At 42.5% G+C, this 144,179-nt stretch overlaps 1 protein-coding gene and 1 long non-coding RNA gene across 27 annotated transcripts in view; one reads left to right on the top strand and one right to left on the bottom strand.

Annotated features, from left to right (window-relative positions):
- The window catches only part of dlg1b (discs large MAGUK scaffold protein 1b), a 250,592-nt gene extending 203,135 nt beyond the window's left edge, over positions 1-47,457 (bottom strand). For 24 of the 25 annotated variants that reach the window (XM_046321075.1, XM_046321079.1, XM_046321077.1 and 21 more), the window contains exons 1-3: positions 46,742-47,432; positions 45,934-46,065; positions 25,070-25,233 (exon numbers count right to left, since the gene is read on the bottom strand). In XM_046321075.1, coding sequence (XP_046177031.1) covers positions 25,070-25,233; positions 45,934-46,065; positions 46,742-46,760 — 315 coding nt within the window. In that variant the 5' untranslated portion in view covers positions 46,761-47,432. Of the gene's footprint in view, positions 1-25,069; positions 25,234-45,933; positions 46,066-46,741 lie in introns of all 25 variants that reach the window. The other variant, XM_046321076.1, reaches the window with a different exon arrangement.
- Positions 47,458-83,379: 35,922 nt separating this feature from the next.
- On the top strand, positions 83,380-128,998 carry LOC124009212. Of its 2 annotated transcripts, XR_006834243.1 has the most exons (6): positions 83,380-83,638; positions 123,056-123,359; positions 124,032-124,079; positions 128,085-128,217; positions 128,349-128,542; positions 128,943-128,998. It is a non-coding gene; the product is annotated as an uncharacterized LOC124009212 (long non-coding RNA). The 2 variants fall into 2 exon arrangements; XR_006834244.1 differs by lacking the exon at positions 124,032-124,079.
- The last annotated feature ends 15,181 nt before the right edge of the window (positions 128,999-144,179 follow it).

The raw sequence follows: 144,179 nt of genomic DNA, 5'->3' as shown, positions 1-144,179 counted from the left end.
AAAAAAGGGAGATGGTGGAAAAACAAACACCTCTCTAGGTCACCTCCCTGTGACCTCTTGAGATGGGAGAACCTTCTAGAACAACAATCATCTCTGCAGCACTCTACCAAAGCCAGGGCTTTATGGTAGAGTGGCCAGACGGAAGCCACTTCTCAGTAAAAGGCACATGACAGCCAGCTTGGAGTTTGCAAAATGCACCTAAAATTCTCTCAGACCATGAAAAACTAGATTCTCTGGTCTAATGAAACCAAGATGGAACTCTTTGGCCTGAATGTCAAGAATCACATCTAGAGGAATCCTGGCACCATCCCTACGGTGAAGTGTGGTGGTGGCAGAATCATGCTGTAGGGATGTTTTTCTGCGGCAGGGACTGGGAGACGAGTCAGTGTCAAGGGAAAGATTAACAGAGCAAAGTAGAGAGATCGTTGATGAAAACCTGCTCCAGAGCGGTCAGGACCTCCGACTGGAGCGAACTCTCACCTCCCAAAAGCACACAGCCAAGACAACGCAAGAGTGGCTTTGGGACAAGTCTGAATGTCCTTCAGTGGCCCAGCCAGAGCCCAGACTTGACCCCAAACAAACATCTCTGGAGAGACTTGAAAATAGCTGTGTAGCAACGCTCCCCATCCAACCCAACAGAGCTTGAGAGGACCTGCAGAGAAGAATGGGAGATACTCACCAAACACAGGTGTGTCAATCTTGTAGCATCATACACAAGACTCGAGGCTGTAATCTCTGCCAAAGGTGCTTCAACAAATTACTGAGTAAAGGGTCTGAGTACTTATGTAAATGTAATATTTCAGTTTTGTAATTTTAATAAATTAGCAGAAATTCATAACCTGTTTTAGCTTTGTCATTATGGGGTTGTGTGTAGATTGATGAGGGAAACAAACTATTTAATATATTTCACAATAAGGCTGTAACCTAACAAATGTGGAAAAAGTCAAGGGGTCTGAATACTTTCCAAAGGCAGTCTCTCTCATGAGAGTTCCTCTTTCAAACAACCCCCTTTACCAGCTAATAACTAGCTAACGTTAGCCAAAGCAAGCTAGGTAGCTACTGATTGTGCAACCAAAAGTACATATGAAGATGAAACATGATCAGGCCTCCTGTACATCTTACTGTAGAAATGATTGTTGAAAACATGTCAAGGCTGGAATTGTTGCTGTTATAACACATGTAATAATGTTTATAAACAAATAAATAAAATACCCATATAAATAGCTTTTCATGTTTGTTTTTCCCCATTAAAAATATTAACATTAATTTGGAACGGTTGCTGTTAAAATCAATTTTCATTCTGAACTGGAATTGACTTGATTGAAGCAAGATGCTTTTTGAGGCAAACACACAGTTCTAGGTTTCTCATCTACAGCATGAAACGCACAGTTCAAATGAGAGGTGTGTGATTGTTTCAAGTTGTCAACAAGGGCTCAGTTTGATAGTGCAACCCTTGAGGTCATGCTCAGCACAGCATCGAGTCTGTATTTATTTTTGAATTACGCCAGAGCTGAGAACTCTGACTTGCATAGGTATGTGGTGCCAAACTGGATCAGAACATCTACTGCCTTCTCAGCCAGGCAGGAGACTACTTCCTGCTGTAGTATGAGCAACCCTGGCAGACAAGTTTATTGCAAAGAAGGCGGGAGTTGCCCCCCTCTGCGCAAAACATACCAGAGGAGCAGTACTCCATATCAATAGAGGGGTAAAGCAACTCTCACGGTGTACAGATGTAAAAGAAATAAGAGTGTTTGCATCCTCAGCAACATGCATCCCACTGGCTCCAGAATGTGAGGCGCCAAGCAGGCCACCAAGGTAGCAGGTCCTGCTCTCCCTCTTCCCAAAGCACCACAGCTACACACACGGGAAAAATAAGACAATTTCAAGTCAGCAGGTACACATGAAACAAGGCCCATGAAAACTATGTGCAGTGCAATCAATTTGTTTGTGGGGCTTGCTCATGCAAAGCACGCTAGATGGTTCCAATCCCAGGTGGGGGGAATAGCCAACAGAAGTTATTACTTTGGCCCTGGACTACAGCTGGGCTGTTTGACTAGACACATAAATAACAAGCTCAAAATAATTTGGTTATAGGAGTTGGGTAAATAGCCTTGGACATGTCTTTTCAAATATTGTATTTTGTAGGCCACTACATGATAATAGCTATATTGGGGAAGAGAAAAAGGTCTACTCACTTGCTGAGGGACTCTGGTAGACCAGTAAAAAATCCTAATAGAATCAAAGCATTTTACTGTGGCTGGCAACCAAGTAGCCTACACCACCAGTCTCAAGAAAAATTACGCAATTATGGGCTGGTGAAGGCTGAAACCATAAATACGTGAATGATCATTTACTTTCTTTTATCAGGCTTTTGGAGATGGAGCTTTTTTGGTTGTCCAGTTTGGGATTCTGGGAGGCACGTGTGTTTCATTGATTGTTTTGAAGATGGAGCACTCACACAAAAAAGGCATTCTCAAAAGCATCACACCTGCCTCCCAGTAGCAAAATATATAGTGCAATCATCATGGTTCAATTCCAGTCCAATGTTAACCATAATAAAGTCTCCAATAATTGGATAACAGCAGAATAAACACTATTCTTTGTGGATTATGACTACAGTAAACATCCCTGCTTTTTAAAGATGGCAAAATTATGTCAGAGAAAGATATATGATTCAGTCTATACCACTTGTCAAGGGGATGTGTGACACTACTATTACGATGGGATAATAAGTACACCGCAAACACTAGAACAAGTTTAGAGGTCGTAAATCTTAAGATATGGACTTCAACCATATATCCACCGGAGCAAAAGCCAACACATGTAAAGCAGTCATCCTCAGAACACTGATTGAATTAGTGCGAGAATGCATAAGATAGAATGGAGAACATGGAACAAATTACACAATCACGTGCTGGTTATGTGGGAAACAAAGCATTGTAAAATAATCGAGGGCATGCGTGCCACTGTACTGCAGTGTTATCTTTAAAAAACGACTTTGAATACTGAGAAACAGAAACATTATTGAACACCGATATCATTTGAAACCTTCAGTATTGACGTCCCGTGCACATATTCTGCGGCTTGAACCCGTAGTTTATGTATTTTACAAGTGGCAGAGTAATGTGACGGACTGTCAGATTCCTTGTATTAGTTCATATGTTTTCATATAAGCGTGAGCGCTGTACCATACTTATACTGTCATCATACCTTTGTTGTGACAATGCATACGCAGTCCATCCTTCCGCATCAGGAGGTTTTGCCGGGTGGGTATCAACACTTAATTTCACACCTTCACCTCTTCTGCGCTCGGGACAGGACAGTTTCCTCACAGATATTTCTAACACATAGAGGGTGCAGCTCACTCTAGCAGCGGTGAGGGTATCGTCGCCCCCTTTTCCATGAGTAATTGCAAATATCCATATGTCGAGTGGAACTATAATGTGATTAAATCTTCCTCGCAAGAGGATTGTATAGTGCACGAGGAGAGCTACAGCACACAGCCCGTGAACGCGCGCCGCTGAGGACCACACCACTTCCAAACCAGAGACATGGGCAATTATGCCAGCGTAGCTTGCTTAACCCTTTCACTGCTGCTGACCCACTGCATATTCAGCAGACTAACATTGTCCTTTTAAAACGATATTACCTTGGAAGAAAATAAATATTTTCACTCTGCTCTTGCTAGTATCACCGTTTATTAAAGCTTACGTGTCAGCCTCTTGGCCTGTGTCAGATTTTTTTTAATACGATGTTACCAACATAATAACAGAGCAGTTTAGTTTGTGAGGCGTTGCTCCAACTTCCATGTGCACGTGTGTTATTCAGCACCATTGGACGGATGTTTTTGACCACTGTCCAGCTAGTCAAGAATTCACCTCTAAGATTAAACTTTTTACAAATTTGAGTTCGTTATAAATGCCTTTAGAGACAAAACATACATTTGTAAAAAGCATCATCTTTTGATGACATTTCATGGCTACTGTCCAGCGAACAGAGGTAGGACAACTCAGCTAGGACTGTCATCACAACATAGACCGATTACAAAGTGACTGGACTTAATGTACATGAGTATTGGCTACTTAAATTCAATTCATTATAAACCTCGCAAACATCACGTCTATCAGGAAAGTAAATCCTTGGAAAGGTTTGTAATAAGAACAAGGGTACTTCCACAAATAAAGTGCCTTTCACATCCCTCAGACATTATGCAGCCATTTTTCTAGATCAAGAAGGGGTTTAGATGGTGGGTGTGGCAGAGTGCGTGACAATGGCCAAGGAACAGACTCCAAGCTTCAAAATGGTACAACATACACTGCAGTTGGGGGAAAGACGGGAAAGTTAAGCTTATTTTAAACGTGACAAACTTGTTATTCCACCTTGTAGACAAGTACCTGAAAATCCCCTTGAAAGTTTAACACTTGCGAGAGCACTTTTGAGAATGCCAATTTAGCATTGTTCACACCCTCTTAAGCCTTAGCCCTACCCATCTCTTTAATTATTCATGTGAGGCCATTTTTTACAACAATGCTTAAGGTGTAGTAAACAAATGGTGAAGTAGTAGCCTACATTAAAGAAAATCTCCAGGTAAAAATACACTTTAGCTAGTCTTTGGCCTATATTTTTTGTATTTTATTTACTTAACCTTTAACTAGGCAAGTCAATTAACCTGTTGCGTCAAGCAATCCCGTATCTGGGAGCGTAAATATAGCCTCAAGCTCATTACCATAACGCAACGTTAACTATTCATGAAAATCGCAAATTAAATGAAAGAAATATATAGGCTCACAAGCTTAGCCTTTTGTTAACAACACTGTCATCTCAGGTTTTCAAAATATGTTTTTCAACCATAAGCATTTGTGTAAGAGTATTAATAGTTAGCATAGCATTAAGCCTAGCATTCAGCAGGCAACATTTTCACAAAAACAAGAAAAGCATTCAAATAAAATAATTTACCTTTGAAGAACTTCAGATGTTTTCAATAAGGAGACTCAGATAGCAAATGTTCAGTTTTTCCAAAAAGATTGTTTGTGTCGGAGAAATCGCTCCGTTTTGTTCATCACGTTTGGCTAAGAAAAAAACCTGAAAATTCAGTCATTACAACGCCAAACCTTTTTCCAAATGAACTCCATAATATCGTCAGAAACATGGCAAATGTTGTTTAGAATCAAGCCTCAAGTTGTTTTTCACATATCTATTCGATGATAAGTCATTCGTGGCAGTTTGGTTTCTCCTCTAAACCAAATGGAAAAATGCACGCAGTTGGAGATTGCAATTATTGCAACGGAGGACACCAACCAGAGCACCTGGTAAATGTAGTCTTATGGTCAATCTTCCAATGGTATGCCTACAAATACGTCACAATGCTGCAGACACCGTGGGGAAACGACAGAAAGTGTAGGCTCATTCCTTGCGTATTCACAGCCATATAAGGAGACATTTGAACAAAGCGCATTCAAAATCTGGGGCATTTCCTGTTTGAAATTTCATCTTGGTTTCGCCTGTAGCATCAGTTCTGTGGCACTCACAGATAATATCTTTGCAGATTTGGAAACGTCAGAGTGTTTTCTTTCCAAAGCTGTCAATTATATGCATAGTGGAGCATCTTTCCATGACAAAATATCTTGTTTAAAACGGGAATGTTTTTTTATCCAAAAATTATATCAAAGAAGTTCAGAACAAATTCTTATTTACAATGACAGCCCACACCGTCCAAACCCTAAGAACGTTGGGCCAATTGTGCGCGGCCCTATGGGACGGCAGGTTGTGATACAGCCTGGAATCTAACCAGGGTCTGTAGTGATGCCTCTAGCACTGAGATGCAGTGCCTTAGAATACGCCCGAGTGGCGCAGTGGTCTAACAGGTTGTTCTTCACATAAATAAAATCAAGCCACCCCCCAAAGACCTAGCTAAGTGGATGGGTCTCTATTGTCTAGACCTGTTCAGATGTTCATGAACTACAATAGATGGCCATATCACCCCCAGACACACCTGGCTATATTTATGAGTCATGTAATCTGGCTAAGTGGAGTCTTTTGTTCAAATATGTAGCAACCTAGCTAGCTAAACAAATTAATGAAACATAATCCCGGTTTGTCATACACTTACCTAGCCAGCCAACATGTATGAAATCATGCAGTATTAACCTGCAGTTAAAACTAACCAACCAGCTAGCTAACAGTAGGTTAACTAGCAACACAAACAAATTTGACAAACTTAGATATGATTTATAACGTTAGTTGGAGTAAGCTACCAAGCAACAGGATAGCTAGCCAGCTAGCTAACAGTACAGTTTAACTAGTAATGTGAAAGGATATCTGACAAAATCAGATTCTATTTATAACGTTAGCTGGCGTCAGCCAGGAAGCAACAAACATTATCTAGCCAGTCAGCTAACGTTAGCAATGCGAACAACTTTATAAAAATTAGCATCCAAATAATATCTGTACATGAAGCTAAAGTTAGACTAACCCGTATACATGGATGAATTCTTCATGACAGACCGGAACTACTTTGAGTAAAAGGTCCTCTCTCGTTTGTGTTTTGTCTGCTCAGCTTTCTTGGGATGTTGTGTCATGTCACTCAATAATCACCGCATCTTTGTTGGTCTCTGTCATGGATGCCTTGTTTGCCCTTTCCTTGTAGATTTAATCCAGTGAGTTGATTTATATACAGAAGTGCTTTCTGAGTTCTCTTTTCGACTATGCAAACCTTTCAACGTCTGGTTCAATGACAATGTTGTTACCCAAGTCAAGGATTTCTTAATCACCTGATTCATTTTCAGTCCCAGATAGTCAGCCGCCATCCAGAAAGTAGTCCATCACAACATTCTTCCACTGAGCTTTGTCAATAGCACCAGTTAAATTCTGGGCAGAAATGTTGAGAGCTGCAACTTTACAGTTGTACATTGCTATTATACTTTCCAAAAATCTGAGGTAGACGACTGATCAGGGAAGCCCTCGTTATGTTATTTATAAACAGTAGCCTGTGGCATGGCAAACCAATCAGGACTCATTTAAATACACCTCTGCTGTCTTCAACCAGGATCTCAGCGATCACTGCCTCAGTGTTGGCTTTTGCTTTTGCTCCGGCATCTGTAATGGGTCCGCAGTCAAACGACCACCCCTCATCACTATCAAACGCTCCCTAATTACTTCAGCGACAGGCCTTTCTAATTAAAGGACATTGACCTCATTCCGTCAGTAAATGCCCTGTTATTCTTTAAAAGTGCCTTTCTCCCCATCTTAAATAAGCATGCCCCATTCAAAAGATGTATAACTAAGAACAGATATAGCCCTTGGTTCACTCCAGACCTGACTGCCCTTGACCAGCACAAAAACATCCTGTGGCGTACTGCATTAGCATCGAATAGCCCCCGCGATATGCAACTTTTCAGGGAAGTTAGGAACCAATATACACAAGCAGTTTGAAAAAGCTAGCCTTTGCTTTCCTAACAGAATTCTGCATCCTGTAGCACAAACTCCTAAAAGTTCTGGGACACTAAAGTCCAATGAGAATAAGATCACCTCCTTCCAGCTGCCCACTGCACTGAGGCTGGGAAACATTCACCACCGATAAATCTACAATAATCGATCATTTCAAGAAGCATTTTACAATGCCTAGCCATGCTTTCCACCTGGCTACCCCTACCCCGGCCAACAGGTCTGTACCCCCCACAGCAACTTGCCCAAGCCTCCCCCACTTCTCCTTCACCCAAATCCAGAGGGTGATGTTCTAACAGAGCTGCAAAATCTGGACCCCTACAAATCACCTGAGCTGGACAATCTGGACCCTCTAAAATGATCTGCCGCAATTGTTGCAACCCCCTATTACTAACCTCTTCAACTTCTCTTCCGTATCGTCTGAGATCCCTACAGATTGAAAAGCTGCCACGGTCATGACGTGGCCCTCTTTAGCATGTACCAACCCACTCTCTCCCTCACCACCCCTCTTCCATGTACACCCAGGCTCTGTTATCTCAGGGCGTAAATTCCTGGAGGAGACTCTTTCCCACCCCCCACCCGGCCATGCAGTATCGAGAAAGAATTCACAGTAGAACAAAGGAACTTCTTCAAACTTGAAAACTGAACAATATCCATGTTTTAGAGAATTTGTAAACGATCCGTGGAAAATCCAGCTACGACCGGTCCATTGTGTTTAACTTAAGGCTAGGGGGCCGTATTTTGATATCCGGATGAAAAGCGTGCCTAAAGTAAACTGCCTGCTACTCAGGCCCAGAAGCTAGGATAGAAAACACTGACGTTTCTAAAACTGTTTGAATAATGTCTGTGTATAAGCATGCGAGTATAACAGAACTGATTTGGCAGGCGAAACCCCGAGCACAATCCATCCTTGGACATTTTTTTTAGGTCAATCTGTTTTCTATAGGAAGCTGTTTTTAATAGAAATATGCTTTGAGTTCCGAAGGCTTCCAATAGATGACAACAGTCTTTAGAAATTGGTGTATGTTTTTCTTTTGAGAAATGAAGTAGCCCTGTTATTTAAATTGTAACGATTATTTACGTTTTAGTGTACCTAAATTTGGATTAGGAAAGTTTGAAATGTTTGGACCAAGTTTACAGTTAACTTATTAGATACGTTATAGGCATGTTGGGCGAGTTGAAACCGGTGTATTTCTGAATCAAACGCTCCAAATAAATTTACATTCTGGGGATAGAAAGAAGAAATGTATTGAACAAAAATGACAATTTCTTATGTTTCTGGGACATTTTGGCATGCCAACATAAGATCTTCAAAGTTAAGGCATGGATATCGTTATTTCCGATTTTTGTGTCGCACCTGGCTGGGTGAAATAGGATTTTCTTGTTTGATTGCTGTCCTCAGATAATCGCATGGTCTGCTTTCACCATAAAGCCTTTTTGAAATCTGACACTGTGGCTGGATGAACAAGTTATACATCAAAATACAGTTTAATACTTGTATGTTTAATTAATTCTTATGAGTGTTTCCGTTTTTGAATTTGGCGCTCTGCAATTTCAATGGATGTTGTCAAATCAAATCCGTTAACAGGATCCGAGCGGGAATGGGGGTGAAGGGATCCCTAAGAGTTTAACTTCTTATGGGTAGGTGGGACGGTAGCATCGAACCTGACCAACATTCAGTGAAATTGCAGAGCGCGAAATTCAAAATACAGAAATATTTAACTTTCATAGAATCGCAAGTGTAAAACATCAAAATAAAGCTCAACTTCTTGTTAATCCAACCGCTGTGTCAGATTTCAAAAAGGTATTACAGCAAAAGCACACCACGCGATTATCTGAGGACAGCGCCGCACTTACACACACATGAAAAACATTTCAACCAGGCAGGTGCGACAAGTCAGAAATAGCAAGATAAAAAATGCCTTACCTTTGATGATCTTCTCTTGGCACTCCAAAAGGTCCCAGTTACATCACAAATGGTCCTTTTATTCGATGTCCTAATTTATATCCATAAAAACTCAGTTTAGCTGGCGCGTTTTAGTCAATAATCCACCCAGTTTCCCTCCATCAAAATGCATACAAAATTAATCCCAAACGTTACTAATAAAGTTTTCCAAACAAGCCAAACAACGTTTATAATCAAACCTTAGGTACCCTAATACGCAAATAAACTATACAATTTAAGAGGGAGAATCGTTAAGTGTCTTTACCGGAGAAAAATAACAAAAGATGGCGCTCTCTTTCACACGCTTGGAAACACTACAGCCAAAATGAGAGCCACCTAGAAAAACTTAAATTCCTTGCTTGTTTTTCCAGAAACCAGCATAAAACTCTTTCTAAAGAGTTTTGAGTTAAACCCTAGGAACTGCAATCTGGGAGGACTTGGCTTTTTAATTAAAGTGATAGCCATTGAAAATAGGGGTAGGCAGATTGTTTGGGGGTGGGGTTGTCCTCAGGGTTTCACCTGCCATATAAGTTCTGCTATACTCACAGACATTATTTTAACAGTTTTAGAAACATTAGTGTTTTCTATCCGATTCTACCAATTATATGCTGGCTTCTGGGCCTGAGTAACAGGCAGTTTACTTTGGTCATGCATTTCATCCAGATGCCAAAATACTGCCCCCTACCCAATAAAGGTTTTTTATTTTATTAACTTCTTAAAGCGTTGTTGGTTAAGGGCTTGTAAGTAAGCATTTCACTGTAAGGTTGGTGTATAGCAGTTGTATTCGGCGCATGTGACACGTACAAATTTGATTTGTCTAGATAAATTCCCACAGTTGTAAGTGCATGTTAGAGCAAAAACCAAGCCATGAGGTCGAAGGAATTGTCCATAGATCTCCGAGACAGCATTGTCGAGGCACCGACCTGGGGAAGGGTAACAAAAAATGTTGCAGCATTGAAGGTCCCCGAGAACACAGTGGTCTCCATTCTTTAATGGAAGAAGTTTGGAACTAGCAAGACTCTTCAAACTGAGCAATCAGGGGAGAAGGGCCTTGGTCAGGGAGGTGACCAAGAACCCAATGATCACTCGAACAGAGCTCTAGAGTTCCTCAGTGGAGATGGGAGGACCTTCCATTTCTGCAGCACTCATCCAATCATGCATTTATTGTAGAGTGGCCAGACCGCAGCCACTCAGTAAATGGCACATGACAGCCCGCTTGGAGTTTGCCAAAAGGCACCTAAAGACTCTCAGGTGATGAGAAACAAGATTCTCTGGCCTGATGAAACCAAGATTGAACTCTTTGGCCTGAATGCCAAGCGTCACGTCTGGAGGAAACCTGGCACCATCCCTACGGTAAAGCATGGTGGTGGCACCATCATGTTTTTCAGCAGCATGGACTGGGAGGCTAGCCAGGATTGAGGCAAAGACGAATGGATTCAAGTACAGAGATCCTTGATGAAAACCTGCTCCAGAGCACTCAGGACCTCAGACTGGGGCGGAGGTTCAACTTCCAACAAGACAACAAACCTAAGCACACTGCCAAGACAATGAAGAAGTGGCTTTGGGAACATTCTCCACATTTTCTTGAGTGGCCCAGCCAGAGCCCGGACTTGAACCCTGGAGAGACATCTCTGGAGAGACCTGAAAATGGGTGTGCAGCAACACTCCCCATCCAAACTAACAGAGCTTGAGAGGATCTGCAGAGAAGAATAGGATAAACTCCCCAAATACAGGTGTGCCAAGCTTGTAGTGTGATACTCAAATATAATTGATGCTGGAATCGCTGCCAAAGGTCCTTCAACAAAGTACTGAGTAAAGGGTCTGGTGCAATAATCGGTAAGCTGCTCTGACAGCTGATGCATAAAGTTAGTGAGGGAGATAGAAGTCTCCAGTTTCAGAGATTTTTGCAATTTGTTCCAGTCATTGGCAGCAGAGAACTGGAGGGAAAGGCAGCCAAAGGAGGAGTTGGCTTTGGATGACCAGTGAGGTTTTTCTGCTGGAGCGCGTGCAATGGGTGGGTGTTGCTACAGTGACCAGTGAGCTTAGATAAGGCGGCGTTTTACCTAGAAAAGACTTAGATGACCTGGAGCCACTGGGTTTGGTGATGAATAGGAAGCGAGGGCCAGCCAGCGAGAGCATACAGGTCGCATTGGTGGATAGTATATGGGGCTTGTGACAAAACGGATGGCACTGTGATAGACTCCATCCAATTTTCTTAGCAGAGGCTATTTTGTAGGCTATTTTGTAAATGACATAGCCAAAGTCTAGGATAGTCAGTTTTACGAGGGTATATTTAGCAGCGTAAGTGAAGGAGGCTTTGTTGTGAAATAGGAAGCAGATTCTAGATTTAATTTTGGATTGGAGATGCTTAATGGGAGTCTGGAAGAATTTACAGTCTAACCAGACACCTAGGTATTTGTAGTTGTCCACATATTCTAAGACCGAACCATCCAGAGTAGTGATGCTAGACGGGCAGGCGGGTGTGGGCAGTGGTTGAAGAGCATGCATTTAGTTTGACTAGCATTTAAGATCACCTGGAAGCCACGGAAGGAGTGTTGTATGGCATTGAAGCTCATCTGGAGGTTTGTTAAGTGTCCAAAGAAGGGCCAGACGTATACAGAATGGTGTCGTTTGCGTGTAGGTGGGTCAGAGCATCACCAGCAGCAAGAGAGAAATCATTGATTTATACAGAGAAAAGAGTCGGCCCGAGAATTTAACCCTGTGGCAGACCCATAGAGACTGCAGGAGGTCCAGACAGCATGCCCTCTGATTTGACACTGAACTCTATCAGAGAACTAGTTGGAAAACTAGGTGAGAAGTCATGAGAAACCAAGGCTGTTGAGTCTGCCGATAAGAATGCAGTGATTGAAAGTTGAAAGCCTTGGCCAGGTCGATGTAGACGGCTGCACAGTACGGTCTTTCATTGATGGCGGTTATGATATTATATAGGACCTTGAGCGTGGCTGAGGTGCACCCTAGACCAGCTCGGAAACCAGATTGCATAGCGGAGAAGGTACGGTGGGATTCGAAATGGTCGGTGATCCACTAACTTGGCTTTCGAAGGCAGGGTAGGATAGATATAAGTCTGTAACCGTTTTGGTCTAGGGTTATTCCCCTTTGAAGGTGGCGTCATGTCTTTGGCATCATTAAAGTGAAGACTTATTTTAAATAAATTCTATAATTATTATTTCGTGATTAAACTAATCATGTAAACATAATTAACTAGGATGTGGGGACACCAAGATAAATCTTCAGATTACAAAGCTACATTTTCCTAATATAACTTTTCAGATATTTTAATATCTGATCAATTAGTCTTCGAATTAATAAATTATTCTTTACCTCACGTTAGTCTCATTCCAAACATCATAAATTGTTATCTACACGAACCCAGTCTTCACTATGAATCATCAATACATCGTCTTAATCGTTTATTTACTAACTAAATAATCACAGAAATGCATAAACAAACAGTAGGTATGGTTACAAGAAAATGATAGGGGATTTGCCCTAGTGGCTTAAATCGATATGACAGCTTGGTAGATAAAGGGACTAAGAAGGGCGAGAACACAAATGTTGATAGTTATATTGATAGAAATACTAATCCTTTGCACATGAACACAAATGTTGATAGTTATATTGATAGAAATACTAATCCTTTGCACATGAACACTCACTGCTCCAAAAATTAAAGGGAACACGAAAATAACACATCCTAGATCTGTGAATGAATTAAATATTCTTATCAAATACTCCTTTCTTTACAAAGTTGAATGTGCTGACAACAAAATCACAAAAATTATCAATGGAAATCAAATGTATCAACCCATGGAGGTCTGGATTTGGAGTCACACTCAAAATTAAAGTGGAAAACCACACTACAGTCTGATCCAACATTGATGTAATGTCTTTAAAACAAGTCAAAATGAGGCTCAGTAGTGTGTGTGGCCTCCACGTGCCTGTATGACCTCCCTAAAACACATGGGCATGCTCCTGATGAGGTGGCGGATGGTCTCCTGAGGGATCTCCTCCCAGACCTGGACTAAAGCATCCACCAACTCCTGGACAGTGGTGCAACGTGGTGGATCGAGCGAGACATGATGTCCCAGATGTGCTCAATTGGATTCAGGTCTGGGGAACGGGCGGACTAGTCCATAGCATCAATGCCTACCTCTTGCAGGAACTTGCAGGAACTGCTGACACACTCCAGCCACATGAGGTCTAGCATTGTCTTGCATTAGGAGGAACCCAGGGCCAACCGCACCAGCATATGGTCTCACAAGGGGTCTGAGGATCTCATCTCGGTACCTAATGGCATTCATGCTACCTCTGGCGAGCACATGGAGGGCTGTGTGGCCCCCCAAAGAAATGCCACCCCACACCATGACTGACCCACCGACAAACCGGTCAAGCTGGAGGATGTTGCAGGCAGCAGAACGTTCTCCACGGCGTCCCCAGACTCTGTCACATGTGCTCAGTGTGAACCTGCTTTCTTCTGTGAAGAGCACAGGGCGCCAGTGGCGAATGGGCCAATCTTGGTGTTCTCTGGCAAATGCCAAACGTCCTGCACGGTGTTGGGCTGTAAGCACAACCCCCACCTATGGACGTCGGGCCCTCATACCACCCTCACGGAGTCTGCTCAAACGGTTAGAAACAGACACATGCTTACAGCCCAACACCTCCTGCTGAAGGTCATTTTGCAGGGCTCTGGCAGGGCTCTCCTCCTGCTCCTCCTTGCACAAAGGCGGAGGTAGCGGTCCTGCTGCTGGGTTGTTGCCCTCCTACGGCCTCCTCCATGTCTCCTGATGTACTGGCCTGTCTCCTGGTAGCGCCTCCATGCTCTGGACACTACGCCGACAGACAAAGCAAACCTTCTTGCCACAGCTCGCATTGATGTTCCATCCTGGATGAGCTGCACTACCTGAGCCACTTGTGTGGGATGTAGACTCCATCTCATGCTACCATTAGAGTGAAAGCACCGCCAGCATTCAAAAGTGACCAAAACATCAGCCAGGAAGAGTAGGAACTGAGAAGTGGTCTGTGGTCCCCACCTGCAGAACCACTCCTTTATTGGGGGTGTCTTGCTAATTGCCTATAATTTCCACCTGTTGTCTATTCCATTTGCACAACATCATGTGAAATGTATTGTCAGTGTTGCTTCCTAAGTGGACAGTTTCATTTCACAGAAGTGTGATTGACTTGGAGTTACATTGTGTTGTTTAAGTGTTCCCTTTTTTTGAGCAGTGTATATATTTATGCTCAGTATGTCGGCGTGATCTCTGTTGGAAAGTTCAGTTGAACTTCTCGTTGCATCCCTGGAGTCTTTCGTGGTTAGAAGGGATACTTCAGAGTCCCATTCATGTTCTTATAGAATAGATGTTTCGGCGGTTGTCGGTCTTCGCATTCCAGGTAGATGAAAATTCTAGCTGCAGACTAGTAATTAGTATTGAAGATTAGCTCTTATTCTGTCGGTATCGATAGTTTCAGAGTTTAACCAAATCCACCAGTGTAGCCAATACTCCACGAGGTTTGGTTAGGAATTCAACAACCGTTACAACCTTAGCTCCATCAGCTGACAGAGGAATGCATGGTCTGAGCTAACCATATCCCTCTCGGGAATCGAGATACGCATGGTCTGAAGATTTCTCCAGGTGGGGGTTTCATACAATGTGGAAAAGGGCTGCCCCATGACGCCAGATCAATGTCAAATCAATGTTCTTTCATTAAACAGTTTAAAATCACATTACATAATTTCAGTTTCATCTCTACTCGTTCATTTTATACAATAATTAGATGCAAATCTCATAACGGAGCCTCGTATTAACAGCGTTCTGGTAATGTGGCTGTATTGTCATATGAGGTTACAAACATTAAGTAAAAAACAGAAAAGTTGCAAACGATTAACTTCTTGGTGACAGGGGGCTGTATTTTCACATCCAGATTAAATGCATGCCCAAATTCAACTGCCTGCTACTCATCCCCAGAAGATAAGATATGCATATTAGTAGATTTGGAAAGAAAACACTGAAGTTTCTAAAACTGCTTGAATCGTGTCTGTGAGTATAACGGAACATATTTAGCAGGCGAAACCCAGAGGACAAACTATTCAGATATATATTTTTTTAAGGTCACTCTTTACAATGGGTTTTCATTGGGAATCCAGATTTCTATGGGACCTTCTTGCAGTTCCTACCGCTTCCACTGGATGTCACCAGTCTTTAGAAATTGGTTGAGGTTTTTCCTTTGTGTAATGAAGAAGTAGCCCTGTTCAGAATGAGGGTCACTTGAAGTGTACTGTTAGATAGAGGCGCATGACCGGAAAGCATGCTAGTTTGTTTTCTTCCTGTATTGAACACAGACCATCCAGTCTTCAATTTTATCGATTATTTACGTAAAAAAATATCTAAAGTTGTATTACAAAAGTAGTTTGAAATGTTTTGGCAAAGTTAACAGGTAACTTAAGATATTTTCTGGTCACATTGTGGAAGTTGGAACCAGTGTTTTTCTGGATCAAACGCGCCAAATAAATTGACATTTATTATTTGGGATACATATAGATGGAATGAATCGAACATAAAGGACCATTTGTGATGTTTATGGGACATATTGGAGTGCCAACAAAAGAAGCTCGTCAAAGGTAAGGCATGATTTATATTTTATTTCTGCGTTTTGTCACGCCTGCAGGGTTGAAATATGGTTTCTCTTTGTTTACGGAGGTGCTATTCTCAGATAATAGCATTGTTTGCTTTCGCCGAAAAGCCTTTTTGAAATCAGACATGTTGGCTTAAAGTGTAGCTTTAATTTGCTATCTTGCATGTGTGATTTAATAAAAGTTAGATTTTTATAGTAATTTATTTGAATTTGGCGCTCTGCATTTTCCCTGGCTTTTGGCTAGGTGGTATGCTAGCGTCCCACATATCCCAGAGATGTTACAGCAGCAGTAAAATTACAACCGAGGCTATATACAGGGGGTACCAGTACACAGTACAGTGAAAGATCTGTCAGGTTCAATCCATTTGTAGATTATTCTCAGGAGAAAAGAATGTGAAGATGAATATTACCTAACATGCCACACAGACAAGATGAGAAAGGAACAGCTTTTTTTAAACTCAGAAACCAGTCTGTCAGGCAGGTGATCAAATCAGATTTGTGCCTCTGCAATAATATATTTGCTCTACTCTACTGACCAATCAATGACGCAAAATGCCATAACAGCAGACAGTGCACCGTTTTCAGGGTGCTATTCCGGTAGTATTTGACCATTTGAAGTGGAGAAAAGCATTCCGTTGTCAGGGCTGACCAGAGGGCTAAATGTGCTATGATAGTGAAATGCCGTTTCATGTAAAAACCCAACTCATGAGAGAAAATAAAAAAATCACTAATGTGTGTCCACAGTGTGCAATGGACTGTCAAAGCAGCAGGATGCCTGAAGCAGCAGTAGCTCAATGCGCCATACATATACATTACATTCTAAAGTTTGTTTTATTATTAGATTAAGCATTTCAAATGTCATGGTGTGCTGTGTAACAATGTAACATGGACTAATCTTAAGTTTTCTCCATTGTTGAAATCCGAACAAAAAACATATTAACACCTTCATAAGTGTTTGAATAATAACATCCGTTTGGATATCTGGACATTCGAGTAACCGTGCCCATCCCGCTAAAAGCAGTTCAGGAGTGAAAGAGCAGCATCCGGAGAGGAACACAGAGTTACCTATTAGAAATTCAGAGCTCTCTCTCCCAATATCTTCATGTATGGTGGACCATGAGGCGCCTACGTCAGAGAGAAGCTGTCAAAACATCATTGGTGTATATTACACAATGTTTCAGACTAAAAACTAAAAACTCTTGTGATAGATGACATAGCTATAAGAGGTCACTCAGAAGGAACCTCCTGGTGGATAAGGCACAGTATGTCCTGAAAGAGGGCAGGGCAGGTCAGGAGGAGAAGAGACAGCTTGGCAGAGAAGTACTGTGCCTTGAAATGCAGCACACTGATAAATATTTGATGTTTGTAGGATTCTGTGACTAGTGTGCCTCCATTTTTCAGAGCAGGGTGCAGCCCCCATGGTGCATCTTGTAAAACCACTGAGGCCGACAAGACCGGAAATTCCTTCAGAGAGAAGCGGTCTTCAAAGCAAAGGTAAAGATGTGGGAAAATATAGGCGCTATCGCCACACTGTGATATGTGTGTTGTCAATTAAGTGTAGCTAAGAGAGGGAGAGAAAGCGGCCATTTGAAATAGTGCCAAAGGTCCAGATTTGATGAGTAAATCTAAAGCTGGTCACACAGGTAAATGTTTTACTTCCCTTATTCACTGTAATCGCAATAAATCATTTGTATCTTGCAGACATACTCACCAAGATAAAAGATGAAGTTGAAATTCATTTGAAAAAGGCTTCTCAACGCAAAGCTTTTAAACACTAACCCAAAACAAATATTTCTGAAACCCCAAAACTGCACACCACTAAAAATAACTTGTCCAACATGCACATCAGTGCTGGGAAATGTGGTCCAAAAGCAGTGTCAACTAACTTTTGGATCTACAGTACCTTCTGAAAGTATTCACAACCCTTGACTTAATCCACAATTTTGTTGCATTACAGCTAGATTTTTTTTCCACACATCTACACACAATACCCCATAATGACATAGTGATTAAAATTTGCCAATTTGTAGAAAATTAAAGACAGAAATCTCACCCAAGTCAATACGTGTTAGAATCAAATTGTGCAGTTATTACAGCTGTGCACCTGTCTAAGTAAGTCTAAGAGCTTTATACACCTGGATAGTCACATAAATTGCATGGACTCCCTGTGTGCAATAGTGTTCAACATGATCTTTGAATGACTACTTCATCTCTGTACCCCACACATACAATTATCTGTAAGGTCCCACAGTCAAGAAGTGTTTTTGAACACAGATTCAACCGAAGACCAGAGGTTTTCCAATCCCTCACAAAGGGCACCTACTGGTAGATGCAAGGCAAAACATTAACGCTCGTCAGCTTGCAAGTTTAAAAAGAATGTCGGACAAGAATATAGATTTAAGTTTGTCTGAATGGACAAGTAAAAGAACAATCATAATATTGTGAAGTGTATCAGAGTCCACCAATTGCAATGTGTTGCACTGTCCACCCAATCTCTGCAGAGCACATTGGAGAAGAAATATTGTAAGACTGCATTGAAAGGCACAAGCGGTCTTTCAATCATGCAGTCACAATATATGTGTTTTCTTTTATCAAAGCGAGTTGCATGTGAACATTTGTTGATATTCATTGCTAGTTAGTGAGTTATTTGCGCAGTTATAGCAAATTTTGGGACAGCAATGAAAATCCTGGAAAAGTCATGGTGTGACAGTGGACTGTAGCCAGAGGGGGGAAGAGAGGAGAGGTGCACAGTAAGTAAAATAATTATACAGAACAGACCAACTACATAGCCAATTCAAAATCAGTGTAGTTTCGCTGGTTCTCTCCATAGTTAACTATTTAGCTATTAGCATAGCATATGTTTTAATGACGTGTGATGAAACCAATGCTTAATAGTATGTTTTACAACCAGTCTTCAAGTGCCCAAAATTGGCTAGGATTTACCTCTATTTAATAACGGCCATGTATTTCCGACAAAGTTAAAAAGATATATTCTTAGAAGAACCTAATTGACAATTAACTTCTATGCTGTCGAGTTCTCTCCTGAACACTGAATATTCTAACTTTAAACATCTTAGTTGGCTACCTAACCCACTTTATTTTGTGAACGGGTTCCTTTTTGGCCCATGGTGACGTAAACTTTCGGTCAAGTAAAAAAGTCTGAACTAATTATGCAAAAGACAAGCGACTAAAAAGGTTGATGTCAAGCCGTGAGAAAAAAGCAGAAATTGAATTACCCTTTGAGCATGGTGAAGTTATTAATTACACATTTGATGGTGTATCAATACACCCAGTCAATACAAAGATACATGCGTCCTTCATAACTCCGTTGCCGGCGAGGAAGGAAAGCGCGCAGAGATTAACTGGAGGCCAATGGTGACTTTAAAACAGAGTTTAATGGCTGTGATGGGAGAAAACTGGATGGATCAACATTGTACACTGAACAAACATTTAAAAGGCAAAATGCTACAATTTAAAAGATTTTAACTGAGTTACAGTTCATAAGGAAATCAGTCAATTGAAATAAATTCATTAGACCCTGATCTATTGATGTCACACCTTAAAATATAAATATCTATCTGTTGGTCACAAATACAGTGCAATGGGAAAGTATTCAAACTAGTGATGTCGATATGACATTTTTGGCCGATACCAATATCCGATATTTACCTTTACAAAAAAAACATCCCGGTAATTAATTTTAGCGGCCTTTTATGCATTTTAGTACAGTTAAATAGCTAACACAGACACACGCAGAGATCTAAGGCACTCCATCTCAGCGCAAGAGGCGTTACTAGTTCATGGTTCGAATCCAGACTATCACATCCAACCGTGATTGGGAGTCCCATAGGGCTGCACACAATTGGCCCAGTGTCGCCAGGGTTAGGCCATCATTGTAAATAATAATATGTTCTTAACCGACTTGCCTAGTGAAATAAAGGTTACACACACACACCACACTAACCAAACAGTTATTTTGTTGGCATTTGCGTATGTCCCTATTACCAGTAAAAACCCATCTTTCAATAACTTGCTGTGCTGTTTCATTGTTCTGTCATTTCATTCTCAACCAGTATTGCTATGGAATGCCGTTTGGGTCTTTGCATGTCAAAAAAGCTACGTGTCAAATAAGCTTGTTGACCAATCAGGACTTGAATATGACTGTACGTCACATAATCATTGAATGCATTCATACATTTTTTACAGTTACACTATCACTTGTATTTCATATGTTACAACGATTCATTGATACGCATGCTATGATGCTGGTAAAGTTGTCTTGCTCACCTACAGTGCTGGTAAAAAAAAAAAGCTAGCTAGCTCATGGATGCAAACAATGTTCTTCCCCGAAAACATAGAAAAATTACAATCTGTTTCAGTAGCTATAGTTCGCTAGCTAACTAATAGCTAGGTGTCATCTAAAATAACCCTAATTTATAAGACAGTTCTTATTTGTGGTGGTTGGACCCATCTATGTGACGCTAGCCACAATAAGGATTAGCCGCAATAGTGGACTTTGTGGATAGCCTTCAAAATAAAAGTACGTCATTGACAGTGATGCAAATGAACACAAATAGCAGAATTATGCTTCACATTCCAACCTTGTTTAACATGTTCTAGTCTAAATATCTTGATTTTTATATAATTTTTTGGGGGGCTGCGCTGCATTTTCCCTGTTTTTTTGCCGAAGTGGACGCAACCGTCCCCTAGACCACAAGAAGTTAACAAGAAATGTGTAGAGTGGTTGAGAAACAAGTTTTAATGACTCCAACCTAAGTGTATGTAAACTATCTTCATCGCAAAGAGATTATGAAAACTTAACACACTAAAGAGGCCTTTCTATGGACTCTGAAAAACACCAAAACAAAGATGCCCAGGGTCCCTGCTCGTGAACGTGTTGCAAGGAGGCATGAGGACTGCAGATGTTGCCAGGGCAATAAATTGCGATGTCCGTACTGTGAGACACCTAAGACAGCGCTACAGGGAGACACCTGCACCGGATCGGTACATCTGAACATCACACCTGTAGGACAGGTACCGGATGGCAACAACTGCCCGAGTTGCACCAGGAACGCACAATCCCTCCATCAGTGCTAAAACTGTCCGCAATAGGCTGGACCGAGGGCTTGTATACCTGTTGTAAGGCAGGTCCTCACCAGACATAACCAGCAACAACGTCACCTACGGGCACAAACCCACAGTCGCTGGACCACACAGGACTGGCAAAACAGTGCTCTTCACTGACGAGTCACGATTTTGTCTCACTGGGGTGATGGTCGGGTTCGCGTTGATTGTCGAAAGAATGAGCGAGGCCTGTACTCTGGAGTAGGATCGATTTGGAGGTGGATGGTCCATCATGGTTTGGGGGTGGTGTGTCACAGCATCATCGGAATGAGCTTGTTGTCATTGGCAATGTCAACGCTGTGTGTTATAGGAAAGACATCCTCCTCCCTCATGTGGTACCCTTCCTGCAGGCTCATCCTGACATGACCCTCCAGCATGACAATGCCACCAGCAATACTACTCGTTCTGTGCGTGATATCCTGCAAGATAGGATGTCAGTGTTCTGCCATGGCCAGCGAAGAGCCCGGATCTCAATCCCATAGAGCACGTCTGGGACCTGTTGGATCGGCGGGTGAGTGCTTGGGCCATTCCCCCCAGAAATGTCTGGGAACTTGCAGGTGCCTTGGTGGAAGAGTGGGGTAACATTTCACAGCAAGAACTGGCAAATCTGGTGCAGGTCATTAGAAGGAGATGCACTGCAGTATTTAATGCAGCTGGTGGCCACAGATTTACTTTTGATTTTTATCCCCCCTTCCCCCGGTCAGGGACACATTCAATTCATGCTAATCACGTCTGTGGAACTTCAGTTTTTGTCTCAGTTGTTGAATCTTATGTTCATACAAATATTTACAAGTTAAGTTTGCTGAAAATAAACACAGTTGACAGTGAGAGGACGTTTTATCTTGAGTTTAAATTTAAAAAAGTTAAAGGCACACGTAGCCTACATATCTATACACACAAACTATTTAGTGGAGAGGCGTTGCGCCATGAGGTGTTGCTTTATCGGTTTGGAACCAGGTTTGCTGTACATTTGAGAAATATATGACAGAACGGAGTTCATGCAATAATGCTCTATACAATACTGTACACTTTCTGTATTTGGGGATTTTGAAAAGACCCCTGGTGGCATGTCTGGTGGGGTAAGCGTGTGTCAAAGCTGTGTGTAAGTTGACTAAGCAAACAATTTGGAATATAACATTGTTTCTTATAAAACTAAGTGATTCAGTCAGTCCACCCTCAACTCTAAGCCAAGAGAGTCTGGCATAATATTTATATTAAGCCCTCCGATTACAATGAAGAGCAAGGCGTGCCGCTCTGTTCTGGGACAGCTTCAGCTTAACTAGGTCTTTCCTTCCAGCACTCGACCACACGACTGGACAATAATCAAGACAAGACTATAGACTGCAGGAGTTGCTTTTTGTAGTGCAGTGTCAAAAAAGAAGAGCATCTCTATATTACAGTCACAGACCTCTCACCATTACAACCGTTTGAATCTAAATGTTCACCATGACAGTTCACAATCTAAGGTAACGCCAAGTAATTTAGTCTCAACTTTCTCAACAGCCACACCATGTAAATTGTCAATGCCAGGAGGTTTATCATTATTGATCGATTTAAAAAATCCACCTCTCCCATACTAACTTTCAATGCATTTCTTACATGATGATTTTTATGATTTTCTATGCTTGAGTACAATGGCTCTGTTGGCATGTCCTGCCTCAGTTCGCCCACTTTGCCAATGAAGTAATCATAAATAGTTGCCAACGTCGAATGGTTGTGATGAATAAGCATCGGATTCAATGAGAGGGAGTTGAATGTTTTTCTGCCCATAATTTCATTTAAAGTACTCCAACATTATTTTCCATCATTCTTTATATCATTGATCTTGGCTTCATAATAGTTACTTCTTATTTTTGAGTTTAGTCACAATTTCTCAATTTGCAGTCAGTAAGCCAGTCAGATGTGCAGCCAGCCTTATTAGCCACTCCTTTTGACCCATCTCTTTCAACCATATAGTTTTTCCACTCCTCAGTCCATGGAGAATTAACAGCTCTAACAGTCAGTTTCTGAACAGCTCTAACAGTCAGTTTCTTAACAGTTCTAACAGTCAGTTTCTTAACAGTTCTAACAGTCAGTTTCTTAACAGTTCTAACAGTCATTTTCTTAACAGTTCTAACAGTCAGTTTCTTAACAGTTCTAACAGTCAGTTTCTTAACAGGTGCATGTTCAATAATTGGAAATAACTATTTTTTTTAAATGAATCAAGTGCAGCGCCTGGATGCTCCTTATAAATCACATCAGACCAACAAATATTTGTATCATCATCCACACAACACGGAACCCAAACCGGCTGCGCATGTGCTCCATCTTGCAAAAATGTATTTTGTCCCCCTACACCAAACGTGATCACGACACGCAGGTTAAAATATCAAAACTCTGAAACAATTACATTCATTTGGGGACAGGTCGAAAAGCATTAAACATGTATGGGAATTTAGCTAGTTAGCTTGCATTTGCTAGCTAATTTGTCCTATTTAGCTAGCTTGCTGTTGCTAGCTAATTTGTCCTGGGATATAAAACATTGAGTTGTTATTGTACCTGAAATGCACAAGGTATTCTACTCCAACAATTAATCCACACATAAAACGGCCAACTTTTTCATCTTAGAAATTATATGGTGATTGGCATCTACACTTACCACGACAACCGGCAAAACATTGTGTTTCAATCACCCACGTGGGTATAACCAATGAGGAGATGGCACGTGGGTACCTGCTTCTATAAACAAATTAGAAAATGGGAGAGGCAAGACATTTATCTCCCTCACCAACTTCAAACAACTGCTATCTGAGCAGCTAACCGATCGCTGCAGCTGTACATAGTCCATCGGTAAATAGCCCACCCAATTTTACCTACCTCATCCCCATACTGTTAATATTTATTTACTTTTCTGCTTTTTTGCACACCAATATCTCTACCTGTACATGACCATCTGATCATTTATCACTCAAAATTGTAATTATTCGCCTACCTCCTCATGCCTTTTGCACACAATTTATATAGACTCCCCTTTTTTCTACTGTGTTATTGACTTGTTAATTGTTTACTCCATGTGTTGTCTGTTCACACTGGTATGCTTTATCTTGGCCAGTTCGCAGTTGCAAATGAGAACTTGTTCTCAACTAGCCTACCTGGTTAAATAAAGGTGATATAAAAAATAGAAAATAAAAATTCAGCATGATCTGCATCAGAAATAGAAAGGAGTTCTAATTTTAGCCCTTGGCATCACTGACACTCGTTGGTGCGCGTGAGCTGTGTGGGTGCAATAATTCAATAACATGATTTCTAAATGTATTTTGCATTGCTCGTCCGGTCTGGTCAGCATGAAAGTCACAGCAAAATATTTTCTATGATCTCATACAGCTTTTGGAACTTTGACTTTCACCACAAAGAGAATGATACGGATATCCTTAATTAAGCATTTCTGTGTAGTACAGATTAGGGACCCTTCTGGTTACCGTAATTCCAGAAACGGATGCAAACACACTTCACCTACTGTAGTTCAATAACCAAAACAAAAAAATCTAACTTAAGGTGTCATGTTCTGCAGACATTATGAAACTTAATCTGGAGCATATATTTAAGAGTTTTAGGAACACATGGTCAAAACGTTTTACTGTAATTGTTTCATCTGCACAGCTCTTCCATTAAAATATCCCATAGTGAAAGAAATGTTTTTTGTTTGGTATGCATTTTAAAGTAAATAAATCTGAGTTAAAGCGTAATTCTGTTAGATGAAGGGCAATTCCTCTATTTTACATGTGAAGGACCTCCATGAGATGGGGGGGGGGGCAAGGGCCCTTTATAAAATACAAACAAAAACAATTCCACATTTCTTATCCCCAAGTGACCCATGATGCTACATACTCTATATACCATCGCTGACCATGAATCGTCCCCTCTTACCTCTATGCTGGTGCTAAGGCTTGGCAGAGTGTCTGAGGTCACCGTTGTGCTTTGGAGGCTAGAGAAATCCCACAGGTTGACCGGCAGCATGGGCTCCGACGTCTTCGGGGACTCCACACATTTCTGATTATCCAATAAGGTCACTTCGTAAAATTCCTGGATATCTGCAGCAAGACAGGAGAGACAGTTTAGTTACATTTATTTAGTTTGCTCATTTGGACAGAAAAAAAGAGCATTCAAAACAAAGTTGTTTTTAAAAAATATTAGAAGAAAAGGACAATTTGTGTGATGTGTTTATGCTGGCATTCATTACTCCCTGTTAGTCTGTGTTGTACTATTACTTTCCTCTGGTGTTATTCTGCATCAACCTTTTGGCTCATTACAACTCACATCCATGTCTTCAGTAATATAGCAACTCAACGAGAGAGAACAAATGCTACCAAATACACTCAGCTAGAGAACTAATACATCTCAGTATGCTGGTGTAATAACCTGACAGATGAATTTAATTATTGGGAAGCAGGATCTGAGTTGGCTGAGGTCAGCAGGCAGTTTAAAATGATGATCTCCAGGAACATCAGTCAGGAATCCTGCCATAGCTGTAGGCTTATTCAGACTGACATTCTGAGGAAAGGAACTGACATGATTACCCGTCCTAAACTGGAGTTGATTACCAGTGTTTTTGTATGTTATAAATAGTTACGTAAACTGGAATGAACCACCCAAGATAGACAAGGTAGCTGCAGTGAGCTTGGAAGGGGAGGAGGGGCTGTAAAGGACATGCACAGCTGTTACAACTTTCATCGGGTTACACTCGAGCATGGCACAGAGGTCAGTTGCTTATTCTTGTCTGAGCAACAACTAAACTTGGCAAGAGACACAACCCTGCGTAAAATTCTCTGTGTGCCTTCCATGACAAACATTTAGGAAGCAGTATACAAATCTTGTGTAGCCGGCAGTCAAATTCCACATGACCGTTTAGTCACCATAATTAGGCTGCTCCAAGCTCCGATGCTGCTGCTGGTCATTACTAGCATAGCAAACTCAATAATAAAAGAATTGCATGCATAATTTCATTTGCAGTCACTTTTGATAATGGTGTTTCCGCGAATGGAAGATTCATGCTTATAGCCTACTACCAAATCAAATTGTATTTGTCACATACACATGGTTAGCAGATGTTAATGCGAGTGTAGCGAAATGCTTGTGCTTCTAGTTCCGACAATGCAGTAATAACCAACAAGTAATCTAGCTATCAATTCCAAAACTACTACCTTATAGACACAAGTGTAAGGGGATAAAGAATATGTACATAAAGCTATATGAATGAGTGATGGTACAGAGCAGCATAGGCAAGATACAGTAGATGGTATTGAGTACAGTATATACATATGAGATGAGTATGTAAACAAAGTGGCATAGTTAAAGTGGCTAGTGATACATGTATTACATAAAGATGCAGTAGATGATAGAGTACAGTATATACGTATACATATGAGATGAATAATGTAAGGGTATGTAAACATTATATTAGGTAGCATTGTTTGAAGTGGCTAGTGATATACTTTACATAATTTCCCATCAATTCCCATTATGAAGTGGCTGGAGTTGAGTCAATGTGTTGGCAGCAGCCACTCAATGTTAGTGGTGGCTGTTTAACAGTCTGATGGCCTTGAGATAGAAGCTGTTTTTCAGCCTCTCGGTCCCAGCTTTGATGCACCTGTACTGACCTCGCCTTCTGGATGATAGCATGGTGAACAGGCAGTGGCTCGGGTGGTTGTTGTCCTTGATCTTTATGGCCTTCCTGTGACATCGGGTGGTGTAGGTGTCCTGGAGGGCAGGTAGTTTGCCCCCAGTGATGCGTTGTGCAGACCCTTACGGTTGTGGGCAGAGCAGTTGCCCTACCAGGCGGTGATACAGCCCGACAGGATGCTCTCGATTGTGCATCTGTAGAAGTTTGTGAGTGCTTTTGGTGACAAGCCGAATTTCTTCAGCCTCCTGAGGTTGAAGAGGCGCTGCTGCGCCTTCTTCACGATGCTGTCTGTGTGGGTGGACCAATTCAGTTTGTCTGTGATGTGTACGCCGAGGAACTTAAAACTTACTACCCTCTCCGATACTGTTCCATCGATGTGGATAGGGGGGGTGTTCCCTCTGCTGTTTCCTGAAGTTCACAATCATCTCCTTAGTTTTGTTGACGTTGAGTGTGAGGTTATTTTCCTGACACCACACTCAAGAGGGCCCTCACCTCCTCCCTGTAGGCCGTCTCGTCGTTGTTGGTAATCCTCGTCGTTGTTGGTAATTTTTTTAGGGTGCATTACGGGGATGCCACCGTGAAATTCAAGGCATTATCAAGTGCTTGTCAAATTGTGAATAAGATACTATTGGCGTGTGTACAGCCTGCACAAAAAAAAAAGAAATCAGAGCGCATGCCTTTCATGTAACTTTTTTCAAAACCTCATTAGTCTCATCATGCAGCCTTACAATGTATTAAAAATCTAAACATATAGCCCAACATTTGTAGAACTGAAGTTACATTAATAACTAAATTAAGCAAATAGGAATACCTATCTTTGTTAACCGCACGCAAGTGGAATGTGCGCATTCCCTCAAATCGTTAGGAGAAAAGTTATTTTATTAAACTTTCTTCAATTGTATTCTTCATAGTATAAAATATCAAACAAAGCCACGGAATTTTAAGCAAATCGTGTCAGCCAAATTAAATAGTGTAGCCCACAGCCATTTGGCATAGCCACATCAGGACAACTCAAAGTATGCTTTTCTTCATAGCATGCTTCTTTAGACCTGACGCAAAAAAAAAAAATTGTAGGCTGTGTGTGGAAGCCAGGAGAAGCTAAATGTTTTTGTTAATTAACGGTCAATTACTATGAGACCAACAGTTATTTGCTTGACAATCACCGGCGGATGAAATTGTGACTGCCACAGCCCTAATCTCTTCACAAGAATAAACTGCTTAATTATTGAAGAATGAACTAAACCAAGTCTGTGGAATTGATCTCGAGATCTAGGCTTAACAGTAAGTAGCCTAAATCATTTCAGTTGTGTTTATTTTTCATACAATCACTGCAGAAAGCAAAAAAGGCATAGGACTACATTTTAATCAACTTCAGTATCTTTTTTTTTGTTTGTTTTATTTGTAACTTTTGTCCCCTTTTCATGATATCCATTTCGTAGTTACAGTCTTGTCCCGTCGCTGCAACTCCTGTACGGATGTGGGAGGCATGAAGGTCGAGAGCCATGCGTCCTTCGAAACAACCATTGCTTAACCTGGAAGTAGGCCATACTAAATGTCTCCCAGCTGCGACACAGCCTGGGATCGAACCCGGGTCTGCAGTAACTCCTCAAGCACTGTGACGCAACGCCTTAAACTGTGGTGCAACTCAGGAGAGCCTGATTGAATTTCTTGGCTCAAGTGTTTACTTCCTCACGGAATGTTATCGCCAACTTGAAGGAATCTTACCCTGTAGTCCAACCACTTCTTCCAAATGACTTCTAGATAGATATGCAAGTAAATAGTGCAGGCATATGTCAACTGACCACACTCAAGTCACGGGCTGCAAAAGAGATGGACTCACATTTTCAGTTAAAGAATCTGGCTAAGAGATTGTATTAGGTCGTTGGTCACCAAACGGTCGATCGCAATCGAATGGTCAAGCTAAGGAATTCCTAGTCAATCAACAAACATATCTGGGCAAAAAACGATAAAGCCTTGCATTCCTATCATCTGTCCTCGTGCTCCTAGACCTCAGTGCTGCTTTTGATACCATCGATCACCACATTATTTTGGAGAGATTGGAAACCCAATTTGGTCTACAATAGACATGTCCTGGCCTGGTTTAGATCTTATCTGTCGGAAAGATATCAGTTTGTCTCTGTGAATGGTTTGTCCTCTGACAAATCAACTAAATTTCGGTGTTCCTCAAGGTTCCGTTTTAGGATGACTATTGTTCCATCTACGTAACATTGCAAAAATCAGAAACTTTGTCCAAAAATGATGCAGAAAAATGCTTTTGTTACTTCTAGGTTAGACTACTGCATTGGGCCTTTAACAAAAGAGACATGGGACAGTTTGATTACAGACAGGGAAATAACAAATGAGAATTTGGAGCTAATGTATTAACTTTGTAATCTTTACCTACCAACTGTACATAACTGAACCAGAAGTAAAATTGTGATTAACTTTTTATTACTTTTATGGGTTCACCTGTTGGGATTTAGAGGGTTGCTTCAAAAACACCTCTGCAGAAAACAAATGGAAGCTACTGCATAGGCACTGACTGGATGAGGCTCCAGTGGGACATGGGGAAGAGGCAGTTGTTGAATGGGGTGATAAGGATAACGAGGTGAAAGGGGTAAAACTGAGTCAGACTAGAGGGAGAGTGGGGGAATTAAATTGTACAGTGGGTAACGGAAAAAAATTGGTTCCGTCATCGTTTTCCGCCCTGCGAGTAAATGAGCCAAACGGAAACTGGGTGCCATGTTCAAGCATTGGGGGAACATACAAAGATCACCTTGACCAAAACTATGGGATTTTTAGTACCTATGTGTCTGTGTAATGTCCAACCACTTGCGAGTTCCAAACAAGGAGTGAATGTCTGGAAAGTGGTACTAACAGCTAAAACTGCTTAAAACCTCTTATGGCTACAGGGGCAGTATTGAGTAGCTTGGATGGAAGGTGCCCAGAGTAAACTGCCTGCTCCTCAGTCCCAGTTGCTAATATATGCATATTATTCATAATATATGTATATTGTTAGTAGTATTGGGTAGAAAACACTGAAGATTCTAAAACTGTTTGAATGATGTCTGAGTATAACATAACTCATAAGGCAGGCAAAAACCTGGAGAAAAAAATCCAAACAGGAAGTGGTAAATCTGAGGTTGGTCGATTTTTCAACACAGCCCCTATTGAATACACAGTGGGATATTGGTTGTTGCACTTCCTAAGGATTCCACTAGATGTCAACAGTCCTTAGAAACTTGTTTGAGCATTCTACTGTGAAGTGGGACCGAATGAGAGAGGAATGTGTCAGAGGTCTGCCAGCAGTTACTTTGGATTTGTTTACCAAACGTGCTGACAAAAGTAGATCTTTGGACAAAAATGGATATTATCAAACAAATCAAACATTTAATGTGGAACTGGGATTCCTGGGAGTGAATTCTGATGAAGATCAAAGGTAAGTGAATATTTATAATGCTATTTATGACTAATGTTGACTACCCAATATGGCAGATATCTTTCTGGCTGCTTTGTTGTCTGAAAGCTCTACTCAGATTATTGCATGGTAAAGCTTTTTTGAAATCTTACAGCGGTTACATTAAGGAGAAGTGTATATACATTGGGGAGAACAAGTAATTGATAATCTGCAAAATCGGCAGTGTTTCCTACTTACAAAGCGTGTAGAGGTCTGTAATTTTTATCAATAGGTACACTTCAACTGTGAGAGATTGTACCTAAATCAAAAATTCAGAATCACATTGTATGATTTTAAAGTAATTAATTTGCATTTTATTGCATGACATAAGTATTTGACACATTAGAAAAGCAGAACTTAATATTTGGTACAGAAACCTGTTTGCAATTAGAGATCACACGTGTCCTGTAGTTCTTGACCAGGTTTGCACACACTGCAGCAGGGATTTTGGCACACTCCTCCATACAGACCTTCTCCAGATCCTTCCGGTTTCGGGGCTATCGCTGGGCAATACGGACTTTCAGCTCCCTCCAAAGATGTTCTATTGGGTTCAGGTCTGGAGATTGGCTAGGCCACTCCAGGACCTTGAGATGCTTCTTACGGAGCCACTCCTAAGTTGCCCTGGTTGTGTGTTTCGGGTCGTTATGCTGGAAGACCCAGCCACGACCAATCTTCAATGCTCTTACTGAGGGAAGGTTGGTGGCCAAGATCTCGCGATACATGGCCCCATCCATCCTCCCCTCAATACGGTGCAGTCGTCCTGTCCCCTTTGCAGAACAGCAACCCCAAAGAATGATGTTTCCACCTCCATGCTTCCCGGTTGAGATGGTGTTCTTGTGGTTATACTCATCCTTCTTCCTCCAAAACACAGCAAGTGGAGTTTAGAACAAAAAGCTACATTCTTGTCTCATCAGACCACATGACCTTCTCCCATTCCTCCTGGCTTGAGCAGGGGGACCTTGCGTGCGCTGCAGGATTTTAATCCATGACGGCGTAGTGTGTTACTACTAATGGTTCTTTGAGACTGGTCCCAGCTCTCTTCAGGTCATTGACTAGGTCCTGCCGTGTAGTTCTGGGCTGATCCCTCACCTTCCTCATGATCATTGATGCCCCACGAGGTGAGATCTTGCATGGAGCCCCAGACCGAGGGTGATTGACCATCATCTTTAACTTCTTCCATTTTCTAATTCGAATTTCTAATTCGAATTGCACCAACAGTTGTTGACTTCTCACCAAGCTGCTTGCCTATTGTCCTGTAGCCCATCCCAGCCTTGTGCAGTTCTACAATTTTATCACTGATGTCCTTACACAGCTCCCTGGTCTTGGCCATTGTGGAGAGGTTGGAGTCTGAGTGTGTGGGCAGGTATCTTTTATAAAGGTAATGAGTGGAGAACAGGAGGGCTTCTTAAAGAAAAACGAACAGGTGTGTGAAAGCCGGAATTGTTACTGGTTGGTCGGTGATCAAATACTTATGGCATGCAATAAAATGGTAGTAAAACCTGCAAAATAGGCAGTGTATCAAATACTTGTTCTCCCCACTGTATATTTCTATGTCTAACAATTGTATTTTCATCTACATTTATGAGTATTTCTGTAAAATGATGTGGCTCTGCAATATCACCGGATGTTTTTGGAACTAGTGAACATAACGCACCAATGTATACGGAAAAGTTGTTTATATAAATATGCACTTTACCGAACAAAACATACATGTATCATGTAACATGAAGTCCTATGAGTGTCATCTGATGATCAAATGTTAGTGATTAATTTTCTCCATTTGTGCTTTTTGTGACTCCTCTCTGAATGGAAAAAATGGCTGTGTTTTACTGTGGCTTGGCTCTGACCTAACAATCGTTTGTGGAGCTTTCACTGTAAAGCTTATTTGAAATGTGGTGGGATTAACAACAAGATCACCTTTAAAATAGTATAAAATACATGTATGTTTGAGGAATTTTAATTATGAGATTTGTTTGAATTTTGAGCTCTGCACTTTCACTGGATGTTGTCATATCAACCCAGTTAACGGAATTGCAGCCCTAAGAATTAAGTAAAACATTCACCTATGGTACAGTAGGTCTAAATTACAGGCTACTTTGTGATCAAGCTTGACGAGAGAGATTAAGCTACTTCACCTACATGAGTTGATCAAACGAATGCACCAAAAATACTTTTTTTGCTGTCAAACAAGGCCCCTTCATCCACCAGTCACTGCACTACAGCTATCAAGCCGGTGAAAACAAATGCTCATGTGCTGGTCTCGTGCGGCTGGTTTCCCAGGTTCCGATCTAGTTCTGTTCAACCCTCTGGGGACAAGACTATAGTTAAAGACCGACCTTAAACAAAGTACTGTATTGATAGCCAATAAAAATGGGACCATTGTGGAAGATAAAATTTTAGGCAGGAGCTTTTAATAAACACGCAGTTACTGCCATTCATATCAAAAGAGGTAAGAATAGCCTAATCATATCTACTTTTGAAGGCTGTACGCCACAGAAAGTTACATTTTCCGATAACATTTTTTTAAAGACTACACCCATTAGGACTCTTGATGTTATGAAGTTGAGCACTTAAGAGACCTAGGAGACAGATTACAGCCTATTAAAGTCACTCGTTGTGCAAGTGGTTCTCAGCTCAACTAACCAAGTTACGCTGTACATTACCATGAATGCAAACAGTAAGGCCTTCATAAATGGTTGTGGGACATGACTCACAACAGACCATATGCAGAACAATGTCAACTGCCAAACCAAATTCCAAATTGTACTGATTGTTAAATGCTTATTACCATCACACATTATGGAGGTTGTATGTCTAAATCAGTGGATGTTAACTAGGCTACAAGCCAAACCTAAAGGGAGACCTTTAGTTCAAATTAATGGAAAACACTGGGCACCGAGGCTGCAGTCTTATTTAAATATAATAATATATGCCATTTAGCAGACGCTTTTATCCAAAGCGACTTACAGTCATGTGTGCTACATTCTACGTATGGGTGGTCCCGGGGATCGAACCCACTACCCTGGCGTTACAAGCGCCATGCTCTTGACTATTTCACTGCTTTTGTCTATTCTTGACCCTCTTTCTCCTCTCTGCAATCCACTCTTTCTGTTCTTGGTCTACCCTCTCATCCAGTGAAAGTGCGGTAAATCAGCAGCAGGAGGATTAGGATTTGTGGTAATCACCATGTCAACAGACGGATTACATTTTGTCTGGCCCTCTGCATACATATCTTGGATGGGGGGGGTGGATTGCTAACTGTGGCAACAATCTATTTTTCATAAGCAACATTCAGAAATGGTGGAGTGTCAGTGTGTATGCATGCATGAGGGAAGCTAATGCTGAAATGAAAAGGAATAGGTGTGTGTGTGTACACAATGCATTTGGAGTATTCAGACCCCTTGACTTCTTCCACTTTGTTACAATACAGCCTTATTCTAAAATGGATTCAATTGTTGTTTTTACGCAATCTCCACACAAAAGCCCATAATGACCAAGCAAAAAGATGACATTAAAAATTAAATACAAAAAAACATCACATTTACATAAGTACTCAAACCCTTTACTCAGTACATTGTTGAATCACCTTTTGGCAGTAAAGCCTCAAGTCTTTGCAATTACGCTATAAGCGTGGCACACATTTTGGATACTTTCTCCCATTCTTCTCTGCATATCCTCTCAAGCTCTGTCAGTTGGATGGGGGGATTAGGACAGCTATTTTCAGGTCTCTCCAGAGATGTTCAATCGCATTCAAGTCCGGGCTATGGCCTGGCCACTCAAGTACATTTAGAGAATTGGCCCAAAGCAACTCCTGCGATGTCTTGGCTGTGTGCTTAGGGTCAATGTCCTGTTGGAAGATGAACCTTCGCCCCAGTCGGAGGTCCTGAGCACTCTGGGGCAGGTTTTTGTCAAGGATCTCCGTACTTTTCTCTGTTTATATTTCCCACAATCCTGACTAGTCTCCCTGCCACCGAAAAACATCCACACATGATGCTGCCACCACACTTCACCGTAGGGATGGTGACAGGTTTCCTCCAGGCGTAATGAAACAGAGATTGAACTCTTTGACCTGAAGGCCAAGGCCTTCAGGCCAAAGAGTTCAATCTCGGTTTCATTAAACCAGAGAATCTCATTTCTCATGGTCTTTCAGCAAACTGAGTCCCCGATAGCAGTTTGGCCGAGCGGCCAGCTCTAGGAAGACACTTGGTGGTTCCAAGCTACTTCCATGTAAGAATTATGGAGGCCACTGTTCTTGGGGACCTTCAATTCAGAATACATTTTTGGTACCCTTCCCCCATCTGTGCTTCAACACAATCCTGTCCTGAGCTCTACAGACAATTCCTTCGACCTCAAGACTTGGTTTTTACTCTGACATGCACGGTCAACTGTGGGACCTTATAAAGACAGGTGTGTGCCTTTACAAATCATGTCCAATAAATTGAATTTACCACAAGTGGACTCCAATGAAGTTGTAGAAACATCAAGGATGACAAATGGAAATGATGCACCCAAGCTCAATTTCAAAGGGTCTGAATATTTATGTAAATAAGGTATCTGTTTTTTTATTTTTAATAATCCATTTGCTGAAAGTGCATGCAAGTCAGGTAGGACATGCTAAAACACATGCATGATGCATGGACCTGTTTGGCAAGCTCGGTCTGCTCTCTTGCCAAACCCATCAGAGGCATTGAGATGACATGTAGATAGTGGTCATTAACATGCCTATACCTGAAGGGTGCCATGGGGGGGGGTACAATACAGGATGTCATCTTTGGACAGCCATTTTCTATTGTATCCAGTAGAAACTAGGCTGTAATTCAAGTTACATGGCCTTTATTGGGCAATAGCTAAGACAGTACCTTAGAACAGGGGTTCCCAAACTTTCACTCAGAAGAGTGGAGGCTGTTGTAGCAGCAAAGGCGGGACCAATTCCATATTAACGCCCATTTTGAATCAAATTTGACGAGCAGGCGTCCACATGCTTTTGGTCACAGTGTATTTTCTTTAATTCTACACATTTTGTCAATGGGTGCAAAGAAAGTGTTGCAATTTTAAAACTCATTCTCTTGCAATTTCATACATTGCCATGTATGTGATATTTGAGTGACTCAAATGAAAATCTATAGGCAAAAAAAAAACTAAAAATGTTAGCCGACATAGGCGAGTTGTTATAAGGTATGCAATGACTGACGTGACAAGAGAAACTGATGCACTACCCAATTTCAAAACTGCACCTTGTGCATTCTACTATTACAACTTTTAAGAGTAAGTTGAAAGCCCGGATTAATAAATAAATAAATACATTTTAAAAATACTATGCTAAATATGCCAACTCCAGCCATAGCCACACTGCCTTAGAATACTGAAATGTATCACAAGTGTTTGGAATCAAATCTTACTGAAGGGATTTATGGCACCAGCTGAAAGTTGACACCTACTCATTCAAGGGCTTTTATGCATGACCCTTTCAGGAAACTAGGCGCATGTTCGGAGCTACTACTTCACAGTCGAGCCATTTGAAAATAAACTTTATCAAAATGCATTTTTGGCAGAAATGCCTTATCAAACATGTGAACTTTAATGTGCCTTAAACCTGTATGCCATCTGTAAATACAAACTAATTGTTAAATTACGAGCCTAGTTGGTTTAGCCAGAGTAAAATACAGCAACCTTCCCGCTAGCCATGAGTGGGCTGGACATGCCGAGTGATGATTGGATTAGTCTGCCATACAGCTTACTTCTGTACATTTGAGCTGGTCAGTATGTCAAACTATTTTTTTGTATGTAACGCATAGTAAAACTGAATAAATCTAATGTCAAGTTGAAAGTGTATTGTTAGCTAGCTAACAATAATGCATCTAACTTGAAATTAATCCCAAAGGTGTTCTATGGGGTTGAGTTCAGGGCTCTGTATGCTCTCCACTGTCTCCGGGTTACATGTTCAAACTAAGGGCAACCATGGCATCCGACAGGAGACTCGGCCAACCATTATGTATTTGGTAAGATAGTCTCGCTAGCTAAATTTTTAGATATTACACATTTCTAATTTGACAGAAAGCGGTATTTCAAGATGAAGTGTACTGTTAGCTAGATAATGTCAGCTCGCTTGCTAATGTAATGTGTATGATCTTATTCTTTGAATCGAAGACATACAGTGGGGCAAAAAAGTATTAAGTAAGCCACCAATAGTGCAAGTTCTCCCACTTAAAAATATGAGGCCTGTCATTTTGATCATAGGTACACTTCAACTATGACAGACAAAATGAGAAAGAAAAAAAATGTAAATCACATTGTAGGATTTTTTATGAATTTATTTGCAAATTATGGTGGAAAATAAGTATTTGGTCACCTACAAACAAGCAAGATTTTTGGCTCTCACAGACCTGTAACTTCTTTAATAGGCTCCTCTGTCCGCCACTCGTTACCTGTATTAATGGCACCTGTTTGAACATATCAGTATAAAAGACACCTGTCCACAACCTGTCACACTCCAAACTCCACTATGGCCAAGACCAAAGAACTGTCAAAGGACACCAGAAACAAAATTGTAGACCTGCACCAGGCTGGGAAGACTGAATCTGCAATAGGTAAGCAGCTTGGTTTGAAGAAATCAACTGTGGGAGCAATTATTAGGAAATGGAAGACATACAAGACCACTGATAATCTCCCTCGATCTGGGGCTCCATGCAAGATCTCACCCCGTGGGGTCAAAATGATCACAAGAACGGTGAGCAAAAATCCCAGAAGCACACAGGGGACGTAGTGAATGACCTGCAGAGAGCTGGGACCAAAGTAACAAAGCCTACCATCAGTAACACACTACGCCGCCAGGGACTCAAATCCTGCAGTGCCAGACGTGTCCCCCTGCTTAAGCCAGTACATGTCCAGGCCCATCTGAAGTTTGCTAGAGAGCATTTGGATGATCCAGAAGAAGATTGGGGAGAATGTCATATGGTCAGATGAAACCAAAATAGAACTTTTGGTAAAAACTCAACTCATAGTGTTTGGAGGACAAAGAATGCAGAGTTGCATCCAAAGAACACCATACCTACTGTGAAGCATGGGGGTGGAAACATGTTTTGGGGCTGTTTTTCTGCAAAGGGACCAGGACGACTGATCCGTGTAAAGGAAAGAATGAATGGGGCCATGCATCGTGAGAATTTGAGTGAAAACCTCCTTCCATCAGCAAGGGATGAAACGTGGCTGGGTCTTTCAGCATGACAATGATCCCAAACACACCGTATGTGCAACGGAGTGCCTTCGTAAGAACCATTTCAAGGTCCTGGAGTGGCCTAGCCAGTCTCCAGAACTCAAACAAATAGAAAATATTTGGAGGGAGTTGAAAGTCCATGTTGCCCAGCAACAGCCCCAAACATCACTGCTCTAGAGGAGATCTGCATGGGGGAATGGGTCAAAATACCAGCAACAGTGTGTGAGAACCTTGTGAAGACTTACAGAAAATGTTTGACCTCTGCAAACAAAGGGTATATAAAAGTATTAAGATAAACTTGTTATTGACCAAATACTTAATTTCCAAATAAATTCATTAAATCCTAATGTGATTGTCCGAAAAAAAAAATTCTCATTTTGTCTGTCATAGTTGAAGTGTACCTATGATGAAAATTACAGGCCTCTCATCTTTTTAAGTGTGAGAACTTGCACAATTGGTGGCTGACTAAATCCTTTTTTGCCCCACTGTATTTGCTTGACTAGTAATAGCTAGCTAGCATTGAACCTGGTTGGTTAGCTACCTGCAGATTCATGGAGGGTAGTAACATGAGTTGGGATAATGGTTCACTGTTTAGCTAGCTAGTTACATCTTAACAAAAGACTTGTCAGAGTGTGCCAGAGCATAGAATAACTGATGAATTCACGAACACCCGTTGAATATGGCCTGTGTCAGTAAACATTGGCGAAAAAGTGTAATTAAATTGTTGCCAGCAGCACAGTTCATGTTATCCAACGGACTGGATAAGATGAAAACAACCTAACCAGCTCTGCTAAGGTGAGTAAAATGGTCAGTGGGGTGTTCTCATTATGGTGTCTGGAAGCAAACTTGCCAATGTTAGCCAGTTCGCTTGGGTGCTTGACTGGCATTGTGAGGTCAGAACGTTCAGATCAACCCTACCTCCTCAGCCAGAGTGTCCAATGCATGCTCTGAATTTATGAACGGACAACCTGACAGCACAGTTGCAGTCACTAACGCTCTAGATAACATGCTGAACCAGCTCTGTAAGGGCGAGTAATGTTCAGTGTGCTGTTCTTGCTCACATAGATGTCTGGAAGTAGCTAGCAAGTTAGAACACTCAAAGCAACCGTAAAACCGATGGGTGTGAACAATGCTGTATGGGTGTAGACAAAGGGCTCTCCAGTAGTAGTACCAAAAGACTCAAGGCATTTTCTCAAAAGTGAGTTAACAAGTTGATCAACTATCAAAGCAAAATTACTTTCCATTGTTCCTCAACTGTAGTGTATGATATACCATTTGGTAGCAAAGTCTACTTTTAGCTATTAAAAATTTAAATAAAGTTAAAATAAATCAAAATTTTAATAAATCCAATTTTGTAACATAAGACCAATTTGTCACATTTTCACATTTTCTACATTGTAGAATAATAGTGAAGACATCAAAAACATGTAGTAACCAAAAGTGTTAAATTCAAAATATATTTGTATTTTAGAAAATTTGCCTTGACAGCTTTGCACACTCTTGGCATTCTCTCAACCAGCTTCAACTGGAATGCTTTTCCAACAGTTGAAGCAGTTCTCACATATGCGGAGCGCTTGTTGGCTGCTTTTCAGCATTCCAACTTATCCCAAACCATCTCAATTGGGTTGAGGTCAAGTAATTGTGGAGGCCAGGTCATCTGATGCAGCAATCCATCACTCTCCTTCTTGGTCAAATAGCCCTTACACAGCCTGGAGGTGTGTTGGGTTATTGTACTGTTGAAAAACAAATGACAGTCCCACTAAGCGCAAACCAGATGGAATGGCGTATCGCTGCAGTATGCTGTGGTAGCCATGCTAGTTAAGTGTGCTTGAATCATTACATTGCAGTTGCTAGCTGTGCCACTAGAGATCCTGTTTCGAGTCCAGGCTATGTCACAGCCGGGTCACAACCAGGAGACACATGGGGCTGCGTCGTCTGTGTTAGGGGAGGGTTTGGCCGGCAGGGATGTCCTTGTCCCACCGTGCTCTAGCGACTCCTGAGGCAGGCCGGGCGCATGCACGCTGACACGGTCGCCAAGTGTATGGTGTTTCCTCCGACACATTGGTGTGGCTGGCTTCTGGGTTAAGCGGGCAATGTGTCAAGAAGCAGTGCGGCTTGGTTGGGTCATGTTTTGGAAGACGCATGGCTCTTGACCTTCGCCTCTCGAGTCCGTATGGGAGTTGCAGCGATGAGACATGAAAAAAAATGGGGAGAAAAAGGGGTAAAATTAGCCAAAAAAAAGTATGCCTAGAATTCTAAATAAATCACTGACAGTGTCACCAGCAATCCTCCATGCTTTACGGTGGGAACCACACATGCGGAGATCATCCATTGCTCATGTGTCTTGGCCCTAGCAAGTCTCTTATTAGTGTCCTTTAGTTGTAGTTTCTTTGCAGCAATTTGACCATGAAGGCCTGGGTCACACAGTCTCCTCTGAACAGTTGACGTTGAGACATCTGTTACTTGAACTCCAAAGCATTTATTTTGGCTGCAATTTCATTAGTTACCGGCCTGCAGCTGAGGTAACTCTGGGTCTTCCTTTTCTGTGGCGGTTGTCACGAGAGACAGTTTCATCATAGTGCTTGATGGTTGACTGGCATGGGAGCAGAAAATATTTATGTTATCTCAGACTATTCTGGCAATTCTAACATTGGGAAGATGGATGTTTGACATGCTTTTTACATTTATATCACAAGCCATTTGAGAATATCATGATGAAAGTGGCCATTTTAGTCCCTTTTTAGACCTATACATGCCTCCTGTTACACCTTATGATCTGTACATGACACAGTCAACATCTTGATGTCATTATATTCCATATAGTGTGCTCTAACATCTGAAGAAAATTAAAATCATACATTTTTTCAACATTAAAAATATGAATCTCAAAACTAACCTTTGAATTTCAAGAAGTACATTATATACTCTTCAAACATCACAATTACTTTTAATGATATGACCCATTTTATACATAGAAATTGACATAGGTCATTAAAAAAAAGTTTTTTTATTTTGTCGAAGGCTAAAATTGGATTTGAGAGTTACACTTTAATGTGAGATATCAGCATCCTGGAATCACCTCTTCACTGTTGATGTAGAGACTGGTGTTTTGCGGGTACTATTTAACCCGTTACTCCTACCCCCTACATTTTCGAACATTCTGTTAAAAATCGTGCAACATTTCAGCGCCCTGCTACTCATGCCAGGAATATAGTATATGCATATGATTAGTATGTGTGGATAGAAGACACTCAGACGTTTATAAAACTGGTTAAATCACGGCTGTGACTATAACAGAACGTGCATTTCATCGAAAAGCGCACGAAAATCTGATCACTGAAAATGCAAAAATATATCCATGCGCCACTAGAACCCATTGTTGCATGTGAACCACATTAAATGGGGCCGAGGTTGCAATACCAACAGCTTCCACACGATGTCAACAGTCTTGTCATTTGCCTACGATTTGTTTCTTGGTCAAACAGACACAAGGCAGCGCAGTTCTTCCGGTCTCTGACCGGATATTTTGGTTGAGATTTACCCGGATCAATTTGATCGCTTATTAACGTTTACTAATACCTAAAGTTGCATTACAAAAGTATTTCGAAGTGTTTTGTGAAAGTTTATCGTCGACTTTTTTTATTTAAAAAAATGACGTTACGTTATAAAACGCTATTTTTTTCGTTGATCACACAGTCTTCATAGATCGATATCTAGGCTATATATGGACCGATTTTATTAAAAAAAAGACCCAATAGTGATTATGGGACATCTAGGAGTGCCAACAAAGAAGATGGTCAAAGGTAATGAATGTTTTATATTTTATTTGTGTGTTTTGTGTAGCGCCGACTATGCTAATTATTTTGTTTACGTCCCCTGCGGGTCTTTTAGGGTGTTACATGCTATCAGATAATAGCTTCTCATGCTTTCGCCGAAAAGCATTTTAAAAATCTGACTTGTTGCCTGGATTCACAACGAGTGTAGCTTTAATTCAATACCCTGCATGTGTATTTTAATGAACGTTTGAGTTGCATTTGCATTTCCAGATGTCTAGATGGGACGCCTGCGTGTCAGGTAGGAGCAAGAGGTTAAGGAAGCTGCCAGTTGAGGACTTGAGAGGCATCTGTTTCTCAAACTAAACACTAATGTACTTGTCCTCTTGCCCAGTTGTGCACCGGGGCCTCCCACCCATTCTAATCTGGTTAGGGCCAGTTTGCGCTGTTCTGTGAAGGGAGTAGTACACAGCGTTGTACGAGATCTTCAGTTTCTTAGCAATTTCTTTCATGGAAAAGCCGTCATTTGAGAACAAGAATAGACTGACGAGTTTCAGAAGAAAGTATATTGTTTCTGGCCATTTTGAGCCTGTAATCGAACTCACAAATGCTGATGCTCCAGATACTCAACTAGTTTAAAGTAGAGGTCGACCGATTATGATTTTAAAACGCCGATACCAATTATTGGAGGACCAAAAAAGCCGATACCGATTAATTGGACAATTTTTACTTTTTATTTAATAATGACAATTACGACAATACTGAATGAACACTTATTTTAACTTAATATAATACATCAATAAAATCAATTTAGCCTCAAGTAAATAATGAAACATGTTCAATTTGGTTTAAATAATGCAAAAACAAAGTGTTGGAGAAGTAAAAGTGCAATATGTGCCATGTAAGAAAGCTAACATTTAAGTTCCTTGCTCAGAACATGAGAACATATGAAAGCTGGTGGTTCCTTTTAACCTAAGTCTTCAATATTCCCAGGTAAGAAGTTAGGTTGTAGTTATTATAGGACTATTTCTCTCTATACCATTTGTATTTCATTAACCTTTGGCTATTGGATGTTCTTATAGGCACTTTAGTATTGACAACAGTATAGCTTCCATCCCTCTCCTCGAACCAGGAACACAACGACGACAACAGCCACCCCCTCAAAGCAGCGTTACCCATGCAGAGCAAGTGACGTTTGAAATGCTATTAGCGCACACCCCGCTAACTAGCTAGCCATTTCACATCAGTTACACTAGCCTAATCTCAGGAGTAGATAGGCTTGAAGTCATAAACATCTGCTGGCAAATGCACGAAAGTGCTGTTTGAATGAATGTTTACGAACCTGCTGCTGCCTACCATTCTCTCAGTCGGACTGCTCTATCAAATCATAGACTTAGTTATAACATAACACCCAGAAATACAAACCTTAGGTCATTAATATGGACAAATCCGGAAACTATCATCTCGAAAACAAGATGTTTATTCTTTCAGTGAAATACGGAACCGTTGCATATTTTATCTAATGGGTGACATCCATAAGTCTAAATATTCCTGTTACATTGCACAACCTTCAATGTTGTGCAATGTTATGTCATAGGCGGCCCAAACTGTTGCATATACACTGCCTCTGTGTGCAATGAACGCAAAAGAGACAATTTCACCTGGTTAAAAGTGCCTGCTAACCTGGATTTCTATTAGCTAAATATGAAGGTTTACAAATATATACTTCTGTGTAGTGATTTTAAGAAAGGCATTGATGTTTATGGTTAGGTACACATTGGAGCAACGATACGCACCGCATCGATTATATGCAACGCAGGACACGCTAGATAAACTAGTAATATCAACCATGTGTAGTTAACTAGTGATTATGATTGATTGATTGTTTTTTATAAGATAAGTTTAATGCTAGCTAGCAACTTCCCTTGGCTTACTTCATTCGCCTAACAGGCAGGCTCCTCGTGGAGTGCAATGTAATGTAATCAGGTGGTTAGAGCGTTGGACTAGTTAACTGTAAGGTCGCAAGATTGAATCTCCCCCGAGCTGACAAGGTAAAAATCTGTCGTTCTGCCCCTGAATGAGACAGTTAACCCACTGTTCCTAGGTCGTCATTGAAAATAAGAATGTGTTCTTAACTGACTTGCCTAGTTAAAGACTAAATAAAAAAAATTGCCAAATCGGTGTCCAAAAATACCGATTTCCGATTATGAAAACTTGAAATCGGCCCTAATTAATCGGTCAACCTCTAGCCTAAAGGTCAGTTTTATTTTCAACAACTACAGACCAGTATCCCTTCTTTCTTTTCTCTCCAAAACTCTTGAACGTGCCGTCCTTGGTCAGCTCTCCCGCTATCTCTCTCAGAATGACCTTCTTGATCCAAATCAGTCAGGTTTCAAGACTAGTCATTCAACTGAGACTGCTCTTCTCTGTATCACGGAGGCGCTCCGCACCGCTAAAGCTAACTCTCTCTCCTCTGCTCTCATCCTTCTAGACCTATCGGCTGCCTTCGATACTGTGAACCATCAGATCCTCCTCTCCACCCTCTCCGAGTTGGGCATCTCCGGCGCGGCCCACGCTTGGATTGCGTCCTACCTGACAGGTCGCTCCTACCAGGTGGCGTGGCGAGAATCTGTCTCCTCACCACGCGCTCTCACCACTGGTGTCCCCCAGGGCTCTGTTCTAGGCCCTCTCCTATTCTCGCTATACACCAAGTCACTTGGCTCTGTCATAACCTCACATGGTCTCTCCTATCATTGCTATGCAGACGACACACAATTAATCTTCTCCTTTCCCCCTCTGATGACCAGGTGGCGAATCGCATCTCTGCATGTCTGGCAGACATATCAGTGTGGATGACGGATCACCACCTCAAGCTGAACTTCGGCAAGACGGAGCTGCTCTTCCTCCCGGGAAGGACTGCCCGTTCCATGATCTCGCCATCACGGTTGACAACTCCATTGTGTCCTCCTCCCAGAGCGCTAAGAACCTTGGCGTGATCCTGGACAACAAACTGTCGTTCTCAACTAACATCAAGGCGGTGGCCCGTTCCTGTAGGTTCATGCTCTACAACATCCGCAGAGTACGACCCTGCCTCACACAGGAAGCGGCGCAGGTCCTAATCCAGGCACTTGTCATCTCCCGTCTGGATTACTGCAACTCGCTGTTGGCTGGGCTCCCTGCCTGTGCCATTAAACCCCTACAACTCATCCAGAACGCCGCAGCCCGTCTAGTGTTCAACCTTCCCAAGTTCTCTCACGTCACCCCGCTCCTCCGCTCTCTCCACTGGCTTCCAGTTGAAGCTCGCATCCGCTACAAGACCATGGTGCTTGCCTACGGAGCTGTGAGGGGAACGGCACCTCAGTACCTCCAGGCTCTGATCAGGCCCTACACCCAAATAAGGGCACTGCGTTCATCCACCTCTGGCCTGCTCGCCTCCCTACCACTGAGGAAGTACAGTTCCCGCTCAGCTCAGTCAAAACTGTTCGCTGCTCTGGCTCCCCAATGGTGGAACAAACTCCCTCACGACGCCAGGACAGCGGAGTCAATCACCACCTTCCGGAGACACCTGAAACCCCACCTCTTTAAGGAATACCTAGGATAGGATAAAGTAATCCTTCTCACCCCCCTTAAAATATTTAGATGCACTATTGTAAAGTGGTTGTTCCACTGGATGTCATAAGGTGAATGCACCAATTTGTAAGTCGCTCTGGATAAGAGCGTCTGCTAAATGACTTAAATGTAAATGTAAAAATTGCTTTTTTAATCCGCACAACAGTTTCACTGTGCTAAGATAATTGCAAAATTGCTTTCTAATGACCAATTTGCCATTTAAAATGATAATCATGGATTAGGTAACACAACCTGCCATAGGAGTGATGGTTGCTGATAATGGGCCTCTGTACAGCTATGTAGATTTTCATATCCATTAAACAAAAAAATAAACAATCTGCCATTTCCATCTACAATAGTAATTTACAACATTAACAATGTATACACTTTATTTCTGATCAATGATGTTATTTTAAATGGACAAAAAAAGTGCTTTTCTTTCAAAAACAAGAAGTGACCCCAAACTTTTGAACAGTAGTCCATGTATACATTTATTATGTAACTCAAGCGGTGAGGTCAGCATGTTACTTTGAATGTTGTGTAACTTCAGTAGTCTTGTCAAGGAAGCATCATGCAAAATATATTGGCACACTCCACTTACCAAGAACATTGTGTCAAATAAGGCACGCAGTCACCTGCTTTTAAAGTAAGCCTTGAGGTGGTACCACCCAGCACATTTAGAAGGGTGTAATTTCATACCGAATCCCTCCCTTGAGATGACTTAGCAGCACGGTGCCTCTAAATCACAATTTTAATGGTAGAGTATAACCAATACAGGCAAAAGGATGTATATTTACTACTAAAAGACAAAAACATCACTGTTCCAACGAACTGTCAAAATTAAGACTATAATTGCATTTAAAAGAAACTTCATTGGGAGAAAGGATTTATGTGAGAATTGCCAGAACCTGCAATACTCCAAAAAAATTCCACTCATGCTGGCATGGAATATAGCCCATTAGGCCTTCAACATTAGACGTGATAAACACAAGGTTAACAATAGATTACCCAATATCTCAAAAGCAAGATGAATAAGGGTGAAAATTACATCTGTACACTTACCTATGAGTGCCTGGAAAAGGTTACTCTGGAAGATGTCAATGACCCTCTGGATGGAGAGTCTCAGTTGCCAGTCCTCAGTGTGGTTAAGTTTAGTGCGATATTCCTCCAAGAGTGACAGGGCTCGCTGTGCATCTGGACAATCAGAATGTGTTAGGTAAGAGGTATATCCCATGGCCAAAACGCTAGCAATTTACCAATCAAAAGAATAACGCATCTTGACTCAAAACGTTGTGTCAGTAAATTGGCCTTTTAAATTGTAACTATATTGGTCCAGTAGCTGCTGTAAATTGTTACAATTGAAGGGCTACAACTACTAATTGGCTGCATGGACTTGAGAAGTTGAATAGTTATATTTTGGAGCAAACATAGTTTAACGCAATTACATTTGATTGAGATACTGGCTACAATTTGTTCAATTGGAAGATATGTTACACGAAGAAATTGTAGCTAGTTGAGCAATGTAACAGAGTCAATCATTATGCTACTTTATGGAAAAGTAAGGCAAGCTTGGGAAACGGTATAGCTACAGTACATATCGAACGTTAACGTTAGTTCACTAGCCAGCTAAGTTAGAAGTATTTTTCAAGCCAGTGCAACTTACAAGCAACTTGGTTCTTTTTGTTGCTTCTTTTCCGTCAGAACTTCTGAGGGCAACTAGGAAACTAGTTAGTTTCTTGCTAAATATATTGCCAGGACCTATTTCATAATGGTTATTTCCAGTTACTACCTACCTAATAACAGCTAGTTTATATTGGTAAGTATGCATAACTGGCAGTTAGTTATCTACAATTAGATTAAAGCCGCTTACCTTTCTTTCGTACTGGCATGATTAGGCAGTCTCGAGACAATATGTAGCTTGCTAGCCAGCTAGCTCTTTCACCAGTCGCGGGCAGATAAATGTTAATGTTACATGCAATATAATAGAACACGTTCACTCTCCTGGTATCCAAAGGGTATGCAAATCTCTGCAATGAAACCACAAGTTCCGCTTTAATTTTGCCCGCGAACTGTCAATTGAAAATGTGTTACTGTGCTACAAAATGAGAAACGACAGTAACATTTGAGGGCGTTCGGGTACAAACTAAAAACGCGACCAGCTAGCTGACAGCTACACTTCTTGAACCTGACAGCGGCAAAGAGGTGACGACACCACATATGCAATGGTTGGTATTTTTCTAACTAGGTCCAAATGCCCGTTAAAATCCATACAAAGTAGAGAAACGCGTGTTCAGTCGGCTAAAACCAGTCAATCCGTGCATGCATTGGTGTCCAACGTAGCTTGCAGGCAGTGCGGGCTTTAAAATTACTCAAACTCTAAATCCAGTTCAGTGGCACATGTAAACTCAGGCCGTGCCTCCGCGACTTATTCACACACACAGTTTCGTAAACTTATCCTTCGTACATTTTCTCGGCAAATACATTTGTATTCCTTCCACTCAAACTTCTTCTGGTGTCCCTCCTTTTCTTCCTGTGACAGAAAATTCCAAACTTTCTTCCAAAATGGCGTCTCGGGGTTGGAAGTAGAATATATCACGTGATTTCAAACCCTGCCGTTAACTACTCATGTAACTCAAGGAAGGAGTTGAAAGGTGAGACGTGGTATTTTCTTGAGCCAGGGCTTTTCAAACTTTTCTTTCCCAGGGACCCCCATCATATGTTAGCGACATTTTGTTCGTATTATCAGTTGAATGATAATGGCAAGTAGAAGCAATCAACATTTTAGAAAGGTCACTGTTATAGCCATCACTCTAGTTGTAATTCCGATAGTGTCCACTAGAATGCAGCAGTGCATGTGCAAAGTTTCAGATGGATTTCTTGGATTATGACTGATCGTCAAGACTTTTAGTGTGAAGTCCCCAGGTACATTTGGGCAAATCGTGAAAAAGTCATTCACATTCGTATTCAATTTTTCTGCAAGAATATTATCAAATCTGTATACTTGGACTTTGATTTAGCTTTCCAAGTATTAGTAGCCATATTATAAGTTCAACATTTGCAAAACAACCAGTTTTCCTAACTTCGTAACCCTGAATTATAACCCCAAAATTATAAGGCATACAAGGTTAGTACCTACATTTTACAACATATACATGGTTTCCGGATACTCCCGTAATGCCCAGCTCATTGGCTATCTAGCTAGCATTGTTTGACCCCCAATTGGTGCTTATTTGACAAAGATACAGTCATTCAAGTGATGGCCGCCCACATCATCGGCGTGCCATAAAGACGTCGCTCTCTGACCAAATATGTTGTCCTATAGGATGTACTACACCCCTAATTAAAATAGTGAAGTCTTGTTACCTTCTATCATCTCTGAGGAATAGATACAAACGTGATTTGACTCGTTCAAACAACGTTTAGGGTATGATTTTCACATATTCCTTTCTTTGCAAATTGAACAAGTGGAAATACAAAATCGATCGTGCGTGCTATATGGACATTTTTAGGATATGAAAAAGGATTTTATCTAACAAAATGACACTTCATGATATCTCTGGGACCCTTTGGATGATAAATCAGAGCAAGATTTCAGAATATAAGTACACATTTCACCTTCAACCTATCGCGTTGAAAAAAGTGTTTTGTTGTTAGGAGCTCCCCTCAAACAATAGCATGGCATTTTGCTGCAGTAAAAGCTACTTTAAATTGGACAGTTCAGTTATATTGACAAGAATTTAAGCTTTCAGACGATATAAGATATATATACCGACGTTTGTTGTTTCTCTAAAATCTGAGATCTTGGCATAATGCGCTGCATGATTTACAACTGTCCCGTTGACAGAACAGCAATCCTTTTAAGAAGTTAAAAGGATTGGGGGCGTTCGAGCGGATCACTTTTGCCAAGTCAATGGTCACCACTTTTCAATGTGTGTTGCATTATGGATGTAAAATTGTCTGACTTGGGTCTTCATTGGGGCTGCAGTCCAAACACTTAAAAGACACACCCCATCCCTCAAATTAAGTGGACACTTCTGATGACGTCTGACGAGGATACATTTGCAGGGCGAGGGAGGAAGGAAGGATTTTTAAATGGAGCACCCTTGGCTGGAAATTTGTCACTCGTTCATCCCGCGATGATTGTGTTTTCAGCCACCTTAGTTATTAATATATGCCTACTGTATGATATCTAGCAAATTAATTAGCTAATTAACATTAGCCTGCCTATCTGGAACTTCTGAAGAAGGAACATTTTTATTTCTACAATTTCCAAAAGATAACCAAACAAAAACATTTACTTTTTACCAGACGTGTTTGTGCCATCATCATGTGCTTTAGTAGCGCAATTTCGAACTTATTTGCATTCATTTTTACTCACACTATGTTGACTTCTCCATTGATGTTGTTTTTAAGTTTTCCTGACTTTTCTTAGCGGATGTACAATCGTCGCAAATTGAATTATTGGGAGTTTCAGGTCCCGGAGTGAACATAATTGTACACTCGCAAAGCCGACTAAAAACGAGGGCTGAGGGGCTTATGTTGCAAACTTCCCTTGCTTGGCTAATCATTTGGACCAACCTCCAAGATGGCGACTGGGATTTCCCCCAAGGGATAAGGCGAGCGTAAATGGATGAGGATGTGTCTTTTTAAGTGTTTGGACCACAGCCATAGACTGCATGAACTTGACAAAAAATAATGTGGTCAAAGATCCTGAAGTTTTGACTGCAGTCGATGGAAAGTTTTTGCAGTTGCTCTTCACCAACTTCATCCTGCAGCCATCACCTGAATTGTAGTGGGCTCTATTGTCAACAAATCATTAGAGTGTTTTTGTTTAACACGCAAAAAAGTGACTAAACTTTGCAATTTATGTATATATTGGATATATACAAATTAATGGTATATTTGAGGCTCTCTCCCACTAATTGATTGTACAACATAGGCCTACACCAGGGATGGGCAACTGACAGCCCGCCCTCTGATATATTTTTAGGGTACTCAGCTGGGTCTCAACTTACTGTTGTGAGTTAGAATAGTAGAATACACAAGGTGCAATTTCTAAATTTGGTTGTGCATCAGCAACTTTTCTCTTGTTATGTAGTCACCAATAGTCAGTCTATCACGCCCTGACCTTAGTTCCTTTTTTATGTCTCTATTTTGGTTTGGTCAGGGCGTGAGTTGGGGTGGGCATTCTCTGTTGTTTTTTTATGTTTTCTTTTCTATGCGTTTGGCCTGGTATGGTTCCCAATCAGAGGCAGCTGTCTATCGTTGTCTCTGATTGAGAACCATACTTAGGTAGCCTTTTCCCACCTGGGGTTTGTGGGTAGTTGTTTCCTGTTTTGTGTTTTCACCTTTCAGGACTGTTTTGATTTTCATTTCTTACATTCTTACACTTTGTTATTTTGTATTTTTGTGTTCTGGTATAATAAATAATCATGGACACTTACCACACTGCGTTTTGGTCCGATCCTTCCTACTCCTCATCCGATGAAGACGAAGATCGTTACACAGTCAATTAGCCCACGTCCGCTAACATGTTTTAGACGGCTAAGTTAGTTTAACTGCCAGCTATCTAAACTTGTTATCATGCTCGAATTACCAGCCGGGTGGGCCCCCATTGATTTTGTTAGTCAGTCTCACTCAGCTATCATATTAAAAACAGCAAACATTTCTCTCCAGTCTATGCCAAAATGTGTAGAATTGCAGGAAATGAGCTGTAAAATAGCTAATTCTTCTCTCCGCCCCATGGCAAAATGAATGGCAAAATGAATTGCATGAAATGTGTTAGAAGATTTAGCAAGTTTATATCTGCCCTGTGGCAAAATATGTAGAATTGCAGCTAACTTGCTTTAAAACTGCAACATTGTTTTCTACAACCCATGGCAAAATGTGTAGAATTGAACAAAAATAATCTAAAAATGTTAACATTTATCTCCGCTGTCAAGAGGGGGGTCACTAAAATGCTTTCCTCGCAATGTGTGGCCAGGAGAAACTGCCACCCCTCATGATGAGATCAGATTTCTTGTGGCCCCCATCCCCATCAAAGTTTCCCATCCCTGGCCTACACACATATGATTTCAGTCTGTGAGTGTGTGATATGGGGATTGGAAACATGTTTATTTCGACATTCTAAAGAAAAACTTGTATAAACAATGGCAAGTGTATTCACTGACATTTTCAACCTCTCCCTGTCTGTATCTGTAATACCAACATGTTTCAAGCAGACCACCATAGTTCCTGTGCCCAAGAACACTAAGGTAACCTGCCTAAATGACTATCGACCCGTAGCACTCACGGCTGTAGCCATGAAATGCTTTGAAAGGCTGGTCATGGCTCACATCAACATCATTATCACAGAAACCCTAGACCCACTTAAATTTGCATACTGCACCAACAGATCCACAGATGATGCAATCTCTATTACACTCCACACTGCCATTTCACACTTGGACAAAAGGAACACCCATGTGAGAATGCTATTCATTGACTGCAGATCAGCATTCAACACCATAGTGCCCTCAAAGCTGTTCACTAAGCAAAGGACCCTGGGACTAAACAACTTCCTCTGCAACTGGATCCTGGACTTCCTGATGGGCCTCCCCCAGGTGGTAAGGGTAACACATCATTTGGCCGCCTTTCGTTCCAGTACTCTGCTGCCTGTGACTGGAACGAATTGCAAAAATCGCTGAAGTTGGAGACTTTTATCTCCCTCACCAACTTCAAACATCAGCTATCCGAGCAGCTAACCGATCACTGCAGCTGTACATAGTCTATAGGAAAATAGCCCACCCATTTTCACCTACCTCATTCCCATACTGTTTTTATACTGTTTTTATTTATTTATTTTTCTGCTCTTTTGCACACCAATATCTCTACCTGTACATGACCATCTGATCACTTATCACTCGTGTTAATCTGCAAAATTGTATTATTCGCCTACCTCCTCATGCCTTTTGCACACATTGTATATAGACTGCCCATTTTTTTTCTACTGTGTTATTGACTTAATTGTTTATTCCATGTGTAACTCTGTGTTGTCTGTTCACACTGCTATGCTTTATCTTGGCCAGGTCGCAGTTGCAAATGAGAACTTGTTCTCAACTAGCCTACCTGGTTAAATAAAGGTGAAATAAAAATAAAATAAAAAGGGTACAGTGGTTGGTCCACTAAAAGTATCAACATTCTTTCTGATAGTCTTTTTAATAAGGAAATGTTTCAGTTATCCTAACCTGGACATCATGTACAGTATTATACTAGCCCTCCCGATTGGCACAGCAATCTAAGACACTGCATCACAATGCAAAATGCGTTGTTACAGATGCAAGTTCGATACCGACACACAAGTTCGATACCGACCCATATGTAATTATTTGCGGTCATGTCATTGAACAAAAACATTTTTCGATATACTGTAGTCCTAGGCCTAGGTAGGCCATAGGCGACATGAGTCTCACTAGTGTTGAGTAATATGCTGTTAAAAATGGTGTTGGTCTTATTTATTTAAAGAGCATATTGAAGTCAGAAGCAATAGGATTTGAAGCAATAGCCTACAACTAATTTAGCACCGTTTCGCGCTGCTCTGAGACAAGAATGGGGACAGGTCTTGATAAATCAATGAGATTTTTTATTTTCACTGAATCTCCATTTGGTTATTGGTTAGACTACAATTAGGATGTAGAAATGTAATGCTCTTAGTGTAACCTCTATTTAATTAGGCAAGTCAGTTAAGAACAAATTATTATTTACAAGGACCCCGTCAGGGAATTGAACCCCGGTCTCTTGCGTGCCTGCACAACACAAGGATTCTTTAGCTAAATAGCCCAGTACTGTAGCCTACTCCCGACCATCATTTTGTACAGCGCCATATTTTCCTTTCCATCCTAACAGAAACCCAAAGGGTTTTTGTTTTACTTGGAAAAGAAACACCATAATATTATTCTAATTAATTAACTTTTTATGGCTGCAGGGGCAGTATTGAGTAGCTTGGATGAAAAGGTGCCCATTGTAAACGGCCAGCTCCTCAGTCTCAGTTGCTAATATATGCATATTATTATCAGTATTGGATAGAAAACACTCTAAAGTTTCCAAAACTGTCAAAATATTGTCTGTGAGTATAACAGAACTGATATTGCAGGCGAAACCCTGAGGAAAATCAAAACAGGAAGTGGCTTCTATTTTGACAACTCCATGTTCAATAGCCTCCCGTTGCTGGATTTAAAGGGACCAGATTCCTTTTCCTATCACTTCCTCAAGGTGTCAACAGTCTTCAGACATAGTTTCAGGCTTTTATTTTGAAAAATGAGCCAGAACGATAACATCGTGTCAAATGGTCACATGACTTTTGCTCGCGCAACAGAATTTGGATAGATATGGCTTTTTCCTCTCCTACTGTGAAAGACATTTGCGGTTGATATATTATCGATTATATATTTTATTGATTATAAAAAAACGTTTGACATGTTTCTATGGACATTATGGAAACTATTTGGAATTTTCGTCTGCGTTGTCGTGACCGCTCTTTCCTGTGGATTTCTGAACATAACGCGACAAACAAACGGAGGTATTTTGGATATAAAAATCATCTTTATGGAATAAACTGAACATTTGTGGTGTAACTGGGAGTCTCGTGAGTGAAAATATCCAAAGATCATCAAAGGTAAACGATTCATTTGATTGCTTTTCTGATTTTCGTGACCAAGCATCCTGATGCTAAGTGTACATAATGTTATGTTATGCTATCGATAAATTTACACAAACGCTTGGATTGCTTTCGCTGAAAAGCATAATTTCAAAATCTGACACGACAGGTGGATTAACAAAAGGCTAAGCTGTGTTTTCCTATATTGCACTTGTGATTTCATGAATATAAATATTTATAGTAATATTTATTGCATGTAGCGCTATGCTATTCAGTTGATGACACAAATCCCGATAGGGGGATTGCAGCCATTACAGGTTGATCAAATGGCTACCCAGACTATTTGCATTGTCCCCACCACACCACACATTTTTACGCTGCTGGTACTCTCTGTTTATTATCCATGCATAGTCACTTTACCTCTACCTACGTGTACATACCCAAAACAACGACGCCGTAGAAGGGGCAAACGGATCGATCTTCTGGTCAGGCTCCGTAGAAGGGCACATTGCGCACCGCTCCCGAGCATACTACTCGTCAATGTCTAGTCTCTTGACAACAAGGTTGATGAAATGGGTACAAGGGTAGCCTTCCAGAGAGACATCAGAGACTGTAATGTTCTTTGTTTCACTGAAACATGGCTCACTAGAGACACGCTATCGGAGTCGGTACAGCCAGCTGGTTTCTTCACGCATCGCGCTGACAGAAACAAGCATCTTTCTGGTAAGAAGAAGGGCGGGGGTGTATGCCTTATGATTAACGAGATGTGGTGTGATCATGATTATCCATGTCTTTCAACTACACAGACTTCTTCAGGACATTATCTCAGATCGTGGGCCCCAGTTCGTCTTTCCTCGGGGTTCCTCCCTCAGTCGAATGGACAAACTTCATCTCCATTCAGGCCAGCAACTGGAGCAAGTTCCTTGTCTGGGCGGAGAATGCTCATAACACACTGCCGAACTTGTCCTGTGGACTGTCACCGTTTGAGTGTCAGTTCGGGTTCATCCACCCCACCCCGTTTCCAGAACAAGACGCCGAAGTGGGGGTCCCATCAGCCGAGGTGTTTAAATTCGACGACGTCACCGCACCTGGATCAGAGCGCAATCCTCCTTGCTCTGCTCCTCTGCCTGACACCAACTTCAGGCAAACCGGCACCGAAGACCTCTTCGGCTCCTCCGACCGGGTCAACAGGTGTGACTGTCCACTCGTGATCTTCCCTTAAAGGTGACTCGCGGAAGCTCGCTCCTCACTACATAGGACCATTCATGATTCTGAGTCGCATCAACCCGGTCACCTATCGTCTCCAGCTTCCTAGGTCCATGAGGGTCTGTCTGTCCTTTCATGTCTCCCATCTAAAGCTGTTAAGGACCAGTCCATTCTCTCCCCCCACACCTCCTCATTCGCCCCCTCGACTTGTGGATTGCCGCCCGGCCGACATTGATCGACGTCTGTTGGAGGCTGGTCGGGTGGACTGGGAGGGCTACAGTCCTGAGGAGGGGCGTGGGTGTCTGCCCGGGACATCCTGTATTTGGGTCTTGTTAGAAACTTCAAACAACTATGTGGCTGTCATCATGGCATCTAGTCTCTTCTCTGCACCTGGGTCCAACTTCACCACGTCACAACTGTAACTTTTTTTCAAAACCATAAATATTTTAAAACCAGTTTAGCAAGCACACCACATTTTCTTCAAGAAATGTACTTCTCTAGTTCTACCTTTGTGTACCTATTTAGGATACATTACCATGAAGATAATTAAAATAATATGCGTATTTCTGTGTAGTATAGATCAGGGATCCATGATAAAATTCAGCAATTCTTCCCAATTCTGTTACTGGTGGTAAATCCACTGCACTTAATTAGTTCTCAATAACCAACAGAGATTTTTTCATAACTGACACCCAATTCTTTCTGCAGTCATCTTTATGTCTTAATTTGGAGCAGATATTTGGGTGTTGCCAAACTTTGCATTTGCACAGTTCCTCCAGTAAATGTGTTTTTGTACAATTTTCAGTGTAAATTTTCAAAAGTAGTCCTTGTGCATAGAGTTGTATAATTTGTTAAACTTTGAAATCAATGTTTTTTGTTCGGCATACATTTTTCAGTGTATGCCGAACAAATCTCAGTGCAATTCCGTTAAATTTAAGAGTTAAAAAAAACAAGCACTATTTTCTGTTCAGTGGCATATATTCTCACATCAATATTACTGAACAATGAACGTGGCATTTAGGGTTTTTAGCAATTTTAGCCATTCAAATTAGTCATATCTTTATAGTCCTACTTCATAGCAGATATGGATTTCTATTGCCAGCATGGAGAAGAAAAATATGATTATTTATTTATTTATTTAGAACCCTACTACCGTGTGGATTTGTTTCTGTGACATGCTGACATCCAGCATTCACAAGTCACGACTGCAGAATAATCTTGTTGAGTCACAAGTCACCAGTGATGTGGCTAGCAGTGGAGGCTCCTTAGAGGATGAAGGGGAGGACCACTCTTCTCAGTGTATCTCATAAACATTTTAATTGTAAAACATAAAAAGTATCCTTTTTAGATTAACTATACTATATATAATCACATAACTGATTAAAAAAACACTAATTTGCAAAGATGGTCTACAGTAGCCTCAACGGCACTCTGTAGGGTAGCACCATAGTGTAGCCAGAGGACAGCTAGCTTCCATCCTCCCCTGGGTACATTAACTTAAATACAAAACCTAGGTGGTTCTCACCCCCTTCCATAGACTTATGTAATTAGTAATTATGTAGTAATTATGGCCGCTTCCAGAGGACATCCTCCAGCCTATCAGAGCTCTTGCAGCATGAACTGACATGTTGTCTACCCAATCAAAGGATCAGATAATTAATCTAGTACTGAAAGCATAAACTACAGCTAGCTTGCACTGCAGCATATAAAATGTTGTGAGTAATTGACTCAAAGAGAGAGAAAGACAATAGTTGAACAGTTAACAAATTATTTTATTCCAAAATGGAGAAGCGAGAGAGAAAGAGAGATTTTACATTTTTTTTAAACTTTCTGTTTCACATTCTTAGCTAGCAAATGCAGCTAGTTGGTTTAGCTTACTGAAACACAGAGGAATGCTATGTTAGCTAGCTGGCTATGACTTTCCAACACAACACTGGAACTGCTCCAAATCAAGGTAATCTTTTGAGATGACTAATTTATTGCCACCGGGGCCCGCCGGTGTAAATGCTTACTGACTATACACTATAACGTTATTGCATGATTGTAGCGGGTTTACTAACGCGTTAGTTCTATTAGCTATGCTGACTATGACGTTACTTTAGCTAATATTGTGACAGAGATGTTGTGTAGTGGTTTGGCTTGGAAAGTTTTTTTTTTCCTGGTCACATACAGCTGATGTGAGTCCACAAGGGAAGTCACAAGGGAAAAGGTGAGAGGAGAAGAGCGCATGGATGTGAGAAAGAGTGCAACATGGCTGTTATAAAAGCGAATTGTGTTTTCATGATCAGGGGTGTATTCATTCTGCCCATTCCGTTGAAAAAAAATTCTTATGAGGGATCAAATGGAACAAAACAGGGATAAACATATTTGAATTTGTCCAATAGAAACTCCAGTTTGCAACTGTTGGACTAATGATTACACCTTATATCAGCTAGATGGAGGCAAGAGTGTGCAAGGCAGGCAGTATTGAATGTCTGTCACCTATGTTTGTTTCTCGATCTGTGTGCACCTATGTTGTAAACTTTCATTCATACGCTAGGTTGTAGCAACCTCATGATGGGCATAGGGAAAATATAAGTATCAGGTAGTAGCCTAAACCTGTCGCTGTTACGTTGAACTGGGTGAATGGAATATGAATAAGAGACATCCAATATGCTATAATAGAAATAAGGCCATGCTCATCATTTTTTGTTGTTGTCCTCCCTCATCTTAAACGGCACTGACTGCCACTGGTAGTTAGGGTGTGTGTTGAGTTTTGAGCTCTGACAAGAACACCCAACATTACAGCTGTTCTATCCCTCTATATTAACATGTCCAGTTGCACATATTCAATGCACAACCAGGAGTCCTTTACCTCAGGTCTCTGTCATGAACAGATGCAAACAATTCAAGCCCTGGCCCAGATTAAAAAGCAGTTCTAGTAAAATAGGGTTTTAATTTTTATATAGTCATATTGGGTTTCTGTACAGCACTTTGAGATATCAGCTGATGTACGAAGGGCTATATAAATACATTTGATTTGATTTAATATTTTATGAATGACCTTCACTGAGTCTGCCTCGGTGTAAAAGTATATAAACGCAGGCCTCTGTTATCCAGTGCTCCATCAATCACACTATCGTTAAAGTATTTCAGCCTGAAGCACGGATCATTGTGAGCAATGTTCCCTCTAATTTCTTGGGGCATTGAGAAAATTGTAGGTCTTATGAGTGGAAACTTGAACGTTGTGAGAATTTTGTGCAACTTCCAGCTCGCGTTTACAGTGAACACAGACTGTACCCTTACCATTTTAGACAGTAGCCAATAGGCTATTGTGGTTATTTGAGTATAATGTAGGACTACCAACAAAACCAACGTATCAAATCCCATCACATGGAATAGCTATATGTGGTGTTCAATGCAGGCCTACATTGCATGAGACTTTTTAAAACATTTTTACAATTATGAAGGACTTTTTTGCATAGTCTGTAACAACATGGGCCAAATAGGTGACTGTAAATTGCTTTGCATTGTGTTGTATGATGCACAAACCACTTTACAAAATACAAGTAATTATTATTACCATGCAGAGAATTAGACAAAGTAGGGTACTCCTCTGCCTATAGGCTTATTTGCATATTCAAGCCTGTCTCAAAAATACAACACTGCCCCTTTAATTAAGACACAAGCTTTTTACCTGAAATGCTTTTCAAAGACCGCTTGAAATGTAGCCTATACATTTTGTGCTCTTGTAGGAAGCAGTAACTCTCCATTGCTGACCTACACTTATCTATAACTGGGCTAATAACTCACTAACTAGCAAAGAATATCAGCAAATGTTAACACTGGCGGCTCTAATCTGAACTGATCTGAAAAGCTCATTGACTCATGGGAATTATACTCAAATCAAATCAAATTTTATTTGTCACATACACATGGTTAGCAGATGTTAATGCGAGTGTAGCGAAATGCTTGTGCTTCTAGTTCCGACAATTTAATTGTAATTTTACCTTTATTTAACCAGGCAAGTCAGTTAAGAACACATTCTTATTTTCAATGACGGCCTGGGAACAGTGGGTTAACTGCCTGTTTAGGGGCAGAACGACAGATTTGTACCTTGTCAGCTCGGGGGTTTGAACAATGCAGTAATAACCAACAAGTAATCTAGCTAACAATTCCAAAACTACTACGTTATAGACACAAGTGTAAGGGGATAAAGAATATGTACATAAAGATATATGAATGAGTGATGGTACAGAGCAGCATAGGCAAGATACAGTAGATGGTATTGAGTACAGTATATACATATGAGATGAGTATGTAAACAAAGTGGCATAGTTAAGTGGCTAGTGATACATGTATTACATAAAGATGCAGTAGATGATATAGAGTACAGTATATACGTATACATATGAGATGAATAATGTAGGGTATGTAAACATTATATTAGGTAGCATTGTTTAAAGTGGCTAGTGATATATTTTACATAATTTCCCATCAATTCCCACTATTAAAGTGGCTGGAGTTGAGTCAGTGTGTTGGCAGCAGCCACTCAATGTTAGTGGTGGCTGTTTAACAGTCTGATGGCCTTGAGATAGAAGCTGTTTTTCAGCCTCTCGGTCCCAGCTTTGATGCACCTGTACTGACCTCGCTTTCTGGATGATAGCGGGGTGAACAGGCAGTGGCTCGGGTGGTTGTTGTCCTTGATGATCTTTATGGCCTTCCTGTGACATCGGGTGGTGTAGGTATCCTGGAGGGCAGGTAGTTTGCCCCCGGTGATGTGTTGTGCAGACCTCACTACCCTCTGGAGAGCTTTACGGTTGTGGGCGGAGCAGTTGCCATACCAGGCGGTGATACAGCCCGACAGGATGCTCTCGATTGTGCATCTGTAGAAGTTTGTGAGTGCTTTTGGTGACAAGCCGAATTTCTTCAGCCTCCTGAGGTTGAAGAGGCGCTGCTGCGCCTTCTTCACGATGCTGTCTGTGTGGGTGGACCAATTCAGTTTGTCTGTGATGTGTACGCCGAGGAACTTAAAACTTACTACCCTCTTCGATACTGTTCCATCGATGTGGATAGGGGGGTGTTCCCTCTGCTGTTTCCTGAAGTCCACAATCATCTCCTTAGTTTTGTTGACGTTGAGTGTGAGGTTATTTTCCTGACACCACACTCCGAGGGCCCTCACCTCCTCCCTGTAGGCCGTCTCGTCGTTGTTGGTAATCAAGCCTACCACTCTTGTGTCGTCCGCAAACTTGATGATTGTATTGGAGGCGTGCGTGGCCACACAGTCGTGGGTGAACAGGGAGTACAAGAGAGGGCTCAGAACGCACCCTTGTGGGGCCCCAGTGTTGAGGATCAGCGGGGTGGAGATGAGTCTTTTCTCTTTTACTCTCTGACTCTGCCTAGAACAAAATCACAGACTCAATCTTACGAAGATTTGTTTTGGTTTGTTGCACTGAATAGGGTCTGATATAAGTTGATTAGCTCACAGAAAAAACATTGATCTATATAGTGCTGTCATGACTCCTGTTTGAGGATCCAAGGCCTCAGATCAGCTTGGCAAATGGCTGACAGATTGCCAGTCCCCCCTCTCTCCCACAGGAGAGGAGAGGGGGGGCTGGGCCGGTTTTATGACACCTCACATCAATCATACATTGTATGCAGCAGACTACTCCTTTTGGTCTCTAGTATCAAGACTGGAATGTCTTTGTTACAGAGACCTTTTGCCACCCAAAAACTCGTTACAGAGACATTTTGCCGCCCAAAAACTCTAACATCCAAAGAGGGAAGTTTGAAACAATATTTCTAAGATAGGAATGTTAAAGAACTCTAACATCCAAAGAGGGAAGTTTGAAACAATATTTCTAAGATAGGAATGCTAAAGAATCTTATAAACGGTATAACGGAAATAGGAAAATACTGTAGCTTGTAGAGCTTTCACACGGTGTGTAATAATAATAATAATAATATATGCCATTTAGCAGACGCTTTTATCCAAAGCGACTTACAGTCATGTGTGCATACATTCTACGTATGGGTGGTCCCGGGATCGTAGGAAGCGCCATGCTCTACCAACTGAGCTACAGAAGGACCACGACATGTCAGGTTTACATCCTTTACATTGTGTAGGAAATATGAAGAACGTTGAAACGATTTTTGTTAAGACAGGAATGAGATTTTAGTTTTCTAACGAGAACATAGTTTTCATGTCCCTTGCACATTAACTAAGAATGAGGACAGAAGAGCGTGTCAGTGTGATGGAACCGCCCTTTTTGACCAGAGTGCTTAAAAGGACTCGCTAAGAATGAACTTGCAGACCAGCAAACGTGAAGAGTGAGCTAAACGTTACAAATGGTTGAACCTCTAAAACCAGAAAATGTGTAGCTGTGGCCACTTGGCTGAAAATCTTGACGCTCCACACGAGGTGAAGAAGAACATTTGACAGTCTGCAGTTGTGCATGTAAAGGGATCAAGAACGTTGGCTATCTACCCGAGAAAAGATGCAAGAAGCTCAACTCAGACAATCACTGGTGAATCATTGAAGCCACAGATAACTACGAAGATCATTGTGACCGCTGGTGGACAACCAGAGCCTTCCACCCATCGAGCCCTTCCCATGGTTGGATTGATTGGTTGCAACAGAGATACGACAAACAAAGACATCTACACGTAAATACATTACATTTCTTACCCAGTGCAAGGTATATGATTAATGTGAGAATAGTTATAGAATGTATCTAGGAAAAATGCCCCTTTCTCTATCTCTCTTTCCCCACCCCCTCTCCATTGTGTAACAAGACGTCATATCTTGTCAGTCCACTAGGGACTTTTCTCTCATGTAAGTGTATGTGTATTCTGTGTTATTATTTAGTTAGTTTACCACTTTCAAAATGCTATTGTATTTAGAATATGCACACCTGGTTTTACATTGAAAGCACACAGAATGAAATAGTTCTCCAAGTCTTCCAAATCTCTATTCTATCACCATAGGAATTGTAATATTCAGAACAACTATCAATTTTTTGACACCATAATATGATTATTGCAGATGTCATGTTTTTTTCATCCCTATCTGGACAACATGCTCATAATTAATCTTGGCGTAAACGCCAGACCTGTCTGCCCTTGACCAGCACAAAAACATCCTGTGGCGTTCTGCATTAGCATCGAATAGCCCCCGTGATATGCAACTTTTCAGGGAAGTTAGGAACAAATATACACAGGCAGTTAGGAAAGCTAAGGCAAGCTTTTTCAAACAGAAATGTGTATCCTGTAGTACTAACTCAAAAAAGTTCTGGGACACTGTAAAGTCCATGGAGAATAAGAGCACCTTCTCCCAGCTGCCCACTGCTCTGAGGCTAGGAAACATTGTCACCACTGATAAATCCACTATAATTGAGAATTTCAATAAACATTTCTCTACGGCTGGCCATGCTTTCCACATGGCTACCCCTACCACGGTCAACTGCCCGGCACCCTCCATAGAAACCCGCATAGCCCCCACCATTTCTCCTTTTGACTCCGTCAGTCACAACATTCTTATTGGCAGACTCGACAGCAGCTCTTGCTGCTGGTGATTCTCTGATCCACCTCTACGCAGATGACACCATTCTGTATACTTCTGGCCCTTCCTTGGACACTGTGTTAACTAACCTCCAGATGAGCTTCAATGCCATACAACTCTCCTTCCATGGCCTCCAACTGTTCTTAAACGCAAGTAAAACTAAATGCATGCTTTTCAATCGATCGCTGCCCACACCTGCTCGCCCGTCCAGCATCACTACTCTGGACGGCTCTGACATAGAATATATGGACAACTACAAATACCTGGGTGTCTGGTTTAGACTGTGAACTCTCCTTCCAGACTCACATTAAGCATCTCCAATCCAAAATTTAATCTAGAATCGGCTTCCTATATCGCAACAAAGCATCCTTCACTCATGCTGCCAAACATACCCTTGTAAAACTGACCATTCTACCGATCCTCGACTTCGGTGATGTCATCTATAAAATAGCCTCCAACACTCTACTCAACAAACTGGATGCAGTCTATCACAGTGCCATCCGTTTTGTCACCAAAGCCCCATACACTACCCACCATTGCGACCTGTACGCTCTCGTTGGTTGGCCCTCGCTTCATATTCGTCGCCAAACCCACTGGCTACAGGTTATCTACAAGTCTCTGCTAGGTAAAGCCCCGCCTTATCTCAGCTCACTGGTCACCATAGCAGCACCCACTCGTAGCACACGCTCCAGCAGGTATATCTCACTGGTCATCCCCAAAGCCAATTCCTTCTTTGGTCATCTTTCCTTTCAGTTCTCTGCTGCCCATGACTGGAACGAATTACAAAAATCTCTGAAGCTGGAGACTCACATCTCCCTCACTAGCTTTAAGCACCAGCTGTCTGAGCAGTTTACAAATCACTGCACCTGTACTTAGCCTATCTGTAAACAGCCCATCTACCTACCTCATCCCCATACTGGTATTTATTTATTTATTTATTTAGCTCCTTTGCACCCCAGTATCTCTACCTGCACATTCATCTCCTGCCGATCTACCATTCCAGTGTTTAATTGCAATTTTGTAATTACTTCGCCACCATGGCCTATTTATTTCCTGAACCAACCTCATTTGCACTCACTGTATATAGACTTTTTGTTTTGTTCTACTGTATTATTGACTATGTTTTGTTTATTCCATGTGTAACTCTGTGTTGTTGTATGTGTCGAATTGCTACGCTTTATCTTGGCCAGGTCGCAGTTGCAAATGAGAACTTGTTCTCAACTTGTCTACCTGGTTAAATAAAGGTGAAAAAAAAAAAAAACTACAACAAAAAAACTGTGGGTCCCTCTGGATAAGAGCATCTGCTAAAATGTAAATGTAGGGCACACTGTAGCAATATTTTATAAACACATTTTTGGGGAAAACTAAAATATTGAACAAGGCCAGGTTGTTCCTCCCTGTTTCGAAACATTGTCTCCCTATTGGACACAACTCTGGTTTCCCAGGTCGGAAGCAGTCCTAATTAGAGAGAAAGACTCGCCATTACCATAATAAAATGTACCCTGAAAATGTATTTGGTATCAGTGGTGGGGTGGCCATTGTAGGAGCGAGTACTTGTGGTATTTGAGGCTTGGTGTGAATGCTAGGACATTTTGAGAGAGGGGAAATGCTGTACCATGGTGTATGTGAGAATACTAACAGGCTCTTCTTGAGACCTTGGCCCATATCCACAATATGTCTCAGAGTAGGAGTGCTGTTAAGTATAAATTGTTTATCAGTGGGCCTAATGATGGCATCATGGTTAAGCGCATTGGGCCAATAACCGTAACGTTGCTGGTTTGAATCCTTGATCGGACTAAGTAAAACATCTGACGATGTACCCTTGCGCAAGTCACTTAACTTTACTTGCTCTGGAGATGGCTAAAACTTAAATCATGGCACAAAAAGGTTGTTGTTATCTATAAGTGTTACCAGACCCTCTATAATTAAACTATGTTTAGCCCTATATCATAAAGTTGCTTGTGTAAGTTGTATTTTTTTCACATAACCAGTCCAATTGAAACACATATAAACAGTGTACGCTTGTTTTCACATCTTAAGCCATAATAGGTACAATGGTGTATCATGGAACCACTGCCCTTGTCAATTCCTTAACAGTGTTATGTGTGTTAGCAGTTCTCTGTAACACGGGGTTTATTTTAAAGAGGTTGTCAATGGTGAATTACATTAGCAATGACATGATGACCAACCGGCACTTCTCTCAGCCTATTATGGTCTGACTTAGTATGTCATTTCTTTAAAATGTATAGCCTACAACAGTTCATTTGTTGACACTGGCAGTCGATATCTCTCTTCTTCTCTTTCTCTATAGCTCTCTCTCTTGCTTTTCTCTATATCTCTCTCCATCCCTGTTGCTTTGCAATAAGCATCCTTTATTCGATTGTCAATTCATTTACACTAATCCCTGTCTTGCATTGCATAGATAATCTGTAACAATGGACTAAATTAGAGGCCGAGTCAGAGGGATTTGTTCTTTAATATCAGGACATCAAAACAGTGGGGCTGATATAGGAATGTGTGAAATGTACAGATTGACAGTCATCGATACAGATGACAACGGTTGTTGATTTACGATGAGTGACACAATGTTTTTTTTTACTCACAGAGGGAGAGATATTAATAATATTTGGTTACTGAAGCCGTTTTATTATATATTTAGTCAGGTTTGGAGTTCACAGTGTGGGAGAAAGTGTGGGAGTCTGCACATGTGTTTGTTTGTATGTTACCATTTGTGGTCAGTTGGTTATTGGTTCCCATGGAGCTTTTTGGAGCTTCATTAATTAAATGCTCTGTCCACATGGTAAGGACCCTCTGTGGTGCTTGTGCACTAATGCCATGGAGTGGCCCATCTCAGGACAACCCCTATGGGGCATAAACGGGGCAGTTGGGCTGTCAGCTTGCTGAGGCTTTGGGACCACACGTGAAATTCCCATCAGTTACGGCATTCCCAGAACGTAAATAGGGATGTTCTGAGAAGGATAAAATAACGTTTTCGAAAAGTTCCCTGAATGTTTGACAGAGGTTCTCAGGGATATGCCCAGAGCTCGCTTCCTCAGCATTTCCCATATTTCTCTATGTGCTGGTTTCCCAGACCCAGAGCGCCAAGAACCTTGGCGTGATCCTGGACAACACCCTGTCGTTCTCAACCAACATCAAGGCGGTGGCCCGTTCCTGTAGGTTCATGCTCTACAACATCCGCAGAGTACGACCCTGCCTCACACAGGAAGCGGCACAGGTCCTAATCCAGGCACTTGTCATCTCCCGTCTGGATTACTGCAACTCGCTGTTGGCTGGGCTCCCTGCCTGTGCCATTAAACCCCTTCAACTCATCCAGAACGCCGCAGCCCGTCTGGTGTTCAACCTTCCCAAGTTCTCTCACGTCACCCCGCTCCTCCGTTCTCTCCACTGGCTTCCAGTTGAAGCTCGCATCCGCTACAAGACCATGGTGCTTGCCTACGGAGCTGTGAGGGGAACGGCACCTCAGTACCTCCAGGCTCTGATCAGGCCCTACACCCAAACAAGGGCACTGCGTTCATCCACCTCTGGCCTGCTCGCCTCCCTACCACTGAGGAAGTACAGCTCCCGCTCAGCCCAGTCAAAACTGTTCGCTGCCCTGGCCCCCCAATGGTGGAACAAACTCCCTCACGACGCCAGGACAGCGGAGTCAATCACCACCTTCCGGAGACACCTGAAACCCCACCTCTTTAAGGAATACCTGGGATAGGATAAGTAATCCCTCTCACCCCCCTTAAGATTTAGATGCACTATTGTAAAGTGACTGTTCCACTGGATGTCATAAGGTGAATGCACCAATTTGTAAGTCGCTCTGGATAAGAGCGTCTGCTAAATGACTTAAATGTAATGTAAATGTAAAGTGTATCCCTGATCTAAAAAGCACGCTTGATAGAAAAGTCTTGAGTAGAATCGTAACGGATATGGGCAATTTTCGGTATACGATTATGACCAAAGTATTTTTTTGTAATTATCTGTGATCAGAAGAAATGCTATTTTCAGGTGGCAGCAAGCATCTTTCTCTTGTCAGTCAGTAACAGCATTTTTAAACCATTGTCTTTGAGTCAGTCATTTGCGAGGTTCTATGTGGTCTAAATAACTCAACTGGCCAGTTTGCCTGACTGTAAAGATAAGGGCTGGTTGTACGTTGATCCTGCTGTTCTGATTGGATAGAGTGAAGCTGTATTTCTCTGACCACTCTCTTCATAATGTCTGTCACCCGATCACTTTTCCTCACATGTTTTTGGTCTGATCATTTAGATTGCTGCTGCCTGCTACTATAATAAATCACATGGTGAGGACGCTTGCTATCAAGCTCTCAATGTGCATAATATCTAACAAGGGTAGGGGAAAAAAAGATGAAACACTGTCCGTTGCAAGTTGAGGACACACACACAGACCCACTCCTCCGCTCACTGCTCCTAATGTGCAGGTTTGTTGCAGTGCAAATGTGCACCGAGATATTTTGCCAACATCTATTTTGGCATAATAAAACACCTCCATTTTTTCAGAGTATCATCCGATCCGACAATTAACTGTCAATTTACGGATAGGATTGCGAATGGCGTATGGCCATGTCAACACACCCCTAGTCTATACCACACATTCCTTCTGCAATCTACAGTGCCTTGCGAAAGTATTCGGCCCCCTTGAACTTTGCGACCTTTTGCCACATTTCAGGCTTCAAACATAAATATATAAAACTGTATTTTTTGTGAAGAATCAACAACAAGTGGGACACAATCATGAAATGGAACGACATTTATTGGATATTTCAAACTTTTTTAAACAAATCAAAAACTGAAAAATTGGGCGTGCAAAATTATTCAGCCCCCTTAAGTTAATACTTTGTAGCGCCACCTTTTGCTGCGATTACAGCTGTAAGTCGCTTGGGGTATGTCTCTATCAGTTTTGCACATCGAGAGACTTAATTTTTTTCCCATTCCTCCTTGCAAAACAGCTCGAGCTCAGTAAGGTTGGATGGAGAGCATTTGTGAACAGCAGTTTTCAGTTCTTTCCACAGATTCTCGATTGGATTCAGGTCTGGACTTTGACTTGGCCATTCTAACACCTGGATATGTTTATTTTTGAACCATTCCATTGTAGATTTTGCTTTATGTTTAGGATCATTGTCTTGTTGGAAGACAAATCTCCGTCCCAGTCTCAGGTCTTTTGCAGACTCCATCAGGTTTTCTTCCAGAATGGTCCTGTATTTGGCTCCATCCATCTTCCCATTAATTTTAACCATCTTCCCTGTCCCTGCTGAAGAAAAGCAGGCCCAAACCATGATGCTGCCACCACCATGTTTGACAGTGGGGATGGTGTGTTCAGGGTGATGAGCAGTGTTGCTTTTACGCCAAACATACAGTTTTGCATTGTTGCCAAAATTTTCAATTTTGGTTTCATCTGACCAGAGCACCTTCTTCCACATGTTTGGTGTGTCTCCCAGGTGGCTTGTGGAAATTTTAAACAACACTTTTTATGGATATCTTTAAGAAATGGCTTTCTTCTTGCCACTCTTCCATAAAGGCCAGATTTGTACAATATACTATATATGCAATATGGACAGAGTCTCCCACCTCAGCTGTAGATCTCTGCAGTTCATCCAGAGTGATCATGGGCCTCTTGGCTGCATCTCTGATCAGTCTTCTCCTTGTATGAGCTGAAAGTTTAGAGGGACGGCCAGGTCTTGGTAGATTTGCAGTGGTCTGATACGCCTTCCATTTCAATATTATCGCTTGCACAGTGCTCCTTGGGATGTTTAAAGCTTGGGAAATCTTTTTGTATCCAAATCCGGCTTTAAACTTCTTCACAACAGTATCTCGGACCTGCAACTTGATTACACACAGGTGGATTGTATTTATCATCATTAGTCATTTAGGTCAACATTGGATCATTCAGAAATCCTCACTGAACTTCTGGAGAGAGTTTGCTGCACTGAAAGTAAAGGGGCTGAATAATTTTGCACGCCCAATTTTTCAGTTTTTGATTTGTTAAATTTTTTTGAAATATCCAATAAATGTCATTCCACTTCATGATTGTGTCCCACTTGTTGTTGATTCTTCACAAAAAAATACAGTTTTATATCTTTATGTTTGAAGCCTGAAATGTGGCAAAAGGTCGCAAAGTTCAAGGGGGCCGAATACTTTCGCAAGGCACTGTATGTTTTGTTTCCTTGTGTACTCTAGTCTGTACATTCTGACCTTAACCAAAACACCGTTGGGCATAACATTTTCTACCTCTCATCGGAGCAGAAAAAGATGGCCTTCTCTTCCCAACAGAGTTTGCAAAAACATTGCATCGCTTAACAGACCACATTTCCCCATTGCTGGACTTGTGTCTGGATGCCGTTGGGGAAAAAAATGCAAATGCGAAGAGAGAAAAAGGAAAGAACACAAAAGTTAAATAATGTTCATAACACCAGACAACCAATCAGCCTCCTGCCTGGCTGGCTCCAACATTTCTAGCCATCTCAAATTTGCCCAAAGTAAGCAGTTACTGACAAGCAGGGGCGGACTTACGCAGCTAACAACAAATGTTCCCAACTTTAGAGAATGTTCCATTAAAAAGTAATCAACAAAAGTTTTCATAGGAACAGTCCCGTGATGTGCAAAGAATGTAATGTCAAATGTTAATGTCAAATAGAAGTTACCCAGAATGTGGTTACCATTTTCTCAGAACTTAAAATATTTTTTGACACATTTCATGGGAACGTTGTAGGAACATTCATCTGTCCAGTTCTGTGGGTTAGGAGAATATTCCATCAACATCCCATCAAACATACACATAACATGTTTGCTATGTTCTCAGAATATAATATATTAATGTTCGAGACACGTTTCAAACAGGTGTCCGGTTTTCTGTGGGTTGTTTTTAATTAGCCTTTATTTAACTAGGTAAGTCCGTTAAGAACAAATTCTTATTTTACAATGACGGCCTACCCCGGCCAAACCCTCTCCTAACCCGGACGATGCTGGGCCAATTGTGCCGACCTATGGGACTCCCGATCTCGGCTGGTTGTGATACAGCCTAGCGTTGTTAGGAGAATATTCCATCAACATCCCGACAAATACACAAAACATGGTTGTCATGTTCTCAGAAAATAAGATATTAATATTCTAGACATGTTAACACTAGAACCGCCAAGACAGTCAATCTGACTTTTTAAAATGTTGTAATTTCAATAACTTAAAATCAATAAACACCTTGAACTCACCTGTCCCGGACTTGTCTTAAATATGTGTACATGTGTGTAGCAGTACTTTTAGATAAATATTATTAAATACCACAACAGATCTGAGTATTTCATCCTCAAAATGTAAAAATGACCGTATGCATACTTAACAGTAGAATACCAGGGCCTCGAGGAGTAGACCTACCAATAGCCACCAGTCTAATCCAATTATCTAGAAAAGCCTGGCCTCGTTGGACCCCCCTAAGTGCCAAAGTCATTCTCGTCCACCGACTGGGTGGACTTGGTGCAGCTCGGCAGTGAAGGCTAATTTTGAGCTGCAGGATTGTGGCTGCTGTTCCCACACAGCCGTTGCCCACGCCAGGGCCTTGCCCGAGAGTAGAGAGGTGATTTAGGCAATCATGGCCGATCGGTGTGGAACGAGGAGGACTGTAGCTCCTTCCGGGTGGCCGTTTAACCGCTCGGGGGCTGGGATCAAAATCAAATCAAACTTTATTTGTCACATGCGCCGAATACAAGTGTAGACTTTACAGTGAAATGCTTGGTATGTTTGGACCATGTAAGTTCGTTGGTGATGTGGACACCAAGGAACTTGAAACTCTCGACCCACTCCACTACAGCCCCATCAATGTTAATGGTGGCCTGTTCGGCCCGCCATTTCCTGTAGTTCACGATCAGCTCTGTTGTCTTGCTCACATTGAGGGAGAGGTTGTTGTCCTGGCACCATACTGCCAGTTCTCTGACCTCCTCCCTATAGGCTGTCTCATCGTTGTCGGTGATCAGGCCTACCACTGTTGTGTCGTCAGCAAACTTAATGATGGTATTGGAGTCATGTTTGGCCATGCAGTCGTGGTTGAACAGGGAATATAAGAGGGGACTAAGTACACACCCCTGAAGGGCCCCGTTGTTAAGGATCAGCGTGGCAGACATGTTGCCTACTCTTACCACCTGGGGGCGGCCCATCAGGAAGTCCAGGATCCAGTTGCAGAGGGAGGTGTTTAGTCCCAGAGTCATTAGCTTAGTGATGAGCTTCGTGGGCACTATGGTGTTGATCACTGAGCTGTAGTCAACTAACAGCATTCTCACATAGTTGTTACTTTTGTCCAGATGAGAAAGGGCGGTGTGGAGTGAGATTGAGATTGCGTCATCTGTGGATCTGTTGGGGCGGTATATGAATTGGAGAAGGTCTAGAGTGTCCGGGAAGATGCTGTTGATGTGAGCCATGACCAGCCTTTCAATGCACTTCATGGCTACCCACGTGAGTACCATGGGGTGGTAATAATTTAGGCAGGTTACCTTCGCTTCCTTGGGCACAGGGACTATGGTTGTCTGCTTGAAATGTATTACATACTTTGTCAGGGAAAGGTTGAAAAGGTCTGTGAAAACACTTGACAGTTGGTCTGCGCATTCTCTGAGTACACGTCCTGGTAATCCGTCTGGCCCAGCAGCTTTGTCAATATTGATCTGTTTAAAGGTTTTGTTCACATCGGCTGTCAGGATTTGGCCAGGGTTGTTCCGGTTTTTGGTCACTAGATGCCCCCATTGTGCCTTTTGACCTTTTGTTTTCCCTTGATCCCCATTATTATTTGCACCTGTGCCTCGTTTCCCCTGATTGTATTTAAACCCTTTGTTTTCCTCAGTCCTTTGCTCTGTGTTTGTATGTTAGCACCCAGCCCTAGTTCTCTGTGAACTCTTGTTGATCCCGGTGGACTCTCTTGTGGAATTCTGTTTTTTGTTGTTGTTTGTTTGTTTTTGAGTATTTTTTGAGGCTTTTTGTGCTATACCTTCCACCTTGTGGATTTACCGTTTTGTCTTGGAGGATTACCTTTGTTCTTGTGGAATTCCTTTTGAGGTTGTGGAGTTACATGTTTTCCTGAAGAACTTCACTTTTTACTTCATTAAATACACCGTCTCAAGTACTGCTGTGTCTGCCTCATCTTCTGGGTTCTGCCAACTATTCGTGGCTCAGTTGGTTAAGTGACTGTTTCTCACTCCGGAGACCCGGGTTCGTAACCGGGTCCTGACATCGGCTGCATAGGATTCAATCATTAATCTTGTATTGACGCTTTGCTTGTGTGATGGTTCGTCTGAGGGCATAGCGGGATTTCTTATAAGTGTCCACTCCTTGAATGCGGCAGCTCTAGCCTTTAGCTTGATGCGGATGTTGCCTGTAATCCATGGCTTCTTGTTGGGATATGGATGTGGGGATGACGTCGTCGATGTCAATCTGATGAAGCCGATGACTGAGGTGGTGTACTCCTCAATGACATTGGATGAATCCCGGAACATATTCCAGTCTGTGCTGGCAAAACAGACCTGTAATGTAGCATCCGCATCATCTGACTACTTCCGTATTGAGAGAGTCACTGGTACTTCCTGCTTTAGGATCTCGGGTTCCCGGTGCAGATTCCCTGGAGGAACTACAGCAATGCCTTTAGCAATGGGTGATGAGACTTGGGCGTTGACTCCTCCTGGGTTGGACTGTGGATAGAGGGATTCGGTATGTGCCTAGAGAGTTTCTGATATCTGGAAGAGTTGTTCTTGCTGCCACCCAGCAGTGCTCCTTGGTGGGTTACAACCTGCTTGATCTGGATGATCTCTGCTGGCTCCATGTTGTAGGCTGAAGCTTGCTGTAGCATGGCGAGGTTGGACCCAGGTGCAGAGAAGAGACCAGAAGAGGAATCAGTGTTTAAGGATACACAATACTTTACTGAGAAACGGTAATGGAAGGATCACAGTAACACTGGGAAAACAACAAACACTAAGTCTTGAAAACTCACTCAGGAGATAACACAAGGGAAATCATAATGAGTAAATAGGACACACCTGAGTGTCGTTAATGTCTCTAGGACGGTCTCTCCATCCTCTGGTGACAGGTGGAACTATGACATGGTTGTGTTTTGTAGGAATGTATCACAATTGCAAGCCTGCTCATTGGAAATAAAACACCAGCAGTCCTCAGAGTAATTTAATAATATGCATGGAGTGAATTTTTCACAATGCAGGCCTTCCTTTTTGGAAATAAAACACCAGCAGTACTAATGCAATGCAAATATAAGCTTCACAGTGAAACACAACTATTCTGGCTATTTATCATTCTTAAACAGTAAGCAAAATAGCTTATTCACTATATATTTTTTTGCTTCAGCCTCTGTACAAAGCTTACCTGTCATATGTCCACGATGTAGCAGCAGACCAAGCAATTTGTGAGAGGAGGACACCATGTACAATTATTCTGGTTGGTGTCAGCTTATTAATTCACTAACAGGTACTGAGAAAATTGATTCTGTTACTTGATTACTTGTTATTCATGTTAACTATTTATATTCTTGGGATAGTTGTTCACTGAATTGCTAGCACTAGTTGCTCACGCTGCTGCAATGGCTACAATGTAAACAGACCTAGCTAGCTAGCATAAAAGCTAGCTTTGTTGACACCAGATGCTTGATAAGGGCAATTTCCTGTTTAGGTTAGAAGTCACGTCAAAGTACGTTTCAAATTTAGCAGATTTGAATCGCTTTGCATTCTCCCATTAGAGAGGGTATGCTCTCTCAGGTGTTCTTAGAAGATCACCCTTCAAAGAACAGGAGAAAGTGGAACGCAAGTATGCAATTTGGAACACAGTTGCTGTGTTTTAGCAGCATGCCTAAAACACGTGCACAGCTAATTTGCATAACCTAGGACCTAGATGCATAACTATCAGAGGTCAGAGAGGGGGTGGAAGGATACAGACTATCTCTCAAAGCACCCGAATAACAAGGGTTACAGTTACACCAATAAAGTTGTTTCAGATTTACACTAGTGCCTATGAAAGAGGGATTATGGTTTCTTCTGGACAGTGTCTATAAGCACAAGATCTAGAGATATATCCCTTATTGGGACAGTGGGACAGGGGTTCATCATTGGTGCTGGTGGCCTGGGTTTGAGACCTTCAAAGGTAGCCACCCTACTCTATATAGCAATATATATTATTGGCGTTTTGAATTGCATTTATCAGACATTTCGATTGATTATCTGGAAATTCTGTTAAAATTAAAAAAGAGACATAACACGCCAGTAGAGCTATGCTTCTGTAGTGGGCATAAATATTATTAAAATATACAAGCAAGATTTATGTAATAAACAGTATCTCGGACCTGCCTGGTGTGTTCCTTGTTCTTCATGATGCTCTCTGCGCTTTTAACGGACCTCTGAGACTATCACAGTGCAGGTGCATTTATACGGAGACTTGATTACACACAGGTGGATTGTATTTATCATCATTAGTCATTTAGGTCAACATTGGATCATTCAGAGATCCTCACTGAACTTCTGGAGAGAGTTTGCTGCACTGAAAGTAAAGGGGCTGAATAATTTTGCACGCCCAATTTTTCAGTTTTTGATTTGTTAATCAAGTTTGAAATATCCAATAAATGTCGTCCCACTTGTTGTTGATTCTTCACAAAAAAATACAGTTTTATATCTTTATGTTTGAAGCCTGAAATGTGGCAAAAGGTCGCAAAGTTCAAGGGGGCCGAATACTTTCAGGCAACAAGTCAGATTTTTAAAATGTTTTCGGCGAAAGCATGAGAAGCTATTATCTGATAGCATGTAACACCCCAAAAGACCCGCAGGGGACGTAAACAAAATAATTAGCATAGTCGGCGCTACACAAAACGCTGTGATCAAGGAAGAAAATAACGTTTTATAACGTAACGTCATTTTTTTAAATGAAAAAAGTCGACGATAAACTTTCACAAAACACTTTCGAAATTCTTTTGTAATGCAACTTTAGGTATTAGTAAACGTTAATCAAATTGCGATCAAATTGCGATCAAATTGATCACGAGGCGATGTATATTCTATAGCTGTACGTCTGGAAATAATGTCCGGGTAAATCTCAACCAAAATATCCGGTCGGAGACCGGAAGAACTGCGCTGCCTTGTGTCTGTTTGACCAAGAAACAAATCGTAGGCAAATGACAAGACTGTTGACATCGTGTGGAAGCTGTAGGTATTGCAACCTCGGCCCCATTTAATGTGGTTCACGTTTAACAATGGGTTGAAGTGGCGCATGGATATATTTTCCCATTTTCAGTGATCAGATTTTCCTGCACTTTTCGATGAAACGCACGTTCTGTTATAGTCACAGCCGTGATTAAACCAGTTTTATAAACGTCTGAGTGTTTTTTCTATCCACACATACTAATCATATGCATATACTATATTCCTGGCATGAGTAGCAGGGCGCTGAAATGTTGCGCAATTTTTAACAGAATGTTGGAAAAAGTAGGGGTTAGGAGTAACAGGTTAACACTGGAGTGATAAATGATCAGATGGTCATGTACAGGTAGAGATATTGGTGTGCATAAGAGCAGAAAAGTAAATAAATAAAAACAGTATGGGGATGAGGTAGGTAAAAATGGGTGGGCTATTTGCCGATAGACTATGTACAGCTGCAGCGATCGGTTAGCTGCTCAGATAGCAGATGTTTGAAGTTGGTGAGGGAGATAAAAGTCTCCAACTTCAGCGATTTTTGCAATTAGTTCCAGTCACAGGCAGCAGAGAACTGGAACAAAAGGCGGCCAAATTAGGTGTTGGCTTTAGGGATGATCAGTGAGATACACCTGCTGGAGCGCGTGCTACGGATGGGTGTTGCCATCGTGACCAGTGAACTGAGATAAGGCGGAGCTTTACCTAGCATGGACTTGTAGATGACCTGGAGCCAGTGGGTCTGGCGACGAATATGTAGCGAGGGCCAGCCGACTAGAGCATACAAGTCGCAGTGGTGGGTGGTATAAGGTGCTTTAGTGACAAAACGGATGGCACTGTGATAAACTGCATCCAGTTTGCTGAGTAGAGTGTTGGAAGCAATTTTGTAGATGACATCGCCGAAGTCAAGGATCGGTAGGATAGTCCGTTTTACTAGGGTAAGTTTGGCGGCGTGAGTGAAGGAGGCTTTGTTGCGGAATAGAAAGCCGACTCTTGATTTGATTTTCGATTGGAGATGTTTGATATGAGTCTGGAAGGAGAGTTTACAGTCTAGCCAGACACCTAGGTATTTATAGATGTCCACATATTCAAGGTTGGAACCGTCCAGGGTGGTGATGCTGGTCAGGCGTGCGGGTGCAGGCAGCGAACGGTTGAAAAACATGCATTTGGTTTTACTAGCGTTTAAGAGCAGTTGGAGGCCACGGAAGGAGTGTTGTATGGCATTGAAGCTCGTTTGGAGGTTAGATAGCACAGTGTCCAAGGACGGGCCGGAAGTATATAGAATGGTGTCGTCTGCGTAGAGGTGGATCAGGGAATCGCCCGCAGCAAGCAACATCATTGATATATTCAGAAAAAAGAGTCGGCCCGAGGATTGAACCCTGTGGCACCCCAATAGAGACTTCCAAAGGACCGGACAGCATGCCCTCCGATTTGACACACTGAACTCTGTCTGCAAAGTAATTGGTGAACCAGGCTAGGCAGTCATCCGAAAAACCGAGGCTACTGAGTCTGCCGATAAGAATATGGTGATTGACCGAGTCGAAAGCATTGGCAAGGTCGATGAAGATGGCTGCACAGTACTGTCTTTTATCGATGGCGGTTATGATACCGTTTAGTACCTTGAGCGTGGCTGAGGTGCACCCGTGACCGGCTTGGAAACCAGATTGCACAGCGGAGAAGGTACGGTGGGATTCGAGATGGTCAGTGACCTGTTTGTTGACTTGGTTTTCGAAGACCTTAGCTTAGATAGGCAGGGCAGGATGGATATAGGTCTGTAACAGTTTGGGTCCAGGGTGTCTCCCTCTTTGAAGAGGGGGATGACTGCGGCAGCTTTCCAATCCTTGGGGATCTCAGACGATATGAAAGAGAGGTTGAACAGGCTGGTAATAGGGGTTGCGACAATGGCGGCGGATAGTTTCAGAAATAGAGGGCCCAGATTGTCAAGCCCAGCTGATTTGTACGGGTCCAGGTTTTGCAGCTCTTTCAGAACATCTGCTATCTGGATTTGGGTAAAGGAGAACCGGGAGAGGCTTGGGCGAGTAGCTGCGGGGGGGGTTGGCCGAGGTTGGAGTAGCCAGGCGGAAGGCATGGCCAGCCGTTGAGAAATGCTTGTTGAAGTTTTCGATAATCATGGGTTTATCGGCCTCAGTGCAGTGGGCAGCTGGGAGGAGGTGCTCTTGGTCTCCATGGACTTCATAGTGTCCCAGAACTTTTTGGAGTTGGAGCTACAGGATGCAAACTTCTGCCTGAAGAAGCTGGCCTTAGCTTTCCTGACTGACTGCGTGTATTGTTTCCTGACTTCCCTGAACAGTTGCATATCGCGGGACTATTCGATGCTATTGCAGTCCGCCACAGGATGTTTTTGTGCTGGTCGAGGGCAGTCAGGTCTGGAGTGAACCAAGGGCTATATCTGTTCTTAGTTCTGCATTTTTTGAACGGAGCATGCTTATCTAAAATGGTGAGGAAGTTACTTTTAAAGAATGACCAGGCATCCTCAACTGACGGGATGAGGTCAATGTCCTTCCAGGATACCCGGGCCAGGTCGATTAGAAAGGCCTGCTCACAGAAGTGTTTTAGGGAGCGTTTGACAGTGATGAGGGGTGGTGTTTGACTGCGGCTCCGTAGCGGATACAGGCAATGCTGAGATCCTGGTTGAAGACAGCGGAGGTGTATTTGGAGGGCCAGTTGGTCAGGATGACATCTATGAGGGTGCCCTTGTTTACAGATTTAGGGTTGTACCTGGTGGGTTCCTTGATGATTTGTGTGAGATTGAGGGCATCTAGCTTAGATTGTAGGACTGCCGGGGTGTTAAGCATATCCCAGTTTAGGTCACCTAACAGAACAAACTCTGAAGCTAGATGGGGGGCAATCAATTCACAAATGGTGTCCAGGGCACAGCTGGGTGCTGAGGGGGGTCGGTAGCAGGCAGCAACAGTGAGAGACTTATTTCTGGAGGGAGTCATTTTCAAGATTAGTAGTTCGAACTGTTTGGGTATGGACCTGGAAAGTATGACATTACTTTGCAGGCCATCTCTGCAGTAGACTGCAATTCCTCCCCTTTTGGCAGTTCTATCTTGACGGAAGATGTTATAGTTGGGTATGGAAATCTCAGAATTTTTGGTGGCCTTCCTGAGCCAGGATTCAGACACGGCAAGGACATCAGGGTTAGCAGAGTGTGCTAAAGCAGTGAGTAAAACAAACTTAGGGAGGAGGCTTCTGATGTTGACATGCATGAAACCAAGGCTTTTTCGATCACAGAAGTCAACAAATGAGGGTGCCTGGGGACATGCAGGGCCTGGGTTTACCTCCACATCACCTGCGGAACAGAGGAGGAGTAGTATGAGGGTACGGCTAAAGGCTATCAAAACTGGTCGCCTAGAGCGTTGGGGACAGAGAATGAAAGGAGCAGATTTCTGGGCATGGTAGAATATATTCAGGGCATAATGCGCAGACAGAGGTATGGTGGGGTGCGGGTACAGCGGAGGTAAGCCCAGGCACTGGGTGATGATGAGAGAGATTGTATCTCTGGACATGCTGGTTGTAATGGGTGAGGTCACTGCATGTGTGGGAGGTGGGACAAAGGATGTATCAGGGGTATGAAGAGTGGAACTAGGGGCTCCATTGTAAAATAAAACAATGATAACTAACCTGAACAACAGTATACAAGGCATATTGACATTTGAGAGAGACATACAGTAATCACACGTGTTGAATTGGGAGAGCTAGCTAAAACAGTAGCTAAAACAGTGGGTGAGACAACAACAGCTAATCAGCTAGCACAACAACAGCAGGTAAAATGGCGTTGGCTAGGCAGGGAGGGTCGGATTAACTACACACAGAGCCTGAGTGCGGCTGGGGCTGACAGATAAAACATAAACAAGCAGAATGGAGTACAGTGATTAATGGACAGTCTAGCATGCATCAGCTATCTAGCCAAGTGATCAGTGTCCAGGGGGGCAGCGGTGGATGGGGCAGGGAAGCTGGACTGGCGAGTGTTATCCAGGTTTTAAAAAACTGTCTGGCTGTGCAAAAGGTAAAAGCCGCTAGCAGTGGCTAACAATGACTAAATAGCTTGTAGCTAGTTAGCTGGTTAGCTTCTGGAGGTTCTTGAGTGTGTTCTAAAAATTTTAAATAATGGCGATTCCGTATCACATTGGGTGAGGCAGGTTACCGGAAGGTATAAACAAATTAAAAATCGAAAAGAGATAGAAAGTAAATATGGGTCCAGTGAGTGTTTGGGACACGGCGATTCAGACGGTTAGCAGGCCTGTGCTAACAAGCTAACAGTTAGTAGGCCAGGGCTAAACAAGGTAGCAGTTAGCGGACCGGGGCTAAACAAGCTAGCAGTTAGCAGGCCGAATTAGCAAGCAAGGAGATAGCAAGGGCTAGAAAGTTAGCCTTTGGGGGACGTCGCGATGGGGTGAGTCTGTTTATTCCTCTTCATGCGGTGACATCGATAGACCGGTCGTGGGTCCGGATATTGTAGCCCAGGAGTATGCTTCGGTGGTAGCACAGGAGCTCTGGCTGGGCTAGCTTCAAGCTAAGTGGGTGGAAACGCTAGCCAGGAGTAATCATCCGGGGTTGCGGTTAGCCAGATAGCTAGTTGTGAAGAATCCAGCTGAAAATGTTCAGTTTGCGGTGGGAATCCGGGGATAAAAAATAATAGGTCCATTATGCTCTGGTTAGAGTCGCGTTGTTCGAACTGGCGAGAGCTTTCCGAGCTAAAAGTTAGCTGATGACCGGTTAGCTGAAGACCGCTAGCAATGGTTTGCTGACTGATAGCTGATAGCTAGCTGGTAGCTAGCTGGCTAGCTTCAGTTGAGGGGTTCCGGATCCAAAGTGGATATAAATACTTTAGAAAAAAATAGCTACATTGGGTGAGGCGGGTTGCAGGAGAGTATTTAGAAGTTGAGGTTTAACAAAATGTTGTAAAAGATATGCGAAGAAAAATATGTTATTTAAAAAAAAACGATATATACAAGGGACACGACACGACAAGACATTCGACTGCTACGCCATCTTGGATAACATCCTGCATGCCAAATTAAAACTCATAAAATAAAAACTCATAAAATTCCATATGCGAGCGAGCGTGCCCCTTTAAGAGGCCCGTCTGAAGTTTGCTAGAGAGCATTTGGATGATCCAGAAGAAGATTGGGAGAATGTCAGATGAAACCAAAATATAACTTTTTGGTAAAAACTCAAACTTGTCGTGTTTGGAGGACAAAGAACACCATACCTACTGTGAAGCATGGGGTTGGAAACATTATGCTTTGGGGCTGTTTTTCTGCAAAGGGTCCAGGACGACTAATCAGTGTAAAGGAAAGAATGAATGGGGCCATGTATCGTGAGATTTTGAGTGAAAACCTCCTTCCATCAGCAAGGGCATTGAAGATAAAACGTGGCTGGGTCTTTCAGCATAAAATACCAGCAATAGTGTGTGAAAACCTTGTGAAGACTTACAGAAAACATTTGACCTCTGTCATTGCCAACAAAGGGTATATAACAAAGTATTGAGAAACTTTTGTTATTGACCAAATACTTATTTTCCACCATAATTTGCAAATAAATTCATTCAAAATCCTACAATTGTTTTTCTAATTTTGTCTGTCATAGTTGAAGTGTACCTATGATGAAAATTACAGTCCTCTCTCATATTTTTAAGTGGGAGAACATGCACAATTGGTGGCTGACTAAATACTTTTTTGCCCCACTGTATGTTTAAACAGTGAGGTACCATCACCAATGTGACATTCTGAAATCAACCCCAACGAGCAATGTAGAGGAATCAGAATCACTGCCCAGCCATCCCGAGTTCACCGGGCAAGTCAATTTCATATTCCTGCAGGATTTTTGAGCATGCCAAATTCGTCATGGTAAATGCCCATTGAAACATATTGCAAATGCATGTGCATTTGCAATATGATTCAACAGTGAAGAAACATCACCAAATGGACATGATGAAATCAACACAACGAGCGATGGCTGTCCCTAGACTGTGTAACATGGTCGCGTGCTGCTGGAAGCACTCCTCTATTCGTAGAGAAGGGCTGGCTGCACCTGCTGACTCCATTTGAACGGTCTGTGATTCTGTCAGCGATTGGGTGCAGAGATGTAGCAGAGTCAGGCGCAGGACACTGGTTTTGAGCAACACAATGGAGTTTACTCAAAAAGTCAAGCAAAAATTCCAAATTGGAATATACATACACACTAGCACATACAACAACCACTTACGACACCAGCAATCACGGACAGAACAGAAATCTATGCCAGAGGGTTAAATAAGGAACATGATATGGGAATTGAAACCAGGTGTGTGTAATACAGACAAAACAAAACGAAACTGAAACATGGATCGGCGGTGACTAGAAAGCCAATGACGTCGACCGCCGAACACCACACGAACAAGGAGAAGGGCCGACTTTGGCGGAAGTTGTGACATAGTTATTGATTTTAAGATGTTTGAGCATAATTTTGATGTGTATGAGAACCTGTCATTTGTTAGTGTAAGCCCAAGGAGACATTGTTTTTGAGAAGTCTACCCTATCCAATTATGCTCACACAAAAAGCCAGAAGTTATGAATTTAGAACGGAGTATTACTGATGGAAAATAACATGAAAGTTCTAAAGAACAACTTCCTAACTTGCACAGCAGTCACTAAAAGTATTGTTCTTAAATGTGTTGTTTATTTGTTTATGGGAGACTTGTTGACTGAGTATTTGACCGTCCGACACACATCTGCTCTACAGGTAGACTGAGTTGTCATTTCACAAGTCACAAAATGTTAAATTTTTTTAGGACTGGATAACATGGCTTTCAAATCCCTTTGGGGGCATTTAAATTATATTTTTTTACAGATTGAAAAACTATGGGTAGCATATTTTGAAAAGACTACTTATCGGATGTTTCAAAAATGGGGTTTTTTGGGGTTTAGGACAGCAGGCAAAACTGCCTGTCTCCTGTTTTTGCTGCAATAAATCATGGTGTTTTTGTCTAATGTCAAGAATGTAACACATGTCTGAAAGGCAATATGTGTAGACTATTGCAGGAGTCGAAAAATACATTTCAGGGTAGGGTAGACATTTTCAGTTCAATGTTGCTTTTCACCTTGGTGTGTCATGGAGGATATTTGCCCATATACACTGAACAAAAATATAAATGCAGCAATTTCAAAGATTTTACTGAGTTATAGTTCAACTGATATTCACGCCAATGCTATATTCCTGTCTACTCAATGTAGGGACAAAGCAGCAGGTACACCCGCTGCTCTACAGAAAGACCTGAAGAGAATTACTAATCCAGCCCATGTGGGACTAAACCCGAACCACCCTATAACAAAGGATATCGTAAATCTATGCACACAAACCCTGTCTCCACCAGTTTGTAGAACTCGTTATATCCCCTTGACTGGTGAGATGGAGCAACTGGAGGCCATTCTGGGGTTGTTGGTTGTAGAGATATTCCTATTTGACTATAAATTGTAGTGCCTGCACTACATGGTAGGTATACGTTTGATAACACATTGCTTATTATATGATTACATAAATGAAATTAAATAAATGTGAGATTGAGTAATGAAGGCCTCTAGCACACATTGGGTAATGATGCCTCTAGCACACATTGAGTGATGGACGCATGAACGCACACATGGGTGTTAACCTGGCCATGTAGTTTCATTATATCACCACTTGATGACGACAGAGGACAATGATAACAACCTACCAGGGAAACTTTCTACATGCAGAAATCCAGTGACAAACTCAATCATTTACATATGCACAAGTTGACTCAAAGGATACTGTGTCAAGCACCGCACCTCCATTTTGGCATTAATATTTAGGAAGTTATAGAAATAAATTTACTGATGTGTTTTTGCCAAGTGTGTTCTATTACAGACACCTTAATGCATACTTCTACATTATATTATGTGAGCTAAACATATTTATTTTTATTTTTATTTAACCTTTATATAACTAGTCAAGTCAGTTAAGAACAAATTATTATTTACCATGACAGCCTACCTTGGCCAAACACTAACCCAGACACCACTGGGCCAATTGTCCCCTATGGGACTCCCAATCACAGCTGGTTGTGATACAGCCTGGAATTGAACCAGGGTCTGTAGTGATGCCTCTATAGCACTGAGCTGCAGTGCCTTACACCGCTACACCACTCAGGAACCCACCATGAAAATGATATAAAACATTTTCCTTAAAGTATAATTATACTGTCCCCACTACAACAACAAAAATACACAAATAAATTACATTTTTTAAAATGCAGAATGACATTAATTCCTATGGCATTCCTATGGAGGACTGCTTTTCTGAGAAGTGCCAATATGACTGACCGTTGGCTTCAATCCCCTCCATAGCCAAAACATAACATTATCTATCAAGGATTTATATACATCATTGCATACATTACAGTCAATGGAGATACAGTATTTCTTCAAATCTGATTGCCATATGAAGTGAATGGAGCAGTTAACTAGCACATTCTCTTCCTACACTTTTTATTTACAGTATTACAATTATGTGAAACCACTTACAGATTTACAGCTTAAGATGAAGTATATGTGAATATAAAAAAACACTGGCTGTGCATGACAGCAGTCAGTCAGCAAAGAAACATTTAATATTTGCATTCAGCATTATTTTGTGTGTATACGTGAAATTGCAGTCAAATGTATTTTAAATAGTGTAGGTGTACATATAGGCACTATTATTAACGTTCAGAAAGTTCTGTATGTTATGAGTAGTCATAAATTGTGTCAAAACAGGGACAAGTGCCTTTAAGAGTGGGTTGACAGAGTTGAGCGTGTACAGAGAAAGCAAAGAATTGGGCGAGTTCTTTTTGCATGTCCCGGTGCAATGGGTTGCGGGGTATAAAAATATTACACCATTCCATTGGTCCTTAAACTAAATGTCGACTCAACCGGGGCACCAGGCCTTGCAAAATGAACTGGCCCATTGAGTGTTGTCGCCAGCAATGCAATACCCAATTTGTCTCGAGCAGATGCAAGCAAGCATACAATACAGCCAATTGATAATAGAATAGTTGAAATAAGTTATCCATGTTTAAGTTTTCAGAAGGAACTGAAGAGTTTAGAAAATGTCAAGTCATGTCTTAAAGTAATTTACTTGTTTGTTAGAGAAACAGGCATCGCGAGGGAGCAACGCGGTGAGAGAAAGGAGCAGAGATCGGCAGGTAGGCTGTGATAGTGGGCTCATAATGAAAATGCTTTTGAGAAAATCTCGCTACATTTTTTCCCCCCTCCATTTAATTAATTGTAGCTACACTTTGTTAGTCTAACAATTGACACCATGTCCACTTCATAATTGTGAACGTATAGTTAAGGCGGAAAGAGAATATGTAGCTCGCTAGCCCAATAATGGATTAAAGTAGCCTAACAGTATAGTCCAAGGAACTTTGCTATGTTTTTCATAAAGGCAAATTGGCTCTGGAAGCCAAAACAGCCAAATACTCAATCTAAACGTGAATCGATTCTCAATTAAGGTACGGTTCTAGAAACATAAATACCTCTACTTCCATAACAGATCCCAAATTATTTCACAATGCAAAATAGTTGCAACCAACAGTTTTAAGTAACACCACGTTTGTGGCGTCGGTCTTCTGTTTACACACAGGTGTTCGGGTAGACGGATGGCTAATAGTGTGGACTACCTGTGCTATCCTTCCTTTTCCGTAAACAAGCGCTGTGACATGGACATATAGCCAACCCTATAAAGGTGTACTATCAATTTAACCTTTTATTTTCTGAAAATGATTTATTGTTGATATGTAAGATAAGGTCCTTGTCAAGCTTCCAAAACCGCCTTAGCGGTTTAGACCGAGATGTGGGGCTCTTAACAAAACTCATCTGTACAGAAGTCGCCATTGTTCAATGACTTCTGTGCAAGTAATACATGGAACTGAGAGTCATGATCCAGGGCTAGTTCTCTAGCTAGTCCCAACAACACCACAATTCATGGAGCAGAATACCCAGACACCTGGTAGTTTGTTCACTGTTCTCGGTGCAGGATGTCAATGTTAGCCTTTTTCTATAATAATAATATTTGCTGCCTGGTTAATTAAAGAACAGATACCCGGGCTAATACACGTGACAACTTTGAACTTCGGTATGCTATATTGATAAGGTATAGGTGTGGTATGGCAATGGGACATTTGTCAACTGCAAGTCAAGCTCACTAACCATGTCCAGTCTCTTCAATTTGGAGCTCTGGCAATGCCTGTCTATCATGTGCAGATAAGTTAAAGCCTTTTAATGGTGTATAGTAATATTACATTTTCCAAGTCAGTGTAATATCCTGAGTGGAACAATGATTCATGGTGTCATTGAGGCTTACCCCACTGGCACTAGCCTGACTAATCTGGTATATACAGCCTGAGACGTTTGTGTGCAAAATCGTGTAAATGTTCCTTACAAGCTAGAATGTTGACTAAAATTACGTTTGAACTTGGTCTACTCTTCCAGTTGTGTGTGCGGTTTGTCCAACATCTTCTCTACATGAGGAAAAAAACAGAACTTAGAAAGATATTAAATCCATATTTGGTATTTGTAGCTGAAGCGACTAGCTCCTGCAAAGAAGCTGGAAAATTATAGATTTGTGGCAGCTAAGATGGTGTATGGTACAACCCATGCATTTTTAATATATTTTTGAGTTATCTTTTTTTTGTAGAACCACCTGCAACTGGACACAGACATTTTTCCCCAAATTGAGAACGGCTGGTTGAAAAACCTATGGCGGCGTTTTTTGTAAAAGCTAACCTGTAACACCCAGTAATATAAACGTAGTGTACACCAGATATGCAGTAAAACTGAAGCTACTTAGGCTTCATTCATTAGGTGGATGCTAGGGCTTGAATGTCAGCCAGGCCAGTGGAGCTAATTCTTCAGTTCCCTGACAGGGAACATAATACTTTTGGCATCTGATTGTTCTGGCAATTCTCACATAAACACTTCATTGGGAACACAAACCATTTTTGAGAATATCCTGATGAGTGGCCATTTTTAGACCTTTAACCTGTCTGGGCTCTCGCCAATGAAATTGCAGGGCGCCAAATACAAATCAACAGAAATCTCATGAATAAAATTTCTCAAACATACAATATTAGGCACCATTTTAAAGATAACATTCTCGTTAATCCAGCCACAGTGGCTGATTTCAAAAATGATTTACAGTGAAAGCTCCACAAGCGATTATGTTAGGTTACCACCAAGTCACAGAAAAACCCAGCCATTTTTCCAGCCAAAGAGAAGAGTCACAAAAAGCACAAATAGAGAAGATTAATCCCTAACCTTTGACCATCAGATGACACTCATAGGACTTCATGTTACACAATACATGTATGTTTTGTTTTGCAAAGTTAATATTTATATCCAAAAATCTCATTTTACATTGCAGTGTTATGTCCAGTAGTTCCATACATTTTTAATAATATTCCCACCGGAGAATTCCATTGTCTGTAGAAAAGCAATGGAACGAGAGCTAACTCGCATGTGAAATGCGCATGACTGAGATCGAGGCTGCTGCCAGACCTCTGACTCAATCAGCTCTCTTTCAGGCCCTCCTTCACAGTAGAAGCCTAAAACAACGTTCTAAAGACGGTTGTCATCTAAGCCTTAGGAAGTGCAAAATGATCCATATCCCACTGTGTATTTGATAGGGGCTGAGTTCAAAAACTACAAACTTCAGATTACCCACTTCCTGTTTGGATTTTGTTCTTAGGTTTTTGCCTGCCATAAGAGTTATGTTATACTCACAGACATCATTCAAACAGTTTTAGAAACTTCAGTGTTGTCTATCCAATACTAATAATAATATGCAAATATTAGCATCTGGGACTGAGTAGGAGGCAGTTTACTCTGGGCATGCTTTTCACCCAAAAGTGAAAATGCTGCCCCATATCCCAAAGAAGTGTTTAACTCAATAAGTCCTGAGACCCCAGCAAAAATTTATCTGACATTAATTTATCTCCATGTCCAGCCCTTATATTTAGCCTCACAATGAAGTGTTTTACCATTTTCGTTTCAGGACAACCAGGGCTACAAGTAGAACACACGCATTTGACCAAACAGTTGCATTTATTCGTTTTTTTTATTGACACACGTTAATATATTTTTTTAAAGTCAGCTAAAGCAAAAACCTGATATAAATTATTTGATCACTGGGAAATTAATATCCAATTAGTCAATGACAACTGTGTGGAGTTCAGTGTTTGTGACGGCAACATTGTGAGCTTATTATAGACACTATTTCATATGAAGAATAACCTCTTAACTTCTAACTACTCTTGTGTAGCAATTATTTATTTATTTTACCCGGTAAGTTGACTGGGAACACATTCTCATTTACAGCAACAACATGGGGAATAGTTACAGGGGAGAGGGGATGAATGAGCCAATTGTAAGCTGGGGATGATTAGGTGGCCATGATGGTATGAAGGACAGATTGAGATTTTAGCCACTCGTATGATAAGTGCCATGGGACCTTTAGTGACCACAGAGAGTCAGGACACCTGTTTAATGTCCCACCTGAAAGACTGCACCCTACACAGGGAAATGTCCCCAATCACTGCCCTGGGGTGTTGGGATATATTTTTTAGACCTACTGCTTCCGGCAGCATCTGGTCTCCCATCCAGGGACTTACCAAGACCAACCCTGCTTAGCTTCAGAAGCAAGACAGCAGGAGGATGCAGGGTGGTATGCTGCTGGCTTATGAGTGACAGCGCAAAACATGTTACAATTGAAGTCGTTAGTTTACATACACCTTAGCCACATACATTAACTCAGTTTTTCACAATTCCTGACATTTAATCCAAGTAAACATTCCTTGCCTTAGGTCAGTTAGCATCACCATTTTATTTTTTAGAAATTGAAATGTCTCAATAAAAGTAGAAAGAAGGACTTACTTCAGCTTTTATTTCTTCACATTCCCAGTGGCTCAGAAGTTTACATACACTCAATTAGTATTTGGTAGCATTGCCTTTAAATAGTTTAACTTGGTTCAAACATTTTGGGTAGCTTTCCACAAGCTTCCCACAATAAGTTGGGTGAATGTTGTCCCATTCCTCCTGACAGAGCTGATGTAACTGAGTCAGGTTTGTAGGCCTCCTTGCTCGCACACGCTTTTTCAGTTCTGCCCACACATTTTCTACAGGTTTGAGGTCAGGGCTTTGTGATGGCCGGTCCAATACCTTGGCTTTGTTGTCCTTAAGCCATTTTGCCACAACTTTGGAAGTATGTTTGGGGTCACTATCCATTTGGAAGACCCATTTGTGACCAAGCTTTAACTGGTGTCTTGAGATGTTGCTTCAATATATCCACATAATTTTCCTCCTCATGATGCTGTCTATTTTGTGAAGTGTACCAGTCCCTCCTGCAGCAAAGCACCCCCACAACATGATGCTGTCACCCACGTGCTTCATGGTTGGGATGGTGTTCTTCGGCTTGCAAGCCTCCGCATTTTTTCTCCAAACATAATGGTCATTATGGCCAAACAGTTCCATTTTTGTTTCATCAGACCAGAGGACATTCCTCCAAAAAGTACAATCTCTGTCCCTATGTGCAGTTGCAAAACATAGTCAGGCTTTTTTATGGGTATTTTGGAGCAGTGGCTTCTTCCTTGCTGAGCGGCCGTTCAGGATATGACGATATAGGACTAGTTTTACTGTGGATATGATACTTGATCTATGATCCTGAGCAGTATGACGGCTGCGTGGTCCCATGGTGTTTATACCTGCGTACTATTGTTTGTACAGATGAATGTGGTACCTTCAGACCTTCAGGAAATTGCTCCCAAGGATGAACCAGACTTGTGTAGGTCTACAGTTGTTTTTCTGAGATCTTGGCTGATTTTCCCATGATGTCAAACAGGCACTGAGTAGGCCTTAAAAAACATCCACAGGTACACCTCCAATTGACTCAAATGATGTCAATTAGCCTATCAGAAGCTTCTAAAGCCATGACATCATTTTTTGGAATTTTCCAAGCTGTTTAAAGGCATAGTCAACTTAGTGTATGTAAACTTCTGGCCCACTGGAATTGTGATACAGTGAAATAATCTGCCTGTAAACAATTGTTGGTGAAATTACTTGTGTCGTGCACAAAGTAGATGTCCTAACCGACTTGCCAAAACTATAGTTTAACAAGAAATTTGTGGAATGGTTGAAAAATTAGTTTTAGTAACTCCAACCTATGTGTATGTGTTCTTCCGACTTCAACTGTACATGTGCATGTTGTTTTCATAGATGGCTTTTAATAGTTTGTAGCTCAAACCATTTGGACTCTACAGACATTTTTGTAATGAAGACCCAATGATCCGTGAACCGTACATGATACAGAGTCATATACAGTGCATTCAGAAAAAATATTCAGACCCCTTGACTTTTTCCACATTTTGTTACATTACAACCTTGTTCTAAAATGCATTAAATAAAAAAATAAAAAATCTCCGTCAATCCTCACACATTACCCTATAATGACAAAGCGAAAACAGGTGTTTAGACATTTTATCAAATGTATGAAAAATAAAAAACGGGTACCTTATTTACATAAGTATTCAGAACCTTTGCTATGAGACTCAAAATTGAGCTCAGGTACATCCTGTTTCCATTGATCATCAATGTGGTAAACAGGTAAATTCAATTGATTGGACATGATTTGTAAAGGCACACACCTATATAAGATCCCACAGTTAACAGTGCATGTCAGATCAAAAACCAAACCATGATGTCGAAGGAATTGTACGTAGAGCTCTCAGACAGGATTGTGTCAAGGTACAGATCTGGGGAAGGTTACCAAAACATTTATATAACATTGAAGGTCCCCAAGAACAGAAGTTTGGAACCACCACAACCCGGCCAAACTGAGCAATCGAGGGGGAGGAGAGCCTTGGTCAGGGAGGTGACCAAGAACCTAATGGTCACTCTGCCAGAGCTCCAGAGGTCCTTTGTGGGGATGGAAGAACCTTCCAGAAGGACACCCATCTCTGCAGCACTCCACCAATCAGGCCTTTATGGTAGAGTGGCAAGATGGAAGCCGCTCCTCAGTAAAAGGCATGACAGCCCGCTTGGAGTTTGCCTAAAGGACTCTGTGACCATGAGAAAATAGATGGCCTGATGAAAACCAAGATTGAACTCTTTGGCCTGAATGCCAAGCATCACATCTGGAGGAAACCTGACACCATCCTTATGGTGCAGCATGGTGTTGGCAGCATCATGCTGTGGGAATGTTATTCAGGGACTGGGAAACTAGTCAGGATTGAGGGAAAGATGAACGGAGCAAAGTACAGAGAGAGTTCCTTGATGAAAAGCCTGCTCCAGAGCACTGAGGACCTCAGACTGGGGCGACGGTTCACCTTCCAACAGGACAACGACCCTAAGCACACAGCCAAGACAACGCAGGAGTGGCTTCAGGACAAGTCTCTGAATGTTCTTGAGTGGCCCAGCCAGAGCCCGAACTTGAACCCGCTCTAAAATCTCTGGAGAGATTTGAAAATAACTGTGCAGCAATGCTCCCCATCCAACCTGACAGAGCCTGAGAGGATCTGCAGAGAAGAATGTAAACTCCCCAAATACAGGTGTGCCAAGCTTGTAGCATCATACCCAAGAAGACTTTGCTAAATAGCCCAGTAGTGTAGCCTACTCTCGACCATCATGCTGTACAGAGCCATATTTTCTGTTCCATCCTAACTGAAACCCAGAGGGTTTTTCGTTTTTCTTGGAATAGAAACCCCATAATATTAATCAAATTAATTTAGCAACATTTCTTAATCAATCCCACTATGTTATTACAAAAAGGTTTTAAATTCTCTAGTACAGACACTATTGAAGGCTGAGAAAGCTTCTCAAAGATGCCCTTTTGTGGTCAAACTAGCATTAATGGTACCAATGGTTCACACTTAAATAACGTGCCATAGAGTTCTGCGGCACCATGCAAGCTGCGCCGTAGTACGCTGCAACTTTTAAAGGACAAACCACTGTACTGAAGAAGACCTGAGGCTGTAAGCGCTGCCAAAGGTGCTTCAACAAAGTACCTTTGTTGAAGTAAAGGATCTGAATCCTTATGTAAATTTGATATTTTCAGTTTTTAAATTTAACAAATTCCCCAAATTTCTAAACCTGTTTTTGCTTTGTCATTATGAGGTATTGTGTGTATGAGTGTATAGACTGAGATTAATATATATTTTTTAGCCATTTTAGATTAAGCCTGTAACATAACAAAATGTGGAAAAAGTAAACGGGTCTGAATACTTTCAGTATGCACTGTAGTCACGGATTGGTAAACTCATTCTCACAGATCATACCACTGCTGAGAAGAGATTAATAATATTTGACCGACTGGGGGGAAGAAAAAAAATGGCTGGCGTGAGAATCTAAATTCATTGTACATGGTCAATTATTTGTTTGCTGTACTTTGCATCACATTCAGACTTCTCTAGAAATACGAAGCAAGTTTAACAGCGTTAGAAAACCACCAGAAAAGAAGGTAGGTGAACCTGCAGGAGAAAAGGAGATTAAACGTGTAGCTCCACTCTCCACTCTGCCTTCACACGCAGTGTCTTATCACACACCTGGTGTCAGATACGGGGCCTGAAGGCAGCAGTTAGGTCTACTGACTGAACACGGCTCTCTACCTCCTACGCACTGTGCCCTGCCTCACCCCAGCCCAGCCCTGCCCAACACAGCCAAACCACAGAGACTGTCAAAGAACTCCCATACAGAAACCAGAAGGTACAGATTCACTGGGATTATACTAATAATGACAAAATCTGACCACTTACAATGTTAATACTGTCGATACTGTGGTAATAGCTTACAAGTATGAATAGAAAAACTAATAATTGATTTGGACTGTTTTTAGTCAACAAATTATGTTATTGCACATGTAAGCCATATAAGTGGGAGAATCTCAGTGCCTTAACCAGGTAGGGATTATTCAAAGAATCTGACTCCCTGTATAATGCAAAAATAATCTACTGCTAATGGAATTATTTACATGTACCCACATTTGATCATTTGTCTTTTGTAGACATGCACATTAGCTACTCATTAGCATAGACTGGTGCCATTATATGGGGATCTGATAGCAACGGTGGTTATGGTTTTATACCTGTCATTATGTAACCAATTTACACACATCTTACTGGAGCAATTAAGGTTAATGGCTCTTCGCTAATAGAAATCCCTGATTGTGACCAACAGCATAAAGTCCCATGTTGGTTTCCCCCCCTATTTTATTTTAATTTTACTGTGTTTGAATGGACTATTTAGGCTACGCACTGACCACTCACTAGGCACCAAACGTTCACTCACTCTCATACACTATATGGCAAGCTTCTCCCCTCAGTGTTTTAAATTTAGATAATTAATCACTCAACAAACCTCACAGGGAATGGTGACAATGGCCTAATCAGGAAGTTTATTTAATCAGTGCAAAGTGGAGTTGTTAAATTAAGTGCAGTAATCTCTTCAAAGAAGCTGAACAAACTGGCTCCCCCATGCCTGAGTGCATTTTGGGCTATTTTGCGCTTAGGGTGCTGATATCCCATTGACTGCCTGAGAGGATCAATGCCTTTTCTGGCACTAACAAGTTCTCGTGATCAAAACAATAGCATGTTATGCCATGAGTAATGCCTAATTGTCTATATGGAGCCATAGAAGGCCACGCATTTTGAGAGCAAAAATATGTTTTAGTGTTTGCTAATCAAACAGGATATGACTTGTCTTTTACAGACCCAATATATAGGCTAAACCATTTTCTTCGTTGTATTTTTCACCTTTAATGGATTGTCAAATAGTCTACTTTTTTGTCATGATAACAATAAGTGACAAATTATATATGTGACAATATATTCGTCAATCTCCTTTAATTGCCTCACCAAACAGCTATGATGCATTTTCTTCACCAACTCCTTCTGATGCCAGCTGGAACTCCCTTCAGAATCCAGTAGCTGTAGTGCTGTGGTGACAATTGGATGATTACTTCCAAATAAGTAAGCAATTAGCACTATTATTAAGGCCAGATCAATTAAAGATGCACTATACAGAAATTGCTCCGCCATTTCCTGGTTGCAAACAATTTGAATAGTTCGCCTAATTTCAGTTTGTGACAAAACAAGCAATTATATTTCAGAGAATCATTGTACAATCTAAACCGCTGTGAAATATGTTTTCCATTACCAAAAATATTATATTTTCAGCTGTTTGAAGCTGGTGTACAAAACCGAAAGTAAAATACGCTAAAACGAAACTTAAGCAAAGGAAGTGTATAAATGGCGCACTTACAACCAATCTACTGCTTCTTATACTTTTCTTTCAATGAGTGACAGATCTATAACTAAAATGTTTGTGAATTTGGTCGAGTCACCCAAAAAATTACACATTGCAGTTTTAACCTCAAACCAACTATATATTTTTGTTCTAGCCTACCTACACTGCTTCTCATTTTGTATTCCGTACATTTATGCTATCTTGCATTACATTAGTGAACTCCCACTACACTCGCTACACATTGAGCCTCTTTGACACTTTGATTGGCCAATGTAAATAACAAGCTGCACTCATGAAGGATACCGGACAGCAACCAGTCTCTCTTTATGGGCTGCATGTCATAAACTGCATTGAAAAGTTTTTTGTTTTGTCTTTTCAGGATTAAAATAGAACTAAACTTTTGCTGCAAAAATTAATACCCACACAAGTACTCGAATACTAACGTCCATTCGGATATTCAAATGACCGTGCACATCCTCAGTTTCTACCTGAGGCAGATGTGCCACTTCTGTGCAATCAAGCCACCATTTAAATTTCTTAATCTGGGTCAGGCTGTGTGAATGAGTGTGAGAACAGGATTCACTGCACTGTCTCATTGTTCCTTAGATGATTGAATTTATTTAGAAACCCACTCATCTTTGCCATATCATCCACCTCCTCCAATTGATAGAGAGAATATTGGTCCCTGTAGTACTGTATCAAATTTCCTGCTACGACTTTGTACATTTAAGCCTTACTTTGAATGATGGTCCTATATCTGTTACCAACTGTGAAGGAATATTCTTTAATATCTTCTATTGAAATACAGTATGTTGTGGATGAAAGTAGGTTCACAATTTCATGCAAACCTGTTTTTACTACAAGTTGAAGGTTAGCGATACAAAGAATAGTTTGTGAATGTTCAATCAGTAGGATCTAATTAGGCCTACATTTTTTACTACACGCAGGGCCTTTTCAAAATATATTTGTCGAGTTGGCTACTTACAAGATTCAAATAACGGGAGATCAAGACAAACAAGCATGGCATGTTACAACACTTAAAGCAAAGCCTGAGTCACTACCAATAGTACTGCCCTTAAACGTCACCTCTTAGTGGGTTTTGTCCGGACACGTGGACCAATTGCGCAAAGAAACAATGCCAGTTGTCTGTGTTCAAGTGCTCATGATTAATAAAGATTGCCCATTCAATCGCCCTTGTTTTTCTAACAGTGGAGTGATGACTTCATTATGAGTGAAAGGCCTCGCTGTACTGTTGGCGCATGAATCAGCAATTACTCGACTGGGTGAACTGGACCACTTCCATTTTCAAATCAAATATATTTATATAGCCATTCTTACATCAGCAGATATCTCAAAGTGCTGTACAGAAACCCAGCCTAAATCCCAAAACAGCAAGCAATGCAGGTGTAGAAGCACGGTGGCTAGGAAAAACTTCCTAAAAGGCCGAAACCTAGAGAGGAACCAGGCTATGAGGGGTGGCCAGTCCTCTTCTGGCTGTGCCAAGATGTTCAAATGTTCATAAATGACCCGCATGGTCAAATAATAATAATCACAGTAGTTGTCGAGGATGCAACAAGTCAGCACCTCAGGAGTAAATGTCAGTTGGCTTTTCATAGCCGATCATTAAGAGTATCTCTACCGCTCCTGCTGTCTCTAGAGAGTTGAAAACAGCAGGTCTGGGACAGGTAGCACGTCCGGTGAACAGGTCAGGGTTCCATAGCTGCAGGCAGAACAGTTGAAACTGGAGCAGCAGCATGGCCAGGTGCACTGGGGATAGCAAGGAGTCATCATGCCAGGTAGTCCTGGGGCATGGTCCTAGGGCTCAGGTCCTCCGAGAGAGAGAAATAGAGAATTAGAGAGAGCATACTTAAATTCACACAGGACACTGGATAAGACAGGAGAAGTACTCCAGATATAACAGACTGACCCTAGACCCCGACACATAAACTACTGCAGCATAAATACTGGAGGCTGAGACAGGAGGGGTCAGGAGTCACTGTGGCCCCATCCGATGATACCCCCGGACAGGGCCAAACAGGCAGGATATAACCCCACCCACTTTGCCAAAGCACAGCCCCCACATCACTAGAGGGATATCTTCAACCACCGGCATACCATCCTGAGACAAGGCCCGAGTATAGCCTACACTAGACTACACTCAATCATATGACCTACTGAGGAGATGAGTCTTCAGTAAAGACTTAAAGGTTGAGACAGAGTCTGCGTCTCTCACGTGGGTAGGCAGACCATTCCATAAAAATGGAGCTCTATAGGAGAAAGCCCTGCCTCCAGCTGTTTGCTTAGAAATTCTAGGGACAATTAAGAGGCCTGCGTCTTGTGACCGTAACGTACCAAATCGGAAAGATGGGTAGGAGCAAGCCCATGTAATGCTTTGTAGGTTAGCAGTAAAACCTTGAAATCAGCCCTTGCCCTTGCCTTAACAGGAAGCCAGTGTAGGGAGGCTAGCACTGGAGTAATATGATAATTTTTTGGGGTTCTAGTCAGGATTCTAGCAGCCGTATTTAGCACTAATTGAAGTTTATTTAGTGCTTTATCCATGTAGCCGGAAAGTGGAGCATTGCAGTAGTCTAACCTAGAAGTAACAAAAGCATGGATAAATTTTTCTGCATCATTTTTGGACAGAAAGTTTCTGATTTTTGCAATGTTACGTAGATGGAAAAAAGCTGGCCTTGAAACAGTCTTGAAACGCTCTTGATATCGAGGTCCTTCAGTTTTATTTGAGACGACTGTACAACCGTCAAGATTAATTGTCAGATTCAACAGAAGATCTCTTTGTTTCTTGGGACCTAGAACAAGCATCTCTGTTTTGTCCGAGTTTAAAAGTAGAAGGTTTGCGCCATCCACTTCTGAAACACAGGCTTCTAGCGAGGGCAATTTTGGGGCTTCACCATGTTTCATTGAAATGTACAGCTGTGTGTCATCCGCATAGCAGTGAAAGTTAACATTATGTTTTCGAATTTTCTCTGCAGTTTGTTGTTCAGAAAAGTTCACCCAATTAATGGATCACAGTCATATCACACAAAATCACCTGTTTTTAATGACAATTCAGAGACGGTAATGAACCTTACAACATTGACCATCTACATTAGGCCTAGGTGAAAGGACTGGTGGGTATCAATGACTGTCCTCCCTGGGTTTGGGGGTGGAGGCAGTATGTAAATAAAATCTACAATGATCAAATAAATGCAAGCTAGGGTTGTAATGGCTTTTTAGCTATGTATAGTAGCGTGTGTATAGTATAAGTGTGCTTCATGTATATCTCTTGGTGGTTTATTTCCCAGAAAGTCTGAAGTGTCTGAAGTGTGTATTTTCTAAGGACAAAGGAATCATTTGTGAGGGCATGGTGAAGAATGGAGTGTTTCTCTCCGGTTCTAACACTACACTAGGTGGGTGTACAGTCAATCATGTCTGTGAATCGGTTTGATTCATTGAACCCCCTGGGGGCCCCTTGGGCATTCCTCAACCGCCAAGATATTTATTTATTATTTATTTTTTGGTACTCACTTGGGGTCATCACCCCCAAAAATATATACATTTTGATAATACAACATTTTGACATATGCAAATCAATTTAGTCCAAATGAATACGACTAGACTAAATGAAATAAAAAGTGCTAAAATTAACACTGAACCACAGGAGTGTTTTTTCCCCCCTGATCTGGTAGGCTAACCCTAAACGGGTAACGGGTAACTTACCATACTCAGTTCGTATGGTAAAAACAAAATACGAACTGCGATTGGATAAGGGAACTAACAGGGCTGAGCTTTCTTTATGCGGTATTACATTGTGTACTTATTTGCATATTTCCTTAAAAAGTTACTCACACAGTACATTGTCATCACTATTGTGTTGATTGATTGATTGAATTCCAGTCAATCATTTTGAATTGATAAGGTCAAGGTAGCCTAGCCACCCGAAGTTTGAATATTAACCAAATTTGATCATTAATATTTTCTCTCATCACAAATAAATAATCAAATAAAATGTTATTTGCCACATGCTTCGTAAACAACAGGTGTAGATTAACAGTGAAATGCTTACTTTCCAACAATGCAGAGATTCTTTTTATATACAGTACCAGTCAAAAGTTTGCACACAACTACTCATTCCGGGGTTTTTCTTTATTTTTTACTATTTTCTACACTGTAGAATAATAGTGAAGACAAACTATGAAATAACGCATATGGAATCAGGTAGTAACCAAAAAAGTGTTAAACAAGTAATAGCCACCCTTTGCTTTGATGACCGCTTTGCACGCTCTTGGCATTTTTCTCTACCAGCTTCATGAGTTGGTCACCTGGAATGTATTTCAATTAACTGGTGTGTCTTGTTAAAAGTTAATTTGTGGAATTTCTTTCCTTAATTGCATTTGAGGCTATTAGTTGTGTTGTGACAAGGTAGGGGTGGTATACAGAAGATGTCCCTCATTGGTAAAGACCAAGTACATATTATGGCAAGAACAGCTCAAATAAGCAAAGAGAAACGACAGTCCATCATTACTTTAATATAAACTGCTTCAGCAAAAAAATAAACGTCCTCTCACTGTCAACTGCGTTTAATTTCAGCAATGTGTAAAATTTGTATGAACATAACAAGATTCAACAACTGAGACATAAACTGAACAAGTTCCACAGACTTGTGACTAACATAAATGTAATAATGTATCCCTGAACAAAGGGGGGTTCAAAATCAAAAGTAACAGTCAAGTAACAGCTGGTTGTGGCCACGCATTAAGTACTGCAATGCATAACCTCCTCATGCACTGCACCAGATTTGCCAGTTCTTGCTGTGAGATGTTATCCCACTCTTCCACCGAGGCTCCTGCAAGTTCCCAGACATTTTTGGGCGGAATGGCCCTAGCCCTCACCCTCCGATCCAACAGGTCCCAGACGTGCTCAATGGGATTGAGATCCGGGCTCTTCGCTGGCCATGGCAGAACATTGACATTCCTGTGTTGCAGGAAATCACGCACAGAACGAGTCATGTCAGGATGAGCCTGCAGGAAGGGTACCACATGAGGGAGGAGGATGTCTTCCCTGTAACGCACAGCGTTGAGATTGCCTGCAATGACAACAAGATCAGTCCGATGATGCTGTGACACACTTGCTCAGACCATGACGGACCCTCCTCCTCCAAATCAATCCTTCTCCGAGAGAATAGGCTTCGGTGTAACGCTCATTCTTTTGACGATAAACACGAATCCGACCATCACCCCTAGTGAAACAAAACCGTGACTCGTCAGTGAAGAGCACTTTTTGCCAGTCCTGTCTGGTCCAGCGACGGTGGGTTTGTGCCCATAGGTGATGTTGTTAGCCTCTCTCAGCCTACTGAGGACAGTCTGAGCACTGATGAAGGGATTTATGCGTTCCTGGTGTAACTTGGGTAGTTGTTGCCATCCTGTACATGTCCCGCAGGTGTGATGTTCGGATGTACCGTTCCTGTTGTTACACATGGTCTGCTACTGCGAGGATGATCAGCTGTCCGTCCTGTTTCCCTGTAAACGCTGTCTTGTGCATCTCACATTACGGACAGTGCAATTTATTGCCCTGGCCACACCTGCAGTCCTCTTGCTTCCTTGCAGCATACACATTTACACAGATGAGCAGGCATCTTTCTTTTGATGTTTTTAAGTCAGTAGAAAGGCCTCTTTAATGTCCTAAGTATTCAGAACTGTGACCTTAATTGCAGATGGTCTGTAATTTGTTAGTGTCTTAACAACCGTTCCACAGGTGCATGTTCAAACTTCTTTCCTAGGGCGAGGCGTCCCACTAGTGGGACAACTTCTGGTGAAACAGGAGGATGCGCAATTCAAATAAATAATCATAAAATGATGGATATTAAACATCTAGGTACATACAGTGGGGCAAAAAAGTATTTAGTCAGCCACCAATTGTGCAAGTTCACCCACTTAAAAAGATGAGAGGCCTGTCATTTTCATCATCGGTACACTTCAACTATGACAGACAAAATGCGAGAAATAAAAATCAGAAAATCACATTGTAGGATTTTTAATGAATTTATTTGCAAATTATGGTGGAAAATAAATATTTGTTCAATAACAAAAGTTTATCTCAATACTTTGTTATATACCCTTTGTTGGCAATGACAGAGGTCAAACATTTTCTGTAAGTCTTCACAAGGTTTTCAAACACTGTTGCTGGTATTTTGGCCCATTCCTCCATGCAGATCTCCTCTAGAGCAGTGATGTTTTGGGGCTGTTGCTGGGCAACACAGACTTTCAACTCCTTCCAAAGATTTTCTATGGGGTTGAGTTCTGGAGACTGGCTAGGCCACTCCAGGACCTTGAGATGCTTCTTACGAAGCCTCTCCTTCGTTGCCCGGGCGGGCGGTGTGTTTGACCTAGCCACGTTTCATCTTCAATGCCCTTGCTGATGGAAGGAGGTTTTCACTCAATCTCATGATACATGGCCCCATTCATTCTTTCCTTTACACGGATCAGTCGTCCTGGTCCCTTTGCAGAAAAACAGCCCCAAAGCATGATGTTTCCACCCCATGCTTCACAGTAGGTATGGTGTTCTTTGGATGCAACTCAGTATTCTTTGTCCTCCAAACACGACGAGTTGAGTTTTTACCAAAAAGTTATATTTTTGTTTCATCTGACCATATGACATTCTCCCAATCTTCTTCTGGATCATCCAAACGCTCTCTAGCAAACTTCAGACGGGCCTGGACATGTACTGGCTTAAGCAGGGGGACACGTCTGGCACTGCAGGATTTGAGTCCCTGGTGGCGTAGTGTGTTACTGATGGTAGGCTTTGTTACTTTGGGCCCAGTCCTCTGCAGGTCATTCACTAGGTCCCCCCGTGTGGTTCTGGGATTTTTGCTCACCGTTCTTGTGATCATTTTGACCCCACGGGTGAGATCTTGCATGCCCCAGATCGAGGGAGATTATCAGTGGTCCTGTATGTCTTCCATTTCCTAATAATTGCTCCCACAGTTGATTTCTTCAAACCAAGCTGCTTACCTATTGCAGATTCAGTCTTCCCAGCCTGGTGCAGGTCTACAATTTTGTTTCTGGTGTCCTTTGACAGCTCTTTGGTCTTGGCCATAGTGGAGTTTGGAGTGTGACTGTTTGAGGTTGTGGACAGGTGTCTTTTATACTGATAACAAGTTCAAACAGGTGCCATTAATACAGGTAACGAGTGGAGGACAGAGGAGCCTCTCTTGAAGCTAGGGGGCACTATTTTTATTTTTGGAAAAATAACATCCCAAAGTAAATGGCCTATTTCTCAGGACCAGATGCTAGAATATGCATATAATTGACAGCTTAGGATAGAAAACACTCTAAAGATTCCAAAACTGTAAAAATATTGTCTGTGAGTATAACATAACTGATATTGCAGGCGAAACCCTGAGGAAAATCCAATCAGGGAGTGCCTCTTATTTTGAAACCCTTCTATTCCTTTGCATGCCTATCCTCCATTTAAAGGGATATCAACCAGATTCCCTTTTCTACGTCTTCCCTAAGGTGTCTACAGCCTTTAGACGTAGTTTCACGCCTTTATGTTGAAGAATGACCGTAAACGAGTACATTGCGTAAGTGGCCAGCTGATGGCTCTCAGAGTGATGCTTGCGTAAAAGAGAGAGGTAGCCATTTTTCTCCCGGTCCTACTGAAAAGCCAATTGTCCCATTTGATATATTATCAAATCAATATTTGAAAAACACCTTGAGGATTGGTTATAAAAAATGTTTGCAATGTTTCTGTCGATATTATGGATATAATTTGGAATATTTTCCGGTGTTGTCGAGACCGCTATTTCCTGTGGATTTCTGCACATAACGTGACAGAGGTATTTTGTGTGTAAAAATCATCTTTATGGAACAAAAGGAACATTTGCTGTCTAACTGTCTTGCCCTGGCCTTAGTTATCATTGTTTTCTTTTTTATTTTGGTTAGGTCAGGGTGTGACATGGGGGATTTAGGGTTTTTTGTATGTTTATGGGGCTGTTTCCTTTCTAGGTAGTTTGTAGGTCTATGGTTGCCTGGATTGGTTCTCAATTAGAGGCAGCTGTCTATTGTTGTCCCTGATTGGGAACCATATTTAGGCAGCCATATTCTGTGGGTACTTTGTGGGTGTTTGTCTTCTGTCTTTGTGTCTATGCACCAGATAGGACTGTTTCGGTTTTTCACATTTGTTTTGTATTTTGTAGTGTTCACGTTTATGGTCTTTATTAAACATGTTGAACTCTAACCACACTGCATTTTGGTACTCCTCCTTCAACGGAAGAAAACCGTTACAAACTGGGAGTCTCCTCAGTGAAAATATCAGAAGATCATCAAAGGTAAACGGTTAATTTGATTGCTTTTCTGATTTGTGACCAAGCTTCCTGCTGCTAGCTGGACATAATGCTATGCTAGGCTATCGATAAACTTACACAAACGCTTGTCTTGCTATCGCTGTAAAGCATAATTTCAAAATCTGAGACGACAAGGTGATTAACAAAAGGCTAAGCTGTGTTTTGCTATATTTCACTTGTGATTTTATGAATATTTTCTAGTAAAATTATTTGACCGTTGCGCTATGCTAATTAGTGTAGTTGCTGACAATTATCCCGGATCCGGAATGGGTCCGGGATAAACCAAGAGGTTTAAGGACATTCAGAGACTTGTCCCAAAGCCACTCCTGCTGTCTTGGCTCTGTGCTTAGGGTATTGTCCTGTTGGGGATTGAACCTTTGCCCCAGTCTGAGGTCCTGAGCAGGTTTTCATCAAGGATCTCTCTGTACTTTGCTCCATTCATCTTTCACTCAATCCGGACTAGTCTCCCAGTCCCTGCCGCTGAAAAACATCCCCACAACATGATGCTGCCACCATCTACTTCAGCGTAGGGATGGTGACAGGTTTCCTCCAGATGTGACACCTGGCATTCAAGCCAAAGAGTTCATCTCGGTTTCATCAGACCAGAGAATCTTGTTTATCATGTGCCTTTTAATGAGAACTGGCTTTCGTCTGGCCACTCTACCATAAAGGCCTGATTGGTGGAATGCTGCAGAGATGGTTGTACTTCTGGAAGGTTCTCCCATCTCCATGGAGGAACTCTAGAGCTCTGTCAGTCACCATCAGCTTCTTGGTGACCTCCCTGACCAAGGCTCTGCTCAGTTTGGCTAGACGGTCAGCTCTAGGAAGAGACTTGGTTGTTCCAAATGTCTATGCTCTTGGACCTTCAATGCTGCAGAAATGTTTTGGTACCCTTCCTCAGATCTGTGTCTCGACACAATCCTGTCTCGGAGCTCTACGGGCAATTCCTTTGACCTCATGGCTTGGTTTTTGCTCTGACATACACTGTCAACTGTGGGACTTTATATAGACCAGTGTGTGCCTTTCCAAATCATGGCCAATCAAATGAAATTTCCACAGGTGGACTCAAAACAAGTTTGATAAACATCTCAAGGATGATTAACTTCTTGGATATAGGGGGCGCTCTTTTAATTTATGGATAAAAAAACGTTCCTGTTTTAAACAAGATATTTTGTCACGAAAAGACGCTCGACTATGCATATAATTGAGAAAGAAAACACCCGACGTTTCCAAAACTGCAAAGATATTGTCTGTGAGTGCCACAGAACTAATGCTACAGGCGAAACAAAGATGAAATTTCATACAGGAAGTGCCCCAGATTTTGAATGCGCTGTGTTCCAATGTCTCCTTATATGGCTGTGTATGGATCACGAATGAGCTTAGACTTTCTGTCATTTCCCCAAGGTGTCAACAGCATTGTGACGTATTGTAGGCTCAAACCAAGATGGCGTAGCAGTCGGACGTGTGTTTAGTCTTGTCTAGTGTAAATATAGTTTTATTCGTTTTTCGTTCTGTATATATTTCGTACATATTTTAATCTCACTTTCCAACTAGAGCTGAATATACTCTCCTGCAACCCGCATCACCCAATGTGGTACGGATCTGCTTTTTCCATACTTTACTTTAGAACCGGAACCCCCATCAGAAGCTAGCCAGCTAACTAGCTACTAGCTAGTACTTAGTTAGCCATTGCTAGCGGTCTTCAAAGCTAACTAGGACACCAGCGCGACATCAACCCAGAGCACATCAGACTGCTTTTCTCCGGATTCCTACCGCAAGCTCTGAACCTTTACACCGGATCATCGCAACTAGCTAGCTGCAATCCGAGTGGCTACTCCTGGCTAACGTCTCTGTCCCAAAACAAGCACCAATTAGCCTTGAGCTAGCCTCGAGCTAAGCCCATCTCCCGACTAGCCGAAGAGGCCCAACAATACCTCTTTTGCCAACTGGCCTGGACCCTTTACTGCCGACACGGAGCCCCGCCGATCCATCACGACTGGTCCGCCGACATAATCGTCCGAGGTGGTTTCAACAGGCTTTTCCGTTGCGACATCGCCAAAGATCCATCTGCTGGCCAAGGCCTGCGAGCTTTCTGAAACGCTGTGTCTCCAGCTCACCTAGCGTACTAGAGCACCTGTAGCATACTCCTGGGCTACAATTACCCGGGCCCACGACCGGTCTGTCGATGTCACCGCATGAAGAGGAATAAACAGACTCACCCCATCGCGACGTCCCCCCAAAGGTTAACTCTCTAGCCCTCGCTATCTCCCTGCTTGCTAATTCGGCCTGCTAACGGCTAGCTTGTCTAGCCCGGGCCTACGAACTGTTAGCTTGTTAGCACAGGCCTGCTAACCATCTGAATCACTGCATCCCAAACTCTCTGAACCCATTTACTTTCTATCTCTTTTTGATTTTTATTTTGTTTATACCTTCCGGAAACTTGCCTCACCCACTGTGGTACGGAATCGCTGTTACTTTTAATTTTAATTTTATTTTTATGACACACTCAAGAACCTCCAGACGCTAACCAGCTAGCTAGCTACAAGCTATTTAGTCATTGTTAGTTAAAAAAAAAAAAAAAAACCTGGATAACACTCGCCAGCCCAGCCCCCCTGCCCCATCCACCGCTGCCCCCTGGACACTGATCTCTTGGCTACATAGCTGACGCACACTGGACTGCCCATTAATCACGGTACTCCACTCTGCTTGTTTGTTTTATCTGTCGGCCCAGTTGCATAGTCAACGCCATTTTACCTGTTGTTTGTTGTGCTAGCTGATTAGCCTCGCCCACTGTTTTTAGCTAGCTTTCTCAATTCAACACCTGTGACTACTGTATGCCTCGCTGTATGTCTCTCTCAAATGTCAAAATGCCTTGTATACTGTTGTTCAGGTTAGTTATCATTGTTTTAGTTCACAATGGAGCCCCTAGATCCACTCTGCATACCCCTGTTACCTCCCTTGTCCCACCCCCCACACATGCGGTGACCTCACCCATTACAACCAGCATTTCCAGAGATACAACCTCTCTCATCATCACCCAGTGCCTGGGCTTACCTCCGCTGTACCCGCACCCCACCATACCCCTGTCTGCGCATTATGCCCTGAATATATTCTACCATGCCCAGAAACCTGCTCCTCTTATCCTCTGCCCCCAACGCTCTAGGCGACCAGTTTTGATAGCCTTTAGCCGTACCCTCATACTACTCCTTCTCTGTTCCGCGGGTGATGTGGAGGTAAACCCAGGCCCCGCATGTCCCCAGGTACCCTCATTTGTTGACTTCTGTGATCGAAAAAGTCTTGGTTTTATGCATGTCAACATCAGAAGCCTCCTCCCTAAGTTTGTTTTACTCACTGCTTTAGCACACTCTGCTAACCCTGATGTCCTTGCCGTGTCTGAATCCTGGCTCAGGAAGGCCACCAAAAATTCAGAGATTTCCATACCCAACTATAACATCTTCCGTCAAGATAGAACTGCTAAAGGGGGAGGAGTTGCAGTCTACTGCAGAGATAGCCTGCAAAGTAATGTCATACTTTCCAGGTCCATACCCAAACAGTTTGAACTACTAATTTTGAAAATTACTCTCTCCAGAAACAAGTCTCTCACTGTTGCCGCCTGCTACCGACCCCCCTCAGCTCCCAGCTGTGCCCTGGACACCATTTGTGAATTGATCGCCCCCCATCTAGCTTCAGAGTTCGTTCTGTTAGGTGACCTAAACTGGGATATGCTTAACACCCCGGCAGTCCTACAAACTAAGCTAGATGCCCTCAATCTCACTCAAATCATCAAGGAACCCACCAGGTACAACCCTAACTCTGTAAACAAGGGCACCCTCATAGACATCATCCTGACCAACTGGCCCTCCAAATATACCTCTGCTGTCTTCAACCAGGATCTCAGCGATCACTGCCTCATCGCCTGTATCCGCCACGGAGCCGCAGTCAAACGACCACCCCTCATCACTGTCAAACGCTCCCTAAAACACTTCTGTGAGCAGGCCTTTCTAATCGACATGGCCCGGGTATCCTGGAAGGACATTGACCTCATCCCGTCAGTTGAGGATGCATGGTCATTCTTTAAAAGTAACTTCCTCACCATTTTAGATAAGCATGCTCCGTTCAAAAAATGCAGATCCAAGAACAGATACAGCCCTTGGTTCACTCCAGACCTGACTGCCCTCGACCAGCACAAAAACATCCTGTGGCGGACTGCAATAGCATCGAATAGCCCCTGTGATATGCAACTGTTCAGGGAAGTCAGGAACCAATACACGCAGTCAGTCAGGAAAGCTAAGGCCAGCTTCTTCAGGCAGAAGTTTGCATCCTGTAGCTCCAACTCCAAAAAGTTCTGGGACACTGTGAAGTCCATGGAGAACAAGAGCACCTCCTCCCAGCTGCCCACTGCTCTGAGGCTAGGAAACACTGTCTCCACCGATAAATCCATGATTATCGAAAACTTCAATAAACACTTCTCAACGGCTGGCCATGCCTTCCGCCTGGCTACTCCAACCTCGGCCAACAGCTCCGCCCCCCCCCGTAGCTCCTCACCCAAGCCTCTCCAGGTTCTCCTTTACCCAAATCCAGATAGCAGATGTTCTGAAAGAGCTGCAAAACCTGGACCCGTACAAATCAGCTGGGCTTGACAATCTGGACCCGCTATTTCTGAAACTATCTGCCGCCATTGTCGCAACCCCTATTACCAGCCTGTTCAACCTCTCTTTCATATCGTCTGAGATCCCCAAGGATTCGAAAGCTGCTGCTGTCATCCCCCTCTTCAAAGGGGGAGACACCCTGGACCCAAACTGTTACAGACCTATATCCATCCTGCCCTGCCTATCTAATGTCTTCGAAAGCCAAGTCAACAAACAGGTCACTGACCATCTCGAATCCCACCGTACCTTCTCCGCTGTGCAATCTGGTTTCCGAGCCGGTCACGGGTGCACCTCAGCCACACTCAAGGTACTAAACGATATCATAACCGCCATCGATAAAAGACAGTACTGTGCAGCCGTCTTCATCGACCTCGCCAAGGCTTTCGACTCTGTCAATCACCATATTCTTATCGGCAGACTCTACAGCCTCGGTTTTTCGGATGACTGCCTTGCCTGGTTCACCAATTACTTTGCAGACAGAGTTCAGTGTGTCAAATCGGAGGGCATGCTGTCCGGTCCACTGGCAGTCTCTATGGGGGTGCCACAGGGTTCAATTCTCGGGCCGACTCTTTTCTCTGTGTATATCAATGATGTTGCTCTTGCTGCGGGCGATTCCCTGATCCACCTCTACGCAGACGACACCATTCTATATACCTTCGGCCCGTCATTGGACACTGTGCTATCTAACCTCCAAACGAGCTTCAATGCCATACAGCACTCCTTCCGTGGCCTCCAACTGCTCTTAAACGCGAGTAAAACCAAATGCATGCTTTTCAACCGATCGCTGCCTGCACCCGCATGTCCGACTAGCATCACCACCCTGGATGGTTCCGACCTTGAATATGTGGACATCTATAAGTACCTAGGTGTCTGGCTAGACTGCAAACTCTCCTTCCAGACCCACATCAAACATCTCCAATCGAAAATCAAATCAAGAGTCGGCTTTCTATTCCGCAACAAAGTCTCCTTCACTCACGCTGCCAAGCTTACCCTAGTTAAACTGACTATCCTACCGATCCTCGACTTCGGCGATGTCATCTACAAAATAGCTTCCAACACTCTACTCAGCAAACTGGATGCAGTCTATCACAGTGCCATCCGTTTTGTCACTAAAGCACCTTATACCACCCACCACTGCGACTTGTATGCTCTAGTCGGCTGGCCCTCACTACATATTCGTCGCCAGACCCACTGGCTCCAGGTCATCTACAAGTCCATGCTAGGTAAAGCTCCGCCTTATCTCAGTTCACTGGTCACGATGGCAACACCCATCCGTAGCACGCGCTCCAGCAGGTGTATCTCACTGATCATCCCTAAAGCCAACACATCATTTGGCCGCCTTTCGTTCCAGTACTCTGCTGCCTGTGACTGGAACGAATTGCAAAAATCGCTGAAGTTGGAGACTTTTATCTCCCTCACCAACTTCAAACATCAGCTATCCGAGCAGCTAACCGATCGCTGCAGCTGTACATAGTCTATAGGAAAATAGCCCACCCATTTTCACCTACCTCATTCCCATACTGTTTTTTTTATACTGTTTTTATTTATTTATTTCTCTGCTCTTTTGCACACCAATATCTCTACCTGTACATGACCTGATCATTTATCACTCCAGTGTTAATCTGCAATACTGTATTATTCGCCTACCTCCTCATGCCTTTTGCACACATTGTATATAGACTGCCCATTTTTTTTTCTACTGTGTTATTGACTTGTTAATTGTTTATTCCATGTGTAACTCTGTGTTGTCTGTTCACACTGCTATGCTTTTATCTTGGCCAGGTCGCAGTTGCAAATGAGAACTTGTTCTCAACTAGCCTACCTGGTTAAATAAAGGTGAAATAAATAAATAAATAAAAAAATCATTGGAAGATTGACCTTAAGAGACTACATCTACCAGGTGGCCGCTTGGTGTCCTCCGTTGCAATTATTGCGTGATCTTCAGCTGCGTGTATTTTTCGTTTGCTTCGAGGAGAACCAGCTGCCACGAATGACTTATACGAATAGATATGTGAAAAACACCTTGAGGATTGATTCTAAACAACTTTTGCCATGTTTCTGTCGATATTATGGATTAATTTGGTAAAAAGTTTGGTATTGTAGAGACTGCATTTTCAGATTTTTTCTTAGCCAAACGTGATGAACAAAACGGAGCGATTTCTCCTACACAAATAATATTTTTGGAAAAAATGAACATTTGCTATCTGAGAATCTCCTCATTGAAAACATGTGAAGTTCTTCAAAGGTAAATTATTTTATTTGAATGCTTTTCTTGTTTTTGTGAAAATGTTGCCTGCTGAATGCTAGACTTAATGCTATGCTAGCTATCAATACTCTTACACAAATGCTTGTGTAGCTATGGTTGAAAAGCATATTTTGAAAATCTGAGATGACAGTGTTGTTAACAAAAGGCTAAGCTTGTGAGCCAATATATTTCTTTCATTTGAGATTTTCATGAATAGTAACGTTGCGTTATGGTAATGAGCTTGAGGCTATAATTATGCTCCCGGATACAGGATTGCTCGACGCTAGAGGTTAATGGAAACAGGACGCACCTGAGCTCAATTTAGAATCTCATAGCAAAGGGTCTGAATAGTTACATTTTTGCAAATGTATTAAAAATATAAAAACATATGTCATTATGGGGTATTGTGTATAGGTTGAGAAATGTTTCATTTAATACATTTTAGAATGAGGCTGGGACGGCAGGGAAGGGGTCTGAATACTTTCCGACTGTACTGTAGCTACGGCAATTACATCATACCCATGCACATCGACTCAGTACTGGTACTCCCTATTTATAGGCATGTTATTTTTACTCGTTATTGTTATTCATTGTGTATTTATTCCTCGTGTCACTACTATATACAGTGGGGCAAAAAAGTATTTAGTCAGCCACCAATTGTGCAAGTTCTCCCACTTAAAAAGAAGAGATGTTTGTAATTTTCATCATAGGTAGTACACTTAAACTATGACACACAAAATGAGAAAAAGAAATCCAGAAAATGACATTGTAGGATTTTTAATGAATTTATTTGCAAATTATGGTGGAAAATGTGTATTCAGTCACCTTCAAACAAGTAAGATTTCAGGCTCTCACAGACCTGTAACTTCTTCTTTAACTGGCCCAGCCAGAGCCCGGACTTGAAACTGATCAAACATCTCTGGAGAGACCTTAAAATAGCTGTGCAGCGACGCTCCCCATCCAACCTGACAGAGCTTGAGAGGATCTGCAGAGAAGAATGGGAGAAACTCTCCAAATACAGGTGTGCCAAGCTTGTAGCGTCATCCCCAAGAATACTCTAGGCTGTAATTTCTGACAAAGGTTCTTCAACAAAATACTTAGTGAAAGGTCTAAATACTTATAGTTAAAAGAAAATAAAAAAAATTGCTGACATTTCAAAAACCTGTTTTTGCTTTATCATTATGGGGTATTGTGTGTAGATTGAGGGATTAAATTTTTTTATTTTAGAATAAGGCTGTAATGAAAAAGTCAAGGGGTCTGAATACACTGTATCCTCAACACTGTCGAATCGGGCATTATTACTTAAATAACCAGCCAGGTGCACAGGTGAAATTGTTTGACCTATTCCTAAACCAACATGAACAATTGTAAAGAATGAATTGCATAAAGAAATATTTCTGGAAATGTATTCATGACAAGATATGAAAGTAATTTGTAGATTGTGTCGGACACTTTATTGTGCCTTTATACCCGTGCCTTTTATGCGTTAATCCATCTCGTCTTTAGGCTTCGGGTCCACAGTCAGCGTACAGTTTCGGGGCATTGTGTGAGCAAGCCCCAGAAACAAATTGGTTGCACTGCACACTTTTCATGGGCCTTGTTTCATGTGCACCTGCTGACTTGGCATTGTCTTCTTTTTCCTGAGTGGGAGCTGTAGTGCTTGGGGAAGAGTGAGAGCAGGACTCGCTGCTGCCTTGGCCCTGCCTGCCTTTCTATTGTATAGAAAAGGTTAGAATTATGTAGAGTAATATTAATATAATAAATTGAAATATTTAGTGTTTGGCAGATTGAAAGGCTATCCGTATATGGCAGATATACATTCGTGGCCAAAAGTTGAGAATGACACAAATATTAATTTCCACAAACTTTGCTGCTTCAGTGTCTTTAGATATTTTTGTCAGATGTTACTATGGAATACTGAAGTATAATATTAAGCATTTAAGTGTCAAAGGTTTTTATTGACAATTACATGAAATCAATATTTGCAGTGTTGACCCTTCTTTTTCAAGACCTCTGCAATCTGCCCTGGCACGCTGTCAATTAACTTCTGGGCAGCCCATTCTTGTGTAATTAATGCTTGGAGTTTGTCAGAATTTGTGGAGTTTTGTTTGTCCACCTGCCTCTAGAGGATTGACCACAAGTTCTCAATGGGAAGGTCTGGGGTCTGGGGAGTTTCCTGGCCATGGAACCAAAATATTTATGTTTTGTTCCCCGAGCCACTTAGTTATCACTTTTGCCTTATGGCAAGGTGCTGGAAAGGCATTGCTCGTCACCAAACTGTTCCTGGATGGTTGGGAGAAGTTGCTCTCTGAGGATGTGTTGGTACCATTCTTTAAATCAAACCAAATCAATTTATATAGCCCTTCGTACATCAGCTGATATCTCAAAGTGCTGTACAGAAACCCAGCCTAAAACCCCAAACAGCAAGCAATGCAGGTGTAGAAGCACGGTGGCTAGGAAAAACTCCCTAGAAAGGCCAAAACCTAGGAAGAAACCTAGAGAGGAACCAGGCTATGTGGGGTGGCCAGTCCTCTTCTGGCTGTACCGGGTGGAGATAATAACAGAACATGGCCAAGATGTTCAAATGTTCATAAATGACCAGCATGGTCGAATAATAATAATAATAATAATATTAAGGCAGAACAGTTGAAACTGGAGCAGCAGCATGGCCAGATGGACTGGGGACAGCAAGGAGTCATCATGTCAGGTAGTCCTGGGGCATGGTCCTAGGGCTCAGGTCCTCCGAGAGAGAGAAAGAAAGGAGAGAATTAGAGAACGCACACTTAGATTCACACAGGACACCGAATAGGACAGGAGAAGTACTCCAGATATAACAAACTGACCCTAGCCCCCCGACACAAACTACTGCAGCATAAATACTGGAGGCTGAGACAGGAGGGGACAGGAGACACTGTGGCCCCATCCGAGGACACCCCCAGACAGGGCCAAACAGGAAGGATATAACCCCACCCACTTTGCCAAAGCACAGCCCCCAGACCACTAGAGGGATATCTTCAACCACCAACTTACCATCCTGAGACAAGGCTGAGTATAGCCCACAAAGATCTCCGCCACGGCACTACCCAAGGCGGGGGCGCCAACCCAGACAGGATGATCACATCAGTGACTCAACCCACTCAGGTGACGCACCCCCTCCAGGGACGGCATGAGAGCCCCAGTAAGCCAGTGACTCAGCCCCTGTGATGGGGTTAGAGGCAGAGAATCCCAGTGGAAAGAGGGGAACCGGCCAGGCAGAGACAGCAAGGGCGGTTCGTTGCTCCAGAGCCTTTCCGTTCACCTTCCCACTCCTGGGCCAGACTACACTCAATCATATGACCCACTGAAGAGATTAGTCTTCAGTAAAGACTTCTTTATTCATGGCTGTGTTGGTCTCAGGATGGTCAGGGTGGTCTCAGGATGCTTTACTGTTGGCATGACACAGGACTGATGATAGCGCTCACCTTGTCTTCTCCGGACAAGCTTTTTTTCCTGATGCCCCAAAAAATCGGAAAGGGGATTCATCAGCGAAAATGACTTTACCCCAGTCCTCAGCAGTCCAATCCCTGTACCTTTTGAAGAATATCAGTCTGTCCCTGATGTTTTTCCTGGAGAGAAGTGGTTTCTTTTCTGCCCTTCTTGACACCAGGCCATCCTCAGTCTTTGCTTCACTGTGCGTGCAGATGCAATCACACCTGCCTGCTGCCATTCCTGAGCAAGCTCTGTACTGATGGTGCCCCGATCCCACAGCTGAATCAACTTTAGGAGATGGTCCTGGCACTTGCTGGACTTTCTTGGGTGCCCTGAAGCCTTCACAACAATTGAACTGCTCTCCTTGAAGTTATTGATCCGATAAATGGTTGCATCTAAATCAATCTTACTGGCAGCAATATCCTTGTCTGTGAAGCCCTTTTTGTGCAAGCAATGATGACAGCATGTGTTTCCTTGCAGGTAACCATGTTTGACAGAGGAAGAACAATGATTGCAAGCACTAACCTCCTTTTGAAGCTTCCAGTCTGTTATTCGAATTCAATCAGCATGACAGAGTGATCTCCAGCCCTGTCCTCGTCAACACTCACACCTGTGTTAACGAGAGAATCGCAGACATGATGTCAGCTGGTCCTTTTGTGACAGGGCTCAAATGCAGTGGGTTTTTTTTCTATGTGATTCAGTTCATTTGCATGGCAAAGAGGGACTTTGCAATTCATCTGATCACACTTCATAACATTCTGGAGTAAATGCAAATTGCCCTCATACAAACTGAGGTTCATACAGAAATGTGTGACTCTGAAAATTAATATTTGTGTCATTCTCAAAGCTTTTGGCCACGACTGTATTCACTACATGGCCAAAAGTATGTTGCTCGTCGAACATCTCATTCCAATACTATGTTCGTTGATATAGAGTTGTTCCCCCTTTGCTTCTATAACAGCCTCCACTCTTCTGGGAAGGCTTTCCACTAGATGTTGGAACATTGCTGTGGGGACTTGCTTCCATTCAGCCACGAGCAGTAGTGAGGTTGGGCACTGATGTTGGGCAATTAGGCCTGGTTAGCAGTCAGCTTTCCAATTCATCCCAAAGGTGTTCAATGGGGTTGAGTACAGGGCTCTGTGCAGGCCAGTCAAGTTCTAACACACATTTCTGTATGAACCTCACTTTGTGCACGGGGGCATTGTCACTGTGAATGAAGAAATAGTCTTCCCCAAACTGATGCCATAAAAGGCATTGAATTGTCTAAAATGTCATTGTATGCTGTAGCGGTAAGGTTTCCCTTCACTGGAACTAAGGGGCTTATCATTCAGGCAGATAATGTTCTCCTGGCATCCGCCAAACCCAGAGTCGTCCATCGGACTGCCGAAGCGTGATTCGTCACTCCAGTAAACGCGTTTCCTCTGCTCCAGAGTAAAATGGCGGTGAGCTTTACACCACTCCAGCCGACGCTTGAGTGGGACAAGGTAGTGAGTGTTTCAACCGAGAACAGACTAACTCGTCTGTCTGCACACATACAGTTGAAGTTTACATACACTTAGGTTGGAGTCATTAACTGGTTTTTCAACCACTCCACAAATTTCGTGTTAACCAATCTAATAGTTTTGGCAAGTTGGTTAGGACATTTACTTTGTGCATGACACAAGTAATTTTTCCAACAATTGTTTACAGGCAGATTATTTCACTTATAATTCACTGTATCACAATTCCAGTGGGTCAGAAGTTGACTGTGCCAGTAAACAGCTTGGAAAATTCCAGAAAATTATGTCATGGCTTTAGAAGCTTCTGATAGGCTAATTGACATGATTTGAGTCAACTGGAGGTGTACCTGTGGATGTATTTCAAGGGCTACCTTCAAACTCAGTGCCTCTTTGCTTGACATCATGGGAAAAATCAGAAATTAGCCAAGTCCTCAGAAAAACAATTGTAGACCTCCACACGTCTGGTTCATATTTGGGAGCAATTTCCAAATGCCTAAAGGTTCCACGTTCGTCTGTACAAACAAGAGTACGCAAGTATAAACGCCATGGGGCGTTCTGTCTCCTAGAGATGGTGCGAAAAGTGCAAATCAATCCCAGAACAACAGCAAAGGACCTTGTGAAGATGCTGGAATAAACAGGTAAAGTATCTATATCCACAGTAAAACGAGTCCAATATCGACGTCTGAACGGCCGCTCAGCAAGGAAGAAGCCACTGCTCCAAAACCGCCATAAAAAGCCAGACTATGGTTTGCAACTGCACATGGGGACAAAGATTGTACTTTTTGGTGAAGTGTCCTCTGGTCTGATGAAACACAAATGGAACTGTTTGGCCATATTGACCATCATGTTTGGAGGAAAAAGGGGGGACTCTTGCAAGCCGAAGAACACCATCCCAACCATGAAGCATGGGGGTGGCAGCATCATGTTGTGGGTGTGCTTTGCTGCAGGAGGGACTGGTGCACTTCACAAAATAGATGCCATCATGAGAAGGAAAATGATGTGGATATATTGCAGCAACATCTCAAGACATCAGTCAGGAAGTTAAAGCTTAGTCGCAAATGGGTCTTCCAAATGGACAATGACCCCACGTATACTGCCAAAGTTTTGGCAAAATTGCTTATGGGCAATGAAGTCAAGGTAAAGCCCTGACCTCAATCCTATAGAAAATGTGTGGGCAGAACTGAAAAAGCGTGTGCAAGCAAGGAGGCCTACAAACCTAACTTGGTTACATCAGCTCTGTTAGGAGGAATGTGCCAAAATTCACTCAACTTATTGTGGGAAGCTTGTGGAAGGCTAACCGAAACGTTTGACCCCAAGTTTAAACATTTTTAAAGACAATTCACTCAATTAGTATTTGGTAGCATGTACACTTCTGACCCACTGGGAATGTGGTGAAATAAATAATTCTCTCTATTATTCTGACATTTCACATTCTTAAAATAAAGTGGTGATCCTACCTGATCTAAGACAGGGAATCTTTACTCTGATTAAATGTCAGGAATTGTGAAAAACTGAGTTTAAATGTACTTGGCTAAGGTGTATGTAAACTTCCGACTTCAATTGAATTGGTCTTGTCTCATCATCAAAACGCAGGTGTTGCATAAGTGTGTGTGGCATGGTCTCTCGGAAAAGGTCCACCCCATACCTATCAGACCAAAATGTCTCCACATCCATGATCTTTCCACCGTATGCCCTGCGGACATACAAGAGTGCAATAAATAATTTGCGTTCATACCTTGACATGTCCCACATACTCGTTCCTTTTTCTGTGTGCATGTGCGACAGTACAATCTCTGATGCGCTGCAACATCTGCATGTCACTTAAACAAAGTACTGTTCAGAGCGCTGACAATTTGGCTCTCTGCGTGAGGTGTAGGGCCTGCTCTCTCTGAGAATATTCTGGGAAGGCCGCCTTCTTTTTGCATTGTCGTCACACTTTTCTACCCAAACCGTGCCATCTCTCCCATATTCCTGTCTCACCGTGGCAGTTGGGATCACTATCTGTTGGCTCTGTTCAGCTTTTTTCTGCGCGAAGCTCCGACATCGGTGGCGGAGGCTCAAAGTCAACATCAGCAACGTTGATTTCAAGCGCAATATCCAAACCTCCGTCCGACTCTAATTCGCAGTGCTGTCTGTGCGTCCATTTGCTTTGTTTGGCTTGCCGTTTGTGAATTACACGTATTTTGTACTCTATCTGATTTGACTCTGAGGGTATATTATATACAATTTCCAGCCTTTCATAATAAAAATATTAGACTGCCCACAATTCTTGATTACACTGTTCTAAATTCAATCATCCTCTTCACCCTCCTCATCATTCTTTTGCACCATGATCAGTTACTATCACCCATTTAGAATTCAATATTACGTTTATTATGTTACTAATTTTAGCTTAGTAGCCATGTGCTGAATGGATGGATAGCACAGACATTCTTGGTAAAAGTGAAATTTGGAAATAGAGCTGCACCTCTTGAATTTTGAGTTATTTGACAAAGGCAAGTAGAATCTAGAAACTGCAGAATATGCTCTTTCTGTTACTATAGAAATCAAAATATTTTACTTGCATTTGACACTGAAATAGGGTTTGATAAAGTGATGCTCCATTCCCCACATCTGTCAATTACAAGATGTGCCCATCTCCTTATGTACAATTTGACAACTAATATGTTATTAGTGAAGATGGCACCGGAGGGGAAGGCTCTAACCAACCATTCAATTTTTTTTTTGTGTTGTGCGTAACTTAATGTTACACATTGTTGCTGCTAACATCTATGACCAAAAAGAGCTTCTGGACATCAGAACTGCGATTGCTCACCTCAAACTGGACAAAGTTTTTCTTCAATGAGTCTGATATAATAGACACCTGACCAGGTCCAGATCAACGTTATTCGCTAGAGAAGGAACAGTGATTTCGCGGAAAGAGATCAGGGTGCCTTGTAATCAGGAGACGAGGGGCTAATCTGCCCTTGCCTTCCGTCCTGCTAGCTAACGTTCAATCGCTGGAAAATAAATGGGACGAACTGAAAGCACATTTATCCTACCAACGGGACATCAAAAACTATCTTATGGCAGAACAACGACCTTAAGAACATACAGCTGGTGGGTTATACAATTTATCGGCAGGACGAGCAGCCTCTGGTAAGCCACAGGGTGGGGGCCTATGTATATTATGTAAACAGAAGCTGGTGCACGATATCTAAGGAAAACTCAAGGTTTTGCTCACCTGAGGTAGAGTATCTCAGCTGTGGACCACATTATCTACCTAGAGTTTTCATCTGTATTTTTCGTAGCTGTCTGCATACCACCACAGACTGACGCTGGCACTAAAACCGCAATTAGTGGATAAGCAAACAGGAAAATGCTCATCCAGAGGCGGCGCTCCTAGTGGCCGGGAACTTGAATACAGGGAAACTTAAATCAGTTTAACCTCATTTCTATCAGCATATTAAATGTGCAACCAGAGGACCACCTTTACTCCACACACAGAGACGCGTACAAAGCTCTCCCTCACCCTAAATTTGGCAAATCTGACAATTCTATCCTCCTGATGCCTGCTTACAAGCTAAAATTAAAGCAGGAATCACCAGTGACTCAGTCTATAAAAAAAGTGGTCAGATGAAGCAGGTGCTAAACTACAGGACTGTTTTGCTAGCACAGCCTGGAATATGTTCCGGGATTCTTCCGATGGCATTGAGGAGTACAGCACATCACACCAGTCACTGGCTTTATCGATAAGTGTATTGAGGACATCATCGTCCCCACTGTGACCGTATGCGCATACCAGAAGCCATGGACATTCACACTTATCTAAAGTATAAAGCTGCCACTTTCAAGGAGCGGGACTCTAATCCAGAATCTTAAGAAATCAAATCAAATCAAATTTTATTTGTCACATACACATGGTTAACATGTTAGTGCGAGTCTCGCGAAATGCTTGTGCTTCTAGTTCCGACAATGCAGTAATAACCAACAAGTAATCTAACTAACAATTCTAAAACTACTGTCTTATACACAAGTAAGGGGATAAAGAATATGTACATAAAGATATATGAATGAGTGATGGTACAGAGCGGCATAGGTCTGCGCTTGCTCTGAGGGCGCGGCTGGGGATGCCGTCTGGGCCTGCAGCCTTGCGAGGGTTAACACATTTAAATGTTTTACTCACCTCGGCTGCAGTGAAGGAGAGTCCGCATGTTTTGGTTGCGGGCCGTGTCAGTGGCACTGTATTGTCCTCAAAGCAGGCAAAAAAGTTATTTAGTCTGCCTGGGAGCAAGACATCCTGGTCCGTGACGGGGCTGGTTTTCTTTTTGTAATCCGTGATTGACTGTAGACCCTGCCACGTACCTCTTGTGTCTGAGCCGTTGAATTGAGATTCTACTTTGTCTCTATACTGATGCTTAGCTTGTTTGATTGCCTTGCGGAGGGAATAGTTACACTGTTTGTATTCGGTCATGTTTCCAGTCACCTTGCCCTGATTAAAAGCAGTGGTTCGCTTTCAGTTTCACGCGAATGCTGCCATCAATCCACGGTTTCTGGTTTGGGAATGTTTTAATCGTTGCTATGGGAACGACATCTTCAACGCACGTTCTAATGAACTTGCACACCGAATCAGCGTATTCGTCAATGTTGTCTGACGCAATACGAAACATATCCCAGTCCACGTGATGGAAGCAGTCTTTGAGTATGGAATCAGATTGGTCGGACCAGCGTTGAACAGACCTCAGCGTGGGAGCTTCTTGTTTTAGCTTCTGTCTGTAGGCAGGGATCAACAAAATGGAGTCGTGGTCAGCTTTTCCGAAAGGAGGGTGGGGCAGGGCCTTATATGCGTCGCAGAAGTTAGAATAGCAGTGATCCAAGGTTTTGCCAGCCCTGGTTGCGCAAATCCCTCTATGCCCTCCGACGAACCATCCAACAGGCAAAGCATCAATACAGGACTAAGATTGAAATGTACTACACAAGCTCTGACACTCGTTTTACGTCGCAGGCTTGCAAGCTATTACAGACTACAAAGGGAAGCACAGCCGAGAGCTCCCACGAGCCTATCAGACGAGCTAAGTAACTTCTATGCTCACATCGAGGCAAGTAACACTGAAACATGCATGAGAGCATCAGCTGTTCCGGACGACTGTGATCACACTCTCTGCAGCCGATGTAAGACCTTTAAACAGGTCAACATTCACAAGGCCGCAGGGCCAGATGGATTACCAGGACGTGTACTCCGAGCATGCTCTGACCAACTCGCAAGTGTCTTCACTGACATTTTTCAACCATGTCTGAGTCTGTAATACCAACATGTTCCAAGCAGACCACCATAATCCCTGTGCCCAAGAACACTAAGGTGACCTGCCTAAATGACTACTGACCGGTATCACTCACATCTGTAGCCATATAATGCTTTGGAAGGCTGGCCATGGCTCACATCAACACCATTATCCCACTCCAATTTCCATACCGCACCAACAGATCCACAGATAACGCAATCTCTATTGCACTCCACACTGCCCTTTCACACCTGGACAAAAGGAACACCTATGTGAGAATGCTATTCATTGAATACAGCTCAACGTTCAACACCATAGTGCCCTCAAAGTTAATCTCTAAGCTAAGTACCCTGGGACTTCCTGACTGGCCGACCCCAGGTGGTAAGGGTAAGTAACATCACATCTCCCCACGCTGATCCGCAACACGGGGGCCCCTCAGGGTTGCGTGCTCAGTCCCTTCCTGTACTCCCTGTTCACTCATGACTGCACGGCCAGGCATGACTCCAACAACCTCATTAAGTTTGCTGATGACACAACAGTGGTAGGCCTGATCATTTACATTTACATTTAAGTCATTTAGCAGACGCTCTTATCCAGAGCGACTTACAAATTGATCACCGACAGTGATACAGCCTATAGGGAGGAGGTCAGAGACCTGACCGTCGGGTGCAAGGACAACAACCTCTTCCTCAACGTGATCAAGACAAAGGAGATGCCTGGACTACAGGAAGAGGACTAAGCACGCCCCCATTTCTCATCGTCGGGGTTGTAGTGGAGCAGGTTGAGAACTTCAAGTTCGTTGGTGTCCACATCACCAACAAACTTAACATGGTCCAAACACACCAAGACAGTTGTGACGAGGGCACGAAAATACCTATTCCCCCTCATGAGATTGAAAGGATTTGGCATTGGTCCTCAGATCCTCAAAAGGTTCTTCAGCTGCACCATCGAGAGCATCCTGACCGGTTGACCGGCAAGGCATTACAGAGGGTAGTGCATAGGGCCCAGTACATCACCGGAGCCAAGCTTCTTGCCATCCAGGACCTCTATACCAGATGGTGTCAGAGGAAGGCCCTAAAAATTGTCAGGCTCCAGCCACCCTAGGTCATAGACTGTTGTCTCTGCTACTGCACAGCAAGCGATAACGGAGCGGCAAGATTAAGTCCGAGTGACTCCTAAATAAATAGCTTCTACCCCCAAGCCACCTGGGGTCGGCCGTGGACTTCTGAACAGCTAATCAAATGGCTACCCAGACTATTTACATTGCCCCCCCCTCTGTTATTATCTATGCGTAGTCACTTTAATAACTCTACCTTCATGTACATATTACCTCAATTACCTCGACACCAGTGCCCCCCGCACATTGACTCTGTACTGGTGCCACCTGTAAATAGCCCCGCTATTGTTCTCATTTGTTTCTTATCTCTTACCCCCCCCCCCCAAAAAGTCTTTTTTTTTTTTAAACTGCATTGTTGGTTAAGGGCATGTAAGAAAGCATTTCACTAAGATCTACACCTGTTTGTATTCTGTGCATGTGACAAATAGAATTTGATTTGGATTTGACACATCAGATTATTGTCAATTAATTATTGGCCATAGTTTATAGACAGTATAGTTTAGGCTGTGCAGGCTGACTGACATGTTTGCTTCCCACTCATCAGCTTGGATAGAGTCAATAATATGTTTTGCAGTAGGCCTTTAGAATAATGCAACACACAGCATGTTTTTGTTTCCCTTACAATACATTTGATTAGTAATAGTTATAGTAAATAAAACAGTCCCATAACAGATTATTTTTATAAAGTAAAAGTGAATGATATAAACCTGCAAGGCCACCTGGTCAAATTATTTGCTACTGATAAATAGGCATAACACAATCTTTTAAATGAAATCAACCACTTCACCCTCATTCTTTAAGGCCAAATTGAATTATTATTATTATTATATATATTTTTTACCTTAATTTAACTAGGCAAGTCAGTTAAGAAAAAATTTGGCCATTCATTCAGTGCAGAGAGAGAGAGAAGCATTAGCGTCTGTCTGGGTACCAGCGTCCTACTGTGCGTTGTCTTGGCGAGTTAAGTTTGGTAAAAGTATGAGGGAAAAAACTGTAAAAAGGCTCTACTTTTTTTGTTTTGTGATTTTCATACTTCTGAGAAATGAGCAATGTAAAATAAAAACATTTAGGAAAAGTCAGGGAAGGTTCTTGTGTTAAATGTGTAAAATCACATCGGCTACGGAGAGCAAGATCAAACAGTCGTCCGGAACAGCTGGTGCTCTCATTCATGGTTTAGTGTTGCTTGCTTCAGAAGCAGCACTCACCAGGCAGGCTCTTGTTGCTGGGCAGCTCTGGGCTGGGTTTCCCTTTGTAATCCATGATAGTTTGCAAGCCCTGCCACATTCGTCATAGCAAGCATAGTAGGATGCGATCTTAGCCCTGTGTTTACGGTTTGCCTGTGTAATGGCTAGGGGGTCGTAGCGTGATTTCTTATAAGCATCCAAATTAGTTTCCCGCTCCTTAAATTTGAATGTTTACCTGTAATCCATGGCTCTGGTTGGGGTATGTACGGTGCCTTCAGAGTATTCACACCCCTTGACTTTTCCACATTTTGTTGTTACAGCCTGAAATGAAAATGTATTATTTTTAGATTTTGTGTCACTGGCCTGCACACAATAATCCCAAAGTGGAATTATGTTTTTAGAAATTCAACCCCGGGCCTCCGGAGTGTCGCAGCGGTCTAAGGCATTGCACCGCAGTGCTGGAGATCCGGGTTCGATCCTGGGCTGTGTCGCAGCAGACCGAGAGACACATGAGACAGCGCATTATTGGCCCCATGTTGTTAGGGGAGGGTTTGGCCAGCTGGGATGCCCTTATCCCATCACATTGCGCTCTAGCAACTCCTTGTGGCGGCCGGGCGCATGCACGCTGACTTCAGGTCGCCAGCTGTACGGTGTTTCCTCCGACACAGGTGCGGCTGGCTTCCGGGTTAAGCGAGCAGTGTGTCAAGAAGCAGTGCGGGTTGTGTTTCAAAGGACACATGGCTCTCGACCTTCACCTCTGTACAGGAGATGCAGCGATGGGACAAGACTGTAACTAAAAATGTGCTTAAATCAAATAATAAGTTGCATGGGCTCACTCTACTGTATGTGCAATAATAGCATTTAACATGATTTTTGAATGACTACCTCATCTCTGTACCCCACACATACAATTTTATCCAAGGTCCCTCAGTCAAGTAGTGAATTACAAACACAGATTCAACCACAAAGACCAGGTAGGTTTTCCAATGCCTTGCAAAATGCAAATAAAAAAAGCTGACATTTTAATATCCCTTTGAGCATGGTGAAGTTATTAATGACACTTTGGATGGTGTATCAATACACCCAGTCACTACAAACGTACAGGCTGACTCAGTTGCTGGAGAGGAAGGGAACAGCTCAGGGATTTCACCATGAGGCCAATGGTGACTTTAAAACCATTAGAGTTTCATGGCTGTGATAGGAGAAAATTGAGAATGGATCAACAACATTGTATTTGCTCCACAATACTAAACTAAATCACAGCGTGAACAGGAATCCTGTACAGAATAAAAATATTCCAAAACATGCATCCTGTTGAGCAATTAGGCACTATCATAAAACAGGCAAAATCCTTGCGGAAAACCTGTATCAGTCTGCTGTCCAAAAGATACGGGGAGACAATTTCACCTTTCAGCAGGACAATAACCTAAAACACAAAGCCAAATATATTCTGGAATTGCTTACCAAGATGACATTGAATTTTCCTCAGCTGTCTATTTGCCGTTTTGACATAAATCGGCATGGAAATCTAGGGCAAGACTTGAAAATAGATGTCTAGCAATGATCAGCAAACTTGACAGAACTTGAAGAATGGTAAAAATATTAACGTGCAAAAAGAATTCCAGGATTTCAGGTGTAGTAATTTCTTATGGACTTACCCAGAAAGACTCACAGCTGTAAACGCTGACAAAGAAACTTCTATAAATGAGAATTCTGTATAAAATTTTCAATACATTAAGCAAAGATTTCCAAAAACACATGTTTTCACTTTGTCATTATGGGGTATTTTTTAAATCCATTTTGAGTTTTGTCTAACAAAACAAAATGTGGAATAAGTCAAGGTGAATGAATACTTTCTCAATGCATTGTACGCACGGTCACTGTAAAACAACATCCCTACAGGTTTAATTTTATTAGGGATCATTTCCCCCCCAGGCTTTATAATTGTCCGATGTGGAGGTGGCCATGTCACTTGACTTTAAAGAAACTGATTGGTGGACTGCACTTGAGGACGTTCTTAAGCCCACCAACTATCACAAATTCCTACTAACTTTCAAAGCGCTGTTTCTGACAATGTCGTCAACACTTCCTTTCACACAGAGACTATCATATTTCTAGCTACTCTGAATCTCATGCAGAGATAAAGTAACATCAGAGACCAAGTACCACTCCCCAATGTTTTACCTCATTCGATATTAATGCTTGTTGGAGATAAAGGCCCTGGGAGGCAGTTGGCCCCCTGCTGAGCACTCTGCTTAGGCCACCTCTGCTTTCTCACTCTGACCCCATCACTCATCAGGGTGTCATGTTCACGGTGTTTGTATGTGTCCCAAGAACAGAGGGTTATGTTTACAGTCGGTGAGTTGGAGAGGAAGAAAGTGTAGATGTTGCACTGTCTCCGCAACCCACGCTACCAAATTTGATAGTAGGACTAATACAGCATTGATGTGTTCTTCGTCAAGTAGGACCAACCTTGATTACAACTTCCAGTAAATATGACCATATATTGACACTAATTGTTATGCAATGGATTTGATTCTGAGGGTGTGCTTTTTTTTCTCTCAGGCAGTTTCCTGAAATAGACTCCTTGGGTGTGTGTGGTTTCCCATGGACGGGGACGTGCGAGACCATGTAACCCGCTGACCTTTCCGCACCATCCCACAGCAACATAATGGACTCTTAGCCGGGGCTGTGCCTCGCCACGGACCGGGGCCTGCCGCCATCAGTCCGTGAGTGACCTCTGACCTTCCTACCCATCCGTACACCCTACTGTCCCTGAGGGTAGGCTCGTCCCCAGAGAGAGTGGGGGGGTCTACGGATTGACGGGACAACTTCTACTTTCGGCCTTCAGCCTACCATCACCTAGGAGGTAAGACATTGGATGTGTGTATACATTATGAGCGCTTGGTGAAAATCTTTGTTAGTTAGGACGTGTGTGTGTGTGTTGCAAGAAAGTTGTTCTTCTGTCAAATGTAGTCTGAATCTAGAGTCTGGGCTAAGTTTTCTTGGTCTGCAAATTCAGATAAAGGAACGATGCAAAGATGACCATTGAGATTCACCCTCGCTGTCAAAGCCGTGTTCATTCCGGTTCCAGTCCAAATTCTTATGTCCAAAGCATCTCAGCAATGCAGACAGGAAATGAAATCAGTCTGACTTGCTTTGCTTGGTGGAAGGAATGTGCAAGTGAGATCCTGTTTTCAATGGAGGGTATTTATTCACTTTAATAGGGTTAGCCAAGGAGGATGTCATTCGGGGTCACAGGTTGTCCAGTGTTCTCTGACTGAGACTGCTGGTGCAATTTTTTTATACATGGTGGTGTTTTGGCTTTTGTGGCTTTGTAGCACTAAGACCAAAACACAGTTGCGCACACACACATTGCACTTTGTACTGTGTGTACACAACCACCCAACCACATACTCCTACACACGCAAACAGACAAAGCGATGTTGATTGGTTGGCCATTTCCTGCGAAAACAGGCGTGTTGCCCACGCAAAAGCGAAGCATATCTGAGAGCAGCGGGTTTTGTTCTCTCTTTGGCAGAAATGTGTGCATGACAGTGGCGTTTCCAGAGCCAGCTCAGCTGATGAGGTAAGAGTCAGTCCCTCAAGCTCTGCTTGGCTAAACAAGAGCTCCTCTGTTCCTTGCTCCCACTCAGATGAGATACAGGCCAGCCATGCACCCAAAGAGGTGTCTGCTGCTCACTTGCTGTTTAAAGAGGACTGCCTGAGAGGTGTGTACAGGAAATTTGTGAATGCTCCCTACTTAGCAGCTATGATCTTCTTTTCTCTGATAGCCCAACAGTTTTTGGGTAAATGGGGGGAGGAGTGTGAGGCCGGCCAAGAATAGCAGCGAGTGTGCTTCTTGTGAAGTGTCTCTCAATGTTGAGAGGGCCTGGGGGGCCCAGACTGACGGCAGAGAAGTAAGAGGAAGGAGCCCTTGTGGGTGGTGGCAGGGGGAGTGTTATTTTAATCTGGGTGCCACGTCCCCCCCCCCAACTAACCAACCCTCTCGCTCTCTGTCCCTCACACTATTTTCTCTCAAATTCTCTACTTTTCTGTTCCTTCTTGCTCTCTTTCTGCACACCTCTCCCTTCATCCTTCCCCATTTGAGCTCATATTCAGTGTTTTTGTTCACACTCTCAATAATAATATATGCCATTTTAGCAGATGCTTTTATCCAAAGTGATTTAGTCATGCATGCATATATTTTACATATGGGTGGTCCTGGGAATGGAACCCACTATCATGCCGTTACAAGTGCCATGCTCTACCAACTGTCTCCTCTCTCTCCCACATAAGCACACACAGTTCTCACCTTAACACAGTCAAGGACATGCGGTGTGCCTATTCCGGATATATGTCAGGTGTGTCAGTAACGTGTCGGAAAGCGTGTTCATGTGGCCCTTCTAAAGGGGCAGGCCGTTTGCGTTCTCCAGTTATAGGTTGGTGGTGCTGTCTCATTTTCAATGTTCCTCCTCCTCCTATGGACTGTATGTGTTTGTGGTACATTGGTTACATTTTCAACAATTTTTTTTTTTAGCTGGTATGAAATACTGTTAAGAATAATAGCCCACGTGTTTTACAGTACAGTGTGTGGGGCCCAGTGGTGTGGTGTTCTTAAAGAGATAAATTACCCCAACACACATACAGATGTTTTCATGTTTCCTACTCTACTCTGCCCACACACAAGCAGCTCAATTCTGATGTTTTTCCACTAATTGGTCTTTTCACCAGTCAGATCAGATCTTTTGCCAATAACTGGGCAAACGCACACCATGTGTTGTCTGCTATAGTATGCTTTAGGAAAAATCTGCACGCCTCAATACAGTTCTTGTCAGTTGGACAGTGACATGTGTTCCCCAGGACCCACTGGGAGGGCTGAGCTGCTCTAAGCTCATTGTCACACGTTGGCATGCAGTCAGACAAGCTATCCGAAGGCTGTAACACCACTAGTTACTAACCTTGCCCATATACTCGTGATTCACGGCAACCGGAACCACATCAAGGACGTGCTGGAGATGGAGCGTCTGATAAGCGTACGTACGACTCACTCACTTAGATTGTCTTTCTTAATAGTAACACAGACAGACCTGTAGTAGGTGGGAGACTGCATTCATCTCAATCTCGTGTCATCTATTTTTTTCTCTCCTCTCTAAGATGCCCCTTATTTCTAGATATCTCTCTCTCTCTCTCTCTCTCCATGTGTTGCCACCTCTAGAGTCTCTTCATCTTTCCATCTCACAATCTCCATGTCTTGGGTACATTTCTTGCTTTGGCACACCTCTCTTAAAGTTTCTATTTTCTTTCTTCTCTTTCCCCCCTCTCACTCTCTGGTTCATCAGGCTGTTATGCTGCTTCTCTTATCTTTTCCTTTTTATTTAACTTGGGAAAACACCGGAAGAGCAGGTAACACATTGACCAGATTGGCAGTGTAGTCTAGCCCACTCACTGCAGGTGTGATTCAATGCGATCTCTGAAAGAGCACATCAGCAACACCCACACATACATACGACACACTTGCATTATTACTCCTATGCGTGTCCACAACCAATCTATCATGAAAAACAGTGTGCCACTGTGCCTGTTCTTAGTTCATTCAGGAGTATGTCAGTGGACAACAGAGTTGCGAGATGGAAACGGACAGTCAAATGATGCCTTAATTCTCTATAAATAGAACAAATGCCTCAGGCAAGTTCTACAGACAGGGAACTATTAACGTGCAAAGAACTTCAACATGCCAACGAGGCACTCGGGTAAATGTTTGCACCTTTCTGGTGTTGGTTCTTGATAGTCCAAAATGGCTTCCTTTGATCGTCTCCCATCCTTCATCCAACTCAGCAGCACAGATCTGAAATAGATCAACAAGTAAAATAAGGCTAGATAGTGAATTGGGAGAGTATTCAGACCCCTTGCCTTTTCTACATTTTGATATGTTACAGCCTTATTCTAAAATGGATTATCAATCTACACACTGCCCCATAATGACAAAGCAGCCTCGAGTCTTCTTGGGTATAATGCTACAAGCTTGGCACATCTTTAGGGCTCCCGGGTGGCGCAGCGGGTCTAAGTCACTGCATCTCGGTGCAAGAGGTGTCACTGCAGTCCCTGGTTAAAATCCAGGATGTATCACAACCAGCCTTGATTGGGAGTCCCATAGGGCGTCGCACAACTGGCTCAGTGTCCGGGTTAGGCCGGTGTAGGCAGTCATTGTAAATAAGAATTGATTCTTAACTGACTTACTTAGTTAAATAAAGGTTAAATAAAATAAATACATGTCAGTGAGGACTGTTCTCTCAGATATCTATATATCTGAAAACTCCATAACGTTGTACTCTACTGTACTCCCTGTTTCAAATCACGTTCTTGTTAGAAGATTCATCTATTGTTAATCTAGAGCATTATATTACTTACTTACTTACTTACCTCTCCCAGGTCATAGAGTGCATGAGTCTAAGAAAATACTGCCCTAATCCACCACCTCCACCTGCCTAAATGTCTAAAAGCAAAAAGCTTTTAACCTTCTAGAATGATTGTTATTCAATTTTGAAAGTAGACTAATCCCAGAAAGACAAGTCACAAGTGACGGTGCATCCTACTGAATTCAACGGAAGTGGCTGCCCATATTGAGGTTTTGTTGTTGATGGTATGATAAGGGGTGGGACTGAGGAGGTGAGCTGGAGGGACAGTGGTGGCAGCAGAAAAAGCCCAACAAATGTGTCAGGCTGAAGGTCAAGCTGTGTGATGCTGTGTGTGCCTGTGCAGCAGTTTTTAGCTGCTAGAGAAACTGAATCCATGATATGCCATCAAACCCCAGCAGCTTTGGGACATTTGCTCGGGTAATCATGCAAATCTCTGGGGGATTTTTTGGCCCCTATCTTTGTCATTTTCATGTTATAGCCTATGGAACAAAACAAGTTCCAACTCAGTCAAAGCTATGGTTCTTTTAATTCCTTCAGTGTAAAGTGAGATGAAATGCATGTTTTAGGTTCCACCTCCAAGGAATGACAAAGGCTACTTAAACATATTCATGGGTGTGGGTATTTCCACGTGGAGTTGAACATCAACAAATAGTGCACTGACCGCTCTGTGTTGCTATCTTGCTAACCTTATTTAGTTAGCTTTATGTTATCTATTGTTGCTGGATTTTTTTTAACTATACCATATTCAAAAGATTAGCCAGCTGACTCTATTGCTGGTACTAGAACTAGATTTGTTATAAGCATTGATTTAGGGAAAACGTCACCACAGATGGAAAACGTCACCACAAAATCTTTGACTTCACCATCTAATGTTATTTCAAGTTTGGGCATTTTCCATAACTTGCGGCTGCGAATCTGCCATTAAATAGTTAGGAAGAATAAGAGGAAGCTCTGGTAATATTGATAAGTATTGAAAGCATTTTTCTACATTGTAATGGACAAGGTTCAAAGTTTGGTTGGCTGCTGGCAGTCTTTGGCTGTCGTACAGCAAAGCCAAGTCAGGTTCGAGCTCATGGTTCTCGCAGGATAAGTTCAATTATAGGCTACAATGACTTTGCTCATGATCATGCATGCCGCAAATGACATGTAACTAAGTTTTGGATTTTCTTTTGCAGGTGCCTTTTCATTATATGGAAAGAAACTCATGGTTTCGAGCTAACGTTGTTACACATATCAAAGCAGTGGAGCCTGTAGTGAAGCAAAACTTTAGTGGTCAAAACCATTCATCTTGGGGTGACGATGGAGCAGGTTTGCAAAATGCTATCATATCACACAATTATACCATTTTATAAAATGGTCATTATATACACTGAGTGTACATAACATTTAAGAACACCTTCCTAATATTGAGTTGCGCCCCCCTCTTTTGCCCTAAACAGCATTGCTTCGTCAGGGCATGGACTCTACAAGGTATCAAGCATTCCACGGGGATGTTGCCCCATGTAGACTCCAATGCTTCCCACAGTTGTGTCAAATTGCCTGGATGTCCTTTGGGTGGTGGACATTTCTTTAATACACACGTGAAACTGTTGTGTGAAAAACCCAAGAGTGTTGCAGTTCTTGACAGAAACTGGTACGCCTGGCACTTACTACCATACCCCTTTCAAAGGCACTTCAATATTTTCTCTTGCCCAATCACCCTCTGAATGGCACACATGTACAATCTACGTCTCAAAGCTTTAAAAATCCTTCTTTATTTAACCTGTCTCCTCCCCTTGCACCCCTTCTGAAAAAACCTACACTCGATCCCTCCGATGTCAACAATTACAGACCAGTATCCCTTCTTTCTTTTCTCTCAAACTCTTGAACGTGCCGTCCTTGGCCAGCTCTCCCGCTATCTCTCTCTGAATGACCTTCTTGATCCAAATCAGTCAGGTTTCAAGACTAGTCATTCAACTGAGACTGCTCTCCTCTGTATCACGGAGGCGCTCCGCACTGCTAAAGCTAACTCTCCTCTGCTCTCATCCTTCTAGACCTATCGGCTGCCTTCGATACTGTGAACCATCAGATCCTCCTCTCCACCCTCTCCGAGTTGGGCATCTCCGGCGCGGCCCACGCTTGGATTGCGTCCTACCTGACAGGTCGCTCCTACCAGGTGGCGTGGCGAGAATCTGTCTCCTCACCACGCGCTCTCACCACTGGTGTCCCCCAGGGCTCTGTTCTAGGCCCTCTCCTATTCTCGCTATACACCAAGTCACTTGGCTCTGTCATAACCTCACATGGTCTCTCTTATCATTGCTATGCAGACGACACACAACTAATCTTCTCCTTTCCCCCTTCTGATGACCAGGTGGCGAATCGCATCTCTGCATGTCTGGCAGACATATCAGTGTGGATGACGGATCACCACCTCAAGCTGAACCTCGGCAAGACGGAGCTGCTCTTCCTCCCGGGGAAGGACTGCCCGTTCCATGATCTCGCCATCACGGTTGACAACTCCATTGTGTCCTCCTCCCAGAACGCCAAGAACCTTGGCGTGATCCTGGACAACACCCTGTCGTTCTCAACCAACATCAAGGCGGTGGCCCGTTCCTGTAGGTTCATGCTCTACAACATCCGCAGAGTACGACCCTGCCTCACACAGCGGCGCAGGTCCTAATCCAGGCACTTGTCATCTCCCGTCTGGATTACTGCAACTCGCTGTTGACTGGGCTCCCTGCCTGTGCCATTAAACCCCTTCAACTCATCCAGAACGCCGCAGCCCGTCTGGTGTTCAACCTTCCCAAGTTCTCTCACGTCACCCCGCTCCTCCGTTCTCTCCACTGGCTTCCAGTTGAAGCTCGCATCCGCTACAAGACCATGGTGCTTGCCTACGGAGCTGTGAGGGGAACGGCACCTCAGTACCTCCAGGCTCTGATCAGGCCCTACACCCAAACAAGGGCACTGCGTTCATCCACCTCTGGCCTGCTCGCCTCCCTACCACTGAGGAAGTACAGCTCCCGCTCAGCCCAGTCAAAACTGTTCGCTGCTCTTGCCCCCCAATGGTGGAACAAACTCCCTCACGACGCCAGGACAGCGGAGTCAATCACCACCTTCCGGAGACACCTGAAACCCCACCTCTTTAAGGAATACCTAGGATAGGATAAGTAATCCCTCTCACCCCCCCCCCTTTAAGATTTAGATGCACTATTGTAAAGTGACTGTTCCAATGGATGTCATAAGGTGAATGCACCAATTTGTAAGTCGCTCTGGATAAGAGCGTCTGCTAAATGACTTAAATGTAATGTAAATGTACACTGATTGAAGTGGATTTAACAAGGGACATCAATAAGGGATCACAGCTTTCACCTGGATTCATCTAGTCAGTCTGTCATGGAAAGAGCAGGTGTCCTTAATTTGTTGTACACTCAGTGGATATATTTTTAATACAGACCAGCTCAAAATAAGTGAAAATGGACAAATTATCCGCTGAAAAAAATATACACTATCATTCAAAAGTTTGAGGTCACTTTGAAATGTCCTTTTTGAAAGAAAAGCTATAAAATAACATCAAATTGATCAGAAATACATTAACATTGTTAATGTTGTAAATGACTATTGTAACTGGAAACGGCAGATTGTTTTATGGAATATCTACATAGGCGTACAGAGGCCCATTGTCAGCAACCGTCACTCCTGTGTTCCAATGGCATGTTGTGTTAGCTAATCCAAGTTTATAATTTTAAAAGGCTAATTGATAATTAGAAAACCCTTTTGCAATTATGTTAGCACAGCTGAAAACTGTTGTCCTGATTAAAGAAGCAATAAAACTGGCACTAGTTTAGTATCTGGAGCATCAGCATTTGTGGGTTCGATTACAGGCTCAAAATGGCCAGAAACAAAAACCTTTCTTCTGAAACTTGTCAGTCTGAGAAATTAAGGCTATTCCATGCGAGAAATTGCCAAGAAATGGGAGATTTTGTACAATGATGTGTGCTACTCCCTTCACAGAACACTCTCCCTAACCAGAATAGAAAGAGGTGCACCGGAGCCTCCCACTCAACTAAGCGAAAGGGGGAGAAGGGCCTTGGGCCAAGAACCCAATGGTCACTCTGACAGAGCTCCAGAGTTTGTCTGTGGAGATGGTGAAACCTTCCAGAAGGACAACCATTTTTCCAGCACGGCCTTTATGGTAGTGGCCAGACGGAAGCCACTCCTTAGTTCGTAAAAGGCACATGAAGGCCTGCTTGGAGTTTGTCAAAAGGCACTTAAAGGACATCTCAGACCACGGGAAACAAGGTTCTCTGGTCTAATGAAACCAAGATTGAACTTTTTGTCCTGAATGCCAAGAGTCACATCTGGAGGAAACCTGACACCATCCCTAGGAAATGCACGGTGGTGGCAGCATTATGCTGTGGGAGTGGCTTCGGAACAAGTCTCTGAATGTCTTTGAGTGACCCAGCCAGAGCCTGGACTTGAACCTGATCGAACATCTCTGGAGAGACCTGAAAATAGGTGTGCAGTGACGCTCCCCCATCCAACCTGACAGAGCTTGAGAGGATCTGCAGAGAGGATTGGGAGAAACTTTCCAAATACAGGTGTGCCAAGCTTGTAGCGTCATACCCTTGAATACTCGAGGCTGTAATCTCTGCCAAATGTGTTTTAACAAAGTACTGAGTAAAGCGTCTGAATACTTATGTAAATGTTTTTAATTTTTTAAAGTAAATTTAACAGTTTCTATACCTGTTTTTGCTTTGTCATTATGGGGTATTGTGTGTAGTTTGAGGAAAACAAGCAATTGAAGAATAAGGCTGCTACATAACAAAATGTGAAAAATGTCAAGTGGTCTGAACTTTCGGAATGCACTGTATATCATATTTTCACTAAAACGATTACTTATTTACTTAAATATGGGAAGTTCTGGACATTGTCTTTCAGCTCTAAAAAGTGGATTTATACTGGTGAGGCTGTTAAAAGAAACTCAATCCAGATATCAGCCCTCTAATTAGTTTCATACGAACAGGCCTACTAGCCTATAAGCGTTTTAGTTCTTTTTGAAAATGTTTTTTTTTTAATGGGATGTCGATGATAGACTGGAGAACTGAGGCAATGATTATTTGGAAGCACCAGTTTTTTGGGGTTGGTGTTATGACCTGATTTTGAACCTTTCTCTTCCTCCTCACTATAAGCTCCTTGCTCTGTGCAGGGATAGGCCACATAGCTGGCTGGCAGCTTGTAGCTCCTGGTTTAGTAAGAAGAATGCTCCTCTCCCCACAGGTGTTATTACTACCTATGAGGGTTTAAAGCTTGAGGTAGTTGCCTCATACAAGTACCTGGGTGTATGGCTAGACGGTACACTGTCCTTCTCTCAGCACATATTAAAGCTGCAGGCTAAGGATAAATCTATACTTGGTTTCCTCTATCGTAATCGCTCCTCGATCACCCCAGCTGCCAAACTAACCCTGATTCAGATGACCATCCTGCCCATGCTAGACTACTTAGACGTAATATATAGATCAGCAGGTAAGGGTGCTCTAGAGCGGCTAGATGTTCTTTACCATTCGGCCTTCTGATTTGCCACCAATGCTCCTTATAGGACACATCACTGCACTTTGTAAACTGGTCATCTCTGTGTACCCATCGCAAGACCCACTGGTTGATGCTTATTTATAAAATCCTCTTAGGCCTCACACCCCCCTATTCTGAGCTACCTACTGCAGCCCTCATCCTCCACATACAACACCCGTTCTGCCAGTCACATTCTGTTAAAGGTCCCCAAAGCGCACACATCCCCAGGTCGCTCTTCTTTTCAGTTCGCTGCAGCTAGTGACTGGAACGAGCTGCAAAAAACGCTCAAACTATACCATTTTATCTCTTCATTCAAAGACTCAATCATGGATACTTACTGACAGTTGTGGCTGCTTTGTGTGAAGTATTGTTGTCTCTACCTCCTTGTCCTTGTGCTGTTGTCTGTGCCCAATAGTGTTTGTACCATGCTCTGTGCTGCTGCCATGTTGTGCTTCTGACATGTTGTTTTGTCATGTTTGCTGCCATGCTATGTTGTATTAGGTCTCTCTTTATGTAGTGTTGTGGTGTCTCTCTTGTCGTGATGTGTGTGTGTGTGTGTGTGTGTGTGTGTGTGTGTGTGTGTGTGTGTGTGTGTGTGTGTGTGTGTGTGTGTGTGTGTGTGTGTTGTCCTATATTTATTTTATTTAAAAATTTTAATCCCAGCAGCCGGCCTTTTGGTAGGCCGTCAGTGTAAATAAACATTTGTTCTAAACTGACTTGCCTGGTTAAATAAAGGTTCAACTGGGCCATACCTCAGACTGTGACCTTGAGTTCAACCTGGGCCCTGGCCTCCCGCCCTCTCCTGTCCTAGAAATGCTTTGACATGCACTCGATCTGCTCAGTACACTTACAGCAGTGGTAACCAACCTTTTCTGAGTCAAAGATCACTGAGTCAAAATGCTAAAGCATGACTTTAAAAAATGGAAACATGTTATTAAAAACATTTCTGTAGCAATTAAGTTTGAAGTAGGCTACAGGCCCATTGCATGATCACTGCATATTGGCTATGCTTGAATTGCCCTGCCAATGTTGTTCTTTTGAAATTATATTAAAAATATATAGTATATATGATCACCCTGGATATAGATCAATTGTTGTGTTACTTGTGAGCACAGCAAAGTGCGCATAAGAAATGTAAAACTTTTATTTTTGAACTGGACTGACAGCCTGCATCTGGTCAGTCTGAGGGGAAGGGGGCAGCATAGTGGCTGCCTCTGACCATCCCTCTGCAGAAAAAGTGAAATATTCCTCAATATTAAAAAAGAGAAACACAAATGATAACAACGCAAGCTTATCGGAACACTTTGCTATACCCCTTCATTGCAACTGCAGTGTTGGTTGCAGCGTGTGGAAGTAGGAAGAAAGCACATTTGATGGCTTATAAAGGTATTGAACAAAGTGTTGACAGTGCTGAATAACAACTTAAACAAACAGCAGCTCTTTGCTGTATTCGTTGAGTCTCTTAAACATTTTGAAATCTCACAATTATCAACTTTGCTGTGCATTTGAACTTCGAGGCTTCTTTTTACAGTCTACAGCTTGAAGGAAACTGTGCAGACATGGTGATCTGAGCTACCTGATTGGCCAGAGGTAGGCTTGATTTGCTCTCTGGGCCTGCTGGGTAGGCGGAGTTACATTTAACATTTACATTTAAGTCATTTAGCAGACGCTCTTATCCAGAGCGACTTACAAATTGGTGCATTCACCTTATGACATCCAGTGGAACAGCCACTTTACAATAGTGCATCTAAATATTTTAAGGGGGGAGGGGGTGAGAAGGATTACTTTATCCTATCCTAAGTATTCCTTAAAGAGGTGGGGTTTCAGGTGTCTCCGGAAGGTGGTGATTGACTCCGCTGTCCTGGCGTCGTGAGGAGTTTGTTCCACCATTGGGGAGCCAGAGCAGCGAACAGTTTTGACTGGGCTGAGCGGGAACTGTACTTCCTCAGTGGTAGGGAGACGAGCAGGCCAGAGGTGGATGAACGCAGTGCCCTTATTTGGGTGTAGGGCCTGATCAGAGCCTGGAGGTACTGAGGTGCCGTTCCCCTCACAGCTCCGTAGGCAAGCACCATGGTCTTGTAGCGGATGCGAGCTTCAACTGGAAGCCAGTGGAGAGAGCGGAGGAGCGGGGTGACGTGAGAGAACTTGGGAAGGTTGAACACTAGACGGGCTGCGGCGTTCTGGATGAGTTGTAGGGGTTTAATGGCACAGGCAGGGAGCCCAGCCAACAGCGAGTTGCAGTAATCCAGACGGGAGATGACAAGTGCCTGGATTAGGACCTGCGCCGCTTCCTGTGTGAGGCAGGGTCGTACTCTGCGGATGTTGTAGAGCATGAACCTACAGGAACGTGCCACCGTCTTGATGTTAGTTGAGAACGACAGGGTGTTGTCCAGGATCACACCAAGGTTCTTAGCGCTCTGGGAGGAGGACACAATGGAGTTGTCAACCGTGATGGCGAGATCATGGAACGGGCAGTCCTTCCCGGGAGGAAGAGCAGCTCCGTCTTGCCGAAGTTCAGCTTGAGGTGGTGATCCGTCATCCACACTGATATGTCTGCCAGACATGCAGAGATGCGATTCGCCACCTGGTCATCAGAAGGGGAAAGGAGAAGATTAATTGTGTGTCGTCTGCATAGCAATGATAGGAGAGACCATGTGAGGTTATGACAGAGCCAAGTGACTTGGTGTATAGCGAGAATAGGAGAGGGCCTAGAACAGAGCCCTGGGGGACACCAGTGGTGAGAGCGCGTGGTGAGGAGACAGATTCTCGCCACGCCACCTGGTAGGAGCGACCTGTCAGGTAGGACGCAATCCAAGCGTGGGCCGCGCCAGAGATGCCCAACTCGGAGAGGGTGGAGAGGAGGATCTGATGGTTCACAGTATCGAAGGCAGCCGATAGGTCTAGAAGGATGAGAGCAGAGGAGAGAGAGTTAGCTTTAGCGGTGCGGAGCGCCTCCGTGATACAGAGAAGAGCAGTCTCAGTTGAATGACTAGTCTTGAAACCTGACTGATTTGGATCAAGCAGGTCATTCTGAGAGAGATAGCGGGAGAGCTGACCAAGGACGGCACGTTCAAGAGTTTTGGAGAGAAAAGAAAGAAGGGATACTGGTCTGTAGTTGTTAACATCGGAGGGATCGAGTGTAGGTTTTTTCAGAAGGGGTGCAACTCTCGCTCTCTTGAAGACGGAAGGGACGTAGCCAGTGGTCAGGGATAAGTTGATGAGCGAGGTGAGGTAAGGGAGAAGGTCTCCGGAAATGGTCTGGAGAAGAGAGGAGGGGATAGGGTCGAGCGGGCAGGTTGTTGGGCGGCCGGCCGTCACAAGACGCGAGATTTCATCTGGAGAGAGAGAGGGGAGAAAGAGGTCAGAGCACAGGGTAGTTCTATCATCACACACATGAAGTGGTTCAAAATGGGAACAGTTTGCCTTCCTGGCACTAGGGCTGCTGAATCAAGTGCACCTACCGCCAACTGCGTGAAACGAATACAAAAAAAATATTGTTTGTAACAGAAATGATCAACTTGGAATGCCTTGGAGATCGACTGGTGACCACGGAGTTAGCGCATAGGCCTGGATCCTTGTTATATAGAACTAGCACCTAGATGGTTTGCTGTGTAGCTTCTACTGACACACTATTTCCTCAAAGTAAGTTAAGGCACCAATGACGTTTTGAGTTGTTTCAAAGCTTCTACATGTTCATGATCCTACAGAGAAACAAGTCTTAAGAGTATTTATATTGTCTTTCGTTCTCTCCTGCTTTGCAAAACATAGTGGGGACTGGGGATATAAGAGGAGAAAAGGACATTTGTTTTCAGATATGACCGCTAGCACATGGCCTGGGAGTCTGGCTTTACCACTGACCTGCCACTGGCAAGCTATAGCTTTTAGCCTAAAGCAGTAATCAAATGGAAAAGCTACCCAGCTAAATAATTATCTGCAGTAGAAATCAACCATCTTTACCCCAAGCTCACAATATCAACTATGATATGACTAGTCATTATTTGTTGTGATAAAGAAGTATAATTTTGTTTCAGAAATATTAGGCCTACATCCTTGGCTGTTATACATCCACCTGTCCTCGTAACCTATATAGTTTATAATTGAAGGCTGTCTTACTGTAGCCATAATTGTTCCTCAATCAAAAGAACTTGGGGCTATCGTCATATTGCTATCCAGTGGGTCACATAAGTATAACACCTTGACAGTATCATTTTTGAAGTTCAATTCCTTTAATCAGGAAATTCAACGTTAGTAGGACAGTAATTGCAATCATTACTACCTCTTCATTAAAATGGGATTCATACAGTAGCATGTCTGGAGGTTTCATCCTCAAGGATGAAGTCATCTACTAATTCAACAACAGTTGATCTTACACTGGAAAAGTTGGCACACATGCACACACATTGAATTTGCAGTTAACTTGTTGCCACTGATCAGTGGTTACTGTAATGGTGTAGATCTGTTGTTCTTGAATGGCTCTTCCTGTATTCCTGGTGTGCACTAGCGTGATAGTAATGCTGGTCTGCGTTAACATGCTCGCCTAAAGGCTAGACGTTAGATCCGAGGGAAATGGGATAGTGGCGCCATCTTAAGATCTGGGTCACGGTTTCCCAAACTCACAAAGTTCCCCAGATGCCTGCGGGTGATCATCTCGGATTCTGTATTGCTGTTCATCTCATGGCGACCAGCATATTGGTCGTCTTCCTGACCTATGAGACGCCACACGGCCACTAACTGTGCTTGACAGATTCTACCGCATGACTTAATGAAGCTCAAGTGTCTATTCTATTAATGCTGCGATGAGTCCTATGGTTCCAAAGAGGTGTTTTACTTTATACACCCAACTGTGATCGCTCTGGCTATTTCATTGTTTAAGAGCGGATGTATGCTAAATGTCATAGCAGAGTTGTGAGTGTACATGGGTGTGTATGAATTGAATTGGTCTGGACAGAGCTGATACGATCTCCAAAGGATGATAGGACTTTTGATTCTTCTTGGGGCTCCTCAGGAACTTCCCTCACACCCTCACCGTGTTTCCCTAAATGTCATCTCAAACTGCCAAATATAACGATGCACCATCTGCTAGCATCAAGTATGTAAAACAAATTCTGGTGGTGACATACTTTCCTGCATGTGAAACGGTCGGCTTTCTGCAGCATACTTAGTCAAGTTCCTGATTTTAGATTTCCACTATATGAGCCCTAAGCTTTGAGAGTAGACCATGGGAATATCATGCAGTGCTGATTTAAAGCTTACCCCAGTAGTGCCTGCGGTCTATCCACTAAGTGTCGTAAAGAGACTGGTGGGACTGGAAGCCATGTCTTCATTAAGGGTGGCTCCCGCCAAAATGAGCTGCGATGTCGGAGTTCGGAATGATACAATTGGTAGCGTGCACCCCCAGCCTGTCTGCGACAGGGAAATAAAAGGCGTAAGCCTACATGTTTAACAGGCCTCGGCTAAATGTCTACTTTGAGGCAAAATGGCGGGCAAATGGAACCAGAAAGCCCCCCCACCCCCACATCCTAAACCTGATTTGACCATTAATGGAGCTTGTTAACTTAATCAGTGACCCAGCACGGCTCAGCTCAGCCTGGTCCGGCCTTGGCCCACACATGCCTTCCCACTTCCTTGTGCTCTCTCCTACGCTATTTTTCTTATTTTTTTCTCGGTCTCTCGCGCTCTCCTCCACTTATACCTCTTTCTCTCTCTTATTCTCTCCCCCACTATGTTTTTGTCCCAGTATTGTATGCTTCCTGGAGGGATAAGTGCTGGTGCTGATGTGAGAATGAGGGTAAAGAGATCTGGGGGGGTGGGTGTTTAATGACATTGCTGTTGATTCTGCAGCCATCTGCTGTGTGTGTTTATGAGCGACTGAGTAAAGAAATGTGTCAGAAGTGAGAGAGAGAGCGATAACAGATTGAATGTGAGTTGAGGAAAACACATGGAGTGAGATGTTTCTTTATTCTGTATGTCTACCACAATCTCTATGCATTTGACATAAGTCACAAATATAACTATGATCTGTGAATATATACAAATATTTTATAAATAAAACTATAATCTGTAAACATGTAAAAATATTTCACCTATATTCACCTTATGTCACAAATTCACTCATGATCTTTAAATACACTATCCAAAAGTATGTGGCCACCTCTTTAAATGAGTGGATTTGGCGATTTCAGCCACACCCGTTGCTGACAGGTGTATAAAATCAAGCACACAGCCATGTAATCTCCATAGACAAACATCGGCAGTAGACTGGCCTTACTGAAGAGTTCAGTGACTTTCAACGGAGCTGAGGATGCCACCTTTCCAACAAGACAGTTTGTAAAATTTCTGCAATGCTAGAGCTGCCCTGGTCAACTAAGTGCTGTTATTGTGAAGTGGAAACATCTAGGAGCAACAATAGCGCAGCCGCAAAGTGGTAGGTCACACAAGATCACAGAACGAGACCTCCGAGTGCTGAAGAGTGTGGCACGTAAAAATTGTCTGTCCTCGGTTGCAACACTCGCTACCAAGTTCCTTGTGGAAGCAAGGTCAGCACAATAACTGTTCCTCGGGAGCGTCATGTAATGGGTTTCCATGGCCGAGCAGCCACACGCAAGCCTAAGATCGCCATGTGCAATGCCAAGCGTTAGCTGGAGTGGTGTAAAGCTGGCCGCCTTTGGACTCTGGAGCAGTGGAAACGTGTTCTCTAGAGTGATGAATTACATTTTACTATATGGCAGTCTGACGTACAAATCGTGTTTGGCAGATGCCAGGAGAACGCTACCTCTCCCAATGCATAGTGCCAACTGGAAAGTTTGGAGGAAGTGGAGGAATAATGGTTTGGGGCTGTTTTTTCATGGTTTGGGCTAGGCTCCTTTGTCCTTCACTGGAACTATCTTAACACTACAGTACACAATGACATTATATAGACAACTCTGCTTCCAACTTTGTGGCAACAGTTTGTGGAAGTCCCTTTCCTGGTTCAGCATGACAATGGACACCTTGCACAAAGCGAGGTCCACACAGAAAGGGTTTGTTGGCCAGCACAGAGCCCTGACCTCAACCCCATCAAACACCTTTTGAGATTAATTGGAACGCCGACTCCGAGCCAGGCCTCACTCGCCCAATATCAGTGCCCGGCCTCACTCATGCTCTTGTGGCTGAATGGAAGCAAGTCCCTGCAGCAATGTTCCAACATCTAGTGGAAAGCCTTCGCAGAAGAGTGGTGGCTGTTATGCCAGCAAAGGGTACCAACATTGTGGACACCAACGAGCAGGTGTCCACATACTGTTGGTCATGTAGTGTATATTCAACATGGCTCACAAATGAAATGTAGAATGATTTGTAAAGTAATGATGAGTAAATGTTTAGAAATCCCTGACATTAACAAATGTGGAATGTGCATTCAAAAAGTGCTTGTGGATCTCTATTCACCCACTGATTAATTTGTCATTTTTGTGTTCACTTGTAATGTATCAATATTAATATATAGCACAACTTTGGATTTCACCCTGGTGTCATAATCAAATAATTTTTCTTAGGATATTCTTTCACACAAAAAAATGATATTGCGCAAACCATTTTACAAACGTTTGAATGCTGAATGTGACATGCAGATGTGTCAGATCAGGAATAGGCCCACAGTGCCTTTTTAGAATGTATTCACACACTTTTACCTTTTTCACATTTTGTTGTTACAGCCTGAATTTCAGATGGATTAAGTTTCGATTTTGTTTCACTGGCCTACACACACACAGTAGAATTATGCTTTACATTTTTTTCGTTACAAATGTATAAATGAAAAGTCATTAAATATATAGTGAGTATTTGTGAAATATTTTTACATTTATGGATTATGGTTTAATTTACTAAATGTTTTGCTATATTTATCGATCATAGTTTTATTTGTGTTATGTTGAATATACCCACGGATCATGGTGGACATAATTACAGAATAAAGTAACAAATCTCACTATAGAAACTCATCAGCATGGGATATCCACCTTTATCAAAAGGAGTAGATGAGGATAGACTGAAAGAGGGGGAGAGGAACAGCAATTTATCTATGAATTACAGCTCTATGGAGGCCACTGCTTCAATAGAGAAAGAATGAGGGAGGATGGAGAGAGGGATGAGAAATAAGTCAAGCAAGGCAGGGAGGTTTAAGCCCGCTGAAAATGTGTGATTGAGCTGCAAGAGGGGGTGTGAGAGCCCACAACAGCATATTGCAAGGACAGGACAACAAAGCCTCTCGTTTGGGAGAGAGAAAGAGAAGGAGAGGATGGAGCATGGGTGAAGAGTCGGCAGGTTACCATTCTTATCTGTGTGTTTATTTGGACCTCATTCTGGAACTGATTGGACCTTCTGTTTTAACCTTGCCGAGCAACTTGTAGAAGAAAGTATTGTTTGTTATTTAAAGAAATTGTAATAAATTCTTTATTTCCTCCTGTACCCTAACCCAACCCTAACATACATGAAGGGGATAGGGGTTGGAATGGGGCATTCCTCTAGTCCCACGTCTGTAAAACTGTGTGTAGTGTGAGTTGTTTGCAATAATTTCTACTAAATATTTTCTTAGACATACAAAGCTTCAAGCACCATTAAATGGGAGGGAAATCAATGAATCAACATTTGCCCAATATCTTGATTAATTGCAGCGCCCAGAAAAGTCACAGGAGCAGAGGACACAACTATGTAGGTGATAATGCCTATACAGTATGTTTGTGTCTACCTCCGTGTGTGTACAGTATTTGCTCGCTGTACAGGACCAGGAGGGTACAGATTTAGCAACAAAGCTGGAGAGGGGATGAGAGCATTAAGCCTGCTCAGCAGGCTGCGAATAGCAGGCCCCAGGACAGGAACAGGACTGGACCGGCCAAACATAGAGAGGGGAGAGCGAGACGATCAACAACCGCAGTGCTAATACATTTGTCAGTACCATCGAGACCATGACTCTGCCGTCAAATTTAGACTGCGGAGAGGGAATCAGTGGGCACGCAGAAGCTGTTTCTGCTTCTTGTTCAATTTTTTTCACGTTCGTTCTCGCTCTACTACCCCCTTCATCCAGATGTCTGCTCAGCTTGCCTCCAGATGTCCCCTCCCTCCCCTCCCATTGTGGAGAGGTGCTTTCCACACACACACACACACACACACACACACACACACACACACACACACACACACACACACACACACACACACACACACACACACACACACACACACACACACCACCCATCGTGGCTGTGTTTATCTCCCTCTCCGGGGAGGATTAGTGATCCTCATCAGTGCCTGCCGCCGCCCTCGTTGGCCTCCTGCCACCTCATTGGCTGCTGCTCTCAGGACCACCGCTGACTGGAGATCACTGTGACGACCAGGAAGGGGGAGTTCTGTTATTGCTGTGGTGGTGGGGAGGCGACCACTCAACAAATCACCGACCAGCTGGGACCCCGAAAACATTGTGAGGAAAAAAAGGATTGAAGGAAATAGAAAAAATATAATAACAAGGGATTAATTGTCAGCTTCAATGGAGCAATCAGGGAGTTCGTTGAAAACGGCACCAAAAAACACCGAGATATTCTCTCGCTCTCTCTGCCTCTGTCTCCCTCTGTGTGTGCTAAGTTGCTGGTCGAAGTGGACAGCTGTTCAAAAACAAGGGAAGAAGGATGGAGGAAAAAAACGGTGAAATAAAAAACAGCCCTTGGGTAAAAGACTCATTCTACATCTTCTTGTTTTCTAAAGCCACCATAATATAATGAGAGGTGCATCGCTGAACTAGTGCAGCATGCATCAGCACTGAGGCAGGACGAAGGAAGGAGCGGCGTGTGAGAGACGGTGACAGCCTGTGATAGAGGGATGAGGGAGGAGTGCAAGGGAAAGGGAGCGAGAGCAGAACTGGAAGGTCATTACCACTAGGCGAGACAGAAATTAACAGGGATCTGTCACCCTTTGACACCTACTCTCTTAAAGGCTACCTTCAACACAAATCAACAAAAGAGCTGAATCCTGCTGCATTTGCATATAGGAAACCCCTCCACAGAACCTGACTCAACCAGCCAATGCATTCCCAGAGGAATGGCCTATGTCCATTGTGAAGAGGACACTCCTACCTTGTTCCTATCCTTCCTTTGACCAGCCGCTGCTAAGAGGAATAGCCTCATCTGTTGTTCAAGAGAACACACACTGGATTGGTGAATGTGTCTCAAACCAAGACGGACTAGGTGTACAAAAGAGACATCCCTATTCCCTAGAATCCCTACACTGTACTACAAACAGGAATATCTGTATCGGTTGACGTAAACTCCTACTGGAGGGGTAGGCTGAGGCAATTGGAGAGCTGACAGACAGATTGACCGTCAGACAGGCGGCATTTGATCTCAACATGGGAGAGACAGCCGAGTACCAGCGACTGTCCAGCGATGACGAGGAGGTAGTTCCCTTCACACCCACACGTATCATATAATGATGGTCACTTGTTTTCGAACAGTACTGCTGTCTAGCTATTTATCGGTAGAATATGCAGCATGCATTATGACATGCCAGGAAGTATGTCTTTCAGGTCCTCTTCTTGTGGGTGTACCTGAAAGTAGTCAGTGTATTATTTATTAGTCATTATTTTGGTTGTGGGCGAGGTATTTCAAGTCTACTGATTCAACAAATTACTTTCTTCTCATATCTGCCCAAGTCTAGTGCTTTGTATTGTAGTCTGAATTTAAAGCACTCCACCAGGGTTATATGCCCTCTGTGTGTATACTCAATTCATGCTGTGTGTGTTCCAGGTACCCATCTGGTAGAATAATCATAGCCATTCTTTTTCTCCCATTGGTTGAACAAATGCAATTTTTACGGCTAAGCTAGCTATATTGTTTGTGTCTCTATCTGTAATGGTCTGTGTGTCTGCTCAACCCCTCTGTTCATGACCCAGTCACACACTCACGCATACACACACACACTCACCCAGCCTACGTTATTGAATGCAGAACCATGAGGTCATAGATGAAGTGCTGCTGACTGAGCTTCGTGATAGGACTCACCCACACCCTGCTCTGTCCTCCATCCATCCTTCTCTCTCATTTTCTTTCCCTCCTTTCTCATTAGTGTGATATGCAGTCTGCATTGACAGAGTAGCCTGTTCTGTTAGGTCGGGGGATGAGGGCTATGGTTGCCAAAGAGGAGCTAGCTATGCCAGGGAGTGCCTTCTGAGGAGAAAAGTGTCTTTTGACTTTGTTACATTAGGTTTTTCATAACCTGTACATTACCCAGCGTGTGTGTTTTGTCTATTTTCCTCGATTGGTTTCTCTTTTTTTTGCTGGGCATGTAAAGTACATATTGACCTTGCAAAGAAGTCAGGTGTGTGTTGTCTCTGACTAGAATGTTGGTGCTCGGGTTGGTTGGTTGGCTGTAGGCTCAATTTTCGTCTGGCTTTAAGGTGGCGCTCGTGTCAAACACACGTTAGTTTGATATTTTGTAATGTAAAAACTGGTGCACTGGCATTTTCCAGCCCTAAAGCCAGGTTTGGCAATTTACCTGTCTTCTATTAGCTCGCTTGTGCTGAGATGGGCGTGGTGGAAATGTTTGAGGTTTGTCCTTAAAAACATGATCCAAAGTGCTCATTTCAGGCAGCGCTGATATTTAAGACCAACCAAAAGCTGGTTTTAGCGGTAACGCAGTTGGTTATGGCATGAATTTTGACAGCGGATACAAAGCCTATCCAGCCGTGAATCACAGTGCCCATA

This window comes from Oncorhynchus gorbuscha, linkage group LG22 (genome assembly GCF_021184085.1).
Source record: "Oncorhynchus gorbuscha isolate QuinsamMale2020 ecotype Even-year linkage group LG22, OgorEven_v1.0, whole genome shotgun sequence".
NCBI lineage: Eukaryota > Metazoa > Chordata > Actinopteri > Salmoniformes > Salmonidae > Oncorhynchus > Oncorhynchus gorbuscha.
Note: the sequence above shows the minus strand (reverse complement) of the source record. Positions and strands in the feature narration are given on the sequence as shown.